The sequence below is a fragment of the Arachis hypogaea genome, chromosome 16 (assembly GCF_003086295.3).
Source record: "Arachis hypogaea cultivar Tifrunner chromosome 16, arahy.Tifrunner.gnm2.J5K5, whole genome shotgun sequence".
NCBI lineage: Eukaryota > Viridiplantae > Streptophyta > Magnoliopsida > Fabales > Fabaceae > Arachis > Arachis hypogaea.
The window spans coordinates 143,419,864-143,525,524 of NC_092051.1; the positions used below are offsets into that span (position 1 = coordinate 143,419,864).

The 105,661-nt window shown below is 32.8% G+C and overlaps 12 protein-coding genes and 1 long non-coding RNA gene across 37 annotated transcripts; 9 read left to right on the forward strand and 4 right to left on the reverse strand.

Annotated features, from left to right (window-relative positions):
• The first annotated feature begins 8,377 nt into the window (after window positions 1-8,377).
• LOC112755496 (putative RNA methyltransferase At5g10620) lies at window positions 8,378-13,185 on the forward strand. The gene is made up of 7 exons (XM_025803624.3): window positions 8,378-8,513; window positions 8,608-8,639; window positions 8,858-9,000; window positions 9,733-9,799; window positions 10,638-10,715; window positions 12,406-12,551; window positions 12,911-13,185. Exons 1-7 carry the CDS (start codon window positions 8,465-8,467, stop codon window positions 12,948-12,950), a joined length of 555 nt encoding a protein of 184 aa, XP_025659409.1. The 5' UTR covers window positions 8,378-8,464; the 3' UTR covers window positions 12,951-13,185.
• Window positions 13,186-15,949: 2,764 nt separating this feature from the next.
• On the forward strand, window positions 15,950-20,536 carry LOC112755497 (uncharacterized protein At2g24330). Its single transcript, XM_025803626.3, has 5 exons — window positions 15,950-16,709; window positions 17,039-17,183; window positions 18,034-18,143; window positions 19,368-19,791; window positions 19,937-20,536. The coding sequence occupies exons 1-5, from the start codon at window positions 16,410-16,412 to the stop codon at window positions 20,206-20,208; spliced, it is 1,251 nt and encodes a 416-aa protein (XP_025659411.1). The 5' UTR covers window positions 15,950-16,409; the 3' UTR covers window positions 20,209-20,536.
• A 5,572-nt stretch (window positions 20,537-26,108) lies between these two features.
• On the forward strand, window positions 26,109-34,983 carry LOC112755498 (ubiquitin carboxyl-terminal hydrolase 26). Of its 3 annotated transcripts, none has more exons than XM_025803628.3 (14): window positions 26,109-26,345; window positions 27,223-27,317; window positions 27,435-28,031; window positions 28,822-29,077; window positions 29,927-30,660; window positions 30,844-30,952; window positions 31,505-31,683; window positions 31,937-32,221; window positions 32,301-32,499; window positions 32,708-32,779; window positions 33,025-33,255; window positions 33,556-33,819; window positions 34,396-34,543; window positions 34,621-34,983. In XM_025803628.3, the coding sequence occupies exons 2-14, from the start codon at window positions 27,238-27,240 to the stop codon at window positions 34,713-34,715; spliced, it is 3,249 nt and encodes a 1,082-aa protein (XP_025659413.1). In that variant the 5' UTR covers window positions 26,109-26,345; window positions 27,223-27,237; the 3' UTR covers window positions 34,716-34,983. The 3 variants fall into 3 exon arrangements, with proteins under 3 accessions (XP_025659413.1, XP_025659412.1, XP_025659414.1); XM_025803627.3 differs by lacking the exon at window positions 26,109-26,345 and adding an exon at window positions 26,392-26,551; XM_025803629.3 differs by lacking the exon at window positions 26,109-26,345 and adding an exon at window positions 26,570-26,836.
• Window positions 34,984-36,226: 1,243 nt separating this feature from the next.
• Window positions 36,227-39,193, reverse strand: LOC112755499 (mevalonate kinase). Of its 2 annotated transcripts, none has more exons than XM_025803631.2 (5): window positions 38,824-39,193; window positions 38,483-38,729; window positions 37,849-38,102; window positions 37,092-37,508; window positions 36,227-36,676 (listed from the first exon to the last, which is right to left on the reverse strand). In XM_025803631.2, the coding sequence occupies exons 1-5, from the start codon at window positions 38,954-38,956 to the stop codon at window positions 36,567-36,569; spliced, it is 1,161 nt and encodes a 386-aa protein (XP_025659416.1). In that variant the 5' UTR covers window positions 38,957-39,193; the 3' UTR covers window positions 36,227-36,566. The 2 variants fall into 2 exon arrangements, with proteins under 2 accessions (XP_025659416.1, XP_025659415.1); XM_025803630.3 differs by having other exon boundaries at window positions 36,227-36,685.
• A 6,094-nt stretch (window positions 39,194-45,287) lies between these two features.
• On the forward strand, window positions 45,288-48,177 carry LOC112755501 (uncharacterized). Of its 3 annotated transcripts, none has more exons than XR_003179019.2 (5): window positions 45,288-45,469; window positions 45,567-45,621; window positions 45,704-45,847; window positions 47,186-47,410; window positions 47,880-48,177. It is a non-coding gene; the product is annotated as an uncharacterized lncRNA (long non-coding RNA). The 3 variants fall into 3 exon arrangements; XR_003179020.2 differs by having other exon boundaries at window positions 47,886-48,177; XR_003179018.2 differs by lacking the exon at window positions 47,880-48,177 and having other exon boundaries at window positions 47,186-47,620.
• Window positions 48,178-49,398: 1,221 nt separating this feature from the next.
• LOC112755502 (uncharacterized) lies at window positions 49,399-53,533 on the forward strand. 4 transcript variants are annotated; one of them, XM_025803633.3, is made up of 8 exons: window positions 49,399-49,587; window positions 49,858-49,942; window positions 50,079-50,149; window positions 51,104-51,210; window positions 52,319-52,425; window positions 52,710-52,759; window positions 52,851-52,933; window positions 53,029-53,533. In XM_025803633.3, the coding sequence occupies exons 2-8, from the start codon at window positions 49,885-49,887 to the stop codon at window positions 53,141-53,143; spliced, it is 591 nt and encodes a 196-aa protein (XP_025659418.1). In that variant the 5' UTR covers window positions 49,399-49,587; window positions 49,858-49,884; the 3' UTR covers window positions 53,144-53,533. The 4 variants fall into 4 exon arrangements, with proteins under 4 accessions (XP_025659418.1, XP_025659419.1, XP_072077513.1 ...); XM_025803634.3 differs by having other exon boundaries at window positions 49,426-49,647; XM_072221412.1 differs by having other exon boundaries at window positions 49,431-49,647; window positions 51,110-51,210.
• Window positions 53,534-55,069: 1,536 nt separating this feature from the next.
• Window positions 55,070-57,674, forward strand: LOC112755503 (uncharacterized). Its single transcript, XM_025803636.3, has 5 exons — window positions 55,070-55,537; window positions 55,964-56,209; window positions 56,510-56,578; window positions 56,782-56,974; window positions 57,131-57,674. Exons 1-5 carry the CDS (start codon window positions 55,190-55,192, stop codon window positions 57,532-57,534), a joined length of 1,260 nt encoding a protein of 419 aa, XP_025659421.1. The 5' UTR covers window positions 55,070-55,189; the 3' UTR covers window positions 57,535-57,674.
• A 5,550-nt stretch (window positions 57,675-63,224) lies between these two features.
• On the forward strand, window positions 63,225-67,067 carry LOC112755506 (uncharacterized). 2 transcript variants are annotated; one of them, XM_025803640.3, is made up of 8 exons: window positions 63,225-63,563; window positions 63,659-63,752; window positions 64,142-64,381; window positions 64,867-64,975; window positions 65,520-65,565; window positions 65,783-65,868; window positions 66,199-66,257; window positions 66,822-67,067. In XM_025803640.3, exons 1-8 carry the CDS (start codon window positions 63,560-63,562, stop codon window positions 66,937-66,939), a joined length of 756 nt encoding a protein of 251 aa, XP_025659425.1. In that variant the 5' UTR covers window positions 63,225-63,559; the 3' UTR covers window positions 66,940-67,067. The 2 variants fall into 2 exon arrangements, with proteins under 2 accessions (XP_025659425.1, XP_025659426.1); XM_025803641.2 differs by having other exon boundaries at window positions 66,837-67,067.
• Window positions 67,068-68,391: 1,324 nt separating this feature from the next.
• LOC112755504 (uncharacterized) lies at window positions 68,392-71,588 on the reverse strand. The gene is made up of 3 exons (XM_025803637.3): window positions 71,490-71,588; window positions 70,924-71,301; window positions 68,392-70,232 (listed from the first exon to the last, which is right to left on the reverse strand). The coding sequence occupies exons 2-3, from the start codon at window positions 71,271-71,273 to the stop codon at window positions 68,696-68,698; spliced, it is 1,887 nt and encodes a 628-aa protein (XP_025659422.1). The 5' UTR covers window positions 71,274-71,301; window positions 71,490-71,588; the 3' UTR covers window positions 68,392-68,695.
• Window positions 71,589-74,210: 2,622 nt separating this feature from the next.
• On the forward strand, window positions 74,211-77,492 carry LOC112755505 (glucan endo-1,3-beta-glucosidase 5). Its single transcript, XM_025803639.3, has 2 exons — window positions 74,211-75,154; window positions 76,301-77,492. The coding sequence occupies exons 1-2, from the start codon at window positions 74,811-74,813 to the stop codon at window positions 77,394-77,396; spliced, it is 1,440 nt and encodes a 479-aa protein (XP_025659424.1). The 5' UTR covers window positions 74,211-74,810; the 3' UTR covers window positions 77,397-77,492.
• A 4,605-nt stretch (window positions 77,493-82,097) lies between these two features.
• Window positions 82,098-88,371, reverse strand: LOC112755508 (uncharacterized). Of its 16 annotated transcripts, none has more exons than XM_072221415.1 (11): window positions 88,087-88,327; window positions 87,853-87,952; window positions 87,608-87,680; window positions 87,262-87,520; window positions 86,312-86,374; window positions 86,022-86,061; window positions 85,464-85,528; window positions 85,131-85,247; window positions 84,422-84,550; window positions 82,633-82,688; window positions 82,098-82,483 (listed from the first exon to the last, which is right to left on the reverse strand). In XM_072221415.1, exons 3-11 carry the CDS (start codon window positions 87,673-87,675, stop codon window positions 82,420-82,422), a joined length of 861 nt encoding a protein of 286 aa, XP_072077516.1. In that variant the 5' UTR covers window positions 87,676-87,680; window positions 87,853-87,952; window positions 88,087-88,327; the 3' UTR covers window positions 82,098-82,419. The 16 variants fall into 16 exon arrangements, with proteins under 16 accessions (XP_072077516.1, XP_025659432.1, XP_072077515.1 ...); XM_025803647.3 differs by having other exon boundaries at window positions 86,010-86,061; XM_072221414.1 differs by having other exon boundaries at window positions 86,010-86,061; window positions 88,264-88,280.
• A 2,714-nt stretch (window positions 88,372-91,085) lies between these two features.
• Window positions 91,086-93,441, forward strand: LOC112757751 (uncharacterized). Its single transcript, XM_025806309.1, has 4 exons — window positions 91,086-91,215; window positions 91,666-92,712; window positions 92,797-93,152; window positions 93,223-93,441. Exons 1-4 carry the CDS (start codon window positions 91,086-91,088, stop codon window positions 93,439-93,441), a joined length of 1,752 nt encoding a protein of 583 aa, XP_025662094.1.
• Window positions 93,442-95,527: 2,086 nt separating this feature from the next.
• LOC112757752 (protein MAIN-LIKE 2-like) lies at window positions 95,528-96,555 on the reverse strand. The gene is made up of 3 exons (XM_025806310.1): window positions 95,870-96,555; window positions 95,696-95,786; window positions 95,528-95,608 (listed from the first exon to the last, which is right to left on the reverse strand). The coding sequence occupies exons 1-3, from the start codon at window positions 96,553-96,555 to the stop codon at window positions 95,528-95,530; spliced, it is 858 nt and encodes a 285-aa protein (XP_025662095.1).
• Between the last annotated feature and the right edge of the window lie 9,106 nt (window positions 96,556-105,661).

The window sequence follows — 105,661 nt, forward strand, 5'->3', positions numbered from 1 at the left end:
AAGTGGGCGGTGGACGCTGGTATGGTGGCGGAGGAGAAGCTGATACAGTCATGGTAGGAGATGTAGGAGGTGATCTCGAGACAGTATCGGATGATGGAGTCGGCGGTGGCAGTGATGGAGTCCGATAGTGGGGTGACGAAGCAGAACCTGACTAGTGCAGTGGTGGAGGAGGAGTCTGATAGTGCCTTGGAGGAGCTGTCCCATGCCGGATGGAAACACCACTCGACGTCCCAGGAATGTCGGTGTCGTCTCTCCTGTGGCGATAACGACTGGCCAAGGCATCCATTACATCATTGGGTGCCCCGATGATCTGGAACATGTCATCGATGTCTATCATATCATCGGATCCAATGTCGAATTGGGGCTGCTCCCAAGCTCTGTCATCAGTCGGGTGGTGAGCAGGGGCTGAGGTACCCGGCATAAGCCTCGCAGCAACGTCAGCCTCATGGGCAGCGAAAAATGCGTCGGAGGGATGCTCTGCATGCGCATCGAAAATGACATTCTCATGTACCTCCTCCTGTCGGGCGTACTCAGCCTCCTCGTCTGACAACTGCTAGTCTCCATCATGAGGATGCCCACCGTCCCTACGGGCGCGCAGACCACGTGCCTGCCGCGCTAGTTTCCGGACATCATCGCGAGGTCGCCTCCTGGCCCGTCGCCTCCGATCTGGGGCATCGTGCGGTAACTGTATGTCATCTCTGTGACCAGGGGCTGCAGGGAGGATATCAGCCGGTGGGGTTGCTGCTCTGTGATCTGCTAGGATGTCATCGCCGGAAAGATGTCGAATTCTGCAGGCCTGCTGCCACCAGGTGATGTACTCCTGTGTCGGGTGAAGATCCGGATGACCGTCGATGGTACCCACTCCCATGTCGGGTGTCCATACTACCGCTGGAAGTCTTTGGTACAACCCCAACAGGCTCTCCGGCAGTGCGTAGTCTAGTGTAGTAGGCAACATCGTCGAGCGTAACGCTGGCCTCACCCCACGGATGGTGGAACATATGGGTCTCCAGCCTCCACCGCTCGACAAATACAGAGATCAAGCACCCGTCAAACAAAAAGTCCTGTAACTCTACTGCATGCCCAAATCCAGCCTCCTTTATATAGGGAAGCAGGATGGGTGGCAGCGGGAGACCTAGTGTCACATGGCGTGACAAAAGTAACCGTGGTCGCTGCAATTTCCAAAACAAATAACTAACGCATATTAGTTACAGCTAAACCATTAACTGTCCCTAAATAGTACTACAACTTATAATGCACCTACCTATGCGTTTACATTAAATGTAACACACACACCCACTAAAAGCTAACACCCTAAATGCATTACAAGATAATTATATAAATCTACAAATCCAAACCTATTAAACACGAATTTTTTATTTAAATTAAAAAATATAACATTTACCGATCTAACTAGATGTGTAAATATTTAAATAAAGAGTAAAGTATCGTTTTTGTCCCCAACGTTTGGGGTAAGTCCTATTTGTGTCCCTAACGTTTAAATCGTCCTATTTGTATCCCTAACGTTTATAAAAGTGATTCAATGTTATCCTACTATCAATTATACTAACAAATCAAATTATATTTTCAATTATTCTCACTTGAATGTATTCATTCTTAATTAGGTCTCACTTGGATGTGTTCGATTTTAATATTATACCTACTATTTGTGTTTAGATTCAATTATGTCCCTAGAAAAGTGAATTATGTAAATGTTGTAGGAATTAGTTTCAACTTTTGATGAGCTATTTTTCGGAGTGGATCATCGATTCTATCCCATACATTTGTATTCTAACTTCAAGAAGAGATTTTTAAAACTCAAACTAAAGCGTTCATGATGTGTAATTGACGGCAGGATAACATTGAATCACTTTTACAAACGTTAGCGATACAAATAGGACAATTTAAACGTTAGGGACACAAATAGGATTTACCCCAAACGTTTGGGACAAAAACAATACTTTACTCTTAAATAAAAAAAAAACCCATAAAACACTAACCTCAAAGTCCAACACTCCAACTACGTGACAAGTATCATTCAGTCTATTAATGTCTCACGTGCGGACATATGCTCAAGGGGTCATAGTTCGTGAAGATTCTCAAAACCACACGTGTAGAATCTCAAAAGTTAGAAAAAAATGAAGCCAATCCACCTTGTTCTCAGATGCTGTGGATTTATATACGGCTTAGGCCGTCTCTCGGATGCACTGCCCCTGATTAACAAAAATGTGCAAATCTAGAATGCAGTGGGTTTAGACTGATTAAAGCCATATCTCGGATGCACTATATTCGAGATCTAGTTTTGTTCATATCTCAAGTGCATCCGACATATGACTAGCACGTGGCGTATCATAACACAGTAATAGTGCATCCGAGATACGCTCATTTAGTATAATTTACCCTACTGCATTCGAAACATGACCCAAAACATATTTAAGTAAATACTTATACGTTTATTTAAATCAATAAATATTATATATTTTTAATTTAAATAAAAAAAATCCCTAAAAATAATAACCATAAACAATAAATTCGGTAGGCATTTCACATTCAGAAAATTATAAAAATTGTTGTGATAAACACAATAGATATGGATGCCCATTAATATCATGGCTGGATGACTCAGTTCTCATTTTACCAAGAAAGAATGTACATTAATGAAGGTTGAAAATTTTCCTTCATTAAGCCTATAAAAGGAGGTTAAGCCTCCGTCAATATTACACACAGCAATAACAAATACTTCTCTTTCTCTTTCTCTTTACAACAATAAAATTATCTTCTCTCTTTATACACTATTAATAATTTCTCTTTATCTATCTTTATGTTACTGCATATAAATATATAAAGTATTTTATCAAGTTACTTATATTAATATTAGAGTATTCTATTTACATTTTATTTTATATTACCTCTTCCTTATTTATTTATTTAGTTATTTTATAACACGTTATCAGCACGAGACTCTGATCAAATTTTTAGGAAGACTCAGGTAACAAATTTTTCATTATGTCGAAACTCTCTCATCTTGAATTCAATGCTCTTGATATATCTGGAAACAATTATTTATCATGGATATTAGATGCTGAAATCCATCTTGATTCAATGGATTTTGGAGATACCATTAAGGCTGAAAATAATGCATCCCAAAAGGATAAAGCTAAAGCCATGATTTTTCTTCGCCGTCATCTTGACGAAGGATTGAAAAATGAATATCTTACATTAAAAGATCCTGCAGATCTTTGGAAAGACCTTGAAGAAAAGTATAATCATCAGAAAACGGTGATACTTCCTCAAGCCCGATATGAATGGACGCATTTGCATTTACAAGATTTTAAATCTATAAATGAATATAACTCTGCAATGTTTCGAATCACCTCACGAATGAAATTGTGTGGGGAGAAAATAACTGATCATGATATGTTGGAGAAAATTTTCTCAACCTTCCATGCCTCGAATGTGCTCCTGCAGCAGCAGTATCGAGATAAAGGGTTTAAAAAATATTTTGAGTTAATTTATTGCCTTCTTGTTGCTGAACGCAACAATGAGTTGTTATTGAAAAATCATGAAGCGCGCCCAGCTGGCGCTGCCCCATTTCCTGAAGTAAATGTGGCAAATTACCCGAGAAGAGGTAAATGACAAGGTTTTAATAATAAGAAAAATTATGGAAGGAAAAAGAATTATGTTCAAAAGAGATGATCTCACCAGAAGTGGGATAGAGAAAGGAATATCAGGCAGAATAAATCAACAGAGGATAAGTGTTTCCGTTGTGGTGGAAAGGGCCATTGGTCACGTACCTGTCGTACCCCAAGGCACCTAGTCGATCTTTACCAGGCATCTTTGAAAAAGGACGACAAAGGAAAGGAAACAAATTTTGTCTCAAATGATGCTGAGAACTCCACCACTCATTATGATGTATCTGATTTCTTTGAGGATCCTGAAGGAAATATTGGTCATTTGATCAATGATGGAATAGTTTAATATGTGGGACTGTGAAGTATATATGTAAATAAATAATGTAAAGAACTTATTGTTAAGTTTTATTTTCTATGTATTTAAGTTTCAAATGTGATGTACATAAATAATGAAATATTAATGTTTATGAATTTTAAAATTATTAAATGTGTCAAATTTTAAAATAAAATTTTAGTATATGACATTATTTTATGTACAGTGTTTCTTAGAAAAATAATTCTGATCAAGTATTCAATTTAACTGTGCATACTACTCATTTTATTATTATTTGTTTTTGAAGAGAATGGCAAGGATATGTAATGAAGATGTATGCCTTGCGGATAGTGCAAGTTCGCACACTATTCTCAAAAGTGATATATATTTTACCCATCTTGTGCCAAAAGAGGAATATGTTAATACTATTATTGGCTCAGACAATGTGATAGAAGGCTCCGGAAGAGCTATAATTTTGTTTCCTGGAGGAACAAAATTAATAATAAATAATGCACTGTTGTCTACCAAGTCTCGTAGAAACTTGTTGAGCTTTAAAGATATTCGCCGAAATGGATATCATGTTGAGACAATGAATGAGGGAAATCATGAGTATTTATGTATCACAACTCATGATTCAAATAAGAAAGTTATATTAGAAAAATTACCCTCACTTTCATCTGGGTTGTATTATACGAAGATTAGTGCAATTGAATCACATGCCATTGTAAACCAGAAGTTTACTAGCCCAAACGAGTTCATAACTTGGCACGACCGATTGGGTCATCCGGGAACAACCATGATGAGAAAAATTATTGAAAACTCTCATGGACATTCACTAAAGAACCAGAAGATTCTTAAAACTAGTGAATTTTGTTGTGCTGCGTGTTCTCAGGGAAAGTTAATTTTAAGGCCATCACCAGTAAAGATTGGATTTGAGTCCCCTGAATTCCTAGAAAGGATTCAAGGTGATATATGTGGACCTATTCATCCACCATGTGGATCTTTTAGATATTTTATGGCCCTAATAGACGCATCTTCGAGATGGTCACATGTGTGCTTATTATCTTCTCGCAACCTGGCGTTTGCGAGATTACTGTCTCAAATTATTCGATTAAAAGTACAATTTCCAGAAAATCCAATCAAAGCAATTCGTCTTGATAATGTTGGTGAATTTACTTCCCAAGCTTTTGATGCTTATTGTATGGCTAATGGAATAAGTGTTGAACATCCAGTAGCTTATGTTCACACACAAAATGGGTTAGCAGAATCACTTATTAAGCGCCTCCAATTAATTGCTAGACCCTTACTTATGAGAACAAATCTCCCAACCTCGGTTTGGGGGCATGCAGTTTTACATGCCGCAGCACTTATTCGTTTGAGGCCAACGATTTATCATCAATTCTCTCCTATGCAATTAGCTTTTGGCCAGCAGCCAAATGTTTCCCATTTAAGAATATTTGGGTGTGCGATATATGTTCCCATTGCACCACCTAATCGCACCAAAATGGGACCCCAAAGAAAATTGGGAATATATGTTGGATATGATTCTCCCTCTATAGTGAGGTATCTTGAGATACAAACTGGAGATGTATTTAAAGCCCGGTTTGCGGATTGTCATTTTGATGAATCAAAATTTTTAACATTAGGGGGAGAGAATAAGCTTCCCGAAAAGGAGCTTAACTGGAATGCATCATTATTGATGCATTTAGATCCTCGATCAGGGCAATGTGAACTGGAAGTTCAAAAGATTATACATTTGCAAAGAATAGCGAATGATTTGCCTGATGCATTTTCCGATACAAAGAGGATAACTAAATCTTATATACCAGCGGAAAATGCCCCAATTCGAATTGATGTCCCAGTAGGACAAGTAGCCACTGAAGCAAATTTACGCCAGAAGCGTGGCAGGCCTGTCGGTTCCAAAGACAAAAATCCTCGAAAGAGAAAAGAGGTAAATAATATTCCTATTGAAAAAGACATAGTAGAGACACTTGCAGTTGTCCAAAATTCTAATATAACGCCAGAAGACGTTCAAGTACCTGAAAATTGTGAAAATGACGAGATCTCGATAAATTATGTCTTTACATGAGCGAAATGGGACCGAAATAAGACAATTGTCAATGAAATATTTGCATATAATGTGGCATTAGATATCATGCATGAAATTAAGGATCTTGAGCCAAGATCAGTCGAAGAATGTCGACAAAGGAATGATTGGCCAAAATGGAAAGAAGCCATGAAGGCTGAATTAGACTCACTTGCAAAACGTGAAGTCTTTGGACCTGTAGTCCGTACACCTGAAGATGTAAAACCTGTTGGATATAAGTGGGTATTTGTGAGAAAACGAAATGAGAAAAATGAAGTTGTGCGGTATAGAGCCCGACTTGTGGCACAAGGTTTTTCACAAAGGCCCGGTATAGATTCTGAAGAAACGTATTCCCCTGTAGCGGATGCGATAACATTGCGTTATTTGGTCAGTTTATCTGCATATCATAAACTGTATATGCATTTAATGGATGTGGTAACAACCTATTTATACGGCTCATTAGATCGGGATATCTATATGAAAGTCCCTGAAGGACTAAAGATATCTAAACCATCTAATGAATATTCGCAAGGGTTATACTCAGTCAAATTGCAAAGATCTTTATATGGTCTAAAGCAATCTGGACGAATGTGGTATAATCATCTTACTGAGTATCTGGCCAAAAACGGATTCAAGAATGATGATATCTGCCCATGTGTTTTCATAAAGAAAACTACATCTGGGTTCATTATAATTGCTGTGTACGTTGATGATTTAAATATCATCGGGACTCCTGAAGAGATTCCAACAATTATAAAAACTTTAAAAGAAGAGTTTGAGATGAAAGATCTTGGAAGAACTAAATTTTGTCTCGGCCTGCAGATCGAGCATATAAAAAGTGGGATCTTTATTCATCAAACAACATACACAGAAAAGATCTTGAAGAGATTTTATATGGATAAGTCACATCCATTAAGTACACCAATGATCGTAAGATCTTTGGATGTGGAAAAGGATCAATTCCGTCCCAAAGAAGAGAATGAAGATATCATTGGTCCTGAAGTACCATATCTTAGTACCATTGGAGCACTAATGTATCTTGCTAATAATACACGACCCGATATATCATTTGCTGTGAATTTACTAGCAAGATATAGTTCCTCTCCAACCAGAAGACATTGGAGTGGAATCAAACAAATCTTTCGATATCTTCATGGGACGGTTGATATGGGATTGTTTTATCCCTATGGATCCAAGTCACAACTAGTTGGTTATGCAGATGCCGGATACTTGTCTGATCCACATAAAGGGAGATCTCAAACAGGATACCTGTTTACATATGGTGGAATAGCTATATCATGGAGGTCCACGAAACAGACGATTGCTGCAACATCCTCTAATCATGCCGAAATACTGGCGATTCATGAAACTAGTCGCGAGTGTTTTTGGCTGAGGAGTCTGATCCAATACATTCTGTCATCATGTGGACTGATTGATCATAAGATAGCTCCAACTATCCTGTTTGAAGATACTGCAACATGTATTGCTCAACTTAAAGGCGGATACATCAAAGGCGATAGAACAAAGCATATTTCTCCCAAATTCTTCTTCACTCATGACCTTCAAAATAAGGGACAATTGATGTCCAACAGATCCGTTCAAGTGACAATCTGGCAGATTTATTCACAAAGTCACTCCCGAAATCCTCCTTTGAAAGACTGGTACATGAGATTGGGATGCGCCGATTTCGAGACATTAAATAATGTCAGCAAGAGGGGGAGACTGTACTCTTTTTTCCTTGGTCAAGGTTTTTTTTCTCATTGGGTTTTTTTTGACAAGGTTTTTAATGAGGCAGTCCCCATCACAAAGGATATTGTACTCTTTTTCCTTCACTAAGGTTTTTTTTCCCACTGAATTTTTCTTTAGTAAGGTTTTAACGAGGCAATAATCCGAATGGTCATCAAAGGGGGAGTGTTGTGATAAACACAATAGATATGGATGCCCATTAATATCATGGCTGAATGACTCAGTTCTCATTTTACCAAGAAAGAATGTACATTAATGAAGGTTGAAAATTTTCCTTCATTATGCCTATAAAAGGAGGTTAAGCCTCCGTCAATATTACACACAGCAATAACAAATACTTCTCTTTCTCTTCCTCTTTACAACAATAAAATTATCTTCTCTCTTTATACACTATTAATAATTTCTCTTTATCTATCTTTATGTTACTGCATATAAATAGATAAAGTATTTTATCAAGTTACTTATATTAATATTAGAGTCTTCTATTTATATTTTATTTTATATTACCTCTTCCTTATTTATTTATTTAGTTATTTTATAACAAAAATATGCCACAACATATTTTTTTTTTAAATTTTCCAAAATACCGGTAACTTTCCACAATAGATATCCTCTTTCAAAGAAACACGGTTCAAATCACGCATTTGCGCTGTGCGTTTTGCACTGTTTCGTCTCCTCCTTCTGTTCGCCATGGCCACCGCAGTGTACCTCAATTCAGCGCATTCGAATCCTTTTCAAGGTTCTTATTATTCCCTAAATATCACTAATTCTTGCATCCCCAATCTTCCAAAATCCCGCACTCTTTAATTCTTCTTATTCCAAACATTTTTCAGCTACAAAATGCAAATACGCCGCTCAATCTGTGGTAACAATTCTCCCTCTCTCAATTACTTTTACCATCAGTTACCAATTGATTATGGCCTAAATGCTCATTTTAGTACCTCAAGTTAATTTGGTCTTTGAAATTTTAAAATGTTCAATTTTGTCTCGAAGTTGCATCTCGTGAATCCCTTCATATCTTGAAATAGTAATGATGCTATTTTTGTTTAGAAAATAAAAAATAAAAAAAATTGGTTTTTATAGAGAGCAGTTCCCATACGTGTATTATCAGTGGGGAAGAAGCGATCACGGGAGCTCCAACTCATGATTGATGAGTATGCTGAAAAGATAAAGTATTATTGCAGTTTTGAAGATGTTCAAATTCGGCCAAACCCTAGAAATGCACGGTGAATTCTCCGCTCTATTATTTTTAGTTGAACAATTTTGGTACGACCTATTTGAATAGGTTGCTAACTCAATCATCTGATAGGCCCAGGGGTATATCAAGTTTCATTTTCTGTCGAGCTAATGAAATGACTAATTTTGTTTTTTCGAATTTGCATCTAGCGCATTACTACAATCATTTCGATGTTGTGTTTCTCTCGTGTCAAAATTTCACATGCATGTTTTACTCTGTAGAAGGTTAAATGATAGAACACGCCGATGAAAATTTGCTCAGGACTTTGTCATGCAGATTTTGCTCATGACGCAACCATGTGCGGTTAAGTCTAGAAATTGGTTTTCTCAGCTACATGATAGAAAACAAATAGAGAGGGTCATTGGATTTTGAAAAGGAAATTACACATTAGAATTTGTTTTAAGTTTGTAATTAATTTTAATAGTGATATAAGAAAATAAGCCTGAGATGGAACTTATTTGTATGTATATATAATCTTTAAAATTTTGATTATATGTATGTTGTATCTGTGTTTTCTCTTATCAAAATTCAGCATTTTCCTTGTGTCAATATTGTATGATGTTTGGTACTTCTGTGTCTATTGAGTATCTTAGGCTCTGAGATACATAGGTGCATTGTGAATATATGCATGCATGCTGAAACCTCTTGTCTTCTAGGTACAAGAAGCTTGAAATTTTCATTGATGCCTAATGGAAAAAGTGGAATTTGGTTTGCATTGCAGTGATCAACGTGCTCAGGTTGATGACGAAGATGCAGCAATGATGAACCATATAAGGTCTGATGATTGGGTATAGTCTTTCAACATGCATGAATTGAAATTATAATAATATTTTTGTCATCCTACTTGAAATTACAATAATACTTGAAATTGTATTCTGTTCCTACTTGACATGATGATAGTAAATCAAATTTCATACGGCATTGGTTTCAGGTTGAGACTGTATACTGTTTGCTTATGATACTTCCTTACGTTCTGCAATTTAGGCCATGCTTGTTTTAGGTTTTAAAACGAGTGACTTTGCAACTCCAAAAAGATAAAAATAAGGCAAAACAAACACACCTTTAATTTTGAAGCTTACTTGAATTGTTTGTCTTTTTTCTCCTCCTTGCCCCACTTTGGAGTCTAAATTATACCCTAATTATAGATTTTTTGTAATATGTTTGTACAGTACTCAAGCTTAGTGTCTTTTGTTGATCTCACAATGTATTCAAACTAAAGTTAAATGTAGATGTTGGTGCTAATGTCATTGATGAAATTGCTAATGGTTTTCATGAACTTATTGATGACTTTGGAAATAGAAATTTGATCCAGGTTTGTCTCCTGCTAGGGATAGTGTTACACCAATGGACTACACCACACCTTTAACTCAAAGCATGTTTCCATGTAAATCATAAATTTTTGTTGTATTTCAATCTCATATATACTACGATTGACATTGTTCCAATGCAACAAACACGTAATGCCATTCCCTTATGTTTGTTCCTTGCTTGGAAGTCAGAACATGCTTGCAGTTCCTATTTTCAAGATACAGTGAGAGTCACAGATTTATATATGTTTTATAGCAAGAAACTGGGCTTGTTTCCCCTGCTAACTAGGTTTCGTTTGCAACACACCTGCACTAACAGGTTGTGATGTTGGATGAACGTGGACAAGACATAAGATCCGAGGAAATGGCAGAGTTGGTTGGTAATGCTGGAAATACGGTAAGAACGTCTTATAAATGATCTCTTTCTCTTTCGTTTTTGATCCATGAGTATTTCGTTATTATTGCATGCGCTTATTGGCACTGCATTGAAATAGCACAAGTTTTCTTTCGTTAAAGACCTTTGGCATGCTGTCGAAAATGTAAATTAATGTTAAATTTTGTAAAAGTACAACAATCCTTTCAATTCATGTTTCTGACACTTGGCAGTGTTTTTAATTTCCTATCAATCATGTTAGTCTTTTACTAATATTCCAAAGGAGTAAACTATCAAAATGGTACCCGAAAGTTTGCATCGCTTACAAAACAAACCCAAAAAGATGCTAACGACAAATAAGTCCCTGAAAGATTTAAAAACATGACAAAAGAACTAGATATTAAATATATTCTAAAAAAATGACTTTAGACATCAAATTTTTTAAATCATTATTAGGAAAATAAGATCTTTTGATACTTAAAATTTGATAATTTTTTGTTAAGTGAATTTTTAAACAAAAAAATTGAGGAAAGGACAAATCGATCAATGACTTTTTGGTATGCGGACATTTAAGTCCCTGAAAATTTTAAAAATATATTTAAATCCCTGACTTTTTCAAAATCTGGACACATCAATCCCTGCGTATGATTTGTCCCATTTTAAAAACTATCTCATGTGTGCATTCGTATCAACTAGGTCAGTAAAATGGGAGTCACATTTGATTTTTCCGTTGGGTCTGACAGACCTAAGTGAACATGAGGAATCGATATGTCCAGGTTTTGAAAAGGTCAAATATTTAAATGTGTTTTCAAATTCTCGAGGACTTAAATGTCCCGCGGATCAAAAGGTCAATGACCTATTTGTCTTTATCTCAAAAATTTAATTGTGAATGATCACATTTTTTTGAAAAATAAAAAAAAATTTAGAGATCAAATTTTGCTTTGAATTTTTTTGTATATCTTCTAAATATTTATTTAAATGTTGCTATAAATATTTAGATTTAATGGATAAGTCAGTTTGTTAAATATAAAAGCTTTGTTTGTTATTTACAAAAAATATAATATTTATGAGTTATTTTTATCGTATTTTTAAATTATTTAAGAGTTATTTTATCAATAACATTTTTTGGAGACTTTTTTTATCAGCAACTTAATTTTTCGGGTACTCAATTGATAATTAACCCTATTCCAAAGTATTTGACGAGGTTATGTCCGCTAACATGGCACCATGTTGAGTAAGGAGAATTGGGGCCGGAGGCTTATCGCCAATAATTAACCCAATATTTTGCCAACTGCTTTATAGTGAATTACCTTTATTATCGATAAAAGGCTTTTAATAGCCACCATGACGTGTGCCAAATATATTTTACTTTGTATGATCCAGCTATTGAACGCTGACTCAGCTAAGACACTAGGCCACTAGGCCTATGGAGCTTAGATGGCATAAAATTCAAATCGTAATCTTTTTAAACCTGATCTGGTAAGTGGGAACCTAAATTCGTAAATTGTTAACTCAGTAATTTGATAATATTTTCACACCAGGTTTGTCTTCTTTTAAGTACCTAAATCTACTTTGATTTGGATTATTTGTTCCAAGATGACTTGTTGTTTAGCTTCTCTTTTGATGAGAAATTACTAACATCAATTTCCATTCTCTATTACTGTCTATTCATGTAAAGAAATTAATTTTTTTGTTGATTTCTGCATTCTCATAGGGTGCTTCAAGATTATCTTTTTGCATCGGTGGGCCCTATGGTCATGGGAGAAAAATGAGGGAACGTGCTAACAAATCTATCAAGCTGTCTTCATTGGTCTTAAATCATCAAATCGCACTGCTTGTGCTCATGGAACAGCTCTACAGGTGACAATATCTTAATCTCCAATTCGTTCTGCTTTTCTGATGTTCCATATCTTTTTGAAACAAAGTTTAACATCAGGATGATAGAGTAGCACATATTGGAGGCTTTTGACTTCCCTGCCTAGCCTGTTGTTTATAAATATATGCTTTTTGACTTCAATTGTTTATAACCCATTTGCTTTGTTTTCTAGCTTTCTCTACTACCTGAAATTTTGAACTTTTTTCATATATATAGTTTCCTATAGTTTATTTATACCCCCGAACCACTGTCAGTTATTATCTCTAAGATATGCTATTTGTTCATGTTTTTGGATTGTATTATTTAATTGTTAGTGGCGTAACACAGTCTTTTTGTTTTGTAGGTCATGGACAATTTTGAAAGGACAGAACTACCATCACTAGATATCCATGTATCATTTTGTTTATCCTTCATACATGTATTTTGTGATCTGTCCAATTTTATTGTGAAATTTTTGTATCTTCTTTTTCTGTTTTACGGAATGTGCATATTTTGAAAGTTGCCTTGAAGGGTTTGTCTTCTTATGAGCACTGAAATTTCATTAGCTGAGTGTGTATGAAGTAATGCTGAAAAGCCATTTGTTACCCTAACGAAGGGCGTAATGTATTGCATTCATCATTCATGTGTTACTGACTATAAAGCGCATACACTTCGCTGAATTGTCGTGTCCGCGTGTCCACGTGTCGGACACGACACTCACCGACACTCGTCCAACACGCGTGTCTGCTGTATCCAACCGTATTTTAATAAAAAATAAAAAAAAATTTTCTGGACATGCTTTTACACACCTAAATACCATCACGTGTCAGCGTGTCCGGTCTTATTCTTAATATATATTCTTAAAATAAATTTAGATATAGTATATATTACTATTTATTAAAATAAAAAAATATTTTAAATACTTGATATAATTAAAATAAGACATTAAAAATAATAAAAAATTTTAATTTATATTTTAATATCAATAAAATATCAAAATATCATTATAATTTATCTATAAAATACTTTATATTTTATATGTATGCGTATCCCCTTGTCATGTAAGATTTTAAAATCCGCGTGTCGGCGTATTCCGTATCGTATCGTGTCCGTGTCCGTGTCAGTATCTCTGCATCATAGGTTACTAATTACTTTAGCATAGTTCGTTGAAATATTAGCATAACATCTTGGCGGAATGAATTCTTATGTACTGCTGTGTTCAATATAGTTTTTTATCTCTAGGAACCTATTATCCAATATTTATAGAGTTTATTTACCTTGGTATCTTTTTTACCCAAAGAAATGAATTAGAACCACACTATTTACTCTAAAATAAATTGGAGACTTGGCATGATTCTACTCATAATCAGGCTGCTCCACCATGATTATTTTTTATTTAAATAATATATAACTAATTATTTTTTATTTCTGCAAAAGAAAAAAATAAATTATACCTCAGAATTTCAGATTTTGGGAGTTTAGGTTTCTGGTCATTTTTTGATTGAAAAGTAATGTTCTATTACCATGAATTTTATTCACGATAAAAAAAAACTTCTTGTGTGTGCGTGTAATTTATCATTTCCAAGTAATAATTTTTTGTACTCAATTTAGAACTTTTCTTTTATACTTTGTTTTTTTCAAATTTCACATCAAATTGCAATCAATTTTAAACTTTTCCATATTATATTCGTTAGCTTTGATCACAACTCACAAGTATTTTAAGGATACTAGTTAAAATATTTAATAAAACATATTTTTAGAATAATACTATATATTTAAATTTTTTTTGTTAACTAAGTCCAACTAAATTAATTTAATATAACAAAAATCAGTTATGCTTATTATTATTTTAAGTTTTATTATTTAACTCGATTGAATTTAGTTTATAAAAAAAATTTAGATATGTAACGATACTTATATTTTTATTAGAAAACTAAATAGTTATAGTTTTTATTGTATTTGTGACGTATCTAACTATCTATTAAGAGAAAATAATTTTTTAAAAGATTATTTCTCACAGTAACTTTAATTACTTTTCTTAACTTTGTATCCAAAATTGTCACATTCTTATCTATCCACGATGTACCAAATCTTGATGACATATCACTTGACTAACCAGTTGACCTATTTAATGAGTGACCAATAATAACATGCCACCTCATCAGTCATTCAATTAAATTTTACAAATCAAATTTATTTCTAAAAAATCATCGATTTTTTAAATTATTCAAATTAATTTTAAATTAAAAATTTTAATATTTTTAAAATTAAATTAAATTAAATTTAATTTAATTATATAAATTTATCATGTATTAAAACAGTTAAGTATATGATATGATCCGTTATCACTAGAAACCACAAAAGCACTGATATAATTAATTTAAATTTTTTTAAAAACAAACTTAAATAAAAAAATCTTTTAAAATCAATTTAAAAAATAAATAATTTTGAGAGACATTTAATTATTTATTCTTAATTTTATTTGTCACACATGGTCTTCATTTATTGGGGGGTTGGGGAAGTTCAGTGAACCACCCATGACATGTGGTATGCAATCTCCGAAATCTAAAAAGAGAAAAATAATAAAAATAAGAGTAGAAATATAATTACTTTTAATTATATTTAGAAAAAAAATAAATAGGTCATTAAAAAATAAATTTAAGATTTTAATTTTTTTAAAATTTAGACATATTAATTTCTTTATTCACTTGAGTATGTTAAATCCAACAAAAAAATCAAATGTAGCTTTTATTATATTAATTTAGTCGATACAGAAGTAAAGGCAAGAGAATTTTTTGAATAAAACAAATTAGACTTAAAGATCAATGTGTCAAGAATTTAAGAAGATTAATGACTTAAATGTATTTTCAAATTCTTAAAAACTTAAATGTTAACAAATCAAAAAATTAAAAATTTCTCTTATATTTAATTTAATATTAATATAATAATATAAATTTTAAAAATAATTTATCAAATATTACTTTTTTGAGTTATGTTAATAAAATTAATATTTATTTTACTTTATTTAACAAAATTATAATCATTTTAAATAAAATATTACAATTTTAGAAAAACAAAAAAATCGACCGCTTATAAAAATAGAGTTTAACTAATACATATATTAAAATTATCGATTGAAGATATTTTTATAAAAAAATATAAAATTTAAATTTGTAATACATTAATTATGGATTTTATTAAAATAATTTAAAAAATTTTATTAATAATAATTTTAATAACAATACTAATTACTAAAGATAATAACAAGACTAATTACTAAACTCATCCTAAACGGATAAATATAAAAAAATAATAATTTATTATATAAAAACAATAACTAAAAAAAATTAAATATTTAATTCATTTAACTAAACTACTTAACCATCATTTTCGAGTAATTTATGGAAGCTCATACGATGATGAGATGTTATTGAAGTGTTGCAATAATGTTGGCAAGAGCGTGAAGTACAAGGTGCGTGGCACGCTTTGCCGTGTCCCGCGTGTGGGAAAAGGCATTAAGCCATTAACTAACCCCCCGAAACGGAAACCCAAAAACCCGTTTTAAAAGCCTCTTGCTTCCCACTCTGGTTCCCTCCCCCTAAGATAGATCCACCAACCACAGTACCACAAGATTCTCGAACCTTCTCAGATCCAAGTTCGTTAATCCCACTTTCTTTGTCTCACTCACTTTCCTTCACATTCTTAGTCGCTTCTTTTCCCTAACGAATTGCTGACCTTTCACTTACTCGCAACCAATACGGTGCCGTATCATAGCTAACAGCGAAATTCAGTCAACAAAACCCTAATTGGTTGTTTTTTCTATTTTGTTTGAGGTTTTAGGGAAGAAGAAAGAGGGGAAAAGAATGGGTGAGGAGAATAAGGTAGTTGGAGAAGGTGAGAAGAAGAAAGAGGAAAGTGTTGATGCCACTGCTGTTGTTGGTGATGGAGAGGAGGAAAAGAATAATAAGAAGAAGAAGAGTAAGAAGCAGGGGTTAATTTCTCGAATTTGGAACGGGATTTTCAGAAGACGTAGCGATGATTTCGAGAAGAGGCTGCAGTATATTTCCAAAGAGGAAGCTGCGGTTATGGCCAGGGTCAATCGGAGAAACCGGTCGTGGCGGAGAACTTCGCGCCAGATCATCATAATTTCTGTTATATTTGAGGTACATTTTCCATTGCTGGCTGAATGGGTTTATCTTTGTGTGTTTTTGTTTGTCATGAATCATTTCTCACATGAATTTGTGTATTTTAACATGCCATTCTATGCTAGAGTTTCTTTGAACTTGAAATGCGAAAAACTACAAACTACGACTCATGATAGCTATCTCAAAGATCAAATTAAAAATATAAAACTTTGACAGTATAGGGATATGACAGAATAGAATGGAGTCACCTGATCAGTGTAGGTGACCCCCTATATAGTGGGAAAAGACGTTCTTCTCTTATTGTTTTGAAATATGACAATTTGGATTTAAACGATTTCATCTCCCAGGCCGTTGCTGTAGGTTTTGCAATCATGACAACTAGATCAATGGATATGAATTGGAAGATGAGAGCAATCCGAGTTTTGCCAATGTTTCTTTTGCCTGCCTTGTCATCTGCTGTTTATTCAACGTATGTTAGCTTCACAAGGATGCGTAAGTGTTGAAATGTTTACAGCTAACTTGTATCTTGCAATGTTGCAATAGCTACCTTGTTTCTCTCTTCTTTTTTCTTTTTCATCTAGATAAGATTGGAGTGGTTCGTATGTCTAATTTACTGTAATTGAGTTTATTCAAGTTTTGCTGAATTCGCAGTTTGTGTCTAGGACAAGAAATGCTCCTCAAATTTAATGTGTTCCAATTCTTACTGCCAAATTTGATGGCTTCTGCAGTTGTAGATTCTTCTGATCTTGTTTGTGATACAATTTTCAAATGAAAAGAGATCTGAAGTTTTCAATTTCATTAGAATTGCTGCTATCATTTGTATTATAATAGAACGTATTATAGTTATTCTTTCTGAATTAGGGTGATAAGGATTCAAAGGTGAGTCTTTTGTGCCATTTAATTCAACAAACTTGTCTTGCTAAGCTATTGCGTTCAGTTACTTATCTATGGCAGTGGAAAAGTATGTGGGTGCTATAATGGATAGATGCTTTTTAAAAATGAATTTCTGTGTGCTTCTAGTTGATTCCGACAGTGTGATATTGCAGCTAATGCTAGTAGAAGTGTTTGATCTTGATAAGTTTTTATATTCATTTGAAGCTTGGAAGTGTGTGCACAAATATCTAGAATGGATCTTCTGGGTAGAGACAATATGCTTGAAGCAACAGGATTTGATATTCAGCTTCATAATGAAGAAACTTGTTCCTATGATTCTGATGATTGTAGCGTTGGATTTCTGTTTGATAATTCAGTTTTTTTGCAACAGATGCATGTTTTTAGGATTTGGTAGATCATCATGTGCTGATCATTGTTGCTGAATATTTATATAAATGTATTTTTATAGGTGATCGCAAGGACCAGAAAATTCTTGTAAAGCTTCGGGCTGAAAGGCAGGCAAAAATTGATGAGCTCAAAGAAAAGACAAATTATTACATTACTCAACAACTCATTCAGGTGATTGTTTGAGGCAACAATTTTTAGGTGTATTTCAGTAACTTCATTCCATGTTGCTTGAAACAGAATGAATGTTTTTGTTTGGGTTTGTACTGGTCTGTCCATTTTCCTTAATATCAAAATCTCTGGCTAACTATGGTGCATCTTTAAGAAATATCTTCTCATGTATGCAAATGCCATCAGATCTAACCGTGTGGCTGATGCATTTGCATAACTGTGTAGTCAAATCTGGTCAACATTTTGATTGGGTTACAAATGTTTCCCCCACGACTTGTCCACCTGATAAGAAGCAAAGTCTGACCTTCCTTGTCCCGATAGAAGGCCTGCTGGCTGGTACTGCTGCCACAACGACTCTTGCCACTATTCACCCAAAAATTGTCAATAATGAAAATGACATAATTATTCTTAGGAACAACTAATAATTACTAAGCATCTTCCTTTTCTATAGTTGTCAATTTATCATTTCATTTTTCTTTCCATTTGGCTGCCCAATTTCACATTGTTATTTTCTGTTGAATATGAAATTTCGGCTTGTCTATTTCTGGCATGGCCACGTTTTTTTTCTCTGGCATTTGTTTTCATTCTATGTTTGGATTTGTTGAGATTACCTTTCTTTGTTATGTTCTTTCTAACATTTAGTCATTTAACTAGTGACTTTTTGGTGGTCATGTGGGGATTGATTTGTGTTACTTTTAGTTGAGATTATCATCAGTATAAAGAAGGCACTTTTATGGATATAAGTACCATTTGTACTCTCAGATTATATTTTGCCTGAATTTTGCACTCAACATCTTTTACGTTATATTGATGTTGTCAAAACATCTAAGACCTATACATCACGTTGCTTATAAAGCTTTGCACCCAATATTGATGATGTAAGAGCTTAGTAGCCTCTTTGTAGTATGAGGCATACCAAATGGGCTAAGGTGTTGGACACAATGAAATTTCTTATACTCATATTCTTGAGTTCTGTCTTTATTTATTTATTTTTCTCCCCTTCTCTAAGAATCAACAATGTGAGCATGTCAATTATGTTAGTTGCTAACAGTGAGAAATTTTTCTTTTAAGGGGAAAAAATTAATGGTATCACATATAACCAATTCGTTTCAATTTAGTATAGTCCTGTCCTTTGAATTGTATAACTTGGAAGGCAACTTAGGATGGTAGTTGTTTGCAACTGCTTTAATAATGCTGTCCATTTAACTTAGTTTGTGATCTACACAGAGATATGACACAGATCCAGCAGCAAAGGCAGCTGCTGCAACTGTTTTGGCATCCAAGTTGGGTGCAGATTCTGGCTTGAAAGTGTACGTGGGAGATGAATCTAACTCTGCTGCTCCAACAGGGCAGAGCATTGATGCTGATCCTGCAAGGTCTAGTGGACTTAGAAATCGGAAAACAGTGCATTCTAGATCCATTAGTTCTGGGACATCTACTCCAAATGTTCCTGATCAACAACTAGTTGGTGCTGCCGGAACTGATCAAACCCTTACTTCTGAGCACAATCAGCTTGTAGTTGTTGAACATCACCAACCTCAAAGTTCAACATCACAAGATGGGTGGATTGCTAGAATCGCAGCATTGCTTGTAGGTGAGGATCCAACACAGTCATATGCACTCATATGCGGTAACTGCCATATGCATAATGGTAAGTGCACTGAATTTATTTCATGTTTCTGGGTTTGGCTTTTGTCAATTTATATATATTTCCTTGAAAAATGGTGGTGTAGCTGCCAATTGTGTCATGAATACAGTGGCAGGAAGTGTGTTTTTATCTGCTTGTGTTTCTTCAGGTCTTGCTCGGAAGGAGGATTTCCCATTTATTACTTACTATTGCCCACACTGTCGCGCCTTAAACAAACCAAAGCAATCAGATGAGCGTGTCTCCAGTGGTAACTCCCCAAATATGAGGTTTCCAAAAACAGATGATGGTGAAGCAGTAGTTAAAACTGTTAGTGCTTCTGCTGCTGACAGCATAATCAAAAGCAATAATCCCTTAGATACTGCTACCCCTGAGATTGAAGAAGTATCCGAAGTGGCTAGTTCAGGGGAGAAAAATAGTTAAGGGCAGCCTCGTTTAGTGATGGCCTGTTGTTGCGAGCTGTCTTGCCCCCCTTATCTCGGGAGGCTGACCAACTATGAGTATGTTCGGTTGGGGTGCTAAAATGAGGAGTGATTTTTCATAAACGAGTTTGATGTGTAAAATTATGCACGAAGCTCATTCATGAATTTGTTACTCAATTTTTACCCTCCAACCAAATATAAAGGAAGCAAATATGGGTATTGTTTCCCTTGTTGGTTCTGTAACAGGAATAGTGTTGATATTATACTGAGAATTGTGAAACTGTGATTTATAATTTATAGATTACATGTCTCAACTCGTGACTTGACAATTTTGGCGATTTTTTTTACTGAAAATATTTTTCGTTGAGGCATTCCCTTTGTTTACCTCTTGGACTTTATCAGAGAAATTTTGGGGACAATGATGTTGGAAATTGATCGAAAAAGAAGACTGAAATGTGAAATGTTCAATTATCCAAAGAGAGAATAATCTACAACCGGTAAGTTGTATTATTTGACAAGTTACCTGTATTTTACTCTTGGTTTTGTTGTCTGACTGTACTTCACCAAGTTTTGTACACATTGCTCACTTTAGCTTTTGAGGCTTTGAATGGTGATGACAAATCACAGAATGTTCACCTACCTAATGGTTGTTTGAATGCAAAACTGTCTTATGCATTCAAAAAGCTTAAAATGAGTCTAACTCGCATATGGTTACGAGTAAATTAGTGACTATATTAAGTGTATACCAAAATCAGCTATCAGTATAAAATATATGTTCAAATATAAATGCATATTAAAAATAAATTAAATCACATATGTACAAATATATTGGTGACTGATTTTAGTATACGAATAACATTCTTGGTAAACTAGTGATCACGGCGGTCCTTAAATTATAATTGAAGGAATTAAAGCATAATCGGTGATCGAATTGCTGATTTATTAATTTATTAATTTAACCGATAAATCACTGATTGAACCAATAGAATCTGTTTTACTTAAATAATTATATAAAATTTTAATATTTCCTTCTTCGTAATAAATATTTTTTCATTTTATTTTTATACCATAGTAACCATTATTTTTAAAATTTTAATAACTAATTGATTATTCCATACCTATTATATTGTTATATACTATGTGCAATTATTGAAAAATAACATTAATAAATATTATGTTATCATAAAAAAATTGTTATAATTAATAAAATTTTTTGTTTTTTTTTGTAGGTGTTTAATAAAATTTATATTTATAATAATTATTCATAATTAAAAAATATAATTACTTTAAAAATAAGTGAGTATATAGTTAAAATAATATAAAATAATTTTATACTTTTTTTATTATATATTAATTAAATAGCATATTTATTACTAAAAAGTATTATAGCTTGGTGACAAGCTGGAACCTTGAGTTCAAACCATGCTCGCTGAAATTTTAAAGTTTTCTTTGTGAACTAGTTCTTGCCAGTTCTCACCAGTTTCATGCTGGTTTTCAACCTTAAATGGTCTTAGAGCTGAAACTGGATCGGTTTGAAGTTTGATTTGCTAGTTTTTTTGTTGAACCTTTTACTCTCAACTCAAAAAAATAAACAGAGAGAAGACAAAGTTTATCACAAATTTTCTCAATTTCTCTAATAGAAGGAGCGACTAACAAATAAATTTGACACATAAAACAAATATAGAGAAACCCTAAAAACTATAGTATAAGTTTTTAATGGTAGAATTTCTTCTTCCATATGTTTATTGTATAAGTGTAGTTGATAAAAATAATAAAGGAAAGACTTAAGAAAATTGTTATTTTTTAAATCATATTTATTTATTAAGTATATCATATTTATTGTTTTATACTAAATATCCGATAGGGAACAATGAGAAATCTTGACAACGTGTACAATGAGTTTTGAATTTGGCCCAAATACAATTATTCCAAAAAAATAACCATCTCAAATCTTAATTTATCAAAACATTTTACTCCAATACCCTTTTCTCTCACAATCGGCTGTCACCCCCGACCCACCTTCATCAATAATCATCCTATTTCACCGTTGTTGCTTGGCTTGCCACACGTCACCACCGGCATCGCTCACCCATAGTGAAAATAACCATCCACGCAAAGATAAAAATAATCATCCGCATACTTAATAAATTGTCTAACATATTTTAATTATATATAACTAAATTCAATCCAATAAAAATAATCATTCACATAACAATTAAAATAACCATTTGTATATCTACTAAACTGACCATCATCCTATAATATGTTGTGATTTCACTAATACAGTTTTCAGTCGTTCTTGACACTATTTTTCCGATATTTTTGACAGGACCTTTGCAAATTTCAAGAAATTTGATTTCATTGTAATCCTACCAAAAATATATAGTCATTTTAATTCAAATAATACATGGGACAAATGGTATTGTTTAAACAAATTTAAAATACAAAAAATGAACACAACGAACATCCTCGAAAGTTATAACAAATAAAATCATATATGATACTTACAAACATATTGATAATCCAAGTGAGATGAGAAAGTTGGTCAAGAAAAGAGAGAGACGGCGATGGTTAAAAACGAATTTGACATTGGCTTTCAGCGCGGGAGAGAGACGAACCTGGCACAATAAAAGCGCGACGGGGAGGTAGGACTTGCCGTCTGCGATTATGGCTGCCGGGAGAGTAGCGTGAGAACAGCGAAAAAAAGGGCGAAGCGCGTCGGCTGACCGGCGGAGGTGGAGGCGGTGTCGGTGGGAGGCTGCGGCGGCATCGGTATGGCCGGCAGGGAGTGCAGCGGCGCGATGTGAGGACTAGAGAAGATGACAGCGAGTTTTAGACGTGTATTGGAGATTATGGTGAGATTAGGAATAACTGTATGTAGTGTGAATGAGTTTTTTTTGTGTGACTGAAATAAACTAAACAAAGAAAAATAAAACAAACAAAACAATGAACTGTTTAAATAGAGGGACAGTCCCATTTAAGACTACTTTTAAACTCCTCCCAAAGTGAAAGAAGCTCCACATGTGAAAGTTGTAACTTCATCGCCATATTTGTTATAGTATCTGCCACCGTGTTTGCATATCTCATAATCAAACGAAAGTCAACACGCCAATTCCAATGCATGATATCTCTTATTTTGAGTACCAATGAATCAATAAACCCAAAACCATCTTGAGTAACAAGATTAAATGCTTCCACACAATCTGTCTCACAAATAACATATCGTTGACCCACATCCCAAGCTAAGAGATATCATCTCCAAATGGCAAACAATTATCCTTGAAGAATACTATTACTCTCAATCATTCCCAAACACCCCATTTGCCAACTCCCATTACAATCTCTAATAACACAAGCAAAACCAACACTATCACCCGAACCAAAATAACTAGCATCACAATTAATCTTAAAAGTATCAATGGATGGGGGATTCCAAAAACCATTTAGAGTAGAGGGAAGGGACGTTGTAATTCAAAAATATTCCTAAGCTACTTTTCTGAAGTTAATGCCAGACAAATCACTTTTTCCGGAGGCCAAGTTTCATGAGGATTAAAGATGTCATTATTCCTTACTCTCCATATCCACCAAAGTCCCGAAAAGAACTTGAACGGATACTCTCTGCTATGATACAAGAACCAATTCTTCAAATCCAAAGGATGACAAGAAATATCCAACCTATGCCAAACAAGCTGAGCTTTTGGACAATCCCGAATACAATGTAAAACCAGTTCCTGGCTAGAAAGACATCTTGGACACTTATCCGATTACAACATCCCTCTTCTAAAGCGAAAACTTGCAGTAGGAAGAGCCTCCTTAAGACACAACTAAGCCAAAAACTTATGCTTTTCCAGAACAAGCTGACGCCAAAGCCAAAGCCAATTCTCCCGCTCCTCCCAACCAAATAGCTGCTTACACAACCACAAATAACCATTACGTGAGTCATAGACTTTAGCTAATATTAATTTTTTAAATTTTAAAATTTGAAATTAAATAATTAATTAATGATCTAATTTTTAATTTTAATTTTTTTTAATTTTATTATATATATTGTATATTAAAATTATTGTCTTCTCATACTTTCTTATATTTTATATTTGTTTTTGTTCAACATTCATATTCAATATTTGTTTTATCAGGTTTATCAATTTATACAAAATATATCTATTGTATTTGTTTTTATCTACAATTCATGCTTATTTGTTTATGTAAATCATGTTTACTAGTTTGATACAACACATGAAACTTAAAAAAGAAAGAAAAGTAGAAGAGAAGAGAAAAAGAAAGACAGAAAGAAAGAAATGAAGAAAAGAAGAAAGAGGACTGTCCATGCTGATTTTGAAAATTTAAAACATTTAGTTTTGCGTCTTTTTTATATCTGTATCTTACAATTATAAGTCACAAATTATTCATTATATGTGCTCTCGTCCTCTCTCTCTTGCTTCTCCTTTCATCCGTCGCGCCTTTGATGTTTGCTTCCTCCCGCACATCGTGCCACTATCGTGTCTTCGATTCGCTCACATGAATCGGCTTCGTCTCCGTCTCCGCGCATGTCCTCCCTTGCAGTCGTTTTGTGTCGCTAGGTTTGGTTCATTTCGAATTTTTGAATTTGAAATGAGAGGGTTGGGTTGGCTTTGACCGTTAAAAGTAAGTAATTCGTTCTTATTATTTTTTATTTGTTTTTATTGCATTTTATTTCATCGTATCCTATTTGGTTTTGCGATATTTGAGAATCGCTGTCAATATTTCAGTGTAGATTCGGAATACTCTCTTGTTCTACAATACAGGACTATTTAAACTAACTAATTTAGAATTCTTGGATGTACTAGTATTCGCAATAACAAATGCATCTTTGATGCAGTCATCAATTCTCCCGAAAGATTACAATTGCCAGGAACAAATATGTTAATGACGAAAAATGCATTTTTACTATACTACAAATACTTTACTTATACTGCTATTCTGTCCATCGTGTAGTCGTCCTCTTCATTGTGACGTCGTGGGTGCGCCGGTGTCATCCTTGCCATCGCGTTGCCTCTATTGCCGTTAACACATAAGTGCTCACGAAGGATCAAACCCGCCTTCGCGTTGCCCGCTGCAACGTTTGAAGTTCTCTTGGACCTCACTCATGAGGTAGTCCACATGAGCATCACTGCATGATTCAGCTGCCACTCGCATCCTCTCTCCTGCACACAGTTTTCTTCTTTTTTATTTTAGATGATTATTTTTATTAATTTTAAATGTTTTTTTTCTAAATTTCAGATTTTTTTTTATATTTTAGATTTTTTTTTTTTGAGTTTTGGATGATTTCTTTAATAGTTTTAGATATTTGTTATTTCTTTTCTTAATTTTTAAAAATTATTTTTTTAATATTTATTGGAAGTTTTGTTTTACTAGGTTTTGAATGTTTTTTTTATGTTTTAAATATTTCTTTTTATTATGAATTCCTAAAATGATTTTGGAAAATTTAAAATTAGTTTTCAAATTTTTAAAACGATTTTTGAAATTTTTAAAATAAATTTTAAAAATTTTAAAATAATTTTACATGATTTTAAATGTTTGTTATTATTTGGTGGTAGATATTTTCTTTAGATATTGAATATTTATTTTATTAAGTTTTCGATATTTTTCGTGATAATTTAAATTTATGTTTTCTCTAAAATAAAATATTAAAAAAAAAACTAGTTGGCTGTAGTTTGTTGTATTATCTAACAAAATTGATTGTATAAAATATTTTAAATAGAATTTTTTATTAATAATTAATAATATATAATATTTTAAAATTCATTTAAATATATCAACTAAAAATAACAGTAAATACAATTAAACACAAAAGAAAACCCACTAATGATACAATTATGGTATCCAAAAAATGTTTTAACACTAGAACTTAGCTAGGTGTGTGTAGCCACTAGCCTGTGCCACAGAAGAGAAAAGCTCTGACTCGGACTTGACCCATCTATTCACCCTTTCAGATTTCTTCCTTCTTACTTGGCCCATTCATTTTTAAAACCCACTCAAAACCAATTTCTGTCTTTTTCCCCTCTCTCTCTTTTTCTATTCACTGTGCGTGTCTCTGACTCTCCCTCTTCTCTTTTCTACCATTCCCTCCCTCCCTAGCATTTTCCCTCCGGTAAAAAGGTAAAAAAATAAATAAGATTTAGATTTGGAAGAAAACAAAAATTACAGTTCTCAGTAATTCATTCTAGCTTAAAATTAAAAAGAATCAATTGAAAAAAGTCATATATAAATTCAATTATTCTTCTCTGCTATTGTTTCCTCGTTACCCTGAATCCTAAAGTGATTATTGATCTTTCAAAGCAGCTCGTCTTTTTCCTCTCTCTCTGGTAATATCACAAAAAATCAACCGAAGTTTTTTTGATAATGTTTTCCGCAATTTATTTTTTATTTATTATTATTTATTGAAGCATAAACGTGTGTTTCACATTTCATCGTGGCTTCGATTCTACGTTGATTTTGCTTCGTTTTATTTGTGTTTTTGTTCCTCTTGCACTGTTTGAGATTTCTAGGGTTCTCTTTCAGTTTGGCTTTGGTTCTTTGGGTTTATTATAATCTAAGACGTGCTTGTTCTGATGTGTAATGAATCATGATGATGTGAAAGTGAACTTACGGTAATGTGTTTTGTATATTTACACATGAATAAAGCCAAAGCTTCTTAAGAGTTTTGTTCTGGGGAAATTTTGAGTTTATTCATTCAAAGTGATGCTGGAACTTTTTGTTAGCTAAATATTTGGGTTTATATTGTGTTATTGGATCACCATTTTTATTATCATAAGAGTTCTTATGAGAACTATTATACTTGGCTCTTTGATATACAGTGGTCATTGCCAATTTTCAGAAGGGAAAACAAATAAAGATTCTGAGTTAATTTGATGTGTTTGAATGTTGCTGTAAAATTTTTTAATGGGTGTGAAAACTGAAAAATGTTGTGTTGATTTGTTTCTTCTATTCTTCTCTAACGAAGTTGGTTTCTCATGCCTTTGATTGTCACTTTTAGGTTATATATTCTACTATGAGTAGACCAAATACGCGAAGCAAAAACAAGAGGCAGAGGCAAGGGGATGATGTTGATAACACTACCGAAATATGGAGGTACTAGTAACAGATGTTTATTAATTTTTAAATACTAGGAATTGAGTGAAGTGCAGCTTTTTGTTCCCTATCTGTGCTTCATTATTGTTTTGACCTTTGATGTGCTTTCTTGTGTAGGAAAATTCACAAAACGGGTGGTATAACTGAAGAAGATATAAACCAATTGTATATGATTTGGAAGCCGGTTTGTTCAGGTTGCCGTGTCAATGCTAAAGACAACCCAAATTGCTTCTGTGCATTGGTTCCTCCCCCAAATGGATCGCGGAAGTCTGGCTTGTGGATGAAGACGTCAGATTTTGTTGAAAGTCTTGGCCCCGACCCAACTAAGGATCTTCGTGCATCTGCTTCTTCACCTGCGGGTCTAACAAATCTTGGTGCAACCTGCTATGCCAACAGTATACTTCAGTGCTTGTACATGAATAAATCTTTCCGGGAAGGCATATTTTCTGTAGAACCAGAAGTTTTGCAACAGCAACCGGTGTTAAATCAGCTGGTTCGGCTTTTTGTACAGTTGCATGTTAGCAAAATGGCTTTCATAGATTCATCCCCATTTGTAAAAACACGTGAGTTAGACAATGGAGTTCAGCAGGATAGCCATGAGTTCCTGACATTGCTTCTGTCATTGCTGGAGCGTTGCCTGAGCCATTCCAAAATTGCAAAGGCAAGAACAATAGTTCAAGATCTTTTTCGTGGAAATGTGTCTCACGTGACAAAGTAAGAATCAGTGATTTGATGAACATATTGATTACATAAACATTTTTTTGATATAGGATCATTTTTTTCATTAATAATTATCAAGAAATCCAAAATTATTTTTCTGTTAAGTTTGATATTTCACAGTTTAGAAATCTCCATTTTCACTTTTTGTTGGGTGGGGCTTTGAAATTGTAGACTTATCATATATGATATGTTTTTCTTTTATTTATTTTAACTTCTCAGCACTCTCACACAAGAATCATTTTTCTAATGTCATAAATGCAGCTATTCATTGTGGTTGTTGGGTCTCCCCATTTATTTGAGTTTGAATTCAATGAAGGAATTTTCGTTTTTCTTATTACCAATGAGCTTTTAATCATCTTTCTGTGCTAATCTGGCTTCTATATTAGTCTTGAGTACTATTTGGAGTTTGAAATTATTAAGTAATTCGTGGTACTGGTTGTGTAGAATGATTTCGTCATAATTGGTCAAAAGCTATGAAGCATATACATGGGACATGACACTGACTCAGACATGGTGGCATAACAAGATGTGATGTGTCCATGTGTATTTTGTAGTGTCCCATTGTGATTTCTCTAACTCTTAAAACAAAGTATTCAACATGTTTCCTGCACAGCCCTTTCTTGAAATGTTTGTGCTTCATAAGTCAGAAGTGACATTGGTATTTATGTTCAAATGATCTCAAGTATTTTCTTCTCCCTACATTCATGTTTCATATATGTGTGATTAGTTGTAGCTATGTTTGTGACTATTACACATTATTTAATTCCATCTCTTTATTATGCAGGTGCTCACAATGTGGAAAAGACTCTGAAGCTTCTTCGAAAATGGAAGACTTCTATGAGTTGGAGTTGAATGTCAAGGGATTACAAAGTTTATATGAGAGCCTAGATGATTACCTTGCTATTGAAGAGCTTCATGGAGACAACCAATATTATTGCGACTCATGTAGAGCAAGAGTTGATGCAACTCGTAGCATCAAGCTCCGCACATTGCCCGAAGTACTTAATTTTCAACTTAAACGATATGTTTTTCTTCCAAAGGTATTGTAGTAAATTCAGGAGTGTCCTTCTGTTTCTGTTATTATTGTGAGGATTATACAACTAAATATTCATCATCATTGTTGTTGTATTATTATTTGCCTTGTGTGTATAATATGGACATAGAGAAGTAGTGTTACTGTATTAGAATACAAGAATAAATATCCTATAAGGAAAGGAAAATAACTATAATAGAAAGTTCTTTTTGCCATGCACCGTGTCGCGAAATGAGCTGTCTCTTTTCTTTGTAAGTTTCCTTCTCCATGCCTAACCTCAAATCAGATAAAAACTACTCCAACGTTACCACTTACCAAACATCTTGGTCCAAGCACATCAACAGAAAGAACAATTCATGCACATTGGTCTGTCTTCACACACAGAGGGATGCAAGATATCTATTTTCTGTTATTTCCAGTTATTCTTTTTTGTTTTCCTTGTTTTCTTTGAGGAGAATATGTTTTCTGAAGATTGTCTTTATTATTCAAGTTTCAACTTCTCTTAAGCAGAATAGGGAAAGAACCATGAATGGTTTGCTTTACTTTACAAACATACGCTTTGCCCCATAAGTTTAATGAGATGTTGTTCCTAGTTTCTTTCTTAAATGTTGACATCCTTTTTTATTGTTACTGATGTGCTAGGGTAAAGAGTGAAACTATGTTTAATTGTTAATAGTATTATGCTTTATCTTTCTTTAGTCTTCATATGATGATAGTTTTTATGCCATTTTTTTCTTTTAGTGCACTTTAGTAGTGTTGGGTTTGTCCTTCATGCTGTGGAGCAAAATTTAATTTTCTCAATCACTCAGTTGTGTTCTGATTATTGTTTTTCGTTATTATCTATTCCTTATGACAGACTACAACAAGGAAGAAAATTACTTCTGCATTTTCATTTCCTGCTGAACTTGATATGCGCCATAGATTGTTTGAATCATCTCCTTTTGAGTTGATATATGACTTGTCAGCTGTACTAATTCACAAGGGAAGTGCTGTTAATAGTGGTCACTACATTGCTCATATTAAGGATGAAAATACTGGGCAATGGTGGGAATTTGATGATGAGAATGTCACTAACTTAGGTCGTCATCCCTTTGGTGAAGAAGCTTCAAATTCTACTTCTAAATTGGCCAAGACTGATGTAGTTCATAGTAATTGCTCTGAAGCAAAGATAGCTGACAGTAATGGGAATGGTTTAGATGCCACGCTGTCTCACTCTTCCCATGTGGAGACATTTTCTTCTAGCGATGCATACATGTTGATGTACCATCTTAAACGTTCGAAAGATGTTGATGGAAAAGGTGTTATGTTTTCTGGTACTAACCATAAAGGAGAGCGTGATGCAGTTACTGCCCAGGATGATGCTTGTCTTCCTTTCCATCTTCGTGAAGAGATTAAAAATATCAATGCCTCATATCTTGATGCTTGTGAGCAGTACAAGCAAAAGAAAGAGTTAGAATTGAGTCGTATCAATGAGCGGAGACAGGAAGTTCGATCTGTTTTAGCTGAAGCCCCTGTTCAGCCACTGAAGCAACCATTTTTTTGGATTTATAGTGACTGGCTTCGCCAGTGGGCTGACAACATCATTCCAACGTTGGTGCATACTTTTATTCCATTATTTATTATTTATAATAAATGCTTCAATTGATTTTTGTTATACAGTGTCGATTTCTTCCCCTCCTTGTCTACAATCAAACATTCCTCGGGTAAATTACTCAATTATTAGGGTATGATGATATAACTTAATCTATATATTACTTTCTAACTTTGATGCAGTGCTGTTGACAACACATCTATTCAATGTTCACATGGGAAAGTCCCAGTATCAAAGATTACCACAATGAAAAGATTGTCTTCTCAAGCATGGGATAAGCTACTCTCTAAGGTAACTGCATTGTTGTTGGCTGTGATGCATTTTGGTACATTTAGTTACTTGCTTAGTGTGTTTAATGATTTGTCTACACCCCCTTTCCTGCTGTTTGACATTCATGCCGGATATACTAGTATATAAGATGAAATGTAAAAGTAATCAATAGTCAGAGGGACCAAGACAACTCTTATGACCTATAGGAGGGTTACTGAGGGATTTGATGCTCTGGGCTGTTTTCTTCTTGAAGCATGAAGCTTATCCTTTTTTTCTTGTTGGCAATGTCATCATGGAAAATTTTGTAATATATGGGTTGAAGGGGTATAAGCATGTTGGCAAATGATAGTTCTAGAAAGTAAGTTTCTTTATATGTTGTTTATGGGAGAATGTAGCTTGCTTTTTTGAATGAACTCCTGATTACATAAATAGTAAGGTCATACAATTGCAATCCGCCTGAAAATTTTCAGAAGCTGTTTATTTTTATGGTTTTTTAATTGATAACTCCAGTTCTGCCATTATTGCTGATATTTATGTTCATAACATGTTCCTTTATTGGCTTGTAAAATTCAGCATGGTGGGGGGCCCACACTTTCTCATGATGATTGCTGTTGGGATTGTCTGATTGAAGGAGCTCGGAATGTGGTGTCAGCTGATACCTATCGGGATCGAAGGGAATCACTGAAGCAGCTTGCACGGGATGTTCTAGATGGAAATTGTGAAGATGGAAAGTACTACATTTCCAGGCCATGGTGTGATACCAAAATCTTCTTTTCATACCATTTTTGCTCCTCCAGGAACAAAGGAGTGGTTATTGAATGCTGACTAGTTGTGTTATCTGTTGTGTTGTGGAAACAGTTAATATGTTTTGTTGTAGAGATATCTATCAGCGGTGCTGATCTGTTTTAAGTTCACTGCAATGTCTTCATTAATCATTATGATATCAACATATATCAAAAGCAATAACACTAATGCCTGTTGTGCTGATGAACTTACTTTTCATAGGTTACAGCAATGGTGGAAACGAAAAGTTCTTGATGCTCCATCTGAAGCTGATGCAGGACCAACAGCAGCTATTAGCTGTCCACATGGGCAGCTTATGCCTGAACAAGCTGCTGGTGCTAAGAGAGTGCTTGTTCCTGAGGATTTTTGGCTCTTCTTATATGAAGATTCTATCTCTGTAAAACCTGATGATCCTTTGGGTTGCCCTACTTTCCCTTTTGACTCCAGAGAGTGTTCTGAATGCAGTAATGAATTATCTGAAGTGGCTTGCTTTGAGGATTCATTGAGGTCGTTTCATTTGATGGTTGCTGTTGATCTAGAGTTGATATATAGAGTTTTAAATGTGACTTCTGCTTAAATGCTGCAGATTAGTGAAGCAAAGACAACGTCAGAAACATGAGAAACTATTCCTGGGTAAAAGTATGCCGCTCTCTCTGCATTGCAAGTATTTCTTAGTTCCATCTTTGTGGATTTCAAAATGGAGAAATTATGTTAATCCATCCGTAAAGAATTCAGATAAACCTGAAACATTAGATGGGGTAATTGATTCACTGAAGTGTGAAAAGGTACCGTGTTACTCCACCTTGCTTTTTATTGTGTTTTCTGTTTTTGTTCTGTGGTATGGAGGTGGTTTGCAGAATTTATTATTGCAAATATCTTGTTAAATTTTGAGACAACTTTAGGTGTGCACTCACAATTTGTACTGGGTGTGCTCAATTTTAGCAATTCCATTTTGTGAAATTTAATTGTAATTCTTCCTCTGTTTTGTTACAGCACTCACGACTAGTTGAGAGGCCTCCTGAGTTGGTTTTCAGACGCAGTGCTATAGTGCCAAGAGAGTCTTCTGTAAGTTTGAATAGGAGGAAAAGATGACATTGTGTACTATAGTCAAATGACATAGACAACACAAATGTGTGTCTATTCATGCTTACCATGATAATTATCTTACTTATGGAAATATAAATTTTTTTACTTGGGGAAAAATATATTATAATTTCTAATACCAAGATTTTGTTTTTTGAAATGATCTAACTTTAAGTGCAGTTTTAAGTCTGATGACTCAGTTTGATATTATCTTTTTTGGATTCTAGGCAAGTGGTGTAACAGTTATATCTGAAAATGATTGGAAACTTTTATGTGAAGAATGGGGTGGTAATGAGGCCAAAGGAATATCTGCCAAAATTGAAAATATTGACGAGTCAGAGAATGTTTTGATTGGATCCTGTGAAGAGTTGCCAGTATGTGAGGATCAGTTGGGTTCTTCAGATAAAGTGAATAATGAAACTGAGAATGGACAATTCGTGATCAAGACTTGTCCAGAGGTAATGCAAAATACTACCTCAATCTGTTGAAAATGCCGTTGCAGGCTCCTATCCTTCTGTATGTACATATCTTGGTTGAAATAGTCCAATATGATAGTATGAACTTATATGTACTTTGATGGACATATCCTTGGCTTCCCTAGTTTCCCTTTAGGTGTTTCCATTGGTCCATCTTTTGTTCTGAATAAGTTATACAACTTACACGCCTTACATCCTTGTGTTATGTTTAATTGAATATATTAATTGATAATATATTGCACTACTGAATTGAAGTATCTCTGTCTCTTTCTCAATATGCAGGTTTGTGAAAGTTGCATTGGAGAAAAAGAAAGCTGTGAGTTGATGCAGAAGCTAAACTATTGCAATGAGAACATAACTGTAATACTTGTCCGTGGAAAAGAGGTACCTAGATCAATATTGGAGGCTTCGAAGGGTTTTGTTGAAACAGAACGGCGGGCTTCTAAACGCACCCGTAAAACTAAAAATGGGAGTTCTATTAGTCTGAAAGTTTCTGCTTCGACATCAATTTACCAGCTTAAAATGATGATATGGGAATCATTTGGGGTAAGCCTACTTTCTTGTGCATATTTATAATATCCTAAGATAGGATTTTTTTTTTCTCTCCCTTTTAACCATGTTCTTGGATGTGCTTGCTAAACAAATCCAGGTGCTTGCGTTCAAGCATCCTGCTTTTTGAATGATATAGTCCTAATTGGAACAAATGAACAAATAGTCTTTTATATAGGTGTGTGTGCTCATATTTGTGCAGAGTGAGAGTGATGGAGAAACTTAGAAGTTATGTATGTAGATATGATTGAGGAATATGATTTTATGTGAAACTTTTCATCCTCTCTTGTACAAGAATCCAGTTTGTGGTATGGATAAATTCTATAATAGTTTTGGTTACTCCGTGTTTTGTTTTCCCATTGGAAATGTAAATAACTCCTATATAAACGCATACTGATTTTCAATTTAAAATAAATGTTTTTGTCGAGACACATGAAAGAAAATATTTCACATATCTTAGGTGTTTGGATAACCAGTTCTTTTCTCATGTGGGGTGGTTTTACTTTTAGTGGATAAATTTGTGTATTTTAATAACCTATTGTATTGCTTCTAATTTTTTTGCTCCATACCCAGGTGGTCAAGGAAAATCAGTTACTACAAAAGGGCGATAAGACAATTGACATTGATGATGAATACACTACACTTGCAGATGTAAACATATTTGCTGGAGATCAGATTATAGTGAGGGATTCTGAGATCCATGAAAATCGAGATATTGCCGGTTAGCTACTTTGCTATTGGTTATTTACTTATAATTCTTTAATACATATACTGAAAATTGATCATTCAATTTTGCAGAGGAACTTTATGATGAGAAAATGGATACACAGCATACCGAGGAAGGGTTCCGGGGAACACTTTTGACCTCCAATGCTTCATCCCAGGCTGTTTAGGAAGCTATCTTAGTGGTTGATGTATGCTTTGTAATGTTTTTAGGTGTAAATATCTAAAGAAAAATCAATCTAGTGGACATGAAATAGTGTGGTACAGTTCATCTTTGTAAATTCATATTTCTAGCCCCTAGCTAGCATTGAACGCACTATATTGGTATGCCATGATAATGGCAAATTTTGGAGTGAACTTGTTTCTTGAGCTGAACTTCAACGGATTGGAGGCTACCTATTTGAAAATCAAGGGCATGCAAAATTCATATTTTATGCAGCTTGTCTACTATGAGGCACTGTTAGGGCGTTAAGTTGCAGTTGGATCGATCAATTTCTGTTTCACGCATTCTGCATTCACCATCCGTTTTCAGTTAAAAGAAAAGTGTTCCTGGTAAATAGTAAATGTAAGATTCTTAATAACAGGATTAGATTATTCGAATGATGATTCGGTCAAGACTATATATTGTTAACTGCTACGTTAACTTATACAATAACCATCTTTATCTAATAGCTTTTCAAAGAATATGTAAAAGCCGCCTATCTGATTCATAATTATTAAAAAAAAAAAAGTATATTTATTGTTCTTATTATTAAAAGATTTAAAAATATTCTTAAATTTTATCTAAATTTTGTTTCAAAAGTTTTAAATTTATATTAAATATACCCGAACGATAAATCAATTATGTCCGTGATGTGGCAACTAGGTATCTGAATCAGATGAAAAAATTTTATTTTTTGTTTTTTAAAAATTATATTAAAAAATTAAAGGATAAAAATTCCAATCTGGATCCTAGAATTTATTTCTTCTTCCTCAAATCCATGTTTTTCCAAGACTCTACATCACAAAAGAGCAATAGGCGATGAGGAACACTTACATGCAATTGTGGTACCCCTATATTGAGATGGTCAAACCAGAGAATCCGACTAGAGATTTTGGGGCTTGTATACTTTGATATAAGTTTTAAGTGTTTTTTATTTTAATGTCTTTTTGAATTTCTTCAAGCGCTTTTTGTTTATGTTGCAGATTGGGAAGGAATGCACGTTCTCTGCTTGAGCAAATAGAGAAGTAACAACACAAGAGGCTGAAGTTGCAAGATTGAAAATGAGGATTTGGACTTTGAAGGCTAAATTAATTTATGCTAAATGGAAACCATTGGTGGCTACCATCTTTGGTGTTTTGGGTTATTTTATGGTGACTTTTATGTTTTATTTGTGGGTGAAGGTTCGAACTCATTTGGGGTTGGGGTATTGACATAGCGAGGTTGTTAGATGAATTATCTGATGCGTTTGGAACTGCTGTAATTAGCAGTAGTAATAGTAAGACAGAAGTAGTAGAAGTACGGCATGTGTAGCTAGTTTTAAAAGTGTACTCAACGCAAAAACTTTTTAAGTTGTGCCTGAAGTTTACTTTATGTTTCAAAAATACCTCTGAAAGAATTGAAATAGTTTGGGTTTAAAATTGGCATTAACACTCTGTTGTCACCAGTCATCTTAGATAATACAAACAAACTCAAATAATATGAGACAATCTCAACAGTACACCAATAATAAATACATAAAATAATCAATTACATAACCGTAATTGAAACCATCAAACCAAATATATGTGTTTGCCATCCATTTGCAAAGGAAGAGTTTCTAGTGCTAATAACAGAGATCAGTATGGAACAAAAATTAATTGTGGTGTTAAGAACTACGTGTTCACCAATTCACGGTTACAAAAAAATGTGTTCCGAGTACCAACAAATCCAAAGTTATGCTAGAAATTACATGCAAAAAGATTGAAGCATATATTTTCATGCTATTTATTTTGAAGATCTTCAATCACCGATGGTAATCCTTCCGGACAAAAGAGAAAGATCAAGATGACACTTCAAAGTTAATTTCAACACCTTTCCCACCAATTTCGGCAGTGAAACACTGGAACCCGCATGACTCCAATTCAGCAATTACTTTTTCAACAACGAAACCTGATAACACTGATTAAAAGCATGTCAAGGAAAAGATACATAACATAAACTTCAAGATACATTTCATAATTAGAAAGCTATGTAATATCATGTTGGATTCACAAAACATGGTTTGTGCAAGTAACAATTGTATAAAAGACAAGAAACCATCCATCCCTCCCACCCCAAAACTAAGGTAAGGTGAATAAAATGAATGATAGTGCAGAGAATCTTTATGCAAATAAGCCTAAAATGTGGGTGGCAAGTGTTCTTATCATGTTTGTGTGCTGGACATCTAACTTGGTGTAGAAGTCTAAAAAGTGGTTATCAAGATGAATCTCTTTATATAATAGAATCATAGTATATATATAACAGATAATGGAAAACCTTAAGCGAACAATTGAATCAGAATCAAGATGAGGAGTAAAGAGGATACATGTTGGAAGCAGTGTGAGAACACAGCCACCACCACCAGCTCCGGTCAATTTAGAAGCCAACTTGTACTTCAATGTCGTTCTAAGAACAGTTTCTATTGTGACATGACTAACCCCCATAGATTGGAGCAAACCTTGATTCATTTCCATCAGTTCCGCTATCTTCTCTTCTTTCTGCGTTACAGAGAGAACATCATCTGATGCTGGTGACTGCAAAATCAAGGTTAATTCCTGGCTAATAGAATCAACAGCACTGAACACAAAAGCCATTGCGTCCGGGTGCCTTAGCATCCTCTCTGAAACACCAGCCACCAATGCTTTCGTGTTTCTCCCTACTTTGGTGTTAGTTATGAGCATTTTCAGTAACGTATTTGCCTTCATGTGTGTCATGCTACCAGACTTGAAACTTATGATGTTACCTGATAATAACAACAAAAGTCAAGTAACTTCAGCATTCAGAGGCAACAACTTAACACTCTAACTATGAACAACCTACAAAGTAATTGAAAATTTCAAACGAATCACAATCTGTATAGTATATAGATCTCCCAATCACATACTAATATGTTATAATGGATCATGCCTGGACTCATCCATTTATTTAAATACAGCAATTTTATGAAATGAACGGAAGTATTTGTATCATAGCTGATATGTTGTTTCTCAATTCAGTTGCACCATTTCAGACTATATAAACCTTCAAAATGCAGAAACACACGTTGAAATTATGTGTTAAAGTCTGACAAAGTCAGGGCTCACCATATGCGCTAACAGAGTTGTCAATTCCAGAGGGCTTTCCGTGGATGATCTTCTCGCCTTCAAAAGCCCATTTATTTACCAAATCAAGTTGCTTCTCCTGAAAAGACTGCCATCCTTGTTGTTTCAAATCCAGAGAAACAAAATCAGTGCAGGCGAGCAAGGCAGCCGCCAGCGCCACGCAAAACGAGGCTGATGATCCAAGGCCGGAACCCATGGGAAGTTCAGAAGTGAAAGACACAGTAGCAGGCTTAAATCTGCATAAGCAGAGAGAAATTAAGAAAAACAACTCACACGACTACGTTTGGTATGTGTTCAAACTTCAAAATAAAACTATATCACTGTCCTTGCCATGTTTAGAAATTGGAACGGTAATAGTAGGGAGAAAATAACCCAAAATTACCTATTTAACTTAGTATCTACAGTTTCATGCATGTAACATCCATGATTAATTATACACTTATTAGATAATATTACCCAATTATTACAGCAATAATCAAGGAACGCAAAGTAACTCTTGGCTGTTTAAACATTTCTGGAATTGGAAAAAGAAAACAAATGCATACTCTTTGAACACATTTACTGCATACTTCAAAAACATTCCCCACCGCTAATTTCAAATTTGTAAGAATAATACCCATGAATGGAAGTGTATAACCAAAGGAAAGCAGAAACACCAGAAGCAATAGCGATCTTGGCCTCAGGAATGTTGAGTCCTTCAACGAGAGATGCAATAGACTTGGCAGACTCGACGGAGCACGAGGGTGGCGCCGGAGATTGCGGCTCAGCTGATGATTCCGGAAATTCTTGTTTGATTCTGTTAGTCGGCCACGAGAACTCTAAACCCTCATCCTTCAACACAAGTTTCAACGAATCCTGATCGTCTGTATATAAATAAATACATACAAAATTGAAAACAACCAGAAACGAAAAATGAAATCAAGAATGGATCTAGAGAGAGAGAATGAAAGAGCGTACCGGAAGGGGTGGAGAAGCGGAGAGTAACGTAGGTGTATAAGTTGATAGAGGCGGCAACAGCAGTGGATCCATGAACAACAGCATGTTCCCCTGAGAGTATTATCTTGCCTGGAGCTCTGGCTTTAACCTCCATGAATGACCTCTTCGTTTCCCTTTTCTGTGTTGTTTGGTTGTGATGTGAGTCAGTGAAAGGCCATTGGTTCCTATCTTAAAGGTAGTTATTGCTGTCGTTGTCGTGGTTGTTGAGCGGAGAGTGATGGAATCATGGAGTATTCCCGTACTGCTGTGGCTCTCACTGTTCCCAAACTCGATGGAGGCCCCAAATCCATGCGGAATGCATGCTCCCTTTTTAATTATTTTTTTTAAATATATAAAAAAATTCAATATATGTCCATGTATAGACGGACGGTGAAGAGTAATGTACATTTGTGTTTATGTAAAGTTGATAATTAAAAATTGTTAGACAATAATTTAATTAAGTTTATAAAATTATCTAATAATTTATAAATATTAACTTTACATAAACACAATTTGGGATGAATTTCTATCATAAATGGACTCATCTTGTTATAGATGTAATATTATTTAATTCTTTTATACAATACCACATGGCAAATAGTCAATTTCGTCGCTTAACACTTATTTTTTAAAATGATTTTTTAAATATTTTTTAATTAAATTCATCTTTTTGAAAATTTTAAATTAGTTACATTAATAGTTTTTTGTAATTTTTTGTTGACAACATCACAATTTACTAATATGACATATTAAATGATACTATAATATACATTTAAACATCTTAATTAATTATTAATATAATAAATTTATAAAATTAAATCAAATCGAAGTCTAATTAAAAGAAACTTTGAGGTATTATTAGAATCTCTCAATTTAAAGTTGATTTAATTTAATTTCATAAATTTATTATGTTAATTGTCAATTAAAACCGTCAAGTATATACTGTAATATCACTTAATATATTACATTAATAAATTATGACACTATAAATAATAAAAATTATAAAAAGACTACTATAACTAATTTTAGGGGTGTCCATGGATCGGATCGTATCCGCAGATCCGCGGTAAATATCCGCATCCGATCCAAAAATTGCGGATACGATCCGATCCGCAAATTGATCGGATCGGATCGCGGATATCTGCTCTACATCCGCGTATCCGATCCGCGGATCCGCAGATCTGCACAATAAAAATAAATAAATATATATGTTTGGTATTATATTTACTTGTTTGTATGTTTTAGTTAGTAATTATTATTCATATATTATATTATTTTATTTTTGTTATTCAGAAAGAGTTTGATTAAAAATATTTTAAGAATAAATAAGTTGAAAAGTATGAAAGAAATATTTTTATTGAATTTTTTTACATTGAAATATGATTAAAAAGAGAAGGTTTAATTATGTGGATATATCCGATCCGATCCGTACATTTGCGGATCGGATCGGATCCGGCACTAAAAAGTGCGGATATCATATCCGATGGTGTGCGGATCGGATCGAATTTTCGGCCATATCTGATCTGATCCGCGGACACCTCTGACTAACTTAAATTTTTAAACACAAAGTTTAGTTTAAAAACTCTTTCGATAATCTATTTAAAAAATCAGTAATTTTGTATGAACCAATTTGGTTATTTACTTAAAAAAATATTAGTTAACAAACTAACAAAACTTTATATTATTAAAATAAGTTGTTCTGCTAGTATGAATAGAGTACTACTATAAAAGCAACTGTATGGATCATAAATTTATGCAGCATATGAGTTTATATTATTATGGACTAAGAGTGTAGCCATGTAATTAAAGCATCCTATGTGACATTAAAATGGGGTGTTTTGAAAAACATGTTTAAATGCTAGTAATTTGTGTTCTAAAGAAATTTCAGGAATAAGTGGTTATGTAGTACATCTATTATATCTATTATATCTATTATATATCTCTAATTTTAAGGCTAAAATGTGCCACATGTCATTCTCTCATTACAATTGAAATCAAATCTTTCCCTCCAAAATTAAAGAACTCTCCTCTCTTCTCTCTTCCTTTCTCTATCTCTTTCATTTTTTCATTTACTCTATCTTTCTTATATATCATTATCAATGACTAATTACGAATTTGACAATCAAAATATACAACATAACATTCTCTAATTGTATTTAAATTAAATTAAAATTAAAATTAAAATATAACTATATTATATATTAAATTTATATATTACTAACTAATTTAATAACTAAAATGTGTCACATGACACTCTTTTATTAAAATTTAGATAAAATATTTTCCTCTTAAATTAGTGAACATTCTTCTTATATTTTCTTATCTACCTCTCTCTTTTTTTCTATTTCTCTTTATCCTTCCCACTCTATATATAATTTATAATTCATATTTTATATTAGTAATTTGACAAATCAAAATGTATCACCAGATATTTTTATTATAATTAAAATAAAAAATTTTCTTAGCTTCCAAAATTAACAAACTCCCTCTCTCATTCTTCTTCTTTATCTTTCTCTCTCCTTTCTCTCATTCTTTATTTTTCTCTACCTTTAAGTTCTACGAAAAATAGAATTAACAACATAATATAATTTAAATTAAAAATATTATTATATACATATTTTTTATTTAATTTTAAATTTTTACTGCTTATCTTTTTAATATATATTTTCACTTTTTTTTAATATTTATTACATATAATTTTAAAAAAATACTAATGTTGTGATTAAAAGTTAAAATTAAGATTCAATTATTTTTAAAAAAAATAAGTTAATTTTATAACTATCAATATAAATTTTTTTTATGTTAATATCTAATTATATTTTTATATATATAGAAAAAATATTATTTTTAAATAGCAAATATAAAAATTAATTATTTCTATTTGTACAACAAACTTAATATCTAATCAAATATAAAAATATACACGTTAAATTCTTTCAAATTTTAGATAACGAATGTTAAAATTAAGTAAAAAATTAAATTCTTTCATTTGAAAATAATAACTAAAAAATTTATTATTTAATTTTGTTTAAGACTCTGGTCTTCTTAGTCGACGGAGACTTTTGTCCCTTACGACCATTTTATAATAGTAGTTTAATGTTATAAATTTTTTGTGTCATAATCTATAATACCAGGATCGACGTAATTTAAAAAAATTTATATTCCCGTAATAGTATTACGGGTAAAAATACTAGTAAAAGATTAAAAATAGAATAGGACCTTGTTGAATATATAAAAGGGATCATTTCTAAGTCTTTTGCTTTCTATTATGGGCAAAAATTTTGTGTATAATGTGAAAGGTACCTGTTACATAACAATCAAACTAAAAGGGATCATGTTAATTTGCCTGGTATGATACTACTGTTTTTTATTTATTTTGTCCTGCTTCTTTTATATTATATGTTGCTATTCTATCTCTACCTTTTAGGTTTGCAATCTTTACAAGTAATTCGAGTGTATTTTTATGAAATTAAATTAAGTAAAAAAAAATTTAAAAAGAAGATTAAGGGTATATAAATTTGTGAAGAAAAAGATTTTATTAGTGACATAGACCATACAAGAATAAAAAATGAGAAATAGTAATAAAAAATAAGTGTTGAAACTTTTACTAATATCGTAAGAGAATAAATGAACTTTTTTAAAGTGGACAATAGTTAAATAGAACTTGTTCCTGAATGCTAATTTTATTTTTTATTATCTTTTTATTTGAAATTGATGAACGAAATAAAGAATAATGAGAAAGATTAGAAAAGAGAAAAGAAAAGAGATGATCTCCTAATTGTTGAAATTTTTTTTAGAAAATGAATTCAAATCTTTTTTTATAATCTCAAGTTATTTTAAAGGAAAATACATTGTCCAATAGTTACAATGTCATATCCAGTATATTCTTCTTGTTTAAAGGCTAGTTACTAAATAAAATAATTGTGAAAATGTATTTTCCTTATATTTTTATTATTTTAAGTTTATTTAACTAAAAATAAATATAAAAAAGTTAATCTTCACAAATTAAGTTAACAGTTCTGATACCACTTTCGGTATGCGTAACAAAAAGGTGTTGGGATAAAAAAAATTTATGACATGTAGCATTATTAGAGGAACATTTAATTTAGTTCCTTTTTAATTAGATGATATTTTTTATATTTTAAATCCAACAAATTCATTTCTACAAAAAAAAATTAACTCCTTAGAGTATTTTTTAGTTTTCATTCTTTTGGTCTAACACTCCCAGGAAGAACTTTATTTTTTTTTATCATGTTTTATACCATGTTAAAATTAATCATATAAAAAAAATCATACTTTTAGCATCAATCAACAAATTACATTACAATATACATAAATTCAAGGATTGAATTATGATTTACTGATTTTTAATGGTTAAAAGGAAAATACAAAGCTGAATTTATGATTATTTATCTGATGTATGTGCTTCTCTACATTTGGAGTTTAAGGTTAAACTATATAAATTTTGAGTTGCTGTAAACCTCTGGAATTTTTATTTTTAGCTGCTGTAACTTTGCAAGATGATAATCATGAAAATAATTGAATTATTCAACGAAATTTTTTAAGAATAACATTTTTTATTTAAAATATTTTTCTTTTGTTAATGGTTATCGAGCTATAATATATGAAATGTGGATTTTTAAATTGTGAATTTGTGAACTTTTATCAAGTATTTTTTATAATTATATTTTTTAAAAACATAATTAATCTGATAATAAATTAACAATATTCTTGTATTCAAATATTTTCAAAATTAAAGAATTGAAAGAAATTTATATACAAAAAATCTTCGTATGAAATTATTTGCTAAAAGCTGACAATAATTTAATATTAGTGTAAATAACAAACAAGTCTCTAACTTTTATTTCGAAAATAAATAAATTATTAACTAATTAAAAATATAAAAATATTTTTTATTTTTTAAAATGTGAGACGTCTAAGAATTTGTTTGTGTAGACTTTTGAAAAAAAATATTTTTTTGAGTTATCTTTTTTTTGAAAAATCTTATAGGGAAGTAAAAGTAATTTTATGTTTGGACTTTTTATTTATCAATTATGTTTGGATATAACAATATAAAAATACATTTTTGTTTATTTATTATGTAAATTTTTTTTAAAAAATATCTTTTAAAAAAAGATGTAAACGGTAGCTTCTCAAAAAATATATTTTTTTTCAAGTGTTTTTATTTTTACTAATAGAAATTTACCAAACACACTAAAAAATGAACAAATATTAAAAAAAATCTTTTTTTTATTATCTTAATGACACCCAAACAAGCACTAAGTCTCTCTAGAATATCGTTTTTTTTTAGTAAATAAACAAAGAAACAAAGCAAAACAAAAAAAAAAAAAAAACGCTTATCCTATATATCATCAAGCATGAGTTATTGTAGATCATCACAAGACTCGGACCAAATAACATGAGTAAGATGAGTCTTCACACCATATCTCGCTAGTCAATCCGCCAAGTATTAGCTTCACGGGTTATCCAATCAAAATATACAACCTACGGTCTTGACATAAACTCTTGGATCTTATTAAGAATATCAACATCAGAATTATGCCCATTATTCGAATTGTATAATAGGTGCAAAATATCAAGACAATCCGTTTTGCACACAATATCTCTCAAGTCATAATCCCAAGTTAAAACTGGACCCCTCTAAATAGTAAAAAGCTCACATCAGACAGTAGACTCTAGAAGACAACTACTAGCTAGAACAAGCCAAAATTCAACAGCCATTAGAATCTCTATTGACAACCAATTTTAGCCAAGTTCCAATAAAAAATTAGTCTCGCATCACAATTAACTTTAAAATGATTACCTGCTGGAGGTTCCCACCTCATCCAATTCTTAAAAGATCTAAAGCACACACTGGTTTTAGCAAACTTTCTTAAATTATTAGCAGTTATCTGTGTTATAGCAACAACCTTGTGATTTGACTATTGATCTCTAGTGTTAAAAAAGATCATTACAGCAATGCTTCTACGCTCACCAAAGACTCATCCCAAATAATTTCTCATTACCCGACATGACCTTTCGAAACCAAAATTCCAAAGGGGTATCTTCAAATGACTCAATAAACAAAGGAAAATATTTTTTCAAATGACTCTAGATTTCACAGTCTCTAAGATAATGCTCCATTATTTCCTAATCCTCATTGCATCTCGAACATCTATCCGACTCAGTTAAATGACGCTTGAAACGGAAGGTGTAAAATTCAGTTAAATAACGAATAATTAAGTGATAAATTAATTATGAGAAAATATGGCTAAAAATGTAATAATTTACAATGTGAAAAAAATAAAAATATCTAAAATACAAATTAAAACACTTATCTTAAAAATTTTGGTCTTAGGTTTGACCAACGGACCGAAAATCACAAAACGACTCATGTTGGGCCCAAGCCCACATACATGACCCTCATAACTTAGTGAATTTAGTCATTCCTTCCTCCTCCTTTCATTTAGAGTTCCACAGAAAATAGAAGAGAGTGAAGGCTCACCCTAAATTACTACTCATCACATCACTCAATCCTCATAACTTTCAAATCCTAACTCTGATCGAAGACTCATTTGCAGCTATGCGTCACTCTCGTCGCGCTCTTCGATTCTATCTAACTATTGTGGTAAGAAATTTTAAAATTCTTGCCTCATTCTTCATTTATCCTCAATTTCGCATATTAGTTTGGGTATTGAGAAAATTTCGATTTTTGAATGTTTAAGGGAGGCTCAATCTTAAGTTCTAGCGAGATTTTGACCCAAGACTATGAGAAATAAGGTAAGTAGACCTTTTCTCTTTATTTTTTTCAAGTTTTACTTATGAACATTGTGTGAATGTTGTGAAAATTGAATGTGATTAGATTGAATATGATTGGATTTGTGTAAATTCGGTGCGGAATTGAGTCAAAGATCACATTGGTGAGGAATTTGGTGGAGCTTGGATCGGTGGAGGTTGAAATTGTCGGAGAAGAGTTTTTTCGAGGTTGAGACTGCCGTCAACGAAGGTACGAGTTTTAATTTCGAATAGACATTATGTAACATTTTGTGAAAACCTAGGTTAATTATCCTAGGATAGTGTTGAATGTTGTGTGTTGATGATGAAGTGTGATTATGTGAATTGAGTTTTTGGTGAGTGCTATACGATGGTAAGATTGAGATTGAATATGCATGTTGTGGTATAGTTGTTATTATATCGATTGGTATGAAATTAGACCGGAGACCGTGATAGGGTGAGGTATTTTCTATTTGATAAGTTGCATAATTGCCATATTTTGATTGGTTATGGAATGATGTGGTTTGGCCGGGTGATTAACATGTGATTGATTTGTTGATAGAAGTTTGGAAAGTTGGATTGTTGTGTTGGAACTTTTTGATTAGGTGTTGAATGGATAGAACTAGATAAATTTATGTTGAGATACTTTTGGGATGATTTGAAACTAAATTGAATTGAGATTTGGTAAAATTTGGCAATAGGATAAATTTAGCAAAAACAGAATTTAGACCAACATCGACGGGCCATAACTTAGTGCTCGAAGTTTGGATTTGCATAAAATTTATCTGAAATTGAAGATGGTGCAAAGAACTTTAAAACTGTCTAAGAATGGAAGAAAATGAATTTTATAGAGAAAATTATGAAGGATTGAAAACTGGTATAAAAATCTAGAATTTGAGATTATGCAGAACATCAGAAATTTTGGTCTGCGTATCCACGCACAGTATGGTGTGTGCGCACTACACAAAATGGGTGTAAATACTCATGCGTACACACAAGGGTGTGCGTACGCACATCAAAGAGTTTTAGCAAGTCATGTATATGCATGAGGTGATGCGTACGCACAAGTCATATTTTCTTGAAGAAACCATGTTTTTAACTGTTTGGCCTTTCCGGCACTCTTGTAAACTTCTGTAACCCCTAAATGAATCTCGATAACTCATTTTTAAGCCTTGGATAGGGTGTGGCTAAGTTCAATGAACTAAATTTAATTATTTTGGAATGAAACACTTAGTTAACCGAAAAAAAAATATTGTGGGATGGTGGTTTTATCCCGACTACGATGAGGACGGAGGTTCCATCCCACTCACGTGTTAGTAAAATTAGCAAATCGATAAATGAATTGGGGGTTAATGAATTCAAATTAATGCAATAGATAACAAATTGGGGTTAATAAGCAAAATCACTTATGAAATTACTAAAAGACACTGATATTGTTGATTTATTGTGGTCTGAATGGCTGGATTAGAAAGGTCTGGGTGTTATCCCGTTTGCGTACTGAATTGATTTTGCTTTGGCACTTGTACTGGGTAAGGACAAATGTCTCATCCCGCTTGTTCTGTGGTTGCAGTGTGATGTGGGGACAGCGATACGTAACGCCCACGTTCTCTTGGATGAAAGGTGAGACGGCACTCTTTGTTGTTTGAAACATTTATACTTCCGGGAGAAGGTGAGACAGAGCTTTCCGCTGGAATAATGGTACCATGATTTATAATTCCTCCTGGTGATGCGCATCGAGAGACCGATTCGGGGTGTCAACCGAATTTTGTGTCGGACTTAGCCTAATAACCGACACGTAAGCTCATGGCTAGTAGGACAAACATGCATAATCTGCATTTAAGTAACATTGTTTGAGTATGCTCATTGTATTTGGTTTATCTATGTGAATATTTTCTGTTTAACTCCTATTTGCCTTACTTGCTGTAATTGTCTTTGTCTGTGCTTGAAATTCTCTATTTGTGCTTGTTACTACTACTAAATAAATTACTGGATATTAAATTACTGAGATTAAATCATTATGACATGGAGAGAATTGATGACTTGTATGGAGAATAATTGAGAGTCTGAAATCACTAGTTTAGTTGAAACTTAGTTTGATTTTTCCTGTTTGGATTTAGAAAGGACTTTAGACTTGAATTTTGTGTTGGTTGGAGTTTAGAATTATCTAGTGGGTTCATATCTTTTTACATACTCTCTATTTGGAATTACTACTCTAATGGAAATCTTTGGGTTCTCACCCCATTGTGGAACTATTTATTTTATAGATACAGGATGTAAGACACCTTATTGAGCGTGCTAGATTTCTCTCGGAAGCGAATACACTCTTTTGGGATTTTATTTTGTATCTTAGTATATTATATTTTTCACTTTTGAATATGTCTTTGTATATCCCTCTTAGAGATTGATTTTGGAGAAACATGTATTTTTTTATTTTGTGTACTTCTGGGATGTGTTGTAGTTTCTAACCGGCATTGTCTTCGGGGGTCGAGACTAGTACTTACTATGTATCTCCTTTTGAATCTTATATATATATATATATATATATATTTTTTTTTTTCTGTATATCGGTGCAGTATATCTTTGATGTTTTGAGTGAGATGCGCTTGTCGTTTCGTTATTTTTTTTACAGGCTATTAGCTATATTACTATCTTTTAAATATATGTATGTATTTTTTTAGGTATCGTAATGCCTTACTACCACTGATTTACGACTATAGCGTAAAAGTTTGTGTGATAGGGTGTTACAGAAGGTATTCATCGGAAACGCATTTTGTAAACCCAGCCACATCATCATCTTTATCTTTTCTGGAAAATTACAATGCCAAATCCACCTACAGTTGCTATTACCATTCCCATTTAATTTCTTCTTCAAGAGCCAACGATAATCTTCTCTAGAACTATAAATCTTTAAAGCTGCAGGCCACCAATTCCATCCGGGCTTCAAATCAGACATAAGCAGAGACCAAATGCTATGAAGAAACTGTTTGTTTTTATGAGAAATTGGCGCGACAAGTCTTTCTTCCTCCCAAGCCCCATTGCTCCACAAATGTGTTAGATCATAAAGTTTACTGAGAGGAGTCCACTTATCATACCAAATCGATTATTGCCATTAGATGCTACTCATGTGATTGAAAATCCGGAAGTATTTATGAGTTAGAACCTGCACCTACAATTTGTTCTTATTATCTCTAGAAGATCGATTTATTTTTATATATCTTGGACAGAGAAACTTAAATATTTCATATTTTAAAAAATAAAAAATATTTTTATATTTTTAATTAGTTAAAAACTTATGTATTTTTGAATAACTACGTTATTACGTGTACGCTAAAATTAGCCACTAAAGTAAGCCATCAATATAAAAATACATGTTGAAATACAAATACACATTAAAAATAAATTAAATTATATATGTATTTATATATAAATATATTGATTATTAATTTTGGTACGAATAATATTTTTTGTTTTCAAATTAAAAAAATTGAGTATGTACCCAAATAAGTTCCTGACAAATTTTTATTACATTGAGGTTTTTAAATTTTACAAAAATAAAATATATAAGTTTCTTTATCTTAGTTAAATCTAATATTTTCAGTTAAACAAATAAATTCTCAAAAGTATGACACAATAATCTATATATCTTATTTCTATAAAATTCAAAAATCTCAACGTAGTAAATTTTTTTAAATACAAAAATATCCAATATAAAAATTTTCAAGAATCCATTTAGATATATACTCTAATAAATTAGACATCTATTTATTTTTTTTTTCTTAGTATTACTGTTATCTTACCGCCTCAAGTATCAACTTCAACCTAAGAAACTTCTTAGTCACCAAAAAAAAAAACCTAAGAAACTTCTTGAGTTTGAGGCATCTTCCGACTTCGATAATAATCTCGTCTTCTTCTCTCTTATTTCTTCGCTTTTTGCGGCGGCTGCACTCTTCTTCCCCCCTAGGTGGCGGCGAGGTTCCATTTTCCCCCCTCTCACTTCTCTCTCTGCTTTTTACGCTCTGATTCTCTTGCTTGGTGCTTATCTTCTACTCTTTCTCTCCTAATGCATATTCCATTTACTTTTCAAACACTCATATATCTTGTTTTCCCAATTTTCTTATATATTGGTTTTTCTAGAAGCAAAATCTTTCCACTGCACATCATTTAATACCCTTGCCCTGTGAATCTGTCTCAGCATCATTCTATGCGAGTTTATTTATTTTTATTTTATTTATGCGATTTTAGGGTTTTGTAATCCCCTCATCAACTCCTATGCTAAGTTCAAGACTTCCAAGACTTGGACCATGGATCGCCAAGCGCCTCTTCACAAGTAAATCACTGCATTTTTAACTATTTTTTTATGCTTCCCTTTTTCTTAATTACCAATTTAATTTACATAATGTCCATTACATGTCAACAATATCTAATTCCGTTAAATCCATGATTCTAAAAAATCATTTTGGCAGGGAATTATGCATCCATTTATAGAGGAAGATACAATCAAAGCACCAGAAACAGTTTCCTGCAACCTCCGGCAGTAAGTATGATTGAATCATTCAATTTAAATCTTACGATTTTGGATATCTAAATTTGGCTCTTGGCTTTCTGTATATGATATTTGGCTGTTGTAACCATTGCCAAAAAAAAAAAAAAAAGGAAACAAATACTAGATTTCAATCAATGGCGAGTTTACTGATGAAGCAAAGACTAGTATAAGAATTCAATTTTGGCCTTTGTTTGGCTGATACTATGAATAATCTGTTTTTGTTTGTTATTTGAAGTTCTGTTTACGAGTATGATGTAATTCTTATTGAACGGAATGGTAACTATGGATGCACAATTATGGAAGGTTATATATCATTCATAGAAATTGAAGCTTTTGAATGTATTAGGTGAGCTTGATAATAAGATTAGACATTCACCAGTTCAAGGGGTGTCGTCGTGTCGAGGAGTGTAATCATGAATGTTGTCCCATTAAGTCGAGATGACTGATGTGTTTGTGTATGACACAAGAATGGGAATTTAGATTTTGGTTATTTTGGAAATGTTAATTAATTTAGCATTTTTCTGTTGTTTTGGAAATGAGTTCATTTGCTTTTCATAATTTTGTCTCAACAGATTTCGTTGCTTTCGATTTCTTGTCATTAGAGATAGATTTCATTGTGACAACATTCGCAATTGGTAAAGGAAATAACCCCGGGATATGTAAATCTCTGAATGTTGTAATAGAATTTTACACTAGAAAAAGGAATCTAATGGGGAGTATGTGAGGATATATTAAAAACTTGGAATTTCTAGAATAATGTATATTTAAAAATTTCTCCAATTGGAAATTAAGTGCTATGATATTTGTGGATGCCATGTAGATTAAAATTATATATGTATATATATTTATGGATTATTAGCTAAATAGTTTTATAAGATGTTTTTTTTTTCTGTGGCATGTTTATATCTGTGTTTTTAATGCTAATTATTATTATTATTTTGTTAGGTACAGTTTCAACAACTTTCTCTTAATAAGTTATATAATGGAGCTATGATTGGAAAACATAATTTCCTATCAACAACTAGCAATGAAGGGAATGAACAAAAGGAAACGTAAGTCTTCTTTTTTTTATCTGAAAATATTATTGAAATTGCCTTTTCTATAGCAGTGTATGCATTTTCATGATGAGTGTAGTCAAGTAACATGATATACCTATATAAACTCACACTTTGCCTTCCCCAAATTAAACTGAGACACAATTGGAGCTAGGAATTTCATTGTTGCACCTCAATTCTCTATTTTTGTCCCTTTCCCTCCCCTGGCACTGTCCTTTACTGTTGCTCAACATATTATCCCAAAGCCTTCCCATAGACTATGTATCATACTTCTATGTTTCTCACTTTAAACTCTGTTGTCTTCTCTATTGCTTTTCCTATATATATATATTTTGTATAAATTGGGAATATTTATCTATACTTCTCAAGTTGGCGGCCAGCTTTCCATCCACTATCCAGCTATAGCAGTTTTTGAGTAGGCCACATTGCATCTTGATCCAGGATTAGCTACTATGTTTTTGCACGATTCACCCTGATTGGAGAAGTTAAAAGTTATGCGATTTTGGTTTATAATGGTTCAGACAATTTTATTGGGAAGGTCACAGTTTGTGTGTAATCTACCTTTGTAGCTTATACTACTAAGTTGTAATGGTTGAATTTTTAATGGGATATGAGAACTTAATGCAAAGAATGCTAATCTCGTAGTGTGCATTTTACCAGTCTGGTTTTGTGCTCTTAACCATGGGGTTGTAATACTTTACCATCATAGAATGAGTTGAGTTGATGTTGGGGTGTGGTACTTCTGCCTAAATGGCACTAGTAGTGATTCCGGGCAAGTCTTGAGTTGTTGCTCTCAGTCATACTTTCTTGAAACATCTTTCATTCCATTGCTCTTGGCAGAGGACAATAATACTTATCAAATGCTAAACTAACATTTTAATAGTTGTTCAATGCTAACTTTACATAAGACATACAGCACAATTAATGCTTTATATTCCTTACATATTGGATTAGATGAACACAATGCATTGTGTAAGTGTGTCCTTACTCAATTAGATGAATGGTCGTATATCTTCAAAGCTTAGGGGTAAAAGTGCATGTTTATCATTTAGTTTCTTGCATGTTTATCATTTAGTTTCTTAGTCTTTGATCCAACTATGTGCAGGATATCTGTGACGTTTGTTGATAAGGATGGGGAGGAACAACATATTCGAGTCCCTGTTGGAATGTCCATGCTAGAAGCTGCACATGAAAACGACATTGAACTAGAAGGCAAGAAAATAATTGTACACTAAATTGTATATTATCAATTTTTTCATTCTACACTAAATTGTATATTTTGATTGTTTTGAAAATAATTTCTTTTGTTTGGATAACTTGCTCTGGTTGCTACCTTACTCATAATGGATATATTGACCCATGTCATACACCCTTATTTTTTTAACTAAGCTTGCGAGTCTGTGTTTTGGGGCTATGGAAGTTGCATAGTAGTATATTTACTATTGATTCAGCTTAGGTTCACTTTTTCACGAGTTTTATAATATGTTGTTTTGCAGGGGCATGCGAGGGCTCACTTGCATGTTCAACTTGCCATGTTATAGTCATGGTAAATTAAATTAATTTATCATTTTTATGCAATTACTTATTATTTTCCACATACGTGAGTGTCAAATTGCTTGAGTCTGAACTTTGTGCAGGATGTAGAATATTACAACAAATTGGAAGATCCAACTGATGAGGAAAATGATATGTTGGACCTAGCTTTTGGCCTTTCCGAAACGTGAGTTTGTTTAATCTGAACATGGGATCCCTTATATCTATAGTTTGTATTTCAACCCTAAATTCTTCCCAGACTAATCTTGGTAGTTAATACAGTTCACGTTTGGGTTGCCAAGTGATTGCAAAGCCTGAACTCGACGGGATTCGATTAGCTATTCCAGCTGCCACGCGGAACTTTGCAGTCGATGGTTATGTGCCGAAGCCACACTAATGAATACAATTTATAAGTTTGAGTGCAAAAGAATGGCAACTGATAAGGTTTAGGATTTGGAGGTTTAGGTTTTGTAGCTTAATGATTGGTTCTAGATAAATGAGCATTTACATCTTAGGCATTATTTTGGTGCTGAGTTTTGTGGATAACAAGCTACTCAGTATGCGAGAACCAGAAATTTGTCACTGTTGGGAATTTTCAGCGTCCCAAGTATAGTTGCATGCCAATAAATTAATCAGAGATCTGCTACACGTCCAAGCAATATTGCCATTCAAGTTCAACTAAGTAGACCTAATACCAACAAAAACCATTCATTAAAAAGAGTGTGATTACACGCACATATATCATTTTTTTAATCTAGTCATTTACGTTCATGGGGTGTTGTCGTCATCTTTTTCTTCGTGTTCTTCATTTTCCTCTTCCTCCTCCTTTTTCTTCTTTTTTCTGCGTATTTTTTCCTCATTGTCATTCTTTTATTGTTGCTGTTATTGCTATTACTATAGTAGAAGGTAAGGAGAAAGAGTTTTGAATTGAGTAGAATGAGTTTAAATATAGCTTAATTCATTCAGAAATGAACTGAAATTACATAATGATTACGACAAAATTAACTCAGAAAAAAAGAGAAATAGAGAATAATAGTAAAGAATTTGTAGAACTCAAATTGTGTTAAATTTGAGTAAATCAATAAAATTTTTGAGAAAATGAAATAAAAAGTAGATGAGGAAGAAGATGAGAAAGAGTTTTAAATTGTGTAGGACAACGAGTTCAAATGAGCTTAATTCACTTAGAAATAAATTGAAATTGCATAATAATTGCGACACAATTAACTCAAAAGAAAAAGAAGTAGAAAACAATAGTAAAGAATCTGCAGAATTCAGAAATTGTGTTAAATTTGAGTAAATCAAGAAAAATTGAGAAAACGAAATAAGAATGAGAAGATGAAGAAAAAGATGAAAAAGAAGAAGCAATAGAAGATGAAGAGGAAGAGGAGAAAGGGTTTTGAATTGTGCAGGATAACGAGTCTAAATGTACCCTAATTCACTCAGAAATGAACCGAAATTACATTACAATTACGACACAATTAACTAAGAAATGAATCGAAATTTACCATAACGATTGCGACATATAAACTCAAGTTCGAAAACAAGCATACAAACAAGATTGAATCATGGTTTCTTCTTTTTTGTTTGATATTTTCTTTTCCTTTTTTTGGTTTTATTCCTCTCAAAAGAGTAAATAAATAAAAATTGAAAAAATGAAATAAGAAGGTGAAGACGAAGAAGAAAAAGATAAAATAGAAGCAGTACAAGATGAGGAGAACGAGTTTTGAATTGTGTAAGACAACGAGTCCAAATGCTCCTTAATTCACTCAGAAATGAACCGAAATTATATAATAGATTGCGACACAATTAACTCAAAAATAAATAAAAAATTATATAACGATTGTGACACAATTAACTCCATTAAAAAATAATCACACAAACAAGACTGAGTCATGAATAACAACACATCAAAAATCAATTTTAGATCAGACAACATTATCAATATGATAAAAATTCAACGATAACGATGATATGTATAAAAAAAAGATGATGATAACGATAACGATAACGATGATGATCATAAGAATGATGACGATGGAAGAGAAGAAAAAGGAAGTTGAAGAAGAAATTCAAATGAGAAAAAAATGAGGATGAGGTGGTGGTGTTGTTGGTATTTACGATAATAAAAAGAAGAAGCGCCGCGAGAGTAGAAGAAAGCGAGAAAAAAAAACCGCGTGATTCTAAATTATTTGGATAAACTTTGATGTTAAAATTATTTGGACAGGAAGAATAATTTAAAAAATTAAATCTTTAGTTCCGCTTTTAAATCTAGTTACTATTACAACTAAAGTATCATTAATTGAGGAATTATGTAAAGTGATAGAATTTGTAATTTTGTAGGATTAGATCACTTTTAAAAGAAAAAAATTGCCCCTCTCAGGTTCTGGTTGGTGCCAGTGTTTTTGATTACGAAAGCAGAAGCAGAATAATCGGAATTGGAAACATGGCAATGCTCTACAAGATATCATTACTATCGCTCTCACCCACACCCATCCTCCTCAACCGCCTTCAAAACCTCACTTCCCTCTCTTGTTCTTCTTTTTCAACTGTCAATAGCCCCATTCGTAGCAGCGCCACCTCAACAAAGAAGCAGAAGCAAAAATCGGCGTTGGCCAAAGAGAAGAGAAGGACCCGTTCCGATAAGGACTTCGACATGGACGCTGTAATGGACCGTTCTGAATCTCGTCATCATTTTCCTGTTATGCTCGCTGAAGTTTTGGACGTTTTCTCCAATCTCTCGCTTACTTCCTTCGTCGATTGCACCCTTGGCGCCGCCGGTCATTCCTCCGCTGTTAGTATCAATCAATGCCTTCATTTTGCACGGATTTCTTAAATTTAGGGGTTTTCTTTTGCTACCTTTGTTTTGTGCAATTAATTATTAGTTAGTATAATTTAGAGTAAGGGTTCAATTTGGTTCTGAAATTGCAAGTGTTTCGTTTTACTATCTTATTAACCTTATCAGAGAAAGGAGTATCTTGCATTGCAACTGACCATCGAGTCGAGATTAAGTTAGACCCTTGAGTATTTCGAAGTATGTGTTCAAGGACAATTGTCTTTCCATTAATTCTTATTGTATAACATGTAGAGAGAATTTGATATGATTTTTATTTTTTGATAGACTAATTTGATGTTATGCATTTATTTTGGGCATGTATACTATTTCTTATTTGATAATGACATTGTGATGATGTTAATTTGTATATGAATGTTGAGACAGGTGATTAATGGGCATGCGGAGTTGAAGTATTTTGTTGGGATGGATGTGGATCCTGTGGCACATAACATGGCTCAAGCTCGAATCAATTCTGTAGTAGAAAAGCAATTGGATGGTGGTGTAAAAGTTTTTACGCTGCTAAGGAATTTCAGACATATCAAGTCTGCTCTTAGGGAAACTGGCGACGAACGGTTGGTGGATGGTAGCATCGATGGAATCTTGATGGACTTGGGCATGTCATCCATGCAGGTTTCATTCTTGAACTTGTATCTTCTATACTGTTACGTGATCGGCCCACTTGCTGCGTTGCTTGGTTTGGTTTCCAATATTTGTGCATGGGTGTTTTTTATCTTTGGAACTTCCAATGGGGAGAAACGGAAAATTTGATTTCTTCTAATTTTTGGTAGAGCAATTGCATTTTATTTATTTATTTGAAAAAGGAAAACTCTCTCTTGCTAAAGTTGTAATGATAAGCTTTATTGAACTTAAAATAAACTGATGACCCTTTTTCTTTTGGCTTTTCTTATTTATATTTGTCCTGGTTTTTAGGTGGACAATCCCCAGAGAGGATTCAGTGTGCTAGCTGATGGTCCCCTTGATATGCGTATGGATCCACAGGTATACTTTTAGACATTATGGAGTTTAATGCAAAAATCAACATGCTCATTTTGCAGAAAGCGTATATGGTTGTAAACTGCTTTGTCAGGATTACGGCTTTGGTGTAGATGAGTATTTTGTGGAATGATACTGTTGCTTGCTTGATGCAGAGTCATTCATAATTTTCTTTCCTGTGTAACTGATGAACAGGCCTAATATGACAGGCAAGTCTTAAAGCAGAGGATATATTAAATTCTTGGCCAGAATCTGAAGTTGGGCGTGTCCTAAGGGATTTTGGGGAAGAAAGTAATTGGCGTAATCTGCAAAAGAAGATTGTTCAAGCCCGGTTAGATGGTGGATTGCATTCCACTACTGACTTGCTCAATCTTATTCGACGTGTGACTCCTGCAATGAAAGGTATATCTTTCTCCATTTTGTGCCTCTTGATTAGTTGTCTCTAAGGCCATCAGTTTATTTATGCATGTCTTTTAGATACTGTAACCAATATCATGCATGAAATACCAATTATGCTCAAGGAAATATAATCACCGATTTCAATCAACATTGTAACAGGTGGAAGGCAAGGTTGGATAAAGACAGCAACCCGGGTGTTTCAAGCTCTTCGAATAGCTGTGAATGATGAACTGAAGACACTTGAGGATTCCCTCTATTCTTGTTTTGATTGCCTCTCGCCGGGGGGTAGGCTTGCCGTGATATCTTTCCATAGTCTAGAGGACAGAATTGTGAAGCAGACATTCCTTGATATAATTAAAGGAAGCGAAGATGAGAGCTGCGATAATAGTGATTTGAGGAAGGTGAGTGATGAGATAAAAGAGAAAGAAGCATGGATAAAACATGTGATAAATGGATCAAATGGAATCATTCTCACAAAAAGACCAATCACGCCCTCGGCCGAAGAAGAAAAATTGAACCGCCGAAGTAGAAGTGCAAAGCTCAGGGTGATTCAGAAGGTTTGATTTTTCTTTTTTTGGATTTTTTTAGAAAATGAAAATATTGTATGCATAGACTTATATGTAGTTTGTTCTTCTTTTATAGTCATCTCTAGAAAATAGTCACTGCTGTATTCACAAATTTCATTAAGAAAAGATTTAAATTATATGCCTTGCACCTTTAGCAAACTATCTGCTTAATTAGACACGAAAAAAAAGCTATCTGCTTAATTTACTCATAATTAATAATTCACACTTCCCCCTCATAATTTCTATTGCATTTATAGGAGTTTGCTAACAAGTATTTCGCTATTTCCTTTTATGTATGTTAAAGTTTGAAACGAGGTAGTATTCGATGAAAAATCGAAAAAGATTTCTTTTTTGACAAATGCTCAAAGACCAGAATAATTTATTATTTTTTATTATTATTTTTAGCCATCAACCTAATTTTTTTATTCGAATAATTTAACAATATATTTTTAGTCTACACTTTTAAATATTAATGGTTAATTGTTAATCAAAATAATAAATTTTACTGGACTTCTAATATTTTTCTTCTTTTCTGAAACGAAAATGTCATTTAAAAAAAAATTGTGATACTTTCTGAAAACTAAATGTCTTTAGAATACTCCTTAGTAAAATACTGAAATTCAATAAAATATCACCATACTTATAATTAAAATTTGCCACAATAGATGCAATGGTAGATGAATGACGTGTCCGATGAGATGATTAAGATTCAAGCTCCAGAAATATAATTGTTCAAAAGTGTCTTTTTTATTATAAAAAGTAATATCAGACTCTTTACACATCAAAATTCTGATTAATATAACTAGTGAATCGTTTCTCAATGATATATGTACCAAAAGACATACCATTTCTCTATTCAACGGAGTAGAGAAGAAAACAAACGGAGTAGAGAAGAAAACAAGCGTAGGCACGATGTTAGATTTGTTACATTCTTATCCTAATTCACATTAAGAAATATTTCTTTTAATTGAAAGATAAGTCCTTTTATCTATTTGCATGCCAACGGTTTGTACTGGGATTAATTGCTGTAATATTTTCCTTGGTTCAAATGAGATTACTGGTTGTGTAATATGCTTAGAACGTTCGAATTCACCGGACTTAAGAAAAGATAATGTTGTTGACAATGGGATCCAGAGCTTGCTACAATTATTGGTAAGGAATTTCAGAATAGTTTGATCATTAGAAACTTTGAATTCTAGTATACTTGTAGATAAATTTCTCAACATAAATTCTATAATTACTTTTAAGATATGAAAAAAATCAGAAAGGAATTTACTAAATTTATGTTTTTATCTCGTGTATTACATGTAATGCTTGTGCATTACGAGATAATACAACTTAGTATTAGCTTACATTATCAGTGACATAAGGAAGAATAATACAAAAAGAATAAGGGAATGAAAATGACAATAAATATATCGTAAAAAGTAAGAGAATATGACATTTAGACCAAAATGATATAACAATATTATAGAATAATAATGCTCTATCTCCATGTAAAAAATCTATTCAAGTCATTGAAGTACTTTTTTTTTTAACGCGCCTCCCCCTTTTCCCAAAGTTACGTGAAATATATGCACGCCCCTTTTTCCCTCCTATCAACGTAACAGATTTACATAAATTTTTTCTTTAACATAAATATTCTTTTTCTTCTTCTCTTTTTCAATGTTAACGATTTGCATTGTAATTTTTGGATTTGTAATCTCTATTGCTTGTCCTTCTTCTTCGATTTTGTAGATTTATCTTCTTCGTTTTCAGATTTCAATATTCTATCAAAATAATGAATGATTCAACTTCAAATCAATTGAATGAGAGCGTTTTGGATTATTCTTCTGAAACGAATCAAACGGACGAGGTTTGGATTTTTTTAAATCAAATTGAATGGAATGCAATTGTTAAATTGAACTGAATTGAACGTACGCATGTGTTCTGAATTGAATTGAATTGATAATCTCTCAATTGTAGATACAGGTGTTTTGAATTTATATAATGGATAATGTTCCATTTATTTAGTACTATACAATTGTTTCACCATAATGACGTGTTCGGTTCATTATGCAGAAAACTATTTGAATTTGAATTTATATAATGGATAATGTTCTGTTCATTTAGTACTATACAATTGTTTCACCATAATAACATGTTCGGTTCATTCTGCAGACCAGGTGTGTTGTGGATGAACAATTTGTCCCAAAGGTCGGGATGATTTTCAAGATACTAGAAGAAGTCGGAAAGTTTTACAAAAATTATTCCAAAGAGTTCAAGAGTTTCTGAAATTCAATACTGATAGCAACATTTTTTTAAAATTATCTCTCTGCTATATTAATATATGCACTTTTTCGGTTCACCATGTGTATTAATTTCGATTCATTTGTTTTTTTTTTTTGGGCTCTTAATATTTGATAAATACCCTGATTCTATTCACTGCAAGTCTGCAACCTAGAATAAAACAGCAGCCAGACAGTTCCAATAGATATATATATTAACATCTTAAACCAACAGGACAAGGACTAATCCATCTTGAATCAGATATATACATTAACATTAAATTTTCAATAACATTTACATTAATATTCACATATAGACATTGTTTGGTTTTTTAAACAAGTTAAACAAAATAGTGCTAATTACAACCAATCAAACAAAGTATATCCTATTTACTATCTATATCCCCGTATGTGAATTTACAATAAGGGCTGGAGAGGACAGCAGATGGTTTTAAGAGTCTTATTTCTTTAGATGCCCGAATCACTTGGTCTCTAATTTTGTTCAGTTTGTGCAACAAAATATTTGGACCATATTTGAGCCTGAAGCCAAAAAAATTTAGTCAATACTTCACTTAATACACCGACAAGCACAATCATACATATTTTAATCAAGTGAATCAAAATGGCCAACCTAACTGAACCGAACATCATTCATGTGCTGAATAAAACGTGATAAATATTCAATCATCAATAAAAACTTTTTTACATGCAAAAGAATTCAACTGAACACATAAAAATCAGGTGGATCAAATGACAAACACCAGTGAACTGAACAGCAATCATGTGCTGAATAAAACGTGATAAACATTCAATCATCAAGTAAATCATTTCTGCATGCAAAATGACTCAATTAAACACACTAATAATCAAATGAATTAAAATAACCAACTCCACTGAACTGAATTTCATTGATGTTCTAAATAAAACTTGAAAAACATTCAATCAGCAAGAAAAATATTTCTGCATGCAAAAGAACTCAACTGAACGCACTAACAATCAGGTGAATCAAATGACAAACACCTGTAAACTGAACATCAATCATGTGCTGAATATAACGTGATAAATATTCAATCATCAAGTAAATCATTTCTGCATGTAAAAGAACTCAACTGAACGCACTAACCATCAGGTGAATCAAATGATAAACACCAGTGAACCGAACACCAATCATGTGCTGAATAAAACGTGATAAATATTCAATCATCAAGTAAATCATTTCTGTATGCAAAAGGACTCAACTAAACACACTAACAATCAAATGAACGAAAATGAGCAACTCCATTGAACAGAAAGAAAATAAGAACACATTTCCATTCCTATACCCTAGTTATGCCAAAAAAAATGGAATCAGATTAAGTCAATCTACTAAACGAAGTAACTCAATTCAGTAAACCTAAAATGCAACTAAGAGAAATGCGAGATTGCAAGATTTTAAATGAACAGTAGTTTTTATCATACCTTTCGCAGTCTTTGTTCTTATTTTTGTTCGTGTTTTCTTCTTCCTTTCGAAATCTTCTCGCGATTCTTCGCCAGTAACGATTTTCGCAGAGAACACAAGTGAAGTTTGAGAGATTTTGAGAGAGATTCGAACTTCTCCAGTAGCGGTTTCAATATTGAAGAATGAACGTTGTTTCATATTCAATGCGTGAATGAATATGTTAACGTTTTGTACGTTTGGGCGCGTGGAGTCACGTTTCATTTAATGAGATTGGGTTTTTTCGGTATTGGGCCAGCTTGGATGGACTTGGATGAAAAATTATATGGATGTGTAGCATGACTGATTATAGAATAGTAAGTTCTCAAAATATCACTTTATTATTATTTTCTTTTTTTTAATATATTATAAATGAGTAAACTACTATTTGTACCCACGAAAGTTGAAAACACTGACATATCTACCCATAGAAGAAGGAAATTACCATTTGTACCCATGAAACACAAACTTTTGCTAACAAAATTATCCAAATCTAAAAAAATATTTGAAATTTTCAAATTACCCTACCACCAACACTTACTTCACACCACCACTTTTCCAATCCCAAACTCTACCACCACCGAAACTCTTTCTCACCACCACCCTAAACCCTAACTATCACCATCACTCAAAATGCCCCGTGCCTCCGACAAACATTCCAGAAACAACGATTATTTCAACCAAACACAGAACAAGTACAAACTTCAACCATGTCTCGTTGTAACTCCAAGAAAATAAAGAGACGCACCTGGATTTAGGGTAGAGTCCTTCCATTGAAGGGGTAGCAGATGTGACGGTCATAGGATACATATTCCAATCCGTTTCCACATTTGGGAACAAACCCAATAATTTCGAATACGCATCACACTTCTCCGCCACCCCCAACCAACCAAACATTCCCTCCACCTCCACCACCACCACCATCGAGACAAGATTGCAGAGGAAGATAGGGGGCGAGTAGTGCGTTCTTGAGAAGATTTTACAAGAAGGTGGAGGATTAGTAGGCTGAAGATTGAAAGAACGAAGTGTTTGAGCTCAACGTTCAGAAACGACGCCATTCCTTGATTGAACTGAGGGTTTTGGTGATTGTGGATTTGCATCAAGTGGAAGGTATCCGGGTGGCGCCGTTGGTTCTCTTGGGAGCATTTTATGGCCGCCATGAGGGAGTTCGACGTCGTCAACGGTGGAGAAGGTCGATGAGGGTTTGGTGGAGGGGAGGCGGTCGAGGGACATGCCGACGAAGAGTTTTAGGGCACGCAACTGGAGGCGCGGGGAGATGGTTACGACTGCGGCTACGGTGGTTACGGCAGTGCGCGATTGAGTGATTGCGTCACGGAGGAAGGAGGAATGAGGAATGGAGGGCCAAGAGAGCGGAGGCTGCATGGAAGGAGGCCGTCTAGAAAGCTTGCGAATTTTGGATGGCGGCAGTAATGGTGGTAGTTGGGGATGAGAGTGGTGGTGAAGAAGAGTTTGGGTAGTGGTGGGATTTAAGATTAGAAAAGTGGCGGTGAAGATAAAGATAATTTAGGAATTTTAGTTGATTTTTTAGTGTTTGAATTTCCCTCTTTTGTGGGTAGATATGTCAGTGTTTTCAACTTTCATGGGTAGAAATTGTAGTTTACTCTATTATAAATACATTTGTAAGTTTTTTAATAAATTTTTTATTAAAATGAGACATATTATAAACTTGATGGACGGACTAATGTCAAATTCATTTATTTTTTGTTTAAAAAAAATGTCCTGATTGAGATTTTACAACAAGTGTATTTAAATTAAATTCTTTTAAAATTAAAAAAAAATATTTTTTTAATTGTTAAAAGAATATTTAAAGAGTTTAATTTTGTTATAGTAATAATTGTACCATCATATCTATTTTTTTTAGGATTATTTATGTGGTTAATGTAAACATGTAATATATAATTATTTTTGTTGATTTCACGTGACGTAATTAGATATACGCATAAAATTATTTTGAGGTGTATCAAACCTAGATTCATGTTTAAATTATTGTTATCACTTATCCAATTTATTTGGAGGTTTATACTTTATAGTACTATGTAAGATCTTGTGTACATAACAATCTCTGCGGCTCATATGTCATAACACGTTTTATTGCGCACTTTCTGGGTTGTGTCTCTGATTGTGAAGAAGATGAGATAAGAAATGAGATTACGATATCATGAAGTTTTAAGTGGCATTTCCGCAATTCCGCAAATATCACATAAAATAGAACTCATCTCTTTCAATCTTGTTCCTTGTTCGGATTCCTCCAACTTCCTTAATGGGTGATTACGCTAACCCACACATTCGTTTCCACTTAGTTCTCTGCAAACCAAACACTCCCTTCATAACCACTGCACCTCTTTATTTCCTTTTGCAGCAAAAGCTATTCCGATGTGTAACAAATCGTGTGGATATCGCCATCACTGCTTCAAACATTCGCCTTCTTTTTCCATCCCTAAATTCAGTTACTGGTAACTTCATAACTTTATAGACTTCCATCTAATCAAGTTCTGCCACGTGGCAGTAACTGAATGCATGATTAGATGAGATTACTATGCAAGAATTTTATACTGGGCGATTCACTCTAAAGTAGTTATGGTTGTTAAAAGAGTGAATAATGGTAAAATATTTGTGGTTGCTGTTGCATTGTGATTAGCAGATTAGGTGCATCGTAGAAAATTATGGTAAAATATATATGATGTCTTTTGATATGATTTTGTGAGCACTTCTTGTGCCATTTTCTTTTAATTGAAGACATTATTATTAAAGCATCGTTATTTCCCCTTTTTTCTGATAAATTTTGTTCCGTAAACTGTGTGATCTTTGTTAATGGTTGTTAATATTTTTGGTGTTAAAAAAGGGCTTCTAGGAAGAAAACTGTTATCAAAGTAATTGCAGAGGATTCCTCTGGTTCAAATGTAAAGAGAGCAAATTTATCAGCCGCGAAATCGGAGAGAATTAAGCTGCCTGATTATAATGATGGCGTTGGAGGTAAGAAATACCACATAAGCGAATTTCTAAGGCAGCCTAGTGGTATTGCGGCCGTGTTGAACACGAGGGCGTTGCAAACATTTGAATCTCTTGATGCTAACACTTACAGGTCTGTAAAACTTTCTAATTCTGTTTTTGTTGATTAGTTATTCTCTTAGTTACTTAATGATTAACTCAGGTTACATAGTATGAGCTGATATCCAGTAATGAGTCTTGAAAACCAGTAGTTTTACTTTTCATGTTGATCCTCCTTGTTCCAATTACAATCAGAGGATTCCTTAGTCCCACACCCGTGTTAATGCAGGGTTTGGGGAGGCAGATAATTTACATGAATGCCAAAAAAGGTGGAGGAACATTGTAAATTTATATGGTGATTCTGACATAGTACACTGAAATTTGAAAATTTAAGCAGATAATTCAATTGTAACCTATAGAACATAGGTTGGAAAATACTATTCTTTAATCCTTATAGTGAAAATACATCATTGTGTTTTAACCTTGCATTTATGAATTCTAGCATATATCTTACTGTGCTTGTTTGGTGTAATAAGGATGCATCTGAAATCAAATACTAATTATTTCTTGTTTGTGTAGGTGCTCACTACCTAAACTTCAATTTTTGAACTTTGAAGCTGCTCCAATGATGGATCTGCGCGTCACCCCAACAGAGGAAGATTGCTTGGTTGAGATGCTTTCCTGTAAGGTGTGCCACGCGACAACACAATAGTGGAAAACAAAATGAAAAGTTTGGTAAATGATTTAACAATGAGTTTAATTCAACAATTGAATTGCTTAAATGTGCATTTGTAAATACTAAGAAAGATTTTAATTAACTTAAGCTACTTATGTTAGATTTTACTCAAATGCTGAAAACAAATTTAATTATTTATTTTGCTTTTAAGCAGAATTTGAGGTAAATATATTCTATACGAAACCTTAATATTCAATAAACATAATAAGCCTTAGAGTCTCTTTACTTTCAAAAGATCATTTTCTCATTGTTTTCTGTTTTCAACAAACTTGTTTTAATTGTTTCCTTTAGAAAATCTCGAAATCGGAAATGGATTGAAATCATGTGATATTTTTGTAATTAAAACTGAAAAAGGAGAAATGAAAACAGAGAATTAATTTCTTAAATCAAATAAGCCCTTTTTATATTTAATTGGACATGCATCTTTGCACTGCTACATTCCATCAGTCACTCATCCCATTTTAATTTTCTGGATACTTCACTGTATTCTTCACAGTTTGAGGGTTCTGAAGTTGTGGAAGAGCAAAACAACCACTTTTCAGGTATCAATGGATCGGATTGGTGCACAGCGTGGGATCCGAGTCATATGTTTAATTTGGGATCTAATCTCTTTGTTTTTTGTGAATTGACCAACAATTTTTTTTAATTTGCTATTAAGAGTCTTCTACAGATAAACTAATCTGTCTTCCAAGAAAATGAAAAGATATTTCATGTGACTTTTCTTTTTTAATTCATGCTTTTATTGCTACGGATTTGCAGCACTTATGGTAAATCATATGACATGGGGAGGTGCTGATGCTGAATCATTTTTAGAAGTTGATGTTAAATTGAATCTCACACTTGAGGTTGTTCTTAATTTCTTATCCTCATCATAGATTTAAATTTTCGATATACTATTGTATCCATATTCATTTCAGTTTCTTCTGTTCTTCTGTATAAACTTTGGTTTTTGTTCAAAAATCATGAACTTTCTTTGCTTTGATGCAAACTATGAGTAATTTATGTAATAGCCTAATTTATTTTATATTTACCACTGTGGAGTCTCTCTGATTTTTACTTGTTCAGCTTGTGTAGCTGCATGTTTGTATGCTATAATGTCAAGATTCTGCAATCAAAATTATTACAATATTAACTATATTTTGATACCTTTTCTTGTGTTCATTTGTGTTTTGCAGATTTATACAAAACCATTCACCATGATGCCTGTATCAGCTGTGGAGCGTCCAGGAAATTTGTGAGTGTTTTTAGTAAATAATCTTGGTTTAACCCTTTTAGGTTGTTTTCCATATGTTACTCTCCTCTCATGCTTTCCGATGGTCCCAAAAATCAATTCCAACCAAATTAACTCGATTTCTATTTTTGTCAATCATAGAATGGTAGAGATTGCTGATTTCTTCCAACAAAATTTGCTCATTTCTTTCTGACCTTGATTTATTTATTCATTTTGCTTTCAAGAAATTGTTTTTATCATTTATTGATTGTAGATTAATCCTTGTTGGAAGAGCTAGCTTCACATATCAAGTTCAAACAGAAGTTAATTCTGTAGTTTCGACTTTGGACCAAACTTGCGAATTAATAATTCTCAAGATTATATATCTCCCTGGAAATTATACTTGCTTATGATAGTGGTTTCGCAATGTTGCTACTAATTCAATGCAAAAATCATCAAATTTTTTTACAGATTAAGTGAATAGTTTCTCTGAAAACCAACAACAAAATACTAGTTTTGTCCTCTTGGCACTATATTATTCTACCAGTTTCAACCAACAACTTTCATTCATGAATTATGATACATTAGTGTGGTTGAGTGCAGAATGATGCAAGCTTTGGTGGACAAACTCGTGCCACTGCTACTTCAGCAGATGCTTCAAGATTATGATGAATGGGTTCAAAAGCAATTGGGAAATATTACTTAAAATCTGGATTCTAGCTTATAAATTATTTGTACTTTGTTTTATCATGGTCACAAAAGGTTCATTTTATTCAGGCTTGTAAAGAATGACAACCACATGCAATCAAATACATGGAATCTTCTCACGAGAAATATTAAATAGTGACAACCACATGCAATCAAATACATGGAATCTTCTCACGAGAAATATTAAATAGTTGGAGGAGTATATATAGAAATATTAAATTGTTGGAGGAATATCTATATATATTAAATAAAGTAACTTAACTTTCTTCCTTTAGAATACAACATACACCCTGATCTTAGTTGACTCTACTTAAGAGACAGACTTGCTTTTTATGAATACATAATATCATCCCAACAGAAGAGAGAAGAGATAACAAGAAAATTTTCATGGTTGAGGGAATTAATACCGAATTGGTGCAATTAGTAAGAAATTTAATCAGCAAAGATCAAGGGAAAAAATGCAGGATCAAGGTATGTTAATTGATCGATGGTTAGCTATGATGCTCAGAGAGAATTGAGGAAAAGAATCATGTTTCCCAAGGATCAAACTGAATACAGGATTAAAAACTTGATCAAAATAAAATTAAATTGATATCATAAAATTTAGATATCAATGAAAGTAGAAAATCAATACTTCAATTACACAACCTCAATCCAAAAACAAAACCTTCAGTACCATAAAAATATGAAATGTCACACGAGATTAAAAACTTGCCATCAAATAGCTTTGACATATCAATGCCAAGCATGATATTAAAATAAACTTGATCAATTCCCAAAAAAAAAAATGAATAAATAAAATAAAGAGAATGGATATTGTCACTCCAATTTTGATAATATCATTCTTGTTTTTCTACAAATTCATGTAAATATACAATGTAAAAGAATCGTGTGGAATGACATTATCATTTTCCAATAAAAGAACATGGACATAACATTGAAAATTCCACAAAAGTAATTCAAGTTGAACTTCTACAATATAGAAAAGCTAGCAATATCAACAACCATGATTGGCAAATGTAGAAAAGCTCTAATTCTTTAGGAAAAATTTATAAAATATGTATATTGATGCAGAAAGAAATCATACCTTCGTATTGCATGAACAAACTACTTCACTATCGTTAAAATCACACATAGTTCAGTTTTTACTATATCTGTATATGTAGCCGTGACATTCTATAACCATGAAGAGTTGAAGAAAGCAATAAAATCATTTCGAGAAGAAACATAAGATCAAGCAATCATAATTCCAATTAAATATGCAGCGGTTTTACATATAGGCAAGAAAAATTTGTAAAACTAGTTGGTCAATACCAAACCATACACTGCAAAGATAGATGAAGCCAAAACTAACCACCAACCAAAGCTGGTCATTAAAGGGGTGTTACAGGCAACTACCTACTTGCTAGAGAACTATGCAGCAGCCGCCAATGGCTGCCTGGAGAGAACATGAACAACTTGTGCTTATATTTAGAAGAATCAAGAGGATTATTGAACCGCTTGAAAGTAACAATGAAAAACCGTACATATTACATAATCAATGTCACTGCAGGTCCCCAATATAGATGGAACAGAACAGACTGGTAATACAACCCCGAAGTACAAGACAGAATAAAAAGACTTGGTGCATAAAGCACATGTCTAACAGACTAATACTGTAATACATTCTAGTTAATGAGATGACTTCCTCTTTCAGCAACCTTCCTCTTAGCATTGCTATCAGAATCATATTCACCGCTGTTGTCCACGTCCCCTTACCGATGGTGCTTCTTTCTGCGACCCTTCTCATAGCTGTCTGAATCAGATGGATCGTCCTCATGCTTCCTTCTTCGAGACTCACCCTTCTTTCCAGCATTGACCTTCCTCTTAGAATCGCGATCAGAATCATATTTGCCACCACTGTCTGAAGTCTCTCTACGGTGCTTCTTTCTGTCCATTCTGCTGTCTGAATCAGAAGAATTATCCTCATACTTCCGTTTATGATATTCATCTTTTCTGAGTAGGCCTGTATCTTTAAGGCCCTTCCTTTTAGCATTTTCATCCACTCTATGATGCTTGTTTCTATCATCAAAACTGCTGTATGAATCTGGAGAATCATCACCATACTTTCTCCTTTGAGTTTCACCCCTGTGTTGCCTTGTATCTTTAACATTCTTCTTTGTATCATATTCATCCACCTCTCTTTGGTTCTTCCTTCTATGGTCCTTCTCACCATCCAAATCAAATGAATCGTCATCATACTTTCTCCTTTGAGGGTCAGCCTTCTTGTCATACCTTCTATCTTCAACACCCTTCTTTTTAGCGTATTCATCCTGCTCCCTTCCGGGTTTTCTTCTATGATCCTTCTCATCATCCATACTGCTATCTGATTCAAAAGAATCATCATCATACTTCTTCCTCCGAGTGTCAGCCTTCTTGTTGTGCCTTGTATCTTCAACATCCTCCTTTTTAGCATATTCATCCTCCTCCCTTCGGTGTTTTCTTTTATAATCCTTCTCATTATCCGTACTGCTATCTGATTCTGAAGAATCATCATCATACTTCTTCCTCCGACTGTTAGCCTTCTTGTTGTGCCTTGTATCTTTAACATTCCTCTTTTTGGCATAATCATCCTCCTCTCTTCGATGCTTCCTTCTATGATCCTGTTCATCATCTGTGCTGCTATCAGATTCAGTTGATTCGTCATTATACTTTCTCCTTTGAGTGTCAACCTTCTTGTTGTGCCTTGTATCTCTAACATCCATCTTTTTGGCATATTCATCCTCCTCTCTTCGGTGCTTCCTTCTATGATCTTTCTCATCATCAGTACTGCTATCTGATTCAGATGAGTCATCATACTTTTTCCTTCGAGTGTCACCCTTCTTGCTGTGCGTTGTATCTTTAACACCCTTCTTTTTGGTATATTCATCCTCTTCTCTTCGGTGCCTCCTCTTATAATCTTTCTCATCATCCATACTGCTATCTGAATCGGACGAATCATCATCATACTTATTCTTTTGAGTATCAACCTTCTTGTGGTGCCTCGTGGTATCTTTAACATCCTTCTTTTTAGCATCTTCATCCTTTATATCTTCAGCCATTTTTTTCTTCCTACTGAAATCTCTGTCCAAAAACGCATGCTCACTTTTCGAGTTATGCTTCACCTCAGCAATAGAAGCATTTTTCCCATCATCATTCCCATCAGCAATTATTTCACCATCTTCAACAGAAGCTATTCCAAGAGCAGCTTTTAAGGTTTCCATCTGTTTTTCCTTTCTAGCAGCAACTTGGTGAGTCTGGGTATCTGAAACTCTGAAAATTTGCCCCAAAAGCAATATGGTTAATGAATGACTGGAAAGGAACTATGTAAACATCGCTTAAAAAAAAAACCAAGCAAGCATAATTGTTTGTTAGCCCCTTCTTTCAATCTTCAAAGAAACACAAATTGTTCTAACATACATACCAAACATCTATTTCACAAGCCTAATAAAATACCATGACTTAAACAAGCTTTTCATCTATAAAATATAGCACATATTAGTTTCAACCTCTCAATTTCTGTTTCAGTCTCGTTGTCAGGTCATCTACAATGAACTAGGGATGAAGACTATAAAGGATTACAATTTCACAGACCAGATCAAATCCATGCTTAAGCACATGGAAATGATTACAACCGATATTGTTTGCGTCGGTCAAAGAAATTTGCTTTGTTTCAGTCTCTATCTCTAACTCCCAGACCCTGTCAGGTGCATTTGCCCCTAATGAGGGCTTGGTATGGGGTAAAGAAATTAAAAATTTCAAAGCTTGCTCAACAGCAGAATTTTACTGACAGTTCTCATCCAATGCGAAACATACCCTCACTATTAAAAATACTAATCATCAAACATTAAATGTGTTAAATTTTCACAGAACAAACATATAAATGATCACATCAAAACCTAAGCACATACAAACCCCAAATCAAAACACATCCAAAGATTACATCAAAACAAAAATTTCTCACCTCTTATCGGATGCACTGGTTGGTCCATCGCCGTCCTCAGCAGCCGCAGCGGTTTCCAAATTCCTCCGGGCCTCATCGAGCTTCTCAGCGATCTCAGCATCAGTGTAACCCTGATCAATGAGCTTATCTTCGAGGATCACAAGCTTGAGCTGAATCTGGCGCTTGCGGTCATGCTCAAGAATCTCCTTGTTGGGCTTCCTTGTAACACCAGCAGTTCCCTGATCCGCTTCGAAACCCTTTGTGTTCTCCGAAACCTTGTTAGTTTTGGCCTTCACGAAAAACTTGTTGCCCTGGATGTAACCGTTGGTACCGGACCCTCTCGGAGTCTGTAACCCTATTCCGTTGTACATAGTATCGTTCTCTTAGCAATCACAAAAGCTGAAATTCAAAAGGAAAACCGAACCGAGAAAAAGGAAATTAGAAACCCTAAATTTTACAGTAATTATGGGAATGAAATATGATGTTAACAACGAAACCAGATATTGATGTTTAGAGAGAGAATAGGAAAAAGTGAATCCTGGGGGCGATGCAAACAGAAGAAGATTAAACCCTAGAGGGAGTGGCACCTGTGCTGGGGGACGAGAGAATGGAATTGAAGAAACCGACAATTGTTTCCCAGAGTCTAATTGAAGAATTAAATTAAATTCTGTTATTCGAAATAAATGAGTAAATTTCACTGTTTAGAATATTTAACTAATGAGTTAAAATTTTATAAAAATAATTTTATTTGTTATTAATATAATATTATACTTATAATAGACAATTTTTTCTATTAAAAATTATATTTTAACTAGAATTTTTTAATTAAAATTTATTTATTAAAAAAACAAAATTAGATTAATCTAAAAATATTAAATTTAAAAAATATTGTTATTAATTAAAAAATTAAATAATTATCTATGATAAAAAAGTGGAATATAAATTTATAGTAATGTATATAAATGAGTATTATTTTGTATGTTGTGTAAGATAAAAAAAAAGAGCATGAATCTTTTTTATTTCTTTTATTAAATTTTATTCATAATTTGTTTTTTCTTAGTTTCTAGCTTCTCGTTGCATTTATTAGAGTTGTAGAATATTTTTTTCAAAGATTACTAAAATTTATTGTAAAGATATTGTATGTATATATAAAAATTAAAATTTTTTTTCCTTAAAATATGCCTCGAAATACAAAATAACTAATAAAAGCTAACATCTAATTAATATTTGATTAGTTTTATTAAACCGATTTTGTTATGACTTTAATTATTATGTATCCTATAAATATATGTTAAAATTATTATTAATAGAAAATTTTAAATCTTTTTTATTTTAATAAATTCATAATAAATATATTAAAAGTTAACTTTATATTTTTCTATAAAAATTTTTAATTGATAATTTTAATTTGTACTCTTAGAATATATGTTAGTTAATTCTTTTAAAAAAACAAGTTAATTCCAACTTTTAATGATTATTTTTTTATAATTAAAAAATAATAGTTTAGTCATGAATATGTCTAAAAAATGTGTAATTCAAAAATGAGATTGAGTGAAAAAAACATATCATTCTTTAACCAAGCATTAATGATTTAATACACATTTTGGACATACAAAAATTTAAACCTCTAAATCAACTATCTAATTAATCAAAGTGCTTACAAGAAAAAAAAAGTAATTATCATGTTTAACAATATATACCCCAATCATGAGGGGAAAATAAATTTAAAAAAAAAAAAAAAAGAAAAAACCAAAAGTATGTTAGTCTAGCATGACTCTAGCAAGAAACTTTATGTTTGGATAAGGAGGACAAGAAGCAGTTGGACATTGCTGGATAATGAGGTGGAAAACATATTATACCTTAAACGTTAAGATTATTATACACCCATATCAATTATCATGTCTAACTATTAATAATTCATAATATGATATTAATTAAATTTGCAACAAGTAATGCCATCTATATCTTCAAATGCTGCTCTTCTTTTGTCTCCACTGCCATATACACTTTATAGTTTATAAACTTAGTATTATATACAGAACCATATCAAACCGTTAATTAATGTAGCCGAAACATAAAGAGAGAAAATCTTGTAACATAATCTTTGTTAAGATAAAAAAAATATAATGTAAGAATGGGAATTGGCATCTGAAGTCTATGAATTGAAGTAAAGTGGTTTTCTCTGGGGACGGCCACACTTCAACAACACAGTGTACTTATCAGGTTCAACAGTTATGACGAAAAAAGAAATACAAAAAATAAGAGTAAAATTAAAGCCATTTATTGCAATTTGCAAGCATGTGGGATTTTCTATGTAATTCTTTTATGGAAAAGGGTTGGTTCCACTTTGTGTGATGTGATTACTTGCCTTCTTAATTCTCCCAAACAAAAAAAAGATTCCCTCACCATTGGAGAAATATTTAATATACAGAAAAATCTAGATATTTAGGGTTGGATTCGTTTTTCTTTTTAATATTTCACGTTTTAATATTAAAAAATTATGAAGAATGTTAGAGACCAGTAATTTTTGTGATTGGTAGCCATCAATAATAATTTAATGGTGTGAGATTGGTATGAGATTTCATCTAACGACTCACCTTTCTGTGCTAGTTATATGCTAGCCAAAATTCAATAAAATTGTTGGCTTCTTAAACTTTTCCATTATTTATTTATCTTCTTACAAAATCTCTGAAAAATGAAAATATTTAAACTAGAAAAACTCAAAGCAACTAATCACTTGTATTTTAACATCTATTCCCTTCTCCCTATTTTATCATATTTCAATAAAAAATTTAGAAATTAAAAAATGAAACTAAAAACTAAATATCACTTTATATAAAAATACAGAGTAATTTCCAATCAATTTTTTAAAAATTTTTAGTTAGAATATCTTAATGTTCAACAAATTTTAGTTAACAAATCAATTCATAATTTTTATTTTGTTAGATAAATTAATTTTTATATTAAATTTTAGTAAAAAACTAAATGAATTAGTTTTTATTATTATTCAATAAAATAATAAAAAAATTTAAAAATATTAAAAGTTCTCATATAAATTTTTTATATAGACAAACAATTTAATATAAATACTAATTATCTAACGAAATAAAAATTATAGATTAATTTAGTGGTTAAAATTTGTTAAAATCTAAAATGATCCACTAAAAATATTTTAAAAATTGATTTGGGATATTATTAAAAAATACATTACCCTTTATATCTATATTTTAAGAATAATTATAATAAGTTTTTATGTTATATTTTTTCTAATATTATAAATAATTATTTTACCCACCGTCTTTTTTTTTAATACAGAATTCCCCCCACCATTGAGCTTCTCTTCTCTGTCTCATAATTCAATAATGCATTAAGGACTCGTTATTTTCTCTCTCCATCTTTATCTCTCTCTCTCTCAAACACACACAGACACACACATCCTCATTCTCCGTCTTTGTCTCTCTGTTGTTTTGGGGAAGCAGCTCAGCTTAAGTCTTAAAGCACTTAAGCAGAACAAAGGTTCTGCACTTCTGCTATCCAAAGAGATCCGTTCTTAGCTTCTCTTTTTTTTTTTTAACCTTTTTTAGGCTTTCAAGCTCCCTTAACTTTGTTGCTTTCTGAATAATTTCAGTTAGGGTGTTCTTTTTTTTCCCCTTTTACCGACTTGTGATTTTTACCATTGTTTTTGTATCACTATTCTTGACTACTCTTCTCTCTCTTGAGTTTCATGCTTTAACAGTTATCCAAGTTCTGCTTTACTTAGTTTCATAGCTGGTTGCAGAATAAAGCAACAAACTTGTGAAACCCCAGGAATAAAAAAAGCACCTTTGAGTTTCGAGCTTCAAATTTGACATACCCTTATAAATAAAAAGCAAGATTTTTTAATCTTCATTTATCTGGGGTGTCTTATAATGGGGTGTGGAAAACTGAAGAGGTTTCTTGTTATGGTGTTGTTCATTGAACTTTTGGTGTGCTCAGTGGTGAGTGGAATTGGTGTTAACTGGGGAACACAAGCAACACACCCTTTGCCACCATCAACAGTGGTGAAAATGCTAAAAGACAATGGTATTCAGAAAGTGAAGCTTTTTGATGCTGACTCAAATATCTTAGAGGCTCTTAAGAAGACTCAGATCCAAGTCATGGTTGGTATCCCAAATGACATGCTTTACACACTTGCTAACAGTGTTCAAGCTGCTGAAAAATGGGTCTCAAAGAATATCTCAGCTCATATCTCATCTGGTGGAGTAGACATCAGGTAAAAAAAGAAAAAAGAGAACACTTTTTCTTTGGGTCTTTTGTTGATTCATTGATTTAGAGTTCAACCTTTTGGTTTTTGATGTTTTTGTGAGTGATCCCCTTTTGTGGTTGCCACTTAATTCATCAATTTGAATCTTTTACTATATTGCCTCTTAGTTTGTGTGGTTCATAGCTTTGAATGTGGAATAGTTATTTATGTTAATGCATGTGTTTGAGGAGTTTGTTTATGGTTTGGTAGTTCTCTTTTGTGGAGTGATGGAACTATCCAATTTGGGAAGAAAATGTGGCAACTAGAAAATGACTTTGGATGAGTGAAAATCTTGTGTTTCTTTTTAGCTGTGATTTTTTGTGGAATTGATTGTGATGTGCTTGGAATCATTGAAAGGGATGATTATACTATGTATGCCATCTTCATAGAGATTATTTCTTCTAAAATTCATATATTGCTGAAACTACTCTTGCTCTTGCTTAGTCCAATTTAAATTCTAAACTTTGATTAATTCACTCTCACTTATTTGTATCTACTTGCTTGCCTTCAATTGTTGTTGTTATCAAGTTATATTCTAATATGATGTTGAATTGTCAAGTTATTTGTGAAATTGTACTATTAAGTTTTCACCATCGATTGATGAAATAAGGACTTATAAAATATGACATGAGCCATCAAAAATAAAAAATCCATATCAGTTTTATTTTAGGCGTGTACAAAAACAGATTATTTGTTCTGTTTGATTGTAAAAATTGAAAGGTCCAATGCTATGAAAATTCTCTTGGAAGTCGAGTGTAATTAAGATCTCATGGGGAGTTATATTGAAATAAAGGCCACCTTGTTTTTGGTCTGGCTTTTATTTCCAAGATTTTGTGAACGAAATAATGACAAAGGAAACGTTGAAATCAAGATGGTTTCTTTCTAGTAAAACTTGAAGCTGGTACAATGAAAACAGAAAATGAGAATGCAAACGGAATATGTCCTATTGTCCTTTGCTTTTTGAAAGAGTGGAATTATGGAATAGAAATGATTTGAGATTTCATTCTGCAAGATCTTAGTATTTTACAATGTTGTTTTGATACAATGAATTACTTTTTTTTATTGTTTGCATTATGTGTATCTCCTTAACCATTATTTCTTGTAATTTTTTTCAAGGTATGTCGCCGTGGGAAATGAACCTTTCTTGTCAACTTACAATGGAACGTTCGAGTCCACAACCCTTCCGGCTCTTCAAAACATCCAGTCAGCTCTTGTGAAGGCTGGTTTGGGCAACAGGGTTAAAGTCACCACCCCTTTAAATGCTGATGTGTATCAAAGTTCGTCGGATAAACCTTCTGACGGTGACTTCAGGACAGACATCCATGATCTCATGATAAAAATTGTCAGTTTCTTGAGCCAGAACAATGCTCCATTCACTGTAAACATCTACCCTTTCATCAGCCTTTACGCCGATCCCAACTTCCCAATGGACTATGCCTTCTTCAATGGCTTCTCAAGTGCTATAAACGACAATGGAAAGATCTATGACAATGTCTTTGATGCTAACCATGATACTCTAGTATGGGCATTGCAGAAGAATGGCTTCGGAAACCTGCCCATTATTGTCGGAGAGATCGGGTGGCCTACAGATGGGGACCGGAATGCAAACCTTCAATATGCCCAACGCTTCAACCAAGGCTTCACGTCTAGATACCTTGGCGGAAAAGGTACTCCAATGAGGCCAGGTCCGATCGACGCCTACCTATTTAGCCTCATAGATGAAGATAGCAAAAGCATTCAGCCAGGTAACTTCGAACGCCACTGGGGATTGTTTTACTACGACGGAAAGCCAAAGTACCAACTCAGCCTTGGACCGACAAGTCCGAACGGCTTGGTAGCTGCTAGTGGCGTCGCATATCTTCCTAAAAAGTGGTGTATTATGAAGCCGTCGGCGAACCTCAACAGCGACCAAGTTGCGCCGAGTGTATCTTATGCGTGCCAAAATGCTGATTGCACTAGTCTTGGATATGGAACTTCATGTGGAAATTTGGATGTTCAAGGTAACATATCTTATGCATTTAATAGCTATTTTCAGGTGAATGATCAAATGGACAGTGCATGCAAATTCCCTGGACTTTCTGTTGTCACCGAGAGAGATCCTTCAGTGGGTGATTGCAAATTCAAAATCATGATCCAGACAGATTCTGCTGTCAGAATTGGTTCTGTTAGAATATTGCTATTTGTATTCTTGTTTTTAGGTATTGTTCTGTAATATTATTTTTGCTTTTTTGAATTTGTTATTATTGGAGAAAAGTGAAACCGTGTATTTTGAGTTTCTTATTTTTTCAATGTGCTGGATTGGAGCCAATGGAAGTGAAAGCATGTTGAAAATTATGCGGAAACCAAGCATAGAGACGTTTTTTTTTTGTCCGTCTCAATTGTCTTTGTTTCTCGGTTTTCGTCTGAGACACATTCCGGACACTACCTCGGTGACAACGTTTCTTTAAAATCTGAATTCTTGTCTCTCAAAAAAGATATATTTGTTGAGTAAATAAAGCAGCTTCTCAATTTTTTTTTTGGTAATTCCTTCTATAAAGATATTTTTATGTAAAGATGATATTTGTGAAATGTTAAATGGTTTGAAATAGTTAATTGAATAACTTAATGGTTTATATAACAAAAATGTTATTTGTACACTAAAATTAGTTATTAATGTATTTGTGTATAAATACATGTGTAGTTTAATTTATTTTCAATGTGTATTTATATTTGCCAATGAGTAATAGTTCAAATGTCATAGACTTCTTATATTCAATTAAGAGGTTGCGGGTTCAAGTCTCCTCCTATCTTCTAAATTTTTAGCCAATGAGTAATAGCTCAAATGGCATAGTCTCCCCATACTCAATTGAGAGGAAAGAGGTTGAGTCTCATATCTTTGGTAAAAAAAAATGTGTATTTATATTCATATATAAATGGTTTTATAAAAATAATTATTTTTTTTGTCTAACATAGATTAAAGGAAATTTTTTCTAATATAAATTATGAAAAATATTTATTATCCTAAAATTCATTTCTGAACTTTATTTACCGAAATACACGTTTTTTTTGGTATTTGGGCAAATTCGCCGTACTTTTTCTTGGCTAAATAATTAATTTTGTGACTAAATTTTTTATACACATTTATATAGTGATAAAATATAAATTTGAATTCGTTTTTGATATTTCTAAAAGATGTCAAGAAAACAACGTGAAACAACTGGGTAGTCGATTGGGAAAAAAAATAAGAAAAACAGTGAAAATACTAATAGAATTGAGTGAAATTAATCTAGCCCATCAGGAGTGGTTTAATGGTAAACTTACTCTAAAAAGATGGGAAGATAATAACACAAATTATTATTATTTGGAATGTAACAAAGAAAAATTATTTATGCCACATAAAGGAAGCTTTGCAACTCTGGACCTTATCACTATCGCTGTCGCACATGAGGTTCAAACCAAGATAATGAAAATCCACTTCTAATACTCTATAATATAAACATATATAGAGTGCGGATTGATCGAGTATGATTGAGACTCAATCCGCACTCTACCCGACTCGCACGAAAATTCTACTCGCACCCTATCTTACCCGCTGCGGATCGAGTGGGGTCGGGTTAAATATCCGTGAGTATGGTCCACCCCTACTTGCAAGCGATAGCGATCTCTTAGATTTATGAGATTATTTAATTTAATTTTTCATATTCTAATTTTATTATAGTGGTCTCTTGCTCTTTTAGATTGAATTCCGGATACTATAGTAGTTTTTGGATTACTTTTGGGGAATGAATCAATAATTGCAACGATGATGTTGCATTCTGTTGCCATACTGAATGTTACAACAGTTAGCTGAAATGACCAGATTGAAATTTCGACCCAATTTGGTCCCTCTCCCTGTATATAATCCTAATTCATTCCCTCCATTCCTTATTCTTGAAGCTCTGTCTTCATTTACAATTATTGAACAGAAAGGCATTTAAAAACAACTCATTTTTTAATTATATAAAATATTAATAAATAAAAAAAATTACTAATAGAGACTAACTAATGTTTTTATCTGTAATAACATTATTAAAATATAAATTTTTTAAAATTACATCGGCTTTATTTTGACATTATACATTATGACAAAAAAAATTTATAAAAACAAACTACTTTTATAAAAAAATTGCAGGGGACATAAGCCATTGCTGGCCAAAAGAGACCAGTGTCTCAAATAAAAAAAAATTAAATAATAAATTTTGTAGTTATTATTTTCATACGAAATAGTTTAATTTTTACTAATAATTAATTTTAATATTTATTATCTAAAATTTGAAAGAATTTGATGTATATACTTTTATATTTGATTAGATATTAAGTTTGTTGTCCAAATAAAAATAATTAATTTTTATATTTTTATTTAAAAATAATATTTTTCTCTCTATATATATATAAAAATATAATTAGATATTAGTATAAAAAAATTATATTAATAGTTATAAAATTAACTCAAAATTATTTTTTAAAAAAATATAAATTTTAATTCTAATTATTAATTATAATATTAGTATTTTTTACAAATTATATGTAATAAATATTTAAAGAAAGAAAAAAAAATATAGATTAGAAAGATAAATAGTAAAAATTTAGAACTAAATATAAAAAATAATAATAATAATAATAATAATATATTTTTTATATGAATAATATTACGGAATATTTTTTAATTATATTTAGTTATAAATTTAATTTATTTTTTATAATTTTATGAATTTATTTGAATTATATTATTTTATAAATTTTAATTTTTGTAGAAGAAAAATGTAGAGAGAGATAGAGAATGAAAGAGAAAAGAAAAAGAATAAAGGAGGAGAGAGTTTGTTACTTTTGGAGGGAAATATTTTATTTTAATTATAATGAAAGAATATTTCGTCACACATTTTGATTTGTTAGTTTAGTAATATAAAATATAAGTTATAAGTTATATATAGAGTGGGAATGGTAGAGAGAAATAAAAAAGAAGAGAGAAATAGATAAAAAGATAGAGAAAAAAATTTATTAATTTAAAAAAAATATTTTATCTTAATTTTGATGAGAGTGTCATGTGACACATTTTAGTTCTTTAATTAGGAATATAATATATTATATTTTAAGTTTAATATAATTTAATTTTAATTATAATTAAAAAATATTATATTATATATTTTAATTGTTAAATTTATAGCTAATCATTGATAATGATATATAAGAAATAGAAAGAATAAAAAAAAAGAGAAAACTGTTTAATTTTAGAGAATAAATTTTATTTTAATTATACCTGAAAGAATGATATATAATATATTTTAGTTATAAAATTAGTAATATATAATAGACGTTAGATGCCAATATTATTTTTCTTTAATAAATAATTACAGGTTAACGTTTTAGACATAGAAATAGAATAATTGATATTGAAAATGTTATATATTTTTATGAAACTTTTAATACTTCAATGGAGTTTATCTTCAATAATAAGATGATAGATGCGATTTCAAAAAAGAAAAAGAAAAGGTACCAGTGACAAGGAAACAACAAATGTGGTTCTGACTGGTCCGTAATATTTTGTATTCGATTTGGTTGCATAGCATTGTCATCACTTACATTGATGATTTGGACTTCCCAAAAGCTAAACGAAAAGATGCTAAGATAGATATTAATTATGATTACAAGCTGACCCCACACGTGATCATCGACCGTGCGGTGAAATCATTCATTGATTCATTCACTGTATAAAATCCATAATAATACATTTTCAGAAAAAAAATTGTATTATATGCATACCATTTTTAGTCACTATTTTTAACCATCATACTTATATGCGTATACAATATAAAATTTAAAAATAAAAAATTAAAATCTCACTTTATACAAAATTTAAAAATTAAAAACCTTATTCTCACTCTTATATGCAGTGAAACAAACGTTTTTTTCTCCTTCCTTCACTCTCACTCTCTAACGCAACTCCTTTTTCATTCTCATCTCAACAATGATTCTCCTTCCTTCTCTCAACAATGATTCTCCTTCCTTCTCTCTCCGACAACACGATTCTCCTTGTTTCAGCGCGTGTAAAGAGTGAGAGTAAGGTTGAGAATGAGATTTTAATTTTTAATTTTTGAATTTTTTATTGTATACATATATAAATACAGTGGCAATGGCTTAAAGTGGTGTCCATATAGCACAACTCTTTATAATACTATCAAAATTCTTATTCATAAAATTTTTTTATAAAAAATTAAAAAGATACAAAGACATATTGTATTAGAACATTGTTATGAGAAAGTCTAGAGGGTCAGCAGATTTTGTGGTTTTTAGCCATCAATTAGTCATCAATGATATTTTTAATGGTGTGAGATTGCATCTAATGGTGTAGAATCATTCAATTTTCTTTTGATGGTTAAGTGATGGCCAGAATTTAACAAAAGTGCTGGTCCCTAGCACTCCTCTCATTGTTATTTAAACATATCATAAGCCATCTAATTAAAGGTGTTTCATCTTATAAAATTCTATAAAAAGACAAAATGGTTTTTTTTTTCTATCTTTTTCCCTTATCTTCCATATATACTGCCACTATTATATTCCCGAACCCTAAACTCTATATTTCCTAGAAAATTATGTTCAAATAATACTTTTAATTTCTCCTCTTAAGATTTGCATAACTATACCCAGACTCCTTTCTAGTTGACCAACTACAATGACTACTTCTAATTTACCCTTTTTATAAAAATGTCTATAGCTGAATGCTAATTTCATCAAAACCAAAATTATGAAAAAGAACTTCACTAATGAAGGAAAGGAAATTAACAAGGACAACACAGGTCTCTGCTCCAATTTCAGGGTTACAATTGAATTTTGAAAATAACAAAGATATAAAGTAAGAGTGTTTAATATGTATGGGGTTGTCTGAGATGTGTGTATGTAAATCTGGGAAATAATGGAGTGTGATTATAAAGTAAGTACTGAGACAAAATTCATGGGGATATGGATCAAAATCAGGTACAAGCTACACTTGAATCTATGGAATCACGGTCATACCATCTTTCCCTTCAGATTTCTCTTGCCCATTTTAGCTTGGGCCAATTTTTCAGGATCATAACAATGTCCCATTTTCATAATTTCATTACAGTTGTGTCACAACTCACAACAATATCATGTGATTAATCAAACATTAATCTCATCACCTTTGTTGTTTACAAGTGGTCGATACAGTGTTGCCCTCTGCTATCATCTTGTAATAACCATCATGTTTTGCAATACTTTTGCAACATCTGTTTCCAGCTCAAGTAAGTCTCACCAATGAGAAATCTGTATTTGGAACCAAAGCAAGGCCAAGAGCAATAAAGTTTATATCTCAAGGTTCTGTACTCTTATTTAATTCATTGTAGTATCAATGTTCAAGAAACAATGAGAAATGTGTTGAAGTCATTAACAATGTACTGTATCAGTGACATTACTTCATTCTGGCATTCATTTTGAGCTTCCGAATGTAGTCTCTGGATCTTATATCGGCCTGCAGTAAAAATACAGATGAAAGAAGTGGATGCATTTTTTAATGTCATTAGTTACCAAAGAATTGAAACAAAGCGAGTAACTGGAGCGGTTCTGAAAAATAAAACCTTACTAAATGATAGAAAACCTTTCCAAACCAATCTAATATAAACATTTATTAACCAAAAACGTTGGAAAATAATGCATCAGCCTAGCTAACAACATTTGATGCTTTGACTTTCTGTTGTAAGGACATTAAGAATGAGATGCAGCAACATCTCATGGATCATCTAGAGAATACTTCGCAATACAAGATTTTGAGTTGAACCCAAGGTAGTAGTCAAAGGCTAAAGGTGCCCTTAAGGTGCGAAAGGCTCAAAACGTCTTGATAATTAGACACAAATCCTTCAATAAAGCATAATATTAAGTTAATACCCAAAAGCAATTTATGGAATGCCCAAAATTCACCAAAAATAGAAAAAAAAAAACCCTAAAGTTGATCAAGGAAAAGAAAGATTAAATTTACCCATTGTTTGGTTCCCAAAAAAAAAATGGAAGGAAGGAAGAAAAAACAGCAGAAAGAGGATGGGGAGAAAAGTAGATTTTCTTTGGTTGGTTGTCAAAGAAAATGGAGAAAAGGAAAAAATTGTTCATGAGACATTGAGACTTGGATATGCAGTTTTTCCAAACAAGATTATAACTATACCCTTAAATAAATGACTTGGATAAGCTTACCATTAATAGAAAGTTTTAAATGCTTTCACTTAATAAATGCAAAACAAATGCATTGAAAACTTAAATTTTTTATATTTTCAATAAAAACTTTTTCATTTTGTAATGTTCACGTGTACTCTTAAGGCATAAAATAGATAAACCCTAAAAATAATTATAAAAAATTGTGGTGTTTATTCATCTATTATACATGGAAATTAGATAGCTTTTGTTGGTGCACAAATTTTTATTCTTAAAATACCATAACCTCTTGATTAGAATGTAAATGTTTACCATCTTAACTAATCTTACAATTATTATTTTTACACAATTAATAAATAAAATAATAATAGAATCAAGATATTTACCCTCTTAACTAGTTTCACATGGTTGAGTTTTACCCTCAGTTAATAATAATAGAATGAATTAAAACACTAGTCACTAAAATAAGGATATAAATATGATTTCATTTTCTTGATCCAAAAAGGTGCAATAATTTGACAACCAAATTTAATAATTAGATTTCAAACTCACTATTCTTTCATTGTATTTTTCTCTCAAACAAGTTTCAGTTATTATATCAACTACTTGTGCTTTTGATAACAGTAACACTGGTTGAACCAGCAAGAATTTGTATTCTTATTTCTAGTATTTTTTATTTACAAGATTTTATAGAGAAAAAAATCATAAAATAAGATTTGATTGTTTCTACATTTTTTCTTATTACAATTGTTCAAAACAAAACCAAAGAGTTGTGGTAAACCAAAAGGTTTTTTAGTGGGTCACAGATAAAAAAGCAGTGATTGGTTTTCAAAACTTTTCCTTTCTTTCCCTTTTAAGTCCTTAACAACTCTTCTCAATGAACCAAGACTGCTAAAGTGTACTAACATGAAATAAAGGACTAGAAATAAAAGCCATAAATATTCAATTTATAGATTAATTCATGTAAATAGTTACTTGTATCTAGTAATGGACATACGATTTATATGAATACATGTGAAACTAATGAGATATCAAAAGCTTTCAAATGACAAATAATTTCACCTGTCTAATTGGCTCGGGAACACGATACTTGCAAGTCATCTGAACTAGTCTAAGAGCAGTTTGAAGTGAAATCCGATGACCAATTGATATAAATATTGGCTTTATAGATCCTTGTGTAGATCTCATGGCCTAAACATATTGTTTTGGAAAAAAAACTGATTCAATAAATATTTATAACTGTATAAATACTTGAAACTGGATTTTAGCAGCATGTGTAAGTCTAAGCTGGATAGCAATTCATAACATGCCAGCAATATGGCACGGACTTTTCCAATGGCTTGTGCTCACCAGAGCAGTTAGTGTAACAAATAACAAAATGCCGTTAATTCAAAGAGTAAACTAGCTATCTAGTCCCACAATGATATAGGTGACATTAGTTTGATTTTTAAAAGATTTGTGACATCAGTTTAGTCCCTGAAAGATGTACGCTCACATTAGTTTGGTCCATTACATCAATTTAGTACTTGAAAAAAAATACATGTAACATCACTTTGGTCCTTCAACAATAGATGTTGACCTTAAATAAATTAATGAATTTACCTGAACAAAGGACCAAATAGATGCCACATGAATATTTTAATAACTAAACTTCTGTTAGACAATTAAAGACTAAAACTGATGCTAACATGTATCATTCAGGAGTTAAAACCAAGTCACATGTATCATTGAGTTACCAAATAGCTAGTTTGGTCTTAGATGAATGACTTACCGCTCCCCATATATGCCCTGAGCAACCTACCAAATTAATGAAATCTTTACAAGAATTTTCTCCAGCTTCAAGAAGCTCTCTAACCCTAGATTGATTAAGACCATCCACATGATGCAACTGGAACATACACAGGTAAAGAATAAGTGTTCGAGTATTTAAACGGCAATTCTTCTTCTTGACTGTAAGAACAAAAGAGAGTGCAAAATCTCTTAAATGATCGATAACCGAATTTCTATCAATAGAAGCTCCTCAGTTTTGTGATAGGTACAAGATAAAAAAAATGACTAACCATGACAATAAGAATGAATTAGATCGAATATTATCAATACTAACATTCTTTCCAATTCCAACTGTTGGGAGATTGGCCTCAACTCCTAGATGACAGGCCAGGCCAAAGCCTGCATAAGTTAATTTAGGGAATTTCCATTTATACATGGTAAGATAATAACAAGCTAAAATTTCTATATTTTATATCAATTATAACATGAAAAAGTTGAAAACATAATTTACATTAGGGGAAAAACTTAGACATTGAAAATGGAGTGATAAAAATTCATTGGTTGAATCACTATTCAATGTCATGGTCTATTAAAGCATAAAAATATTTGAAAAACAATGACCCAGTATTACAAATTGATGGTTTACTAAGCATACAAAATGTTTGAAAAACAATGTCCCATTACTAGAAGAGAACAGTCTAATGACAATGAATAGTTCCTCACTTTAAAGCAGCTACTCTGCAAATACAGTATTATATTTCAAATTCACTACTGCTAAATAAATTCAAATTTATAATTCTTTTGAGAATTCAAAAGAATATTTTTTAGCTTAAACAAACAGCAGTATAAGAACAATACATAACATTGGCATATCTCTTACAAAAGCACTTGCCTCGGGGATGTAGTATTCCGTTTCCATCAACCATTAACAACTGTCAATAAACACCAAAATCAACTTCCATTCAGATGACAAAAACATTGTACAAAATCATCAAAAAGAAAAAAGACTGCTACAAAATTCCAAAGTAAATAATCTTCATTTTAAAATTCAGTATATTCGAAACACACTCTTGCAACGCTAAATGGAGTGTAGGATCCACATGAGCCACACACCATCCAATCGATATACAAGGTAGACTAAGCAAATTAGAACTATTTTTCAACATAAGATACGACAGTCACCTGTGGGTAGAAAGAACTACCACTCTTTTTCATTTTCTCCAGAATCTCTAAAAGAATTGGGGCCTAAAATATTATAAGATTAATCAAAACAAGAGCTGAAATAAATAATTTAGACACTTAATGTAAGGAAAATTATAAATCAAAATTGAGAAAAGACTATCCTAGCTAATTGGTCCTTAAAGATATGCATGACATCATTTTAGTTTTTAACACATTTGTGACAAAGTTTAGTTCCTTAAAGATTTGTGAATCAATTCATCTGTTAGGCTGTGCTTAGACACTGCAAGAGAAACAAAGAGACAGTAGAACCAGAAACACACTTAGTTGTAGAGAGAGCGAGACTGAGACAAAATTTTTCTTATATTTTCTAAAAGTGAATATCTAAATCAACCAATCTATCTATATATTGGTGACTACTGCAAGACCGACCCGTTGAGCAGGACGAAAGTCAGCCTTAGTGATCCGTAGGGATGAAAGTCATCCTTAGTGATCCGACCACGGTGTTGAGTGGAAGGGTCGTTGCTCAATGGATAAAAGTTACTCTAGGAAAGGTTTGCTACCCTGATGTCGGCTCTTCGCCACCTGGGACTGAAGTATGTTTCAAGGGTTGGGTTGTTTGCCCTACTCACATGAAGATTTCCTATATCTAAATATGATATTTGAGAATAGTTAAAAATTTTGATATATTTGACTAAATTATTTAACTTACCAGAACCTGTCAACATATTAGCTATCATCTCCACATGAAAATTTTTATGTGAGTAGTCACAATGTATATTTCTGTCTTCAAGAATAGAATCCAAATGGTAAAAGAAAGGGACAAATGTCAAATATATCTCAGACTAAACTGAAGTCACCTATAGTTATAAAGAAACTGAATTGACGTCACAAATTTTTCAAGTAATGGTACATGTATCTTTGAGTTTAATCATAAAAAAAGGAACATTTACCTCTCTGAATGCAAGGAAGCCAGGAACATAGGGAACTCGAATATTGACCAAAGAGAAGTCTTCATAAACAACTTGCAGAGTTCTTAAGTCCAAAACCACAAGTGTGCCACACGCCATTGATGGGTCATCTTTTGAGAAGCTTATATCAACTCCGCCAATGTATCTCAATAATCCTTCCTCCGAATCCGAACGGTCTTCGGGTATTTTCCATGTGAAGCTATCCTCTCTGATCAGCTTCTCCCTCAGCAAATCTTGTGCTCTGAAAGGAAAAAGAAATTATCCTTTTAATCAAAAAGTAAAATTGAATAACGATAATAAGGTTAGTGCAATAGAATCTTTTACGCACGCTATCCAGTTTTGATGATCTGGCAACGGAGTTGAAGAGGGTTCTTCGGTTTCTGATGGTTTTTCCATTGGTTCTGTATCGGAGGATAGTTTCAGAGTAATTAAATTCATCTCCTTTCTATTTGCAAAATTGTAAAGTACCCCTTAACTCTTAATAATTACACAAATATCCACCCTTACGTCTTAACATTGAATTTTTAGTCAACACTACTGAAGTGCTTTAAAAAAGAATAAGAACATGGTTACAGTTTGTGACATATGGATGACTTATATCCTGTTGCACGAAATGGTGAAACTGAAAACGCAAGGATTGATTCAGTTAAGAGCGTGAAATAATCTGCGCGCACTGGAAGAACGAACAAAAATTACACTAATCAGTAATCACCGGGAAGCTCAAAAAGCACAAGTAAAGTTACCAGTTAGTACAATCCAGTAGCAGAACAACTAAAATACGTTAAAGAGGAACGGGAATGACCCAACTTGTTTCTGAGGCTTTTCATCAAACAGTTTGCCGTGCATCATTCCAAATGCTTTAATTAAATAACAAAATTCATCACAACAACCAAAAAAATCACAAAAACAAAGGCAAATGCTAGCTTAATCCGATATTCGTAATGAAATCAATCAGCGATTAAACTAACACGACATGAAAATTACGTTGTAATAATGGAATTTTATTGTATGTCTCTCAAAATCCGTCACTCTGAATTGAATCAAAAACTGGAAAAAATGAAACAGTGGAGATATAAATAAATAAATAAAACTAAAGCATTTTTGTCACGTTCTGAAGCATATAAAATATACGATAAAGTAAACAATATATATATATATAAAATATTAATGCACTCTAGGTAAAGTAGAGTGCAGCACTCTTTAAAAATTAATAATATTAAAAGTTATTACGTAAATTAAATTTATTTATTATTGTTATTATTATTTTTTATCATGGGCTGAATAAACAAATTGATACTAACAAAAAAAACTAATTAGCTCTCGTTTAACATAGGACGACCTTTACACCACAAAAGCACTCAGAAAAATCTGATCGAATTCTTCTATTGTCGATGCTATGTCTTCAAGCATCTTCACTGTTTACTGGCAGTGCTTTCACTATTGCTCTGGCCAGTCACAAAAATTTTGACGCTCTTGAACCCATTCCCTTCCCCCTCTGCCAAGAATGACTTTTAAAGCCCAAAAAATCGCTGTCATAGAAGAGGAAGAAGCCTATCTATCGCCGCTACTGGTTGGCTAACTCCAAACACAAACCGATTCTATAGAAGTATTCCAATCTCCATGAAGGCACCATAATTCTCAGATGACGATGCAGTCAAAGCACAAAATACAAGGCAGTCCATTATCTTTTATTTCAAATTATTCTCAACGTGTACGTAATAAAATGAAAAATTAAAATACAATTATATTTTAACAATTATTTGTATTATTTTTTATTAATTTATTCAAAAAATAATTAAACTTTAGAGCTAATTGGTATAAAATATTACAGATATAAAACTAAGAGAAATTTTTATTTGTATAAGAATGAGCCTAATAAATAATTATTCTATTTAATATATAAGTAAGAGTATTTTTTTCTTTGCCAACGAGTTATAATTCAAATAGCATAATCTTCTCATACTCACCTAAAATGGTCGCGGATTTGAGTCTTCCTATTTTTGGTAAAAAAAGAAAAGAGTACTTCTTTCTTTTATTAACTTATATAATATTTATTGAATAGTCGCAGTTACGTAAATTTTTTTTATCATAGTATTTGAACCAAAAAAAAAACCTTGTTTCGGGAAAAACTAATAATATATTTTTAATACAAAATAATAAATTTTAAATATTTTTCTAAATAATATATATTAACTAAAATAATATAATTATTTCAAATAATATATTTTAAATATAGGAAAGTAACATATTTCAATAAAAAATTGTTAATAAAAAATTATATAATATTTTTTTATATGAATTTTTGTTTCGCACAAAATAAAATTATTATATGTTTGTTTGCTTCTTACGTTGTATATATGTTTTTTAAATTGAATTTATATAATATAAAATATTTTATCATTCACTTCATATTTAATGTTATAATTTTGTTTCACACAAAATAAAATTATATATATATATGTGTATGTATGTATTAATTAAATTTATATAACACAAATTTTTTTATTATTGTGTTTATATTTAATATTATAATTTTATTTTACACAAAACAAAATTTATTTAAATTTTAATATTATATACATAATATATATTTAATATTATTTTTTTAAAATTCTAATATATCTTTTTTTCTGAATTTAGTACATGGTTTTTTAACTTATTTTTCATGTATTATTTATTTTAATTCTAAAGCCCAGTAAGTTTTGTTGTTGTACAGAGATGTTACTTTTAATATTTATACAATATTCTTTTTGTTGTGGACTTCAATCTGATATGGCCAATTTTTCTGGATATGAACCAAGGGTTGGTGTAACGCCCGTTTATGGCGCTGAGAGGTGTTTAACTAGTGTGTGACGGCGGTTAGCTAACGGAGGGAAATCGGACGGTCGATTTCATGCAGGGGGTGAGAGGCACAAATCGGACTGTCCGATTTGTGCGTGGCGAAGTTGCATGCATGCAAATCGGACCATACGATTTGTAGCATGCGTAGGATTTTTTTTTTTTTTTTGCCCAAGGAAATCGGACCTACCGATTTGAGGGCTGATTTCAGAAAAACTCCAGCTAACCCAAATCGGACCCAGCGATTTCTGGGTTTAAAAAAATTTTTGGGCGGGCTTTCTACTAATCGGACCGTCCGATTAGTTAGTTCTAAAAATTTCGAATGGCCATAGATGTGGTCGGATGGTCCGATTTGAGTGTGATATATATATATATATATATATATATATAGATGTACCCACTAATCTGAGCAGCTCATTTCATTCCTCCTCTTCGGTGCTACAATTCTCTAAATCTCTTCTCTGCAAATCTCTTCTTCTTTATTTTTAGATCTCTTCTTCTCTATTATCATGGATGATAGAGTAAGATTAAAAGTGTATTATCATGACCATATTTTATTACAAACATCAGAAGGAGTGAAATTTGTGTGTGATAATCCGTTAGATATTATTATTCCATTCACACTGTCATTTGAAGAATTAAAAGGGGTCATTTGTGAGAGGATGGAGTCTCAAATATCTAGGAGAGTGTCGTGTATTCTGTACAGATATCCTATATCTGTCTTTGGTGGGTTCGTGCAATTTCAAACGAAATACGTGACCGACGAAGCGAGCATGCAAGAAATGTTTTCAGTGTATCTTGAAAGTCGGTCGCGAATGACGTTTATCGAACTGTATATCGAGTTCGAGCAATCTGCAGCGGACCGAGATATTGAATTGGAAGATTACAACAGTGATAGTGAAGAAGAGTTCGAAAGTAACTACGAGGTCGTTGATCCCGGTGTAGACGAAGATCAAGCTGACGAGGCTATGGTGACAGATGTGGTGGATGTGGCAAATGCACTAGCAAATCAGCAGCCATTTGTGGAGCCGAGTTTCATGCGGTCGTTGGATTTGGAGGCCATTCATGCACCGGAGTTTCCTCAATATGTAAATGCAGGTGCGCCGTTAATTTAAATTAAGATTTGTGATAGTATGATTTGTGTGCCATTTGGGCCCGACTGGCCGGTTTGACCGGACCGGCTTGGTCGACCGAAATGACTGGTTTGACCGGACTGGTCATCTAGAATGGACCGGCCAGTCCGACCGGGCAGGGCATTAGGATGGGACTTGATGGTTCGACCGGACCGACCGGTTCAACTGACAGACCGGTTCGACCGGACCGGTTGGTTCGTCCGACAAACTGGTAATCCGAATCTTAGACCGGTCCAGTCTCATGGTGAGACCGCAGAAGGCAACGAAAATTGTTGAATTGTTAGTAAAAATTTTTTACTATGCTTTATTTTTTAATTACATAAGACCGGGTATATCAGTTAAACCAGTGATCTGACCGGTTCGATCACCGGTTCGGTTTTGAGAAGTACGGTTTCCATTGTTCTGTGCTTGTTAGTTTATTACATTATTGGTTCTGACAAGTCTAAAATTTGTGATGTTGTTGCCGCAGAGCTTCCCCTTATGCCGGATGGTGAATTTACTGTGGGAATGGAATTCAGTTCTAGGGAGGCAGTGATTAAGGCGATGAAAGATTATACAATTCGCAGAGGTGTAGATTATCGGGTGCATGAGTCAGAACCGACGATATTCTATGCTAAATGCACCCAGTATGGTGCAGGATGTGATTGGCTAATTAGGGTGAGCAAAATGTCCAGAAAGTTCTGTTGGGAGATAAGGAGGTACAATGGTAGTCACACCTGTACTAGGGCCACCATTTCTCAAGATCATTCGAAGCTGGATTCCAACACAGTTGCAGAAGCAATAAAGCCATTGGTAGAAGCTGACCCGTCTATTAGGGTGAAATCAGTGATTGCAGAAGTACAGTCAAAGTTTAACTACACCATTAGTTATCGCAAAGCATGGTTGGCAAAACAGAAGGCAGTGGAGTCAATTTTCGGAGGGTGGGAAGCTTCGTACGAAGCCTTGCCGATATGGTTTGAGGCCATGTGTCACAAGGAGCCATCCGCAGTTGTTCATTTTGAAACAATGCCTGTGTACCAGGGAGATGACTTGATTCCTAATATTCGTGTGCTACACCGAGTCTTCTGGAGTTATTACCCTTGTATTAGAGCCTTCAGACATTGCAAGCCAATAGTACAGGTAGACGGAACTCATTTGTATGAAAAATACAAGGGTTGTTTGTTGGTTGCAGTCTCACAGGATGGCAACAACAACATCGTGCCGATTGCATTTACGATAGTTGAGGGAGAGACATCTGAGGCTTGGCACTTTTTTCTGAGTAACTTGCGACAGCATGTTGTGACACGTGACGGTGTGGGTCTTATCTCCGATCGACACGATTCCATTAGGGCTCCTATTGCTCGTTGTCACGGAGCTTGGTCTCCTCCCAAAGCATTCCACATGTTTTGCATCAGACACATAGAGTCCAACTTTCTGAGGAAATTCAAGGCTCCGTATCTGCAGAAGCTTATCGTCAACATCGGTATGATAGTTACGATTACATTTATTCCTGAACTCAGTTATTATGATGAACGTTTTTTATGGTGGGTCCTTTTTTATGTGACAGGTTACTCGCGAACAGTTCGCGAGTACGAGACGCGTTATCAGCGTTTACGTGAGCGGGGTGAGGCTTATACCAACTGGTTGGATCGAATTTCGCGTGAGCAATACGCTTTAGCATTTGATGGGGGATATCGATGGGGTCATATGACAACCAATCTAGTAGAATGCATCAACTCGGTACTGAAAGGGGCTCGTAATCTTCTAGTCACTGCACTTGTTAAGGCAACATTTTACAGGCTTAATGAATTGTTCACCCGAAAAAGGGCCGAGGCTGAGGCTCAAATTAATTCAGGACATGTGTTCTCTGAGCTTGTAACCTCCAAACTACATGCAAAGCAGCGGGCAGCAGGTAACATCCAAGTGAGTTGCTTTGACCGACAGAATGAGGTATTCGAAGTGCGTGAGTGTCCGAGTGGTGTGGAGTATGCAGTGGACCTCCGTCAACAACGGTGTGACTGTGGTGAGTTCCAAGTTGACCGGCTTCCGTGTTGACATGTGTTTGCTTGTTGTGCAAACCAACGTCTTGATTGGCAACTGTATGTACATGATGTCTACAAGATGGACCAGGTTCGACGAGTGTACAGGGCTAGGTTTAGGCCACTCGGGAATCCAACAACATGGCCTGTTTACCATGGACCTCGATTCGTAGGTAATCCATTCCTTAGACGGGTATCCAAAGGTCGGCCAAGGATGACCCGTTTCTTGAATGAGATGGACACTCGGATGTTGCGCGGTCCTAGGCGATGTAAGCAATGCGGGGCCGATGGCCACAGCCGTAGTAGATGTCGTCAACGTGGTGGTCCAAGCAATCCGCAGTAGATGGACGCTCGATTTAGTGTATGACTTTGAATATTTTATATATTGTATGACTTTCGTATATGATGTTATTGTATGACGTGATTAACAATTCCAATTCAAGACATAATTCCTTCTTTTAAATAAATCAATCTCAAAATATATCATGTTTAAAACCAAATCTTTTTAAATATTTACTTCAAATGAAACTTTCAATTTTATAAAATTTCGGCAGCATCTCCTCTAAAACTCGGATTTTGCCACCCTATTCGGGTCCCATCCAAATATTTCTCACACCTATTCTCAACCATTTCCAAATCTCAAACATTCTAGAAAATTGAACCAGTTCCATGAATAAGTCCAATACAGTCTACATAAGTAAGTCCAACATGCTACATAAATAAGTCCAACACATGCTAGATAAATAAGTCCATGACAAGATACATAAGTAAGCCTAACATCATTTTCTCATCGCCTATTTTACATCTTTGACTAATTTCTTGCATTTCTTTACAACCTTCTTAAAAGCGGATGGGGTATACCGACTAGTGCTCCGCCGAGGTGGGTCAGCTCTAAGGTTGTATCCTTTTCCTTTTTCGCTAGTGGCTGTACCTATGAAAACATTCAACAAACAACTAAGTCAACAATCAACTAATTAAATCAACTAATTCAACAATCAACTAATTAAATCAACTAAGTCAATAATCAACTAATTAAATCAACTAATTAAATCAACTAATCGACTCAAATAATCAATAACTAACTAATTCAACAAACAACTAATTGAATAATCAACTCGATTAATCAATAATGAAGTCAAATAATCAATGACCAACTAATTGAATCAACTAATCAACTCAAATAATCAATAACCAACTAATTCAATAAACAACTAATTCAATAATTCAATAATGAAGTCAAATAATCAATGACCAACAAATCGTTTTACCTGCAGTAGGCGCTGAACCATCATCTGGACCATCACCCCCATCATCATCATCCTCACCATCCACCTCATCCTCATCGTCGTCCTCATCCTCATCGTCATCGTCATCCTCATCCGCAACCTCATCCCCATCTGGATGGTCAACCAGAAAGTCATCATTGTCCTCATCAACTAGCTGATAGCTCTCTAGAATTAGATTCATCGGAACACGACGATCAAATCCGCTCTGTATGATACCCCTCGTGGCATCATCACTCATACTAGAGTCAACAGAAACTCTACCTCCGGAAGTACTAGAAGAGGTGAGTTGTCGAGGTCTCGTATCCAATGACAATCTACCTGGAGCAATCCCACTCGGTTGGGCCATCTGGTCGGTGGGAATGTCTCTATAAGCTGGATATGGGTAACCTGGCACAGGAGCCATGAACCCAAGTAGCTGGCTAAAAGAACCCTGTTCACCTGATTCTTGGTGCGGGACACTCCAGTACTGCTGATATACTGGTGGAGTCAAGTAATCCACAGAATGTGTGTCAGGAATGTATGGAGTGAACTGCTCAGGCTCTTGTTGTGCCTGTGTTTGTGAGGGAGGCGGTGGTGGTTGCGGTGGGGATGGTGGTGGCGGTGATTGTACGTCTTGGTTCTCCTGATTATGCATAGGATCACCGGGCTGATTCTCTTGCGGTTCGATCTGTGACAGATGCAAGTGTAAACCAAATCTATCTCGGTACCAATGCAAGTAGATATCTGCCTGATGCTGGGAGGGTACCGTGTCATCGACAAGAATATGACTATACCGGTTCATCCAATGCATAACTCAGATTGAGTGGGTTCCAGACCAATCTTGATTCTTCGGACCTGTCAGAACTTCGCCGTGTGCTTCACCTAGGTCTCGCTCCTGATTAGGAACACCCTGAGTCAAGCCAAATTGCCTCCTCAGTCTATCAGATGCATGCCACTCAATACATTCAAAAGATATAAGTGGAACTGTGGCACTCTAAATAGCAGAATGCTGGCGGATGTCAGGAGGAATCACGTCCGGATCGGTCCTTCCAATTGCATAAGGCTCCCAAACAAACTGCACACATTATGCAAGTAACCGAGGATTACACACAGAATAATAACACGGATAAACGAAAAGAACTACTTATTTATTACAACAAACCTGTCCTTCTTGCAGAACATCCAGATCTCTCCTATAGTTCTCAAGGGTACGAAATCTGTAAGGCCGATTCTGACATTCCCAGTTACGCCACCTAACATCAAGCAAGTCGCTAACTTACATTTATGGAGACAATTTAAAATACACTATTTAAAAGCGTTTAGTAATTAAATTTACCTATTTGCAATCGGAAAGATTCGAGGATTGCTTGGAATCAGCGCAATGAATGGTAGACGGGTCCAAGCCCAGGCAAGCAACAGTGTCAGCAGACCATCAATCTCCTTACAGTCGACACGAGTTGCCCTACACAACGCTCTGTACAGGTGTGCCAGGCATGTCGATCCCCAGCTGAACTGTATTATCCCGGCAAAGTTACGGAGTAATGGGAGAAACTTCCAGTGCACCCCTACTCCAGACTTATCTCCAAATATAACGGTCCCAAACAATAACATTATGTGGCACTTCACGTACCTCTGAATCTGGATATCATCAACCAACACTAACCGATCCTTCAATGCTCGAAACCACGTCAACTTGATGAAACTTCCCCTACAATCTGCCTGCCTAGGTGCAACACTAAACTGATCCAAGCATTCAGCCTCTAACGCCTCATAACTACTCAGTGTCGGTCCCGTAACTGGCAAACCATTCATCGGAAGACAAAAAATTAACGCCTCATCCTCCAGTGTCAAAGCACACTCACCAACCGGAAAATGGAAGGTGTGAATTTCGGGGCGCCATCTCTCAATCAGAGCATTAACCAATGCTGACTGACATTGGACAACTCCAATCTGTGAAACATGATAAAAGCTGGTGTCCCGTAAAAACCCCTCCACTATTAGATTGTACCGATCCGGCGGCATGTAGTGGTCACATTGCAACATTCTAGATCCCTAAACAAAAACAATAATATTAATAAATTAACAAATTAAACTTAAAAGAATCGAATTTTCATTATCAAATAACCAGTTACACATAAGAATCAATAAATATAATAATAATAACAATACAATACTTTATACAAATAACTATTATATTATCTACTAATACTCAAATAACTAACTACTCTATTTTATTCTATTCTAACAGCAAACATACAATAAAAAATCAATCACTAACCCTTTATTAAATATTTATATTAAACTTATAACATAAATAATTAATTCAATAATTTTTAATTCATAATATTTATTTACGAATGACTAATATAATATTAAGTAGCTACAAAAAAATTATTTATTATTAACAATTAAAACTAATTAACTTATTTAAATTCACACGTATAACAGAACAATATTAGCACTATTATATTCTATTCTACTGATAATTAAACGCTACTAGCAGTAATAATTAATATTATTACAATAGGCGGATTTTATACCAATTAATATTAATATTACTTATTCTATTTATTTATTTATCATACATCCAAATTTTTTAATAACCGTGTTATTATTAACAATATTATTATTGCAATTATTCTATTAATAACAATAATTAACTTATTATTATAATGTAACATATCTGAACAATATTAATACCCAATAATCTCTAATAATAATTTTTAATTCATAATATTTATTTACGAATGACTAATATAATATTAAGTAGCTACAAAAAAATTATTTATTATTAACAATTAAAACTAATTAACTTATTTAAATTCACACGTACAACAGAACAATATTAGCACTACTATATTCTATTTTACTGATAATTAAACGCTACTAGCAGTAATAATTAATATTATTACAATAGACGGATTTTATAACAATTAAACTTAATATTACTTATTCTATTTATTTATTTATCATACATCCAAATTTTTTACTAACCGTGTTATTATTAACAATATTATTATTACAATTATTCTATTAATAACAATAATTAACTTATTATTATAATGTAACATATCTGAACAATATTAATACCCAATAATCTCTAATAATAATTTTTAATTCATAATATTTATTTACGAACGACTAATATAATATTAAGTAACTACAAAAAAACTATTTATTATTAACAATTAAAACTAATTAACTTATTTAAATTCACACGTACAATAGAACAATATTAACACTACTATATTCTATTCTACTGATAATTAAACGCTACTAGCAGTAATAATTATTATTATTACAATAGGCGGATTATAACAATTAATATTAATATTACTTATTCTATTTATTTATTTATCATACATCCAAATTTTTTAATAACCGTGTTATTATTAACAATATTATTATTGCAATTATTCTATTAATAACAATAATTAACTTATTATTATAATGTAACATATCTAAACAATATTAATACCCAATAATCTCTAATATCATTTTTAATTAAACTCAAATATCTAAATATTATTATTCCACTAATTCCTAACATTATTACTATAATAAACTATTACTAATCTCTAACATTATAATTATTATTTTAACTAAAATAAAAAATTTTGGAATAGAAACGTACATAGTTAAGATGATCAAGATAATTAGCAATGTGGAGTTCTGGACGATTGACATCTTTTATTTTTCTTCTTTTAGGCATACTTTTCTGTGTGGTCCAATTTTTTCAGCTCAAACCTTCAACAATGGAGTGAGCTACGGTGGCTGGGGGTGGGGTATATGGGAGAAGAGAAATGGAACAAAGTGAAAGTGAAATGGGAAAGGGAAAGTGAAAGTGAAACTGGCTTAAGGGAGCTCGGGTGGTTGGGATCATTTCATCTTTGCTGGACCAACGTGCATGCGCGACACGTGGCTGGGGGCGCAAATCGGACAGTCCGATTTGTGTACCTGCCCAGCCTGAAATCGGACCGTCCGATTACTGATCCTCAAAACGGACCGTCCGATTTCTTCGATCCTGGCCGTCACACTCCGGTTACGTACCATGCAGCCCCATAACGTTGTTATACACCACTCCTCTCCCAATATTAAAAATAAAAAAGTGATCTAATATCTAAAACTTATAAAAAAATCTAAAATTTATAAAAAAAATGATTAACCTGATTAACAGATTACCTTTTTAAATTTAAACCATTCAAATAAAATATAATAAATGAACGAGTTCAAATTTAATGAATTAACAACGTGTGCAACACTCTATACTTAGCAAAGAGCGTTTAAGGATGGACTTAAAATATAAAATAAATGTTAATTTTTAAATTTTTATGCATGCATTGAAAAATAAAAACGTTTCTTATTCCTTCTCTTAACTATTATCTTTATGAGATTCTTAAGCTAAATCATTAAATACTATAATCAACTCTTCTTCTTCTCTTATTTTATTTTGTTTCTTCGTCTTAGAAAAAAAATCCAAAAACAAAAAAAACAAAAATTAGTAAAAATAACCAAAAAAAAAAAAAGAAAATAGTATATTGAGTTTGAAAAAATAATAACAATAATTTAATGATGAACAAACGTTATAATATTAAGCCAAAAGTTCAAAGCGTGTGAATAATATATTTGGCTAAATGTGTAGACTAAAATTAGAAGGAACTATCTTAATATTGGATCAAGTCCATGATCTAACAAATGGCCCAAAGAGTAGTTGCATATCAGTATCCAAAATAGAGAGAAGTAACTCATTTTTTTTTAACCAAAGCAAAAGTGACCGAACACATTTTCTCTTTTTTCTCTTTTCTCTTCTCTAATTCACAGGAAGAAGTTCCAAAAGAAAGTAAGAAAAAAAAATGTCTAATTAGAGCTCAAATCAAGAAAAAAAATGGATTATCAAAATTAAGAAACAAAAAAAAAATCAAAAGTTAGGGCTCAAAAGCAAAGATTAAATTCGAAGGTAAATCAGAAAATCATTATTTTTTCTTTGTGCTTCATTGTTGCTTGTTGAAGATATTTTTCTCCTACATGCAACGAACGAAAAATTTAAAGAAAATTGAGGTTTTGAAGTTCTGCTACAAATCAAACGTCAAGAACCAAACTTGGAGCCAAAGTATTGATGAATGGCTGAGATCCTTGAAGAAATTTGAAAAATGAAGAAAGAGAAGCAGTTAGGTAAGAATGCATGTTTGCTTTATTCACCGTTGTTGTCAAATCTCTCTTCTGCACTGCTGTTGTGTTATTTGTGGAAGAAGTAGTCAAAGAAGTTCAAGTCAAGTTTTAAACTTTTGGGAGATTTACTCATCTATTAAAGGGATAAATGGCCAGAGATTAGGATAAGAAGTGGGCACACAAGTTTGGGTCTTCATAACTTTCAAGCTAACCCTTCTTCTCCTTTATGAATTTACATTAAATTTTCTATTCTTCAGTGTTTATCTTTTTTTTTTCAATAAAAAAAGCATTAAGTGAGGTATCAGTAAAAGCCATTGAGAGAAAAGGCAAAGAAAGTTATCTAGAAAAATAAAAAAATTATGTCAAACTCTTTTGTATGTATTTCTATTTTGTACACATAATTTTGAGGAAATTTTCTTGCTAAATTGGGTGAGCAATTAGTGGTTCCAAGTCTAGAGAGTGAATCTAGCTAAATCTAACTAAAGTAGAAGTTGGGTTGTCCTAGATAGGATTGGATTGAATCTTAAAGAAAATTTGTGTTTGTAAACATTGTGAAAGATAGTGAAAATTCTTTCACTGTTGTGGAGGAGACTGCATGTAGGTCATATTGCACATAGTAACTGAATCAGGATACATGATTGTGTGATTTTTTTTCTCTACTCTTTTATTTTTTCTCGATATGTATGAGACAAAATAAAAATGTTTCCTGCATTGTCTATTTCACAGAAGTCACAACTATTCAAAAATAGAGAGTTGCTCTGTTCCTAATCGCATCGTGAAGAGACCAAATAAATCTCCTGAAATTTTAACTTGACAGACTTAACAACAACTAAGTTCCAAATCCAGTCAGAAGTAAAAGGCAAAAAGAAGGTCAAAAGGGGGCATAGATTCAACTCCCTTCTCTAGGCCATTTACAAATATTCAATTGGTATCAAAACTTGGTCTCAAAGAAGTCAAACTTCACAGCTTGGAGAAAAGATCCAAATGGCCAACAATATGAGCTCGAATGTCGTGGCTTACTCACTCACTAAAAGTCAGTCCAACAACAGATTTTCCTTCTTCAACGGCAAAAACTATAACTACTAAAAGGAAAGAATGCGGATATTGTCCAATCTGTTGACTACAATATTTAGAAGATAATTATGAATGGTCTACAAGTTCCAACCAAAATAAGTGCAGAAGAAAAAGTCATGACACACAAAGAAGAAGCTAAATTGAATGATGAAGATAAAAAAAATAATGCTGAACACCAAAGCAATCAACATGATGCACTACTCAATTAGCTTTGAGGAGTACCGAAAGGTATCAAGGTGCAAATAGTAAAAGAGATTTGGGATAAACTCCAAGTCACATATGAGGACATAGAACAAGTGAAGGAAACAAGGATTGACATGTTAAAGAAAGAAAACGAGATATTTGCTATGAAGGAAGAAGAAACAATTGATGAAATGTTCGAGAAGTTCTCTGTCATCATCAATAGCTTGGATGTTATAGAGATGACTCACTCTGAACAAGTGCTAGTAAGAAAAATACTAAGATGTTTTACCAAAGAATGGGAAACTAAAGCAACTGTCATTGTTTTAAGTGATAACCTGAAACAGATATCATATAATGAGTTGAGAGAAAACTCCTTACCTATGAAACCACCCATATAAGCCGTGATATGAAAAAGAAAGCAGTGGCTTTAAAGTCTACTGTTGAGTCATTGAAAGATGATTCCAATAATAGTTCATTAGATGACAAAATTATATTTTTTGTTAGGAAATTAAAGAGGCTCATGAAAAATAAAGGAAGGAGCAAAGATTCAAGTTCAAATAAACACAAAAGAGACCTTAGTAAAATTATCTATCATCAATGCAAGAAGGCAGAACACTACAAGTATGACTGTTCTAAGTTCAAAAAAGAAGACAAGACAAGGAAGAATAAAAAAAATATTTTGATGGCTTCAAGGAAAAACTTGAAAAATAATTCAGAGGAAGAAGAAGACTCCAAATATGAAGCTTATGCTTTCTTCATGGCTGATCAAGATCAAGCTGAAGAGGTAATTTATTCCTTCCTAACTAATGACGAACTCCATCAAATGATTAATGATTTAATTGGTTATGTTAGAAAAATTTTAGATAAATGTCATGAATTTGAGGCTGAAAATGATTCTTTAAAAGCAGAAAATGCATATCTTAAAAAAATTGAATAAAAAAAAATACAGTTGATTTAGTGAAAAAAAATAAATGTCTTAAATCTAAAAATGAAATTCTTAAAGGGAATCATTCATTTATTTTTTTTAATAGATAGAATTGATAAAAATGAAAGGTTTCACAAAGTGATTAGAGGTTTAAATCAAGACATAGCTAAATTTGCTCAAAATTTCAGTAACTTAGATAAATTACTAGCTAGTCAAAAATCATTATTTGAAAAATCTGAATTACGATTTTGATAAACATGAAACTATTTTTGTAAAACGAAGTGTTGAAAATGAACCCTCAACTCAAAAATAAAAAATTTTAAACCTCATATCATTTTGAAAAATCAACAAAAAATAATCATTATCAAACATATAAGAAACATGGACATTCATTTCATCAATGCTTCATTTTTGAAAGAAAAGTTGGATATAAAGTGTACAAGATTATTAGAGATTTCAATTCTCTTGAGCAACTAAGATGGTTTAACATCAAAGGATCCAAATTGATTTGGATACCTAAGGTTACCTAAAGTATTGTGCATATTTATCTTGCATCGAAGAAGAAGAAAGATATGTGGTACTTGGATAGTGGATGCTCAAGGCACATGACCGAAAAGTACTTTCTTTATCAAACTTAACAAATACGATGGAGGTTTTATGACTTTTGGTGAAAACAAAAAAAGAAAAATCATAGCCGTAAATAAAGTTGGTAAGAATTTTTCTACATTCATAGATAATGTATTCTTGGTTGATAGCTTGAAGCACAACCTTCTAAGCATTAGTCAATTTTGTAATTTGGGATATTGAGTTACTTTCAAAAGGTTGAAATACTTAGTTGTTGATGAAAAGTCAGGTGATATTTTATTTGTTGCAAGAAGATGTAATAATATGTATGATCTTACTTTGAATGAACTTAAAGAACAAAATATAGCATGCTTTACCTCCATGGAATCTGAAAAGTAGTTATAGCACAAGAGATTGGGATATGTTAGCATATTTTAAATATCTCAGTTTGTCAAAAGAGACTTAGTTAGAGATCTTCCTAAAATTCAATTCGACAAAGGCATCACTTGTGATGCTTGTCAAATGGGGAAAAAAAACTAAAAGTTCTTTTAAACCCAAGAAAGATGTTTCAACTAAGAGACCTTTGGAGCTGCTACATATTGATCTATTTGGTCCTACTAGAACTCAAAGTCTAGGAGGTAAACACTATGACTTAATTGTGGTTGATGACTACACTAGATTCAGTTGAGTTCTCTTTTATAGCTCACAAAAATGATACTTTTTCAGATTTTATTATTTTATATAAAAAGATTTAAAATGAAAAGAATTTGAAGATTACTTCTATTGGAAATGATTATGGAAAGAAATTTGAAAATCAAGATTTTGAACAATTTTGTGATGAATTTAGTATATTATATAATTTTTCTTGTCCTAGAACACCTCAACTAGGGGTGTTCAGATCCAAACCGGTTCAAAAAAATCGTGAAATCGGACCGATCCAAACCAAAAACCAAATTAAACCGCTCTATTTTGGATATTTTTTGGATTTTAGATCGGTTTTATTGCGGTTCGGTTTGATTTTCGATTCCACTCTTCACAACCGAACCGAACCAAACCGCATATATTACAAATAATAATAATAATAATAATAATAATAATAATAATAATAATAATAATAATAATAATAATAATAATAATAATAATAATAAGAGTTAAGACCCTTACCGTAGCACACTAGTGTAGTAGCGCCGCTTCCCCAAAGGTTTGAAACCCTAATCTAAAGAAAGAAACCCCTCTGCCGTCTCTTAGTCTTCGTTCTTCACTCTCACCATCACAACATCACTCACTCTCACCATCACAGCATCACTCACTTTTAGTCACTCTCACTGTCACACGCCGACGCCGTCCGCTGCTCCTCTTCTGAATGATGCCCTTCATCGCCTCCTCTTCACGGTGACATCGCTGCCGCCTCCTCTCCTTGGTGACGCCGCTGTCGCCTTCTCCCCTCGGTGGCGTTGCTGCTGCCTCTTCTTCAAGGTATATTTTTACTTGCTTTTGTTTTGTTCTGTTGTTTTAAAATTTTGTTTAATTTTAATTTTTACTTGTTAATCTGTGTTAAACTGTGTTAAATTGTTCAAGGTATATTTTACTTGCTTTAATTTTTACTTGTTTTAATTTTTACTTGTTAAACTGTGTTTTAATTTTATTTTGTTCTTGTTGTACTGTTATTCTTGTTACTAAAATTTGTTAAACTCTGTATTAAATTAAGTATTTTGTTCTTGTTGATTGAAATTGAATTCTATTTTTTTTATCTTCTGCAGATTTTATATTTGTTCGGTTGATTTTAGCTTTCAATTTGAAGGTCAACAATGTCAGATTCATATCCTGAGGTAATTTTTTTAGTGTGTAATGTGTATGTTGGTAACAACTCAATATAGGAGGTAGAGTACTTAATCAATATAGGAGCTCTCTTACTCCAAAAACTGTTGAAGCTTTGATTTGTGCACAAAATTGGTTTTGATCCAATTCATTACCAATTGACCTTGAGGAGTCTTTGAAGAATTTGAAAAACTTGAGAAAGGTAATGTTCTTTAATATTATGTTTTATTTTATCTTTACATAGTGATTAACTTTACTATTTGATAATATGTTTAACTTACTAATATTTATTTTGTTACATTTTATTGTAGAATTTGAGCCAATTCCTCAACTAATAGATGAAGAAGACTCTGGTGATGAATCTGATTAGTGATCAGTGCTTCAACTCTCAGTTTAGAGTTTTTTATGTTATGTTTTTATTAAGACCTTGCTATGTTATTTGATTTTGTGTTGTTGAGACTTGTTTAGTTGTTTTGATGCTGAAGAATTATTATTTTAGCAAGACTTGTTGAATATGTTGGATTGTTGGACAATTGGACATGTTGGTTTATAATGTTCTATGGGATTTTTGTTTTATTATTATGTTGGATTGTGTTTTATTATTATGATGGATTTTTAATTGTTTGACAGGTTATAAACTGTATAAATTAAGTTATTATTTTGTATTTAAAAAACTGCAGATCCAAACCGATCCAAATTGCTTGTAATCGGATCGGATCGGATCGAATTTCCAAAAAAAGTTCATCCAATCCAAACTGCACCGCACATAAATTAAGCGTTTGGATCAGATGACTTTTTCCTTCAAAACCGAACCAAACCGCACCGCGAACACCCCTAACCTCAACAAAATGGTGTTGTGGAAAGGAGAAATAGAATTCTTTAAGAAATGGCTCGAGCCATGCTTTTGTGAAAGTGATGTACCCAAACTTTTTGGGCTAAAGGTGCGAATACAGCTTGTTATATTTTGAATCGAACCATCATTCGAAAGTTTTTAAAGAAAATCCCTATGAGCTATCGAAAAGAACTCCTCTAAATCTTAATTACTTTCATGTCTTTGGATATAAATATTTTGTTTTAAATAAAAAAGACAATTTTGAAAATTTTGATCCAAAATCGTATGAATGTACTTTTGTAGGTTACTCAACCACCAACAAAGCCTATAGAATATACCTTAAAAAATATAGGATCATTGAAGAGACCATACATGTTACTTTTTGTGAATCTAACTTAATTTCAAGTGTTGTAAAAGATAATGATGCAGGAAATCCAGTTGAACAGAACCTAAGAGGAACCCAAGTTCAAGACAAATCAGAATCCTTGCAAGAAGCCCCTGACTCTGATTCTGCAGACCAAATTACAGGAGACAAATATATTTTTTCTCCTACTACAGTAGAA

Coding starts and splice junctions, on each gene's coding strand:
- LOC112755496 (XM_025803624.3), top strand. CDS start 8,465: ATGGCCACCGCAGTGTACCTCAATTCAGCGCATTCGAATCCTTTTCAA. Junction 10,716..12,405: donor TTGGTAATGCTGGAAATACG/GTAAGAACGTCT, acceptor GCATTCTCATAG/GGTGCTTCAAGATTATCTTT. Junction 12,552..12,910: donor CTCATGGAACAGCTCTACAG/GTGACAATATCT, acceptor TTTGTTTTGTAG/GTCATGGACAATTTTGAAAG.
- LOC112755497 (XM_025803626.3), top strand. CDS start 16,410: ATGGGTGAGGAGAATAAGGTAGTTGGAGAAGGTGAGAAGAAGAAAGAG. Junction 16,710..17,038: donor TAATTTCTGTTATATTTGAG/GTACATTTTCCA, acceptor TTCATCTCCCAG/GCCGTTGCTGTAGGTTTTGC. Junction 18,144..19,367: donor TTACTCAACAACTCATTCAG/GTGATTGTTTGA, acceptor TGATCTACACAG/AGATATGACACAGATCCAGC.
- LOC112755498 (XM_025803628.3), top strand. CDS start 27,238: ATGAGTAGACCAAATACGCGAAGCAAAAACAAGAGGCAGAGGCAAGGG. Junction 30,953..31,504: donor GGGATAAGCTACTCTCTAAG/GTAACTGCATTG, acceptor TGTAAAATTCAG/CATGGTGGGGGGCCCACACT. Junction 34,544..34,620: donor TGAAAATCGAGATATTGCCG/GTTAGCTACTTT, acceptor TCAATTTTGCAG/AGGAACTTTATGATGAGAAA.
- LOC112755499 (XM_025803630.3), bottom strand. CDS start 38,956: ATGGAGGTTAAAGCCAGAGCTCCAGGCAAGATAATACTCTCAGGGGAA. Junction 38,730..38,823: donor CCGCTTCTCCACCCCTTCCG/GTACGCTCTTTC, acceptor ATTTATATACAG/ACGATCAGGATTCGTTGAAA. Junction 37,509..37,848: donor CAACTCTGTTAGCGCATATG/GTGAGCCCTGAC, acceptor TGTTATTATCAG/GTAACATCATAAGTTTCAAG.
- LOC112755502 (XM_025803633.3), top strand. CDS start 49,885: ATGCTAAGTTCAAGACTTCCAAGACTTGGACCATGGATCGCCAAGCGC. Junction 49,943..50,078: donor CGCCAAGCGCCTCTTCACAA/GTAAATCACTGC, acceptor TCATTTTGGCAG/GGAATTATGCATCCATTTAT. Junction 51,211..52,318: donor GGGAATGAACAAAAGGAAAC/GTAAGTCTTCTT, acceptor AACTATGTGCAG/GATATCTGTGACGTTTGTTG.
- LOC112755503 (XM_025803636.3), top strand. CDS start 55,190: ATGGCAATGCTCTACAAGATATCATTACTATCGCTCTCACCCACACCC. Junction 56,579..56,781: donor ATATGCGTATGGATCCACAG/GTATACTTTTAG, acceptor CTAATATGACAG/GCAAGTCTTAAAGCAGAGGA. Junction 56,975..57,130: donor TGTGACTCCTGCAATGAAAG/GTATATCTTTCT, acceptor ACATTGTAACAG/GTGGAAGGCAAGGTTGGATA.
- LOC112755506 (XM_025803640.3), top strand. Junction 63,753..64,141: donor ATCCCTAAATTCAGTTACTG/GTAACTTCATAA, acceptor GTGTTAAAAAAG/GGCTTCTAGGAAGAAAACTG. Junction 64,976..65,519: donor TTGAGATGCTTTCCTGTAAG/GTGTGCCACGCG, acceptor TATTCTTCACAG/TTTGAGGGTTCTGAAGTTGT.
- LOC112755504 (XM_025803637.3), bottom strand. CDS start 71,273: ATGTACAACGGAATAGGGTTACAGACTCCGAGAGGGTCCGGTACCAAC. Junction 70,233..70,923: donor ACCAGTGCATCCGATAAGAG/GTGAGAAATTTT, acceptor GCAAATTTTCAG/AGTTTCAGATACCCAGACTC.
- LOC112755505 (XM_025803639.3), top strand. CDS start 74,811: ATGGGGTGTGGAAAACTGAAGAGGTTTCTTGTTATGGTGTTGTTCATT. Junction 75,155..76,300: donor TCTGGTGGAGTAGACATCAG/GTAAAAAAAGAA, acceptor ATTTTTTTCAAG/GTATGTCGCCGTGGGAAATG.
- LOC112755508 (XM_072221413.1), bottom strand. CDS start 87,717: ATGAATTTAATTACTCTGAAACTATCCTCCGATACAGAACCAATGGAA. Junction 86,062..86,311: donor GTAGTTCTTTCTACCCACAG/GTGACTGTCGTA, acceptor GTTTATTGACAG/TTGTTAATGGTTGATGGAAA. Junction 82,689..84,421: donor TTCCCGAGCCAATTAGACAG/GTGAAATTATTT, acceptor TTTTTACTGCAG/GCCGATATAAGATCCAGAGA.
- LOC112757751 (XM_025806309.1), top strand. CDS start 91,086: ATGGTGACAGATGTGGTGGATGTGGCAAATGCACTAGCAAATCAGCAG. Junction 91,216..91,665: donor TCCTCAATATGTAAATGCAG/GTGCGCCGTTAA, acceptor TGTGCTTGTTAG/TTTATTACATTATTGGTTCT. Junction 93,153..93,222: donor GGGCAGCAGGTAACATCCAA/GTGAGTTGCTTT, acceptor TGGAGTATGCAG/TGGACCTCCGTCAACAACGG.
- LOC112757752 (XM_025806310.1), bottom strand. CDS start 96,555: ATGCCGCCGGATCGGTACAATCTAATAGTGGAGGGGTTTTTACGGGAC. Junction 95,787..95,869: donor ATCTTTCCGATTGCAAATAG/GTAAATTTAATT, acceptor GCTTGATGTTAG/GTGGCGTAACTGGGAATGTC. Junction 95,609..95,695: donor ATGTTCTGCAAGAAGGACAG/GTTTGTTGTAAT, acceptor TAATGTGTGCAG/TTTGTTTGGGAGCCTTATGC.